A 144,179-nucleotide genomic window follows, 5' to 3' on the forward strand; every position below is an offset into this window, starting at 1 on the left:
AGCGTGAGCCGTCTGATGATTATTCATTAATTGACGTGGATCATCACACGGCCAGGAAGCGCGTGTTCACCATACACGCGGGTCAAACGCATCACACCGGGGCAAATGAAAAGTCATAACAATGAAGGGACAAGATCAAATCTAGAGAATGGATCCAACGGCCAGGATTTGAACTGGACTTAATGAAGCCACCGGAGCCACCGTCTTCTCCGGTGAGCTTCCCAGATTTCGGCCAAGTTGCAGAACTTCAAAACTTAAGATGATGTAGATCAATAGAAAGCTAAGATGATGTAGATCATCCCTATACCATCCATTTTCATTCTAGATCTCTATGATTTGAGAAATCAGAAGTTGAAAATTCTGGTGTTCATCATGAACTCAATGAATTTCGAAAATTAAAAGCATAAACATGATGCCTCTATTGAGAGGACTTCAGCCAACACAAAACCACAGCAAATAGGTCAATGAATTAAGAGAATCGAAGCAAATACCATTTGGAGTTCAAGTTTGAGTTCTGGTGATTTGAGCTTGAAACCTTGCTTGCTTTATCAAAATAGAAATTCAATGGAGTGTATGGTGACAGTCTAGAAGCATTAGATCTATGGATACAACCAGATGTAGTTGAATTCAAGATCTGAAAAAAATTGAAGAAAATGCAATTGCTTCTTTAGTAATGGTTGGGGAATGATTTCAGCAGCATTTCAGGTCGAAAATTGGATGTGAAATGAAGGGAATGAAACTTCTATTTATAGAGGATTTGGCAAGGGAAGTGTGAAGCAATCCGTGTGCATGAATTTGGATATCACTTGCATGGGCTTGCATGATCATGTACAAGGCTCAAAAGCAATGCCAAATGAACTCTGAGCAATAACCAAAGGGAATTGGACGTGTAATTTGCCTTGCAATAGCTTGTACTTCAAGATTCAATGTGAATTTCACAATTGGTCACAAATGTTCAGCTCTTCGAAAGTCACTCATGAAAAATCCAAATATAAGCATATGAGTAATGGTTGGAAAGGTATTTTTATAAGGAACAAATGTTATGTTGGACAAAAACTCATTTGAAGTGTGGAAAATTATGAAATTTGAGTTTAAAGTGTGATGTGCAAAACATGTCAAGGCAAGGTTTCTAAAATTGGCCAACTTTCAAGCCCTTCTGTTTTGATGATGCAAGCTTCAAATGAAAAACCCTCCAACATAAAAGTTGTAGATATTTTCAATATAATCAAAATGGACTTAAATTTTGCATCATTTGGATTTTTGATAAAGACGTTATGGGCATTTGAAGTTGGACTTTTTTGACTTTTAATGCCTTTGGCCAAAAAGGACCTATAATGTCTTGCATTATCACATGTATTTCCTTTGAGATTTTGAAATTTTGTTCAACATAACATTTTAAGTAGACATCTTGAGATTTCAAATGCATTAGATCCCACCTTAAAATTATAAACAATGAATGAGTTATGTCCTTGGGAAGTTGACCCAAAATTAGGGTTTCAGTCAAAATGACCTATAATGTATTGGAATGGTAGATTGTTTTCCAAGCTTCAAATCAAATTGTGATGAACATAAACGTTGTTCATATTATCCTTAAGAACATTTTTCATTTTGGAACCATCTACGTTTGACCAACATATCAAAAGTTAGGTCTCAGTGCATTTCAAAATAGTTAGATGAATTGACTGATCAACTTTTCAAGTCCACAACTTATATTTTGACGAATTGATGATCGAGGACACTCAAATAAGTTCAAATATGCATGAAATGAAGAGTTAAATAACTTCCCTTGATTGTATTTGACCATGGGCTGAGGTGGCTTCAAGAGCAAGGCTTTGTGGATGATCAGATGAACTGGGGTTTCCTTGGGGAACAAACCTCAAACCCCTTGACTTGCTTTGATCAAGATGATGAATTGAGATGCTAGGGAGGCATATTTGATGGATGAGAGCTTTGGGAACCATTACCATGCTTGCTTTCTCCTCTTCTTGGCCATGTCTTTGTACCAATGACCTCCTTGAAGCTTTTGGCCTTGTGATTGCTCAAGCTACAACCAAAAGATGTTAGTGAAATTTTTTTGGGCTTTTGGTTAGCCAACAAAAATGAGAAAAGCAATGATATACAATTCAAGCATGCTTGGTGATCTCAAACCATTCACAAAGAGTCCCACCCAAAGGCAAAGGGAACCAAGATGCTTAAAGATCCTTGAAGCTATGCAAATGCAATGTTATGATGCCATGAGGGATCTTAGGGGCAAAATTAGGGTCTTACACTAGGGGCCATAACTGTTTCATTATATATGTATGTTGATGCATGTGTATGTATGTTGATGCATGTGAGAGACGATTTATATGATAAATAAGCCGGTGAGATCATAATAATTGCAAATTCTCTCAAATTAAATATTAAGTTTATGCTTTCCAAGTTTTAACACTCATCAAGACTAGTATCGGATAATGTAGGTTTCGCCTACGCGAGGTGCATGTTCTATATTAGTAAGGTGCGATGGGATAATTGTAATATCCAATTGTTACAACAATGGGTCAAACTTGACTAAACAAATTATAATAAGATTATATATGTTTAGAAGCAAGAGTTGGGAATTATCCATGTGATGGATTGGAACAAGGAGTTATTCACCCAACTAAAATATTCGAGAGTTGTATTAGATACAATTGGAAGGAGTTCCTACCTAAATAACCTAGTTTTGTGTAATCCGCATACGCGGACTTAGAACGAAGTGAAATATGGATCTCGACCCACTAAAAAATCTTCCAACGGGATTTTCCGAATCAAATGATGAGGGTCATTTGTTTTGAGTAAAATAGTGGGAGCATATTTAATTAAAGGCCTAATTATATATGTCAATGATACTTATATTTTCATTAATTCTTATGTAGATTACCATGACAACAAACACCTATAACAACATCTTGCGATCAATCCTTGACAAAGAAAAATTGTCTGGGACAAATTTTCTGAATTGGCACCGAAACCTGAGGATTGTCCTCAAACATTATAAAAAGCTGTATGTCTTGGAGAAACTTGTTCCTGAAGAGGAACCTCCTGGTTCTGCACCTAAGGCATAAAGAGATGCTTATAAGAAGCATGTCTATGATGCCAATGAAACTACTTGTCTCATGCTAGCTACCATGAACTCAGAATTGCAAAAGCAACATGAGAACATGGCAGCGTTCGATATGATCGAACACCTGAAGATGCTCTATCAAGAGCAAGCGAGGCATGAGAGGTTTGATGTTTCAAAAGCCCTTTTTCAAGGCAAGTTAGCTGAGGGAGCCCCTGTAGGTCCCCATGTGCTCAAGATGATTGGGTATGTGGAAAACCTTGAGAGATTGGGTTTTCCCCTCGGAAAGGAACTTGCGACTGATTTGATCTTGCAATCGTTGCCAGATAGATTCAGTCAATTTGTCCTAAATTTCAATATGAATGATATGGACAAATCTCTTCCTGAACTGCTCGCCATGTTAAGAAATGCTGAGCAGAATCTGAAGTCAAAAGGGAAGTCCATTCTGATGATCGGAAATGGAAAGAGACAGAATAAAAGGCCCACTAAGCAAGGAGATAAAGGGAAAGGCAAGGAAGTTGCCAAACCCAAACCCACCATTGCTGCTTTAAAGCCTAGTGGAGGCATAGCAAAAGAATGCACCTGCTTCCATTGCGGTAAGACCGGACACTGGAAGATAAACTGCCCAAAGTACCTGGAAGATAAGAAGAATGGAGTAGAGACTTCAACTTCAGGTATTTTTGTTATTGAAATTAATTTATCTACTTCAGCATCATGGGTATTAGATACTGGATGCGGTTCTCACATTTGTACAAATGTGCAGGGACTAAAAAGGAGTAGAGATTTGGCAAAAGGTGAAGTCGACCTATGGCAATGGAGCAAAGGTTGCTGCTTTAGCCGTAGGAACTTATGTATTGACTTTACCTAGTGGTTTAATAATTCGGTTACAGAATTGTTATTATGTACCTGCAATTAGCAGGAATATTATTTCCATTTCTTGTTTGGACAAGTTTGGTTTTTCATTTATAATAAAGAATAATTGTTGCTCAATTTATTTGAATGATATATGCTATGCTTCTGCACAAATGAACAATGGACTATATGTCCTTGATCTTGAAATGCCTATTTATAACATTAATACTAAAAGGATGAAACCTAATGAGTTAAATCCAACTTACCTTTGGCATTGTCGATTAGGCCACATAAATGAGAAACGCATTTCCAAACTCCATAAAGATGGACTGTTGGACTCTTTTGATTATGAATCATATGAGACATGCAAATCTTGTTTAATTGGAAAGATGACAAAGTCTCCATTCACAGGAAAAGGTGAAAGAGCTAATGATCTTTTGGCCCTCATACATACTGATGTATGTGGACCACTGAACATACCAGCCAGAAGAGGTTTTCAGTACTTCATCACATTTACTGATGATTTCAGTAGATATGGTTATGTGTATTTAATGAAACACAAATCAGAGTCCTTTGAAAAGTTCAAGGAATTCAAGAATGAAGTACAAAACCAACTAGGTAAGAATATTAAAACTCTTCGATCAGATCGAGGTGGTGAGTATTTAAGCCTAGAGTTTGATGACCATCTGAAAGAGTGTGGGATCCTATCCCAACTTACTCCTCCTGGAACACCCCAATGGAATGGTGTATCTGAGAGAAGAAATCGAACCCTGTTAGACATGGTCCGATCCATGATGAGTCACGCCGATCTTCCAAACTCCTTTTGGGGACATGCACTATTGACAGCACCTTACACACTTAACCGTGTTCCATCCAAAAAGGTTGAGAAGACACCATATGAGATATGGAGTGGTAAGAAACCACATATGTCTTACATGAAGATTTGGGGTTGCGAAGTTTATGTGAAACGACAAATTTCAACTAAGCTTGAGCCAAAATCTGACAAATGCTTATTTGTGGGGTATCCTAAAGAAACAAGAGGGTATTACTTCTACAATCCTTCAGAGGGCAAAGTGTTTGTCGCTCGAATTGGAGTTTTCCTAGAAAAGGATTTTATTTCCAAAGGAATCAGTGGGAGGAAAGTAGAGCTTGAAGAAATTTAAGACTCATAAAGCATCGATACACCTATGGAGGAATTAGAGCAGGAAACACAAGTAGTTGTGGAAGAGCAACCTGCTCAAGTAGAACAAGACCAGCGTAGGTCAAGCAGGATACGTCACCTACCTGAGAGATATGGATATCTCATAACAGATCAAGGTGATGTATTACTCATGGATCAAGATGAGCCTGTGACCTACCAAGAGGCCATAACTGGTCCCGAGTCTGAGAAGTGGCTAGAAGCCATGAAATCTGAAATGGATTCCATGTACACAAACCAAGTTTGGACCTTGGTAGAGCCTCCTGTAGGAGTCAACCCTATAGGATGCAAGTGGGTCTTCAAAAAGAAGACTGACATGGATGGTAAGGTACATACCTATAAGGCAAGACTGGTTGCAAAAGGATATAAACAAATTCATGGGGTTGACTATGATGAAACCTTTTCACCAGTTGCAATGCTTAAATATGTTCGGATTTTACTTGCTATCGCTGCATATCATGATTATGAAATATGGCAGATGGATGTCAAAACTGCTTTCCTTAATGGGAATCTTCTTGAGGATGTGTACATGACACAACCTGAAGGATTTGACATACCAAAAGAAGCCCAAAAGATATGTAAGTTACAAAGGTCAATCTATGGATTGAAGCAAGCTTCCAGAAGCTGGAATCTTCGTTTTGATGAAACAGTAAAACAATATGGATTCATCAAGAATGAAGATGAGCCTTGTGTCTACAAGAAGGTTAGTGGGAGCATGATCATTTTCCTGGTATTATATGTAGATGACATATTACTCATTGGAAACGATATCCCTACCCTGCAACAAGTAAAGTCTTGGTTGGGAAAATGCTTTTCTATGAAGGACCTAGGTGAAGCAGCCTATATATTAGGAATCAGAATCTATAGAGATAGATCACAAAAACTGCTTGGCCTTAGTCAGAATACGTACATAGACAAAGTGCTGAGACGCTTTAATATGCATGATTCCAAGAAAGGGTTCATACCTATGCAACATGGCCTGTGTCTATCAAAAACACAATCCCCTTCAACTGAGGAAGAAAGGGATCGCATGAATAAGATTCCATATGCATCTGCAATAGGATTTATCATGTATGCCATGTTATGTACTCGACCAGATGTCTCGTATGCTTTAAGTGCAACGAGTAGGTACCAATCTGATCCTGGTGATGCCCATTGGGTAGTTGTCAAGAATATCCTTAAGTACTTGAGAAGGACTAAGGACTCATTCTTGATATATGGAGGTCCAAAAGAGTTGGTTGTATTTGGATACACCGATTCTAGCTTCCAGACAGATAAGGATGACTTTAGAACGCAATCTGGTTACGTGTTTTATTTAAACGGTGGCGCTGTGAGCTGGAAAAGTTCAAAGCAAGATACAATTGTTGATTCTACAACTGAGGCCGAGTATATTGCTGCCTCAAGTGCAGCAAAGGAAGCTGTTTGGATCAAAAAGTTCATTAGTGAACTTGACATAGTTCCTAGCATTGTGGATCCCATTGGTCTCTATTGTGATAACAATGGTGCTATCGCACAAGCTAAGGAGCCTAGATCTCACCAACGATCCAAACACATACTTAGGCGTTATCACCTCATTCGAGAGATAATAGATTGAGGAGATTTAAAAATATGTAGAGTACCTACACTCGACAATATTGTTGACCCACTGACAAAGCCTCTTGCGCAGCATAAGCATGATGGCCATACTAGATCTATGGGCATTAGGGATATGCCTGATTGGCTCTAGTGCTAGTGGGAGATTGTTGGTGTAAGCCCTAGAGGCCAATATTTTTGGTACTTGTATCGAATTATTTATTAATAATAAAAGGCATTTTTATTTATTATGTTTGTTTAATAAAGTCCCTGGAATAGATAGTCCATTTAATGTATCAAGTATGACTTAATCATGAGATCACATTAAACATAAGGACACTATTCTTCAAGTATCTGTAGTCAAGCTTTATTGTGAAGTGGGATAACATTAAAGCATGCAGACTATTATGTTTGTAGACTGATGATCACGTCTCATGGATCATGGATAAAGAGTTATCAAGTCTTAAACATAGGTATGAATATTAAGAGTAATATTCATACTGGATTGACCCGCTATGAGAATACTATATAAAATGTTATGCAAAGTGTCATAAGTTATTCTCATGGTGATAATGGTGTATACCACTCTTCGACCTGAAACCACTATGGACCCTAGATGTAGAGTCGAGTGCTTTATGACTGATCCAACTTTGTCTGTAACTGGATAACCATAAAGACAGTTGATGGGTACTCCACGAAGCATGCTAAGGGACGTGAGTGACCTAGATGGAATTTGCCCATCCTGCGTAACAGGATAATTGTCTATGGGCCCAATATTGAACTGGACAAGGATGACACGGTCTATGCCTTGTGTTCAATATAGACATAAGGGAAAAAGGGTAATTATACACATAATTATTATCACAAAAGGATTTGTCAGATCACATGACATTTTCGTGTCTTGGGTAGCAGTGATGTGTTGCTAGATACCGCTCACCGTTTATTATGTTAAATGCGTGATTTAATATAATTGCCAACGTCGCGAAAACCTACAGGGTCACACACAAAGGACAAATTGATGAGGAATAGAGTATCTAAGGAACACCGTAAGGTATGGTGCACTTAAGTGGAATACGAAATATGGTAAGGTACCACACACTTAAGTGATTTTGGGCATATTATAAGATATGGGCCAAAATACACTTAAGTGGGCTTTTTAGCTTGAAGCCCACACAAGTGGTTCTATAAATAGAACCCTTGGCTAGAAGTATTGTCACTCTTGCATTCCATTTCTCTCTCTCTCAATCAAAGCCTTCATTCGTAGCAGCTAGCATTGAGATTGAAGGAATCCGTTCGTGTGGACTGAGTATAGACGTTGTCATCGTTCAATGTTCGTGATCGCCATAAGAGGTAACGATTCTATCACTGATCATGCCCATTCGTAAGGATCACTAAATGGAGAAATTTTTAAATTCCGCTGCGCCTTGGATGACAATTCTCCTTCAAATAGTCCATAAAACCCTCAAAGAGAAAAGGTGCACACAAGCAGTGCAAGGATAAGGAATCAATATCACAACCGAGAGTTGGGTTCGAAAGTCGGTTACGCAAGAGGAAGGTATTAGAACCCCTTACATCCATGGCACTCCATGGGAACCATTTGGATTGTTTACCCATGCGGGTATTTATCATATTTATTGTTTTATTTTCAGAAAGAGTGTAAAAAATGATTGGACTCTGGGTGTTTTTGTTATTGTGCTCGCCAAGGTTTATAGCCCTTGTGCCTACGCATCACTCATCGGGTGATGAGGAATCAGAGCTCCTTAGTTTGGAGTATAAAATGTTTGTGTGTTGGATGATTTTACCTTTGAGAAAGGGGGTTTCAGAGTGGTGCCCTAATGAAAAAATGAGATTTGATGGGTTGAATTGATTTTACCTTGAATAAGGGTTTTATGGAAAGAATGTTTGTGATTAGATTGTACTAAAGTCTATGGATGGAGGTGAATATTCCAGACAGCAAACGAAGCATCTTGCGTCCAAAATAATTAGAGTAAGGATATGAATGCTCAATTCGTACTCATTCTCCACCACTTAAGGATCGTGGCACACAATACTAATTGTAGTTTTAAGTGTTTTGAATTTGATTATGAAAATTCCGCTTGACGTTGGATCAAGGGGTTGTTTATTTGATTATGAAATTGGCTAATGTTAAGCAACATGAATGCAAAGTAACCAACAAGAAAATAAAGGGTCTCATTGTAATGTAGCCCAAGAGAAATCCTTGTGTGTGTGCAAAAGTGACCTAAGCTAAACAAAGGATAATGGTGTTACAAACATGTCCCCCTAAGGTGGTTCCATGATGCCATTCTTACAACCTATATGTAAGTTAGATATGAAATCCAAAGTGAAATCAAGTATCAAAAGTAATGGAAAAGGCCTCCAAGCAAAGGTCCTATGATGAGATCCTCTAAGTCCAAGTTGATTAAGTGGAATGAGATATTTTTGGTCTTATCATTTTATCATGTTTTTGTTGTTTTTTATGGGATGATAACAATAAAGATAAATGACAATAATAAACATGCATGATGATTTTATACAATGAATATGATGATGATGAGTACTTGAATGTAAATTACAAAGTAAAAACAGAAAAGTAAATAACAAAATAACAATGATAATAATAATGGCTAGTGGTAATCAAAGTTAGTAAAGTTAAGTTAAGTAGGTATTATGAACAAGACCAACACTTCAGAATTATCTATCCTTAGGTCAATAGATTCAAAATATGGCACATCAGAGGATAACTTGTCACTGATGCAAAGTATTGAAGGTGATCAAAGGAGCAACTTACAATAGAGTTATAACAATGAAAGTTATGCAACCCCAAGTCCATCTATCAATAGATTGACAAAAGAATGACTATACCAAACTCAAGGTTGAAATTTAATATTTGATTAAGTTATTAGGTTAAGAAAGTTATGAGATCAAGGTATAATATGAACAAATTAACATAAGGGTTAATGGGTTAGTATAAACCAAAAGAAATTACAAGTATCAGATGTAATAAACAAGTTAGCATATGTATAAGCAAGGCTTCATCTACCTGTCAAATGACCCAAGTTAGTTGATGTAGGGGAAACTTATCCATGCTTCAAAGTATCATGGATGAACACTTGATCATCCATTAGTAGGTTTGAAGCATGGAAGGTTCAAGCAACCCTAAACAAATCAATATCATGACAAATTTAGACTTCATTAGACCTAAGATTCAAGACCTCACAAGTCCATGGAAAAATGTCCAAATGACATGAAACAAGGCATAAATAAATATTAGAGACAAAAATAATAGGGGTTCATGTTGAAAATATTTTCAGAATAAATAAAATAAGGGGTGTAAAAAATAAAAATAAAATGGAAATAAGTGAGGTGAAAATAAATAAAATAGAAGTGAAATAATTAAAAAAGGGACAAAAATGCACACGTTGGGGGTTGAACCCCTATCCTTGGGGTCATGGTGGGATCAACCCCCTCTCCCACTAGGCCAAGCGGTCAGTTGTGATAACAAATGTGCTAAATATAATAAATAATAAACAATTATTAAAAATAAAAGCGCACGTGATCAACCAACCAGAGTAGGACATAACTTGTTTCTGAATTCAAAATTTTGCACGAGGTAACGACTCAAAGTCATCCTCAACCTCCAAACTTCAAAAATCCAAACTCAAAATTAAGTGTTTTAACCAGATTTTAACATGGATATCCGTCTTCCCCAATCATAAATAAACTAACCTCCACACGTATGAGTCATTGATTGGCTCTGAGTGTGGAGTATTTATGGATGAACCAAATGAATAACTTTGACCTAGGTTAAAAATTAAATGGTGGATATTGGTTAATCAAAGCTAAAAGTATGGGGTTAATAATCAGAGAGGAATTTTGAGTTGAATGGTAACTCGTTTGATTGATGGGGGTGAGTGGAACTGCCTGATCAGAATGGATCTCATAATGGTGTTCTGATGAATTAGCTCAGCTCAGGTGAGGCTCAGGGAAGGTGAGTTAGGACTTGGGAAAGTTTGAGTGAAGTTTAGAGATGGATTCTGGGTGGTTATTTGGAAGTGAAATGCTTTGAAACTTAAAAAACAAAATATTGTTTTGAGAGGTTTAGCTCGAGTATGCAACAAGGTTTCTTTGGATTTTCAAGCTTGGAAAATGAAGGGGAAACCTTCCCATATTTATAGGGAAGGTGTTGGGATGGATTGTAGGGAAGAATGTGAAGGTTTGCTCAAAAAAGGGAAGTGCTCGAAGCATGCTCAAGGTTGAACTTGGGGGGCCATGTGTGGTTGTGTTCAGACGTTGCTTGCACTCCAAGCATGCTATTTTGGGAAAATTCTTCTTTTCACATGGGATGAAGTTTTCTAATTTGTGAGTTGTTGGCATCCAAGTTGATTTCCAAACATACGACACTACCATGTGCAATGTGTTTTGGGGCCATTAGGATCATATCAAAGTGGTTTGAGGGCTTGTTGCATGAAATTGAAAATTTTGACTTGGGCATGTCTGGTTTATGCATCAAGATGATCTTCAATGTTTGAACCAAGGTCAAATGAATTTGGCTCGTGCATTTTGTCTAAAACTTGTGCCAAATGTTCTTTGTCATGTACTTAATTATATGCAAAAATAATCAGGTCAAAATGAGTTATGTTTTGGAAATGGAAATGTGGTAAAGTAGTGGACTTGGTCATGTTTTAGGGCATGGTAGGCATGTTGGACCAACTTGGCCAATGAAAAAATTGAGGTCCTTGCTCAATGAGTCAAGTCTTGGACCCTGAAAAAACTTGAAGAGGAACTTATTTAGGACATTTGGCTCACAGAAGATCTTAAAAAGCTTGTGAAATGAGAAATTTATAGACTTTGGAACTTTCCATATGCCATTCTTGTCAAAATGTGACCAACCAACATGACCTAAAAATGTGATTTTGTGATTTCTAGATTTTTAAGGCACAATGGTGGATGTTTAAAGCTCATATGATCATATCATGATGGGAAATGAGGCTTGGAGCCTTATGGGATAATTGTAGGTCAAGTTCATGGGTGGATCAAATGCCTTGAAAGTTCAAAAACCATGATCAAACCAAGTACTTGTAACATGCATTGAATGAATGTTTGAATGGTAAATTATGGTTGAAATTGAATTTTTGAAGGTGAATGAATTATGGTATGATAGGATGATCAAATGAAGTAAGGCCATGAATCAAAGGATGCACAAACTAGGGTTTTTTGAACCACAAGTTTCATCAAGAACCATGGTCAGTCAAATTAGGGTTTTGACGTGCAAGGGTCGTATTAAGATGTTTAAAAGGTTTGAGACATGAACAAACTTTGGATTTTAGGGGTTTTCAATGACATGGTCAAGATCCATGGTAAATCATGACTTGTGGAAGCCAAATGAGGGTCAAGAACTAGGGCTAGGGTCCTTGGGTGACTAGATGGCTCTTGAGGCATCTTCAAAGGGGACTCACCGTCAAAATTGGGTTTGAAGAGTGAGTGAGATGACTTAAGTGATCCTCCAAGCTTTGTTGGATGTTTGAGGATAGATATTAAGGTTAAGGTGGCTTGGGCATATCCTAACATGGCTAGAGGGTCTTAAGGCTTCACAGATGGACCTCATTCCTTGGGTTTATGGATATTGTAGATTGTTAACCACAAATGCATATGAGATGACATGTATGAGATGTATGATCATAAATTAGGGCTCAATAAGGTGATGTGGAGGAATGGTAAATTTGAGGGTGTGACAGCTACCCGTATTTAATCTTCTCGGACTTGGATGTATGGATATCAGCAACTTCCAACGCAATCATGGTAGGAGATGATTAAATACTAAAAAAGCAACCAAAAAATTTCTTTGTCAGGGGTGAAAGTGATATGAGCTTATTTGCTGGGAAATTATATGTGGGAAAGTGTTTATGGGATTGGCAGCTGATCTTGATATGAGACCAATTGCTAGGGAAATGAATATGGTGTCTTGTATGCAATGCGATGAATGTTATGGAACATAAGTATCTCCTCAAGGAGGAGAGTTCGATGTCAACACTCCAAGAAGAAAGGGTAGGGAAGAAACCTCGTTGGGGAATGAGAATATTGGTAATAGGAAAGGGTGACTGCCCCTATCAATAGATGGGGAAAAAATAAAGGTAATTCCTTGCAACGGCTGGAACACCCAACCGTGATGGGGAAATATAGATTCAGTGACAATTCTTAGCAACAACTGGGATACTTGATATCTACTGGGGATCAACCAAGTGAATTCTGCGACGATTCTTAGCAACAGCTAGAATACATGACTTAATGGGGATGATATATGTGGGGACATCGATGATTCTTAGCGGTGGCTAGAATACCCAACTTTGCTGGAGGAAGTGACGTGGTACGATGACGATTCTTAGCAACTAATGCAATACCCGACTCTGTGGGGAAAAGAAGTCACTCAATGATGATTCTTGTTGAAGGATGGAATACCTTACTCGACTAGAGATATAAACCAAAATAGTTCAGTGACGATTCCTAACAACGACTAGGAATACCCGACTTAGCTTGGAGATAAGCTTCTCAAGAGGGTACAACGACAATTCTTTGCAACGGCTAGAATACCTGACTCTGTTGAGGAAATATAGAAGTTCAACGATGATTCCTAGCAACGACTAAAAATACTTGGCTATGTGAAGAAAGTAAGTCATTCATTGACGATTCCTAGCAAAGGATGCAATACCTAACTCGACTGGAGATATAAACCCAAATAAATCAGTGACGGCTCCTAACAACGGCTAGGAATACTTGGCATCTGTTGGGGAGATCAAACATTTCAATGACGATTCCTTACAAAGGTTGGAATACTTAACTCTGTTTAAGAAGGATTAAAAGTCCAGTGACAATTCCTAGCAACGACTGGAATACCTGACTCTAGCTGGAGAAGAGAGTAGATCAGTGACGATTCTTAGCAATAGACAAAATACCTGACTTATGCTGGGGAACAAGTTCAAAGATGACTCTTGCTTGGGGAAAGAAATTCAGCAATGGTTCCCAACGAAGGCTAGGAATATCTTACTCTGGTTAAGGATGAATGAAAATATATTGAGGATTCTCAACAATGGCTGTAATATCTGACTTTGTAGGGGAGGTAAAAAGTTCAGCGACGATTCTTTAGCAACGACTATAATACCTGACTCTTCTGGGGAAAACTTGAGAGGAAGCAAAGTAGTTCGACGATGATTCCTAGCAAAGGCTGGAATACCTGACTCTGCTTTGGGAGCAATTTTTTGAGAAGAAAAGCTGACTTTACTGGGGAAAATCCCTAACAACGGTCAAGTAGGTTCCAAATTTAATCTTGAGTAGTGAATTTCAGAAGACACTTATAATGCAATGTTATGTGTGCAAGATGCATATGCATGTTCGGGTTTTTCGGGGACAATGCAAATGCAAGGTTTGCAAGTTAAGCCAAGTGTGATTGGGCTTTGTAGCGGAATATTTGTTAAGAATGCCAATGATGACTGGGCTTCAAAATTGTTTGGGGGAAAGTAGGCTGACTTCCTGACATTGAAATTTTGGAATCTCTGATGCCTAAGCTATGACATGCGTAATAGCTGTGGATTTCTAGAGAGGAGAAACTCTAACTAGGCAAAGTCTGAAGGACTTTGTGGCATTGTGATATACCAAGTATGTTGGATTTTGGTTAGATTCAGATGCTTTTTTGAAAAAGAAGTAATTCGATGTTTTCCCTTAAAAGGTTTTTTTAGTAAAAGTTATTTACGATTTTTTTTCCGATGTGATGTCAATTTAAGAAAAAGTCACATTTTGCAAACAAAGCAAGACAAAGTAAAATCTATGAGCATATATGATGAACTTAATTTTTTTGATAAAGTGGTCCCAAAAGTGGGTGATTTGTACAAAGGGAACAATTCCTAAAAGAGGAGATTGCGAAAAGAAATTGAAAAACTATAATGGCATTGAAGTAGCTCGGATTTCCACCAAGTTCCAACTCTGGTATAGTCCTTATGTCCTTGACTATCCTTAGATCTTGCTTTCAAAAGGAGATTGACTGGATTGACTCGTTGAGGAGTGAAGAAGATTCTTTTGCGGGATGCAGCCTCTCACTTTTATGAATCCCTAATTTTTGCCTAGACCGCCCTTTTGGGTTTTCGGTCTACCGGGATACCCATTTTTACATAAGTCACCCTTTCGGGTTCTTTTTTTTGTTAAGCGTAGTATTTTTTTACTGCATCCGTGTTTACGGGGGATGGAATATCTTCACTATCCATAGTTGCAAGGATTAAGGCTCCTCTAGAGAAAACATTTTTTTACAACATATGGGCCTTCGTAGTTTGGCGTCCGTTTGCCCCTTGGGTCAATATGAATTGGTAAATCTTCTTCAACACGAGGTCTCCGACCTTGAGGTGCGAAGGAAGACTTTCTTATCACGGGCCCTTTTGATGCGCTTTTGATATAGTTGGCCGTGGCAGATGCCTGCCAAGAACTTCTCATCAATGAGGTTCAGCTGGTCAAATCAGGCTTGTACCCACTCGGCTTCGTCAAGCTTGACATTGGTCAAAATCCTTAAGGAAGGAATCACTACTTCAACAAGCAGGACTGCATTCATGCCATACACTAGAGACAAGGGAGTTTCCCTAGTGGAGGTGCGTATTGAGGTGTGTTGGTTCTATGTGTTGGCAACAATTTTGGTAAAAGCTAGAGTGTTCACAAGTTATCATAATTGTTGTCTTGATATAAGATAACATGTACCAGCAGGGGGTTTAAAATGTGAATGTGCAGGATTTTACTGAGATGTCAGACCCGATGTCATAACATCTATATACAGAACATTCAGTCTGAATGTTATGTATTGTGTGATTGTGTTTTTTATGCTAATCTCTGCGTGATTGATGAGATGATTGAACGCGTCATTCAATCAGTAATTACAACCAGGTTAACTTATTTTCCAACAAGATATTATCAGCTGTCATGAGAAGATATGAATGGAAAATAGTTTTAGGGTTTTATGATGTCCAAGCCCAGCCAAACACTTCTTATAAAGGACATGGAAAACCTGGTTTTATACACAAGAAATAAAAAAATGAAATATTGAGTGAGAATAAGGGTTTTAGTCTTGTGTGGTCGTGTGTATTGTGAGCCATTCATTCATCCATAGATGATTGAATTGGACTGACTTTTGAGTTGTAATTTGTCCACTCTAATCTTTTAAGCATGGGTGTGTGTTTACTTGTGTAAGACCCTAATTTTGATCCTAAGATCCCTCATGGCATCATTTTATTGCACAAGTGCATTGCCTCAAGGATCATAGCATGTTTGGCTCTTTAACCCTAGGGTTGGGACTTGTTTGAGTGATTTGAGATCACCAAGAATGCTTTTATTGTATGTTATTGCTTTTCTTATTTGATTACTAACCAAAAGCACAAAAATATGTCACTAACTCTTTTTGTTTTGAAGCTCAAGTGGTCATGTGCTCCACAATGCTCCTAGGAGGCTCCTAAGCCCAATGCAATGGCTAGATGAAGATGAAAAAAGCATGAAAATGGTCCAAAAAGTTCCTAATCATCATATATGTCTCCCAAGTCTCTCAATTTTCCAATTTGATCAAGATAACCCAAAGGGCTTGAAGGCTGTTTCCCTAGGAAACCCTAATTTCACTATGCTTTGACTATGCCTTGCCCATGAAGCAATCTCAACCTCTGATAAAATTTAATCAAGGTAAGTTCTTTCATTTATCATTTTATGCATATGTGATCCTATTTGAGTCCCATCAATCATTTATTCATCAAGATTGGAAGTTTGACCTTGAAAAGTTGACCAGTCAAGTCATCTGACTAAGCCGAGGTTCAATGAGCTATAACTCTTGATGTGTTTGTCAAATGAAGATGACCCCAAAAGAAAAATGTTCCTAAGAACCATATTAACAACTTTCATGTTCATAAAAAATCCATTTGAAGTTTGGAAGGTCATCATTCATTTCAAAACATTATAGGTCATTTTGACTGAAACCCTAATTTTGGGTCAACTTACCAAGGGCATAACTTCATCAATGTTTATGATTTTGAGGTGGGACAAAAGGAATTGGAAAGCTTGAGATGTATAATTAAAATGTTATGTTGGACAAAATTTCATAATCCTAAAGGAAATACATGTGCCATTGCAAAACATTATAGGTCATCTTGGACCTAATTCATTGAATTTGAAAAAGTACCCAACTTAAAATGCCCATAACTTTGTCATAGAAAATCCAAATGATGCAAAATTTGAGTCTAAATTGACTATATTGAAACTATCTACAACATTTATGTTGGAGATGTTTTCATTTGAAGCTTGTATCATAAGGACAGAGGGGTTTGATCAAGCTTACTCTTGGTTAACTTTTTCAAAATGATTTGAACATGTTTTACACTTGAACTTTCCAAGCCAATTTTGATCAATTTTCACATATGAAACGGTTTTTTAACCAACATGACATTGATTTCGTATTTCAATAACTTTCCAACCATTACTCACAATAGTCATTTGGATCTACCATTTGGGAGATTCAAATTTTTCTTCATTTATGTGCATTTTGATATTTTATGTTAAAACTTGAGATGCAAGCATTCTTCATTCCATGTGCATGACCACATCCTTTCCATATGATCTCAGCAAGCGCCTTCAGCCATTCATGGACTCTCACACGTCCATAAAGGCCCATGCATTCAAAATTGCAATTCTTATGCACATTAGCAAAGTGTGAATTCAGATGCATTTATCTATAAATAAGGGCTTCCTCTCCTTCATTTAATAACCTTTCGGAGATCCCATATGTTATTGAACTGAAACCATAACCTTCACCAAAGGAATCACTCACCATTTTCAGTATTTTCGAGCTTGAAATTCAGCAACATTAGTTGAGTTTCAAAGCTAGATTCCTTAGCCAATCATCTTCCCTATATTCAGATATCAAAGAGGAGCAAAAAGCTTGAAGAATTCGTGGCCAAAAACTCAGCATTTTGAAGGTATAAGCTCAAACAGCTTGGATCTGAAACTCACAATTCAATGTAGTATTCTTGTGTTTTTGTGGTTCTCTGAAGTCCTCGTACTTGAGGCAAGCTTTTAGTGCATTCAATTTTCCATTTCCAGATCAATCCGTGTGGACACCATGATTTTATCCTTCATCTTTCTCTCAATATAGGAAGAATGCGAGGAATCTAATGGTACAATGATGATCTATATCACTTTTGGTTCATTTCCATGCCCTTGTTTTTCATTTTTGATGAGATCCGTTTTTCTGGAACTTCTGACCAGATTCTGTTGATTGATCGGAGAATATGGTGGTTTCCACCGCCATTACCACGCGTGTTGATCCCAGCCTTTGGATCTCTCCCTCACGATCTAATCTCGTGCATCCATTCTGATTACTTCTTTTAATTCACTGTGTTGCGCTGTTGACTTGAGTACACCATGCATCCTCAGATCCAGACCGTGTGCCATTGCCACGTCAATTAATGAAATGGATCCGGTGGCTCAGCATTTTTTCGTTTTATTTCATTTTCTCTTTATTTTCTTTTAATTCATTCTATTTTCAATAATTCATTAAAAATTCATATGAGGTCAAAAAAATACGAGACCAACTTTAAATTTTTTCTTGAAAAATCTAGTTTCATATTATGATTTTTAATTATTTTTATGACCTCATTTGACATTTTTCATGAATTATTTGGTTTTTAATGATTTTAATACATTTTAAAATGCTTTCTGACTTTTAAAAAATACAAAAATATTTTCATAGCATCTATGGATTATGATAAGTCAATGAAAAATAGTCTCAACAGTTTCTTGTTTGTTTTGAGATTATTTGAGATTTTAATTCAAATTATGCTATTTTTGGTTGTTTTTAATTGATTTGAATTATTTTCTGACTTTAAAAATTTGTGAGAAAATTAGTCAAAGTTTGTTTGACTATGTTGAACCTACGAAAATTTAATTGGACTTATTGAAGTTGTTTTGAATTGAATTTGAGGTTCAACTCTGTTTGTTTGTTTTTTTATTTGTATTTTCTTTAATTCGAAAATTATCAAAAAAATATCATTGACTTCTTGACTTGTTATATTCATTCTTCTTCTGTTTGGTGTTGATCAAGGTTGATTTGATTCAACTTTGATCAAATTCATTGGATCTTGTGGTTTGAAAATCCTTAAGGATCATCACCTAGAAAGATTAATGAATTTGATCAAGGATGAGTTATCCCTTGATCAATTGGGCTTGGTTGTTGTCTTCTTACCCCCCTCCCTTTCATCTTCATTCTTTTCTTTCCCTCAATGGCCATTGAGTTAAAGTCTTGAGGTTGGTCTTGACAAATAGGAGTTTAATCTTCTTTGATCCAAACCAAACTCAACTTGATCCATGATCAAGTGAGTTAATTTGTGTCAAAGATAGGTTACTTCTTGGTCAAGCAAATAACCAAAAGTTAATACAAGGCCATTCCCATCTTGTTTGGCATGGCAAGTTTATGGAGCTTGGATTACTAGTCATGACCTCTAACTTGTGTTTTATGCCTATATTCTTATTGACCGACCTCAGATAGGTGTGGCTACTATATTAGTCCACTTACGATTGCTTAACATAACGCTACATTGTCTTATGCCAAGCTAACATAACTCTACTAACTACTAAGTTTAATTTGAGCTTTTAAATTCTTGTCATTTACTTTTAATGTCATTTATTTCTTGCTCATTATTCATCTTGATTTTCATTTTGCTCACTTGAGCACATATTTTATGTTTAAGTCATTTTTCTTATGCTCATTTGAGCCTATTATTGTATATAAATATATTGCTATTTTGTGTTGTTTTGTGTTTGTTTTTATATGAACCAAATATAAAAGGAGAAATGACTTAGAATTAGGATTCACCCATGCTTAAAGGAGTTCAAGAGCAACTAGGCCTCATGCCTTTAGAATGCAAAAATATGTTGAAGAGCAACTAGGCCTCATGCCTTTAGAATGCTAAAATTCAATGTTGACCTCAAAGGACTTCTCCTCAAAGTTATTCTTTGTCTATTCCCTTTATTATGTTGTGAGCTTTTTGATGTGTGCTTTTGTGTGATAGGAATCTCATCTTAAGATTGTGAAAAGAGGACCATTTCCATGAGTAGCTAAGTTTAGAGACAAGCCAAATGGAGATCCTAGGAGCTTGAATTCAAATTATTGATCGCTTGTTTTGTATGTTAAATCCAAAGGAAAGGAGCATCTTGAGTCATCTCTATGACTCCAAGAAAAGGAACTCCAAGGGTCATCTCTCCCCTCTTATCTTTGTATGCTTTAGGAATAGCCCTTCTCTCTTCTCCCCCTTCTAACCAAGCCAAAAATCATTTTCAAAACTTTGACTTTATTTCAAATTAGAAACCTAGGCCTTAGGCCTTTGATTTTTTCAAAACCATTTTCATAAATACTCATTGTAAATAAACTTTAATCCAACCTTAACCTCATTTTGTAAATAAACTTAACTTGTAAATATAACCCATTTCAAATTATTTTGTGGTTCCAATGGCCACTTGTTACACTTTTTTTAAAAACATTAGTCATAGGTTTGAGTTATCATAATGGTTGATGTAAATCTCACCTCACTTAGTGTTGGATTATAAGCCTTACATGCTTATTATACGGTTAACCCCTCACTAGCATGTTGAAGCCTTCCTCACATGGTGGATTGTTGGTTTAGGTTGAGTTTTCTCCCTTTGATAACAAAAGACCTTAAGGCTTTTGATTAAAATCAATTCACCAATCTTTGAGATTTTTACCACGAACTACGAGGTTTTGATCCTCCTTTTTGATGGTACGTAGGCAATGGGTTCATCCATTCAAATAAAAATTTGTAAATATAATTTATTCTCTTCGTATCCCTCCAATCTTTTGCTCAAATCTTTTCACAAATATCGACCTACAACATAAATTTGCAAAAAGGGTTCCCTTAGAGTACTAAGGATGTTTTGGGTGCGTAAAACCTTCCCATCTCATAACCAACCCCCTTACCTAGATCTCTGACATTTTTATTAGTTTTTGATTTGAAAAACTTCTTACTTGGCTTTTGTTCTCTTTTTAGCCTTTCCTTTGGATAAATAAAAGTAAGGTGGCGACTCGAATTGTATGTTGACTTTTGGTTTAGTCAATAAACCTAAAAGTAATGAAAACCCCGCTACAGAAAAGTGGCAACTCTGTTGGGGACACCAAGCCCCGTGGGTTTAGCCTACTTTTTGCTTGTATGTGTTGTATGTTTCTATTTATTTGTGGCATATTTTTGTGCAAGTTTGGGATGAATGTGTTGGTTGTAATGTATGAATTGCTTGATATATTAATTGCTTTATTGCTTGGTGGTTTCTGGTGAGATGAGTTTTATACCCGAACTCGAGTGCACTTATGATAAGAGAATGGCATAGTCTTGTTGACTTGTGTGGAGTTAGTCCTTAACAAGTTAACTTGCAAGTCCATTCAGATGAGGATCCACAAGCAAACCAAAGCAAAGTTCAAATGAACTTAAAGCAACTTAGGTACCTGTGGAAACAACTAAACCAATCAGTACAGAATTCAGGCAAACAGACAACAGTCAATATCAAACAGACAATCCCAATATACAACACATAAACCATAAGGAAAACTCAAGTGAGTTATCATCAACCTACAAAATAGCAAATGTTAGCAATCAATAGCAAATATCAACATTCAAATGATGAAGCATCATCAACCATGGCATTTGGATGCTTAAACCTGAAATTCAAAGCTCACATGTAAGTAACAAACCACTAGGTCAAAGCCTAGGGTCAAAAGTGAAGAAAAAATTCAAAACAGGAGCTGAAATTCAACACAATGCAACTTCAAACACATATTAACATGTCCTAAAAAGTGCCACATCAAAATCATTGAGTAAGGGCATGTAATAAGCAAGAGAAGTCAAAGACCAATTCAAGGCATACATTTGAGCATTATGAATGAAAATTCCCAATCAAAACAGAAATGATTCAAATAATTCTGGAAAAATTCATGAGCATCCAACACATCCAACATGGTCAACACACAAAAAAATCAGAAGCATTAGAGGTCATTTGATATGGAAATTAAATTGCACAAGTTGATCAATCTCATGTGTGACACAAATTGTCACACCATGTTAACATGTACACAAAACAGAAGTGGAGCATGGGAAAAATGTCAAACCAAAACCAAAGTGTCAATTATCAAGTCAAGAATCATCATATCAAGAATGATCATGCAAAATTTGGTAGCAATTGGATCAATGTCAAGCATTTCACATTAGAAAGAGTAAGGCAAGATCACAAAAGCACATGTGTTCAATCATTCTAACACAAACAGAAATCCAGCCATGCACAACTTCGAAATTCATCATCATAAAAAACTAGACAAACAGAGGATCATTTTGCAAAAAATTGGGAGTGATTTGAGCCATTTTTCAATTTGTTATGGATTTTTGAAGTTGATGAAAAAAATAAAAAATGAAATGATCAAAGCATGGCAAAAGAGAGGGAAAAGCATAAAGTGAATAAATGATTTGAAATAATGTCATACGCCAGAATCGAACACGGTACATTTTCAAATGTGAGCGCGCACCAGGCCAATACGCTGTCGTTTCACCTGAAAACCCTAACCAACCCAGAACGGACGCAAAACCGTCACTAGTCCGACGCTAGCATTAAGATCTTCATCTTCCTCATGAAGATGAAGATGAACAGCATGGCTGTTCATGAACGAATTTCCAGATTTTCCAGAAATCTCCAGAACTCAAATTTTTTTACATCATTGGAACAGTTACATCATGAGGATCACAGATCAAACAATATTCAAAACTTGCAAAACGAAGCAAAATCATTTTAACATTCAAAACTTCAATCAACCATATCTCACTCAATTTTTAACCATATCATGTGAAATTTAGCTCAGAATCATCAGCAAGAAAAGATCTACATGAATATACACATGGATTTCAGAATTATGAAGGTCGAAAAACCTACCTATTGAAGAGAAGGTTCTGATTTTGCACGATCCAAAGCTCCAAATGATCCAAATCTCCTTCTGAATACTTGTAGTGATGATTGATGAAGAATTTGAGGCTTGAACTTCAACTGCACGAATATGGCTCCAATTCTCCAAACAAATGATGAATTCACACTCAATCCAACTCACTGATCATGAATCTTCAACAAAAGCAAGGTGTTATGTTGAAGAAATTTGAATTTTGATTTGAAGAAAATTTTGGAGGGAGATGAAAACTAGATCTAGAAATGGTGAATTGTGATTCACCTCTCCAAATTCTGTTAGATTAGAGTATTTATATGAAGTCCTAATCAACTTGCTAATCCATAATTAGTTTGGTTAATGAAAATAAGGTGTTTTTGCAAAAAAATCAAAATTGCATGGTGCATGTAGTAAACCCACGTGAACAGTACCACTTCCTTCATCAAAGTCACTTAAAATCATCTTTTAAACTCAATGGCAATGGTAGAAAGTCCAAACAATGCACCATTTTTGAAGTTTGCAATTTCCCTCCAAAAAAGGCATGGATTAACAAATGATCATGTGATGACAATTCATGCAATGTGATGAGGTATTTGGAAAGTACGAGTCAAGAGGAAAATAATGCAAGAAGAGCCACTCAATTTGGAGTCTTGGTTCAAAAGATATGGCCATTTGAAGTTTCAAGCACACTTTGCAATGATTTGATCATAACTTTTTGACCATTCATCAGATGCTCATGATCTTGGACTTTTTGGAAATGGGAGAGAAAGATCTTCAACTTTCATGTTGGACAAAATTTCATTTGAAGCTTATTTGATGTTGGAAAGTTGAGTTGAAGTTGGTCCAAAAACTTGCCATTTTTGGAAACTTTCAAATTACAGGTCATTTTCCATTTTTGGAAACTTTTGATCTGGCTTTAACATCTTCAAGATAAGTATTTGGCATGTTGATTGAACCTCTTTGGGACATGAGTGAAGTGTCTCAAACCATTTCTCCACCTCCTAGCTCTCAGTTGACCTGCAGTTCACTTTTATGGGCCCCAGATGACCTGAAACTGCACTGTGGACTTTGAGCCTTCAACACTTGGCCAAATTGCATCCAAATGAACCTTGGGTCATGTAAGCTCTCTAGAATAACCATAGGGCCTTTATCTCATGGAAAAATCCTTGCTCTCTTGCACAGATGAATCCTCCTAACCAGTTTTGACTGATGAAATGCAATGTGATATGCAATGTTAATGCAATGTTAATGACCTAAAAATGAAATGAATGTACAAATGGGAGGTGCAAATTTGAGGTGCTACACCAAGGACCTCAGATACCTAGCTCATCTTGGCCTATTTTAGGACGTAGTGCAAAGGTCGTTCAAGTGTAAGACTTGATGCGATTGTTACACGATACTACACTCATAAGAGTCCCTCTCGAGAATATTTTGGAGGACGAGTAGTCTTTTTATCCGATAATATCTGAAAGATGGGATAATGACTATGGGAACCTTTTAGAACATGATTGTCAGGTTTAACCGTAGTACACTCCCGTTGGGTGGTTCTTAACCGAGACTCCATGCTCGTGACTCACAACAAACCCGTGATTCGCAGTCGATTCGTTCTCGTATATCCTCAAAATCAATGGATCTTGGGTGCTGATATGGTGTAAAATATAATCCACCAAGATAGATGATTGATATTGATGATGACTTAAGCCATCCCGTGACCTTTGTGTGGTGTGACTTGCTTGATCCTTCAGTGTGTTTGTTGCATCCATGCATCCATGCATTCATCCAAATTCATGTCATCGACAATAAGATTTTTACAAGGAACTTAAAAGGTCTATTTGCAAATTTTCAAACATGGATAAGCAAAGAAGGAATACGAAGATGTACAGTTTTAGACAACCCGACATGAGAGAGTTAAGGCGTCTGACATCTTATGTATTAGAGACCTTGGAGTTCAAAGCTCGGCATGGGAAGCTTCTATCTATTCTCTTTACCAAGGTGGATGAGGGTTGATGAGTGTGTTGGTGAAGTTCTACGATCCTCTGTATCGGTGCTTCACTTTTTCGGATTTCCAGCTTCTACCTACATTGGAGGAGTAAGCTTATCATGTGGGTATACCTATTCTTGACCGATTGTTGTTCAGTGGTTTGGAGAAGACTCCGTCTTCTCAAGAGATTGCTGACATGCTTCACGTAGAGGTATCCGACATCGTTGCCAATATGACTACCAAGGGTGGAATTCAAGGTCTCCTGTCTGTTTTTCTGATTGCCAAAGCTACCTTGTTTGGGAAGGCCATGAGTAAGAAAGCTTTTGAAGCTATATTTGTAATCCTCATCTATGGGCTAGTGTTATTTCCCAACATCGATAACTTCGTGGATGTGAACGCTATTAGGATTTTCTCTTCAGACGCTTGCCTTCAAGGAGAACAAGGGATGTCTACGGTGGTCCACGAGACTTATGTCTCTCACTAATGATGATATCTCTTGGTATAATCGTGTTTATGATGGCATTAAGATTATAGATTCTTGTGGTGAGTTCTCCAATGTACCTCTTCTTGGTACATGTGATTGGAATTAACTACAACCCTGCTTTGGCTCGCCGTCAGCTTGGGTTCCCCTTAAAGGATAAACCTAATAACATTTTGTTGGAAGGATTATTCTTTCAAGAGGGTAAAGATCCCCAAAACCTGAAGGACAGGATGGTCCGTGCCTGGCGCAAGGTTCATAGGAAAGGGAGGAATGAGCTTGGTCCGAGGAATTGTGTTGCTTTGGAGCCTTACATCTCTTGGGTAAGGAAGAGATCCCTTGAGTACCGCATGCCGTATGAATAACCGAGTACCGCGTGCTTGGGTTCGTGACCGTGAGAAGCTTCTTCAGCAGCTCAAGGATAAGGATGCATTGATCGAGTGTCTGGAGCATCAGGTTGTTGATGAGCCTGATGATGTGGTTACTTCTCTCCTGCCTCACTCGTCTAGGTTTTGGAAGAAGAGATACGATCAGCTCACCAAGGAGAAGGCCGACATGGAAGCAGCTTATGAGAGAGAGGTGAAGAAGCTTCGTGCGACGTATTTTCCGATCTCGGAGGATTTAGACGACTGCTTCTAGGGCTCCATAGAATGTTTATTCTCCTTTTCTCTTGTATTGTATTTGGTTACCGAAAATGTACTACTTCTTTGGTGTAAAAAAGTTTCCAAATATTATATTTCTATGAGTATTCCACATATGACTCAAAAAGTTCAATATTTTCAAAACATTTGCAAATAGATCCTTATAAATTTCCTCTGAAAAAAAAAGCATATGCACGAGCATTGCATGCATCATATGCATAAGCAGGTTTTGGTTCCGAGCTCTTGATACAGTGGTCTAACTCTTTTCTCTTCATTTATTTTGTAGATGTTTTTGATTGGCTGCACTTTATGTTAAAACACTTACTGTACTTAGATGTCTTGACTGATGTCATGACAGGCTTAAGGGGTATGTTGTAGGATTAGCTAATACAGGATTTACTGGATGTCAAACTGAATGTTATGACATTCATTCATGACAACATTCTCTGGATGTCAAACTGAATGTTATGACATTCATCCCTGACAACAGATGCTAAAGTATAGGCTAAGTTTTCTGTTATGTTTCAGTATTTATCTCAGGCTGATTTTCAGGAAACTAACAGCTGTGCTAAAATTCAGGAAACTAACAGCTGTGCTAAAATTCAGGAAACTAACAGCTGTGCTAAAATTAAGAGACCTAGCATATAGCCTATTTGTTAGCACCCTAGTGTGTGGAAAATAGGTTAACTTGCTTAACCTTAATTTTATGAAATTCAAGTACAAGGCCCAAGTACTGCATTATAAAAGGATGGCAATCCTACTTTCAGCAACTCAGGGATTTGAAGCGTGAAGAATTAAATTTATCATTATATATCCTTGTTGTACTTTTATTGTGTCTTGAATTAGGTTTTACTTGTGAGCCAAGCAATTATCACCTAGATGATTGCATTGGACTAGGGTGTTTATTGAGTTGTAATTGTTGTGTCACTCTAAGCTTTTAAGCGTGAGTGTTGTGTTTCTTGATTAAAGCTTTTAAGCTGTTTATTGAGTTGGAATTGTTGTGTCTCTATAAGCTTTTAAGCGTGAGTGCTGTGTTTCTTGATTATAGCTTTTAAGCACAATCAAGAGTTGTTTGAAGTATATCTTCACCACTGACTTTAAAATTCTTAATGGTTGTAATCACTGATGTGATTGAGGGGGCGTGAGTAGGTACTAAGGTCTTAGTTTAGATTGAAATTGCATTGGGTAGGTCTTAAGTGATAGGATTAAACTGGTGGTTTAAGTCCTGAATTAATACCTCTTATAGTGGATTTCCTCCCTGGATGGTTCTAACTATGATGGTTCTAACTATGATGACTCGAAACCTCGTATGATAGCCTTCTTGAGGTCTCTGGATAGCAAGGTCGGGAGAGCTGTCAACAAAGGATGGGAACATCTAACGAAGACAGGTAAAGATGGAATCATTATGCAAATTCCTGAAGAAGAGTGGGACAAAGAGCAAGAGGCAGTAGCCCTTGGAAACTCTAAGGCTTTGAATGCACTGTTCAATGGGATAAATAAGAACATTTTCAGACTGGTGCATCATTGTGAACTGGCTAAAGAAGTTTGGGATACTCTCAAAACAACTCATGAAGGTACCTCCAAGGTAAGGATGTCTAAACTCTAGATGTTGACTACTAAGTTTGAAAATATCAGGATGAAAGAGGATGAGACTATTCATGACTTCCACATGAATATTCTTGAAATTGCAAACACTTCTGGAGGCTTAGGAGAGAAAATGTCTGAAGAAAAACTTGTAAGAAAGATTCTCAGATCATTGCCGAAGAGTTTGTCATGAAGGTTACTGCTATAGAAGAGGCTCAAGATATCTGCAATATGAAGGTTGATGAGCTTATTGGTTCTCTCCAAACTTTTGAAATGGGCTTGTGTGAGAATGTTGAAAAGAAAAACAAAAGCATAACTTTTGTATCAAATACTAAAGAGAATTCAGAAGAAGGAAATATTGGAGGTGATGAAAGTATATCAGAAGCTATAGCCATGCTTGGAAGATAGTTCAACAAGTTCATAAAGAAAATTGATCAAAAAGGTAGACCAAATGTCAAGAACACTTCATCTGACATCAGTAGAAGATCAAACTCTGAAGAAAAGTCCAACCAAGGCAAGGGAATCCAGTGTCATGGATGTGAAGGTTTTGGACACATTAGAGCTAAATGTCCTACCTTCCTCAAGATGCAAAAGAAGGGACTATCTGTCACCTGGTCTGAGGGAGACTCTGAGAGTGAATCAGAAGGAGAATCTGCAAAACATGTCACTGCACTAACTAGTGTATGTGCCTCTGATGATGACTCAAGTGGAGATGAACTTAGATTTGATGAACTTGCTGCTTCATATAAAGAGTTATGTGTCAAAAGTGCAGAAGTGTGTCTACAAGGAGAAAAGCAGAAGAAACTTATCAAGGAGCTGGAAGCTAGAAAGAAGAAGCATCTGATAGTCATAGATGATCTAAATGATGAGATAAACTTGTTGACATCTAAGCTAGATCAAATGACAAAAACCATCAGAATGCTGAATAAAGGAACTGACACTTTGGAAGAAATTCTAAAGGTGGGACAAAAATCAGGATCCATGTCTGGTTTAGGCTTTGTTAAGGAATCCTCATCTGAATTCAAAAGCTCAAGGACTGAAGTTCAGAAAATCAAGCAGAAGTCACAACCAATGTCACAACATCATGGAAACAAGAGGATTAACCATCAAAAGAAGAAATTTCAAAGATGGAGATGCTACTACTGTGGAAGATTTGGTCACATAAAACCCTTCTGTTACAGGTTGCATGGTTATCCTAACCAAACCCCTCAAGTCAGACCTAAGCAGAAGGCATCTAAGCAGATTTCCCCTATCAAGAAACAATAATGGGTTGCTAGAATAGCTCACACATCTCTAAGGGCATCTACCAAAGAAGACTGGTATTTTGATATTGGTTGCTCAAGACATATGACTGGGATGAATAAATTATTGGTAAATATACAACCTCATACTACCAGTTATGTGACCTTTGGTGATGGAGCTAAAGGAAAAATCAAAGGTGTTGGTAAGCTGGACAGTCCTGGAGTTCCAGAACTGAATAATGTGTTGTTAGTAAAAGGACTAATTGCTAATCTCATCAGCATAAGCCAGCTATGTGATCTAGGCTTCAATGTACAGTTCACTAAGGAAGAATGTGTTGTGACAAATGGAGAAAATAAGGAAGTTATGAGAGGATCCAGATCCAAAGATAATTGTTATCTATGGGAACCTAAAGTCTCAAACAACTCCTCAATGTGCTTCTTAGCAAAGGAAGAAAAGGATGTGAAGTTGTGGCATAGAAGACTTGGACATCTTCATTTAAGAGGAATGAAGAAGATCATATCGAAGGAAGCAGTTAGAGGAATCCCAAAAAGCTTATTGATGAAGGAAAAGTCTGTGGAGAATGTCAGGTTGGCAAGCAAACCAAGATGTCACATCATAAGCTTGGACATCCTACAACATCCAAAACTCTGGAACTTTTGCACATGGACTTAATGGGACCTATGCAGGTTGAAATTCTTGACCATTCCAGATACACACGGATAAGCTTCATCAGAGAAAAATCAGATGCATTTGATGTCTTCAAAGATCTATGCATAAGACTCCAAAGAGAAAAGGATAGTAGTGTTGTCAGAATAAGAAGTGACCATGGAAAGTGTCGCAACCCAAAAAGAGGAGCGCGAAAAGAAACAACCGGCAAAAAAGAAATGACAGAAGAGTCGCCACCGTGCGTTATTTATCCCAAAGGAGGGAAAGGAAACGCTCAAACTAAACCTGGAAAAAAATAAAGGAAAAGATAAGGTCTTGCAACCAAATCTTGGGTTCGGGAGTCGATTATGCGAAGGGAAGGTATTAGCACCCCTACGCATCCGTAGTACTCTACGGGATCCACTCTTGTTGTTCTTGTCTAAAGGGTGTGGGTTTATCTAATGTACTATTTACTAAAAAAGGGGTCAAAATAAAATGACTCGCACGGATGTCGCATCCACTGCATACGTATCTCATCTGAATATGAGAATTAGAGTCTTCGTATCCACTGCATACCAAGTTCAAATTTTCCCCAGCTTCCACACTCTTTACTCTGGGGCCTCCATGCTGAAGCATAGGATTATTCATCACATTCGAAGTAGGAGCGAAGTTAATCGTCTTGGCATCAATCAAATCTTGAACTTTATGGTTAAAAGCCCGACAATTCTCGATGTGGTGCCCTGGCGCACCAGAATGAAAATCACAACGGACATTGGTATCATAACCAGCGGGAATCCTTGTTAATGGAGCCATAGTGTGAAGTTCAACAAACTTTAACCTGAGAAGTTCAGGGAGTAATTCAGCATAAGTCATTGGCAACAGATCAAAATGACGATCTGGCATTCTTTGTCTTGGTTGGAATTGGCGTTGCTGTTGTTGTTGTGGTTGTCCTCTTTGTTGTTGTTGAGGTGGGGTTGCTGGAATAGTCACAACAGCAACTTGACGGTATTGTTGTCCTCTTTTTCCATTTCTCTGATCATGTATAGCATTTGTCTCACCCTCCCTCCTTCTGGGTGCCCCTGAAAATGGTTTCTTAGAACTTGAAGAACTTGAAGAACCAAGGTCTTGGATTTTTCCCGCTTTGATAAGACTTCCAGTTCTTTCTCCGTAAATCACAACATCCGAAAAACTACCAAATGGGCAACTTCCCATACGATCCATGAAAACACCTTGCAGGGTTCCAATGAACATATCTGTCAATTCTCTCTCCAACATCGGAGGTTGTACTCTCGTAGCTAGCTCGCGCCACCTCTGGGCGTATTCCTTGAAACTCTCACCAGGCTTTTGAAACAAACTCTGCAACTGGGTTCTGCTCGGAGCCATGTCCATGTTATGCTTGTACTGCCTCAGAAAAGCTTCACCTAACTCTCTCCAGCTTCTGACAGATTCTATTCCAAAGTCCATGTACCAATCCAAAGATGCTCCAGACAAGCTGTCTTGGAAAAAGTACATCCACATCTTTTCATCATCAGTATAAGCAGATATCTTCCGGTAGTAAGCTTGCACATGAGTTCGGGGACAAGAAGTGCCATTGTACTTGTCGAATGATGGCGCTTTGAACTTGTACGGGATCCTCAACCCATCAACTAAACCCATATTAGAAACATCAAAACCCACAGAGTTCTGGCACTCCATGGCGCAAATCTTTTCAGCAAGGGCGTCGACCTTTCTATCACTCTCTTCCGCCTTTCCAAATTCATCATCATCACTGGGAATGGTGAACATATCTTCTTGCTTGTCAACCAAATGAGAAGGATGGTGAACTAGAGCACGTGCCGCTCAAGCATTAGCAGCCTCTGTAATGATGGGTTGTCCATTGATTCTAATACCACGCAATTCGTCACCATTAGCATGGTTGTTGACAGGGTTGGTAACATCAGCGTCATCGACAGGGGTCCCTTCTGGCGGGTTCTGACCGACAGGGGGAATCACAATTTCTTGTCTCTGGACCAAGGCTCGGAGTTCCTCTTGCCCTTGCACTACCCCTTGCATCATTATCATGAATTGGGCCATGTTGGTCCTCATCTCTGCTAGATCTGCTTGAAAGCTTTCCATTACTCTCTGCTGGTTTCTACGGGTACCGTACCGTTGAATTCCTGAACCAACTATCCTGCTAGTGGAACACCAAACAACTGAGAACACTGCGGCAGTACCTGTTATGCAAGACATGTTGATGGATATGCAAATGCAATGACATGTTTATCAATTCCAACGGGTATTCTACCCCCTTGATTCCAGTCTCTCGTCAGATAAAAAGTGTAAGAAAAACCCCGACTAGAATCAAGGAGAAGATGTAAACCCCTAGTAATTGATAAACATGTATTAAATGATATGAATGCAAAATGATGTGATGCAATGTAGTGACATGGAAATCAGGGTTGCTGTATCTGCTTGAACATCTGTTGGGTTGCATTGTCTGAAGAGAAACCCACTGAGTAACATATAAGAGATCGATGCTCTGCTCCAACAATAATACCAGAAAACCGGGTTGGTTGAAGGTTAAGGTTTCCTGAATTTAGCCCGCCCATCACTGGTAGGTTCTAAGAACAGAAGTTTGTCAGTTTCTTGCCCTTCAATCGAATAATACGTTTACCACTGAAGGTTTGGCATTATTACGAGACAAAATACCTCCACTGACTCCCCTCAACAGGACATCCTAATAGTAAATTCCCAGCCTCGGGGTCCTCGGATTGAGCGGCTAGAATGTGCCCACCAGAGCTAACATAAATGCGTCTCGGAGGAGAGGAATCGACTGAGTTCTCGGGAAATGGTCACCAGAGTCGACGATTTCTAAAGGAACATCTGTCGTTATGGAACACCCATAGGACAAAATATATCCAAAAGAAACCTCATCTGGAATGTGGGTCTTCATGAACGACTTAACGTAGCAACATGCCACGCAAGCCTCATGACTATCCACTCTAAAACCTGTGTGTACGCCCAAGCCTGGGTAGTGGGCTTATCTCATAGAACATCCCACCCCAACAAACAAACAACCCAACAGAACCCACAGATACAACAGACATATGTACATGAATGCAATAAGGTAAAGCAGGTAAATGAATAACTGTACAACAGAATAAACACCCAACAAACAAGAAAACTACAAAAGCTAGGAGGGACTCGCTTAGGAAAGTTGGGTCCCCAGCAGAATCGCCAGCTGTCGCAACATAAAAAAGGAGTGCGAAAAAAAAACAACCGGCGAAAAAGAAATGACAGAAGAGTCGCCACCGTGCGTTATTTATCCCAAAGGAGGGAAAGGAAACGCTCGAAGTAAACCTGGAGAAAGGAAAGGAAAAGATAAGGTCTCGCTACCATATCTTGGGTTCGCGAGTCGATTATGCGAAGGGAAGGTATTAGCACCCCTATGCATCCGTAGTACTCTACGGGATCCACTCTTGTTGTTCTTGTCTAAAGGGTGTGGGTTTATATAATGTACTATTTACTAAAAGAGGGGTCAAAAGAAAATGACTCGCACGGATGTCGCATCCACTGCATACGTATCTCATCTGAATATGAGAATCAGAGTCTTCGTAGCTCGGCCGACCTATTTGTTTGTGTTTTTAGATGAACGACGTTACTACGCAATTTACCGGATGCTCGACCTTTGGAAACTTACTCGCCTGTAGTAGAAGGATTTAATGTGTTCATAGGAGAAGAAAAATCAATGAGTTTGTTTGTGTTTTAGGAACGCTCATGCAAAAAAGGAAGTCCTAGACGAAGGAACTGTGCTACCTTAATTGACATGCAAACGAGAGACTATACGAAGCCTAGCAATCCTATGGGGAGACGATCACACCATACAAAACAAATATGCATAAAGTAAACACGCCAACAAGGGGGCTCAAACATACGTGGGTAGGGCTTTAGTCAAGAGGGGTCATATCAACCTCGACAAATAAGCCATGGAAAGGTAATCAAATGGGCTCTTAACCACTGACATTGAACATCAGGGTGAGCAGATCAAACGGGTAATGAGGATAAGACCTCATAGCTCTTAACCCTGGACAGGGTGAGCTCATGACAAAAAGTGGGGTTTCAGAAAGGTGGAACCCTCTCCACTGACGACCGGACAAAAGATCTTGGGCTTTGGTTCTGAAGCATCGACACGTAGTGCGAGCATAAAGAATGACACACTAAATAACGGGGGATTGACTATTAATCCCTTTTATCCGTCAATTGCCTCTTCGTGGAGGTCTTTAGCACTAGTGCCTCTTCTTGGAGGTCTTTGGGCACAAAAGTAAACACATACAAAACATCGCCTCCTATCGAGGTCTTCCAGCTAAGAAAGCGGTAAAATACGGGAAAGATGTAAAAGGGATCAACAGAGCTACCACACGGATAAAGATCCGAAGTAACAGCAACTAAAGAAATAAGAAACCCGAAGATCTCTCAAGCCACCACCATCAAAGAAAACAAGTCAGCAACACAATCAGAATAAATCTCCAAATGGTATCCCACAAATAAAGTGGAATACCAAGCAAGCTATCTTCTCAAGAGTCATGTGAGCCCTCACAAAAACTCAACAAACAAGTTAGAATAACAAGATGGGGTGCAATCAAGAGTTGCACCAAATAGAAGGATCATAGTAACCACATGAATCATGCTGTTAAACTTCACAAAAAGCTCATAAAAAGCAATCAAGGATAGGAGGCCTAAGCCTCTTGTCAAACAAATGCATCAAAAGGGTATCAAAACTCAAAGTCAGGGGGCAAGGATCCACACATCAAGACATGACATACATACTAAAACATGTGCCCGGATGCAATAGAAAACATGTCACAACAAAATGCAAAACAGGTTAGAGAGCACACAGAAAAAACCAACTACTGTCACGATCGCTACTGCCTCGCTTAGCGAAGGCTTAGAGAAGCTTCACTGTAGGCTCTCCTAGCGATGGGCTAGCGAATGCCTATGGGTTCTGGGTTCTTCATTGATAACAGTACGATTTCAGAAACCCCAAATCCGATGGTTCTTCATTGATAACAGTATTATTCTACACATTCATGCACATCTAAACCCACATGTAAAACCTAACTATACCCACTTTCTCGGATTCAACCATAATACCTCATGCTTCAGGAATTTCAAATTTAAAAGCGTAAAGTAATGGGAATAAGGCAAACCTGATTGGAGAGATCGAATGAAATTGAATTTCACCGTTGGGTTTGCAGAATAATCTTAGGGTTTATATGAGAGGGAATTGGTTCTTTGAAGATGAGTTCCCTTCAGTCTCTAGAGGCTGCTCTGAATTAGTTAGAATCTCTCCTCTCTCTCGGGTTTTTCCACTGAATTTTTAGAATTTATAACCTGATTTTCGTGGCTTTGTGGGATCAAATGAGAGAGGTCCAAGTCCAAGATTTTTCTGTTATATTTTTTTTCAAAATGCGTGGGCTTCGCCTAGCGAAGAATCTGCTCGCCTAGCGAGCATGACAGTGCAGACTCTGGTGGCTCGTTAGGCGAAGCATTCTGCTCGCCTAGCGAGCATGACATTTCAAGTCATCTTTCCAAATTTGTAACCTGTGCGCTGGACCTTTGTTCCTTCAAGAGTAATATGTCGAATGATGAATAGGCCTCATTTGAACATGTTGGAAGTAACTCAAGTTATTCCCCAGCCATTTGACCTTCAGTTGACCAACAGTTGACTTTTGACTTCACAGTTGAATACGAACTTCCTTGAGTGTTGAGAAAGACCCCAGTCGATGCACAATTTCCCTTGTGTTGATTTATCCTTCAGATAGAACCCATAAAGTGACTTGGATGATATCCAAGCTTCTTGGACGACAAACTCTTGGAGCTGATTCTGATTGACATGATAAAATGCAATATGAAATGTTGAATGACCTAAAATGAATGCATGAATGAGGAGGGCAAATTTGAGGTGCTACAGAAAGGAGTTTAAAAATTCCAAGTTTGATGATTTCTGCTCATATGAAGGAATAAGTCATGAGTTGTCCTCACCTATTACTCCTCAGCAAAATGGAGTAGTTGAAAGGAAGAAACAGAACTGTGTATCACTATCCACTGCAGAAGCTGAATACATAGCAGCTGGAAGTAGTTGTTCCCAACTGGTATGGATGAAACAGATGTTGACTGAGTACAATGTCACTCAGAATGTCATGACATTGTTCTGTGACAATCTCAGTGCCATCAACATTTCAAAGAATCCTATCCAACACAGCAGGACCAAACATATTGACATTAGACATCACTTCATAAGAGATCTGGTAGAAGACAAAGTGATTACCTTGGAACATGTGGCAACTGAACTACAACTTGCTGACATATTTATTAAGGCTTTGGATGCTACTCAGTTTGAAAATTTAAGGGGCAAGTTGGGAATATGTCTTTCTGAGGAATTATAGCAACTAAGGATGTTAGGAATTTACTGTTTAATATTTCAAATTATTAAACAATTGAAAGTGTGCTCTGATTGGTCTAAGGAATTCAGAAAAATGTATGTGAGAGGCAAGTGTGTAAATTTCTCTCCTTCAGTGATCAACAAGTATTTGGGAAGGCCTGATGAAGCTCAACCTGAGCTTGAGGTGACTGACAACAAAATATGTCAAGTCATCACTGCTAATCAGGCAGGAAGTGGCCTCTCAAAGGAAAACTGGTGGCTAGTAAATTGAGTGTCAAGTATGCAATGCTGCACAAGGTTGGATGCTGGCAGTCCTCATTGATGCCTGATTGTAATTTTTTGGGCTCTTAATGAGTTCCTTGGATTTGTTCATTATCTCAGCTATCACAGCTATGTATGATGATGGTTTGTACTGCTTAACTATTATGTTTTAACATGTTTAATGTTATAACATCTGTCTTAACATTCTCTGATAGACTAATTGACATTTATTTTGTCTAATTGGTCCCCTTTGGTCAATTTTGACTAAAAAGGGGGAGAAGTGTTGATAAGTGTTGATGTGGAATGTGGAAGTAGTTGTGTATGTAGCTGAACTGAAGGACAACTATTATTGAAGGAAGTGCACAAGTGTTAAAACAAGAATGTTGTTCTGTTTACAGATGTCAAAGAGGATGTCTGATATGGTGCACAAGTGTTGATGTTGAAGCAAATGTCAAAATGACATTCTGGCTGGTACAGGTGCTGGAGTTACAGTAGCTGTTATTTGTTGTATGCACAAATTTAGGGGGAGAAGGAGTACCCTTGTGCATTTGTGTGTCTTACTAGTTGCATCCATAACTAGTAATTCTGTTTTTGTTGCACAGATTTAGGGGGAGGAGAAGTACCCTTGTGCATGTGTGTATTACTAGTAACTATAAAGTTAGTAATTGTGTTGCTTCTGCTGCTGTTTAAACTACTGTTATGTTGTTTAACTGCTGATAGTTTACCTTGTGAACAAAAAGGATAGATATATGTTTTAGCCAAAATTTTCCAAAGGGGAAGTTTGTTGATTCTTAGTGTTGGCAGCAATTTTGGTAAAATAAAGAGTGTTCACAAGATGTTATGTGTGATGTCTTAACATAAGATATCCTATGTACCTGCTGGAGTTCAAGAACATGTTCAAGCAGGATTGTTTCAAGATGTCATGGCATCTGATATGGTTGTACCTGCTGGAAGTTATAAAAGGAATTATTGAATTATGCAGGATTTTCCCAGGATGACAGACCCGATGTCATGACATCCTATACATAGAATATTCAGTGTGAATGTCTGGTGTTTTGTGATTGCATAATTAATGGCAATCTATGTATGATTGAAGATCTGATTAGCTGGCGCATTCAATCATAGATTACAACCTGATTTACATATTTTCCAAGGAGATCTATCCAGCTTTTATAAAAAGGGTCCTCTAAACAAGAGGTTATGTTGCTGTTTGCTCTCTGCTTGATCTTCGCTTATGCTGCTGCTGTTTGAAGTTTAACTTCTATGTTTGCTAAGTGTATTAGCTAATTTGATTCTCTGCTTGGATGTGTGCTTTCTGCTGCTGTGAACTCTGTTGTGATGCCAAGTTGTTTTAGCCAAAAATTTGCCAAAGGGGGAGTTTGTAGATGTTTTTGATTGGCTGCATTTTATGTTAAAACACTTACTGTACTTAGATGTCTTGATTGATGTCATGACATGCTTAAGTAGTATGTTGCAGGATTAGCTAATACATGATTTACTGGATGTCAAACTGAATGTTATGACATTCATTCATGACAGCATTCTCTGGATGTCAAACTGAATGTTATGACATTCATCCCTGACAGCAGATGCTAAAGTATAGGCTAAGTTTTCTGTTATGTTTCAGTATTTATCTCAGGCTGATTTTCAGGAAACTAACAGTTGTGCTAAAATTCAGGAAACTAACAGCTGTGCTAAAATTAAGAGACCTAGCATATAGCCTATTTGTTAGCACCCTAATATGTTGAAATTAGGTTAACTTGCTTAACCTTAATTTTAGGATATTCAAGTACAAGGCCCAAGTACTGCATTATAAAAGGAAGGCAATCCTACTTTCAGCAACTCGGGGATTTGAAGTGTGAAGAATTAAATTTATCATTATATATCCTTGTTGTACTTTTATTGTGTCTTGAATTAGGTTTTACTTGTGAGCCAAGCAATTATCACCTAGATGATTGCATTGGACTAGGGTGTTTATTGAGTTGTAATTGTTGTGTCACTTTAAGCTTTTAAGCGTGAGTGCTGTGTTTCTTGATTAAAGCTTTTAAGTTGTTTATTGAGTTGGAATTGTTGTGTCACTCTACGATTTTAAGCGTGAGTGCTGTGTTTCTTGATTAAAGCTTTTAAGCACAATCAAGAGTTGTTTGAAGTATATCTTCACCACTGACTTTAAAATTCTTAATGGTTGTAATCACTGTCGTGATTGAGGGGGAGTGAGTAGGTACTCAGGTCTTAGTTTAGATTGAAATTCCATTGGGTAGGTCTTATGTGATAGGATTAAACTGGTGGTTTAAGTCCTGAATTAATACCTCTTATAGTGGATTTCCTGCCTGGCTTGGTAGCCCCCAGATATAGGTGTGTTTGTCTCTGAACTGGGTAAAAAATTCTCTGTGTCATTTACTGATTTTTACATTTACTTTCTACATACATTACCTGTATGCGCAGAATTTGATGTCATAACATCCAGTGTGACATCTATAGTCTGTTACTAGAATTTCAATTTTGAAGACAAGTTGACGCATCCGTACCGCACTCGCGCAAACGTCAAAACAATGGCCGAACAACTAGAGAACGAGAATAGAGAACTCAAAGAAGAAGTCAGACGGTTATCTGCTCTAGTTGAGTCTCTGCTCCAAGCTCAGAAGCAAGTTGTAAATGTGCAAGCGTCTGCGTCTAATCAAGCACCTGAGGTAACTCCTACCTCTATACCAGCCCCTGCTATGGGATTAGTCAATGTTATGCCTTCCGGTTACCCTTGGGGAATGCCCCATAATTTCATGCTCGAAGGACATCATCCGCAAGTGCAAGTTCAGCCGACATCTAGCTTGGTCCCTTTGGTGCCACCCCCGGTGGTTAATTCTGTTCCTACTCCAGCTCCCATTCCTCAAGTCCGTGTTGACGAGACTACCTACCATTCTGAGGCCTTTGAGAACCCGGATGTGTATGATAAATTAGACGAGATGAGAGACCAGATCTCTGACTTGAGGAAAGAAATTAAGGCCCTTCGAGGGAAAGACTTGTTTGGGAAGAGCGCCTCTGAGCTCTATTTGGTCCCGAATGTAAAGTATCCAATTAAGTTCAAGGTCCCTGACTTTGAAAAATACAAGGGGAATAGTTGTCCGCTCATCCATTTGGTCATGTATGCTAGAAAAATGTCTATGCATAGCGACAATGACCAACTACTTATCCATTATTTTCAGGATAGCCTGTCTGGCGCTGCCTTGAAATGGTATATGGGTCTTGGCTGTGGCTCTGTATGCACTTTCAATGACCTCAGTGAGGCTTTTGTAAAGCAGTACAAGTACAACATAGACATGGCTCCGGACAGAGATCAACTGAGGGCGATGTCCCAAAAAGATAAGAAAACCTTCAAGAAGTATGCCCAGGGGTGGAGGGAATTGGCAGCTCAGATAGTGCCACCATTGGAGGAGAAAAAGATGACAAAGATCTTTTTGAAGACTTTGAGCTCTTTCTATTATGAACGTATGATTGCTAGTGCTCCCTCGGACTTTACCGAAATGGTAAATATGGGGATGAGGCTAGAAGAGGGAGTCCGTGAAGGACGTCTGTCCAGTGATGATATTTCTTCGGTAAAGAAATATGGAGGATTGGCCAGAAAGAAAGAAGGGGAGACTCATACTGTTTCTTCCCATAGTAAAAGAAGGCCCTCCGTAAGGAGGAAGGAAGTTCGACCAGCTGTCAACCAACACCAGGTGGCTCAGATAGCACCTGTTTTCAGAGAAGCTCAACAACCACAACAACAATCTCGTTAACAACAGGCTTACCAGCCTCGTAGCAATAATAACAACAACAGCACCAACAATTATGAGAGGAAGAGGGTGACTTTTGACCCGATTCCTATGACTTATGCTGAACTGTACCCTTCCTTGATTGATATGAAGTTGATAACTCCACGTGATCCTCCTGCTGTGCCAGCCAATCCTCAATGGTGGTACAAGCCTGAACTTCATTGCGTATATCATTCCGGTGCTCCCGGACATGATGTGGAGAACTGCTTTCCGCTGAAGACGAAGGTGCAAGACCTTGTGAGGAGTGGGATACTATTCTTTGAGGATCTAGGCCCTAATGTTAAGAAGAACCCATTGCCCGAGCATGGGACGACGACTGTCAACATGATTCAGGGTTGCCCTGGCAAGTATAAGGTCCTTTATGTGAATGATATAAGGCAGTCCCTGGTGGAAATGCATAGGTTGTTGTGTGAGCACATTCACTATGAGCACGATCACGATAGATGCCATGTGTGCACTGTCAATGAAAGAGGATGCCGCAAGATAAGAAGGGACATCCAAGAGATGCTAGACTAAGGGATGATCGAAAATACTTCAAAATCATAATCAGGATGAAGTTGATGTTATTACTCATGTGTTCAATATTCCTGATCCTGTTGTCATTAAGTATGATGGCAGCAAAAGGAAGGTGGTGCCAACTCTTGTGATAAAGCCAGCGGGCCCTGTCCTGTATGTGTCGGACAAAGCGGTTCCGTGCCGTTACAATGATGTTATGCTTGAAGATGGGAAGGAGGTGTCGTTTCCCTCAACCTCTGTTGTAAGCATATCCGATGTTAGTGGAGTGACCCGTAGTGGTTGTGTTTTCTCGGCTCAGCCAAAATCCCATGAAAACATCATGAAGAGGGATGTTGTTAGTTCTGCCGGTCCAGTGGGGACTTCTTCTTCAAATCATTTCATTCCTGCTGTGAAGGGTGTTGCCCCTGTTGTTGTCAAAACTGATAAAGCTCCTATCCTAGTTGACCAGTCTGGCATATTGATAGAGGATGGTGTAAGACCCCAATTTTGACCCTAAGATCCCTCATGGCATCATAACATTGCATTTGCATAGCCTCAAGGATCATGAGCATTTTGGTTCCCTTTGCCTTTGGGTGGGACTCCTTGTGATTGGTTTGAGATCACCAAGCATGCTTGAATTATACATCATTGTTTCTCTTACTTTTGTTTACTAAAAAAAAAAGAAAAAAAAAAGAAAAAAAAAAGAAAAAAAAAGAAAAACGAAAATAAATAAATAAATAAATAAATAAAATATAACAAAAAATTTTTTGGACTTGGGCTTCTCTCATTTGAGCCCACAGGTTCACAAAAACCAGGTTATAAATTCAAAGTTTCAGTGAAACGAAAGGACAGACCATTCCTATTACCCTGGCAGGAAAAAGAAAGTGAGAGAAGAGCTGACAGAGTTCAGAGCAACCTCCAGAGGCAAACCCTCAGATTGCTCTGCAAACCCAACGGTGCAATTCAATTTCATTCGATCTCTCCAATCAGGTTTGCCCTATATTCATCATCTTTATGCCTTCAATTTGAATTTTCTGAATATATGAGGTATTATGGGTGAATTTGATACCCTTTTGATGCATGTGTTTGACAGGAGGTTTAGGCCTCCTACCCTTGGTTGCTTTTTGTGAGTTTTTTTTTTGTGAATTTTAATGGCATGATTCATGTGGTTACATTTTAATTTGGGGGCAACTCTTGATTACCCTATCTTGTTTCTCTAACCTGTTTGTTGAGTTTTTTTGTGAGGGCTCACATGACTCTTGCAGAGATGGCCTGGTGTTCCACTTTATTTGTGGGATACCCCCTGGAGGTTTATTCCGATTACCTGTGCTTAATGGCTTGAGATATTTGTTTGTGACTGCTTATTCCAAAGGATGGGAGCTACTTGGATCATCAATATGATCTCAAGAGGGGAACTCCTAATATGGTTTTATTTTCTTTTCCCTTATTTCTTGTATGTTTAGGAATTTAACCCTTTTCTTTTTCTCCCCATTCTAACCCAAGCCAAAACTTTTTGTGCAAACAATAACTTTTGTTTTCAACATTAGAAACCTAAGCCTTATGCATTTGATTTTCAAACTTATTTTTCATAACACTTATTTTCAATTGAACCTTTTAATCCACTTTAACCATATTTTTGTAAATACTTTTAATTGGTAAATATAACCCATTCAAATACTTTTTATGGTTTCAATGGCCACCTTCTTAATCAAACCTTTTTTTTATAACCATTAGCTATTAGGTTTGAGTTATCCTTGAGGTAGATATAATACTCACCTTTATCCTTAGTGATGGACAATGAGTCTTCCATGCTTGTTATAGGGTTAACCCCTCACTAGCATGTTGAAGCTATCCTCACATGGTGGATTTGTGGTTTTAGGTTGAGTTTTCTCCCTTTGATAAGAAAAGACCTTAAGGTTTTTGGACCAATCAGTTCACCAACTTTTTTTTTGAATATTTTTACCCCGAACTACGAGGTTTTGATCCTAATCTTTTTTTAAGATGGTACGTAGGCAATAGGTTCATCCATTCAAACACAAAATGTAAATAAATTTGTATATTCTTTTCTCATCCCTTCAATCGTGTTTCAACAAATAAATTTTCACAAAAAAAAAAAAACAACAACCTTACAACAAATGTGAAAAGGGCTCCCTAGGAGTACCTAGGATGCTTTGGGTGCCTAACACCTTCCCATTGCATAACCAACCCCCTTACCCAGATCTCTGACATTTTTACTAGTTTTTGATTCGATAAATCTTTTAGGTTTTTGTTCGCTTTCTAACCATTCCTTTGGATAAATAGATGTGCGGTGGTGACTCGACTTGTATGATTTACCTTGGATTTAGTCAATATCTCTAATGGTAACGAATACCCTGCTACAGATGGTGATGAGATGCTAAGGCTCATCAAGAGGAGCGAGTACAACATTGTGGAGCAGTTGCTTCAAACTCCATCAAAGATATTTATCATATATTTGTTGATGATTTCAGAGCCACACCGCGAAGCGTTGCAAAGGGTGCTGGACGTGGCATATGTGGATCATGATGTCACGATTGAAAATTTTGATAGCATTGTTGCAAATATAACTGCCTGCAACAATTTGAGCTTCTACGATGATGATCTTCCCGAGGACGGAAAAAACCACAATTTGGCCTTACATATCTCTATGAACTGCAAAGACGATGCCCTGTCCAATGTGTTGGTGAACACAGGGTCATCACTTAATATATTGCCAAAGTCCACTCTCGCCAAACTTTCATATCAGGGGCCTCCCATGAGGCAGAGTGAAGTGGTAGTAAAAGCTTTTGATGGATCGCGCAAGACCGTGATCGGTGAATTAGACCTAGTGATTTCCATATCACTTTCCAAGTTATGAACATACATCTGTCGTACAACTGTTTACTTGGTAGACGATGGATTCACAAGGCAGGCGCCATGACATCCACCCTGCACCAAAAGTTGAAGTTCGTCAAGAACAAGAAGTTGGTGGTGATAGGGGGAGAGAAGGCTCTCTTGGTCAGCCATTTATCTTCCTTTTCCTACATCGATGATGAGGATGAGGTTGAAACTCCATTCCAAGTCTTATCTATTGCTGAGCCTTCTAGGAAAGGACTTTCTTCATTTGTCTCCTACAATGATACGAAGTTGGCCATCGAGCGTGGCATAACTAATGGTTTGGGGAAAATAATAAAGATGGAAGATAATAAATCTCGGGCTGGTATAGGGTATTCTTCCGGTGTTTCTAATGATCTTGGGTTGTTTCAGAGTGGAAGTTTCATCCATACCGATGGAGATCTCGAAGCTGCTACCGTCATGGAAGAAGATGAAGAGGAAGACCTCGGCAACTTTGTCATACCTGGTGGGATCTGCAACAATTAGGTCGTTGTTGATGTTCCAACAGTTATCCATAAGTCAACGTAATATGTTCATTCCTGTTTAAAAACCCTTCTCCCATGCCAAAAGGAGAAGTGAAGACATTGTTGGCATAATTTGTTAATACAATGATATTCATTCAATAATCGCATGTTAAATGTTTGTTTTCCCAAATTAATTTTCATTTTTTGCTTTTCGCATGAAATTGGTGATCACCATAAAACCCTAAAAAAAAGAATAAAATCAATTTTTCATCTGCATAATGATTTTCCTTGAATTCTGAAATCTCTTTTATACTCAAAATCATTATGGAGGTTGATCAAACCCATTGAACATAATGATCCAACACCATCTCCCAACTTTGAGTTCCCTGTATTTGAGGCAGAAGAAGATTATGTTTAAGAGATTCCGAATGAGATTACCCGTCTGCTTGAGTACGAGGAGAAGATCATTCAGCCACATCTTGAGAATCTGGAAACAATCAACTTGGGGTCTGAAGACTACATTCGTGAAGTGAAGATTGGGGCACTCCTTGGAGAGTCTGTTAAGAAGGGGTTGATTGAGTTGCTACGAGAATATGTCAACGTCTTTGCCTGGTCGTATGAAGACATGCCTGGTCTAGATACTGATATCGTGCAACATTTCTTGCCGTTGAAGCCTGAACGTGTGCTTGTGAAGCAAAAGCTCAGAAGAACTCATCCTGACATAGCAGTGAAGATTAAAGAAGAAGTTCAGAAGCAAATTGATGCGGGGTTTCTGGTGACTTCTACATATCCTCAATGAGTGGCCAATATTGTGCCTGTACCTAAAAAAGACGGAAAAGTCCGAATGTGCGTGGATTATCGTGACTTGAATAAAGCTAGCCCAAAATATGATTTTCCTCTACCACACATTTATATGTTGGTGGAAAATACTACTATATTCAATGTCTTTTCATTTATGGACGAATTTTCCAGTTATAATCAGATTAAAATGGCACCCGAGGACATGGAGAAGAAAACATTCATCACACCTTGGGAAACATTATGTTATCGAGTGATGCCCTTCAGTTTGAAGAATGCCGGAGCCACGTATCAACGTGTTATGACTACCTTGTTTCATGACATGATGCACAAGGAGATTGAGGTGTATGTCGACAATATGATTGCAAAGTCGAAAACAGAAGTTGAACATGTTGAACACTTGTTGAAGCTTTTCCAGCGTTTGAGGAAGTACAAACTCCGCTTGAATCCGAACAAGTGTACATTTGGAGTCCGTTCCGGCAAGTTATTGGGCTTTATTATCAGCGAGAGGGGTATTGAAGTTGATCCTGCCAAGGTCAAAGCAATACAAGAGATGCGCGCGCCCAAAACTGAGAAGCAAGTCCGAGGTTTTCTTTGCCGCTTGAATTACATTTCGAGATTTATATCCCACATGACTGCCACATGAGCGCCTATATTCAAGCTCCTCCGGAAACATCAGCGTCATGATTGAATCGAGGATTTCCAAAAGGCCTTTGACAGTATCAAATAGTATATGTCCGAGCCTCCTATTCTGTCTCCGCCTGTTGAAGGGAGACCATTCATTATGTACTTGACTATGCTTGATGATTCCATGGGTTGTGTCCTTGGTCAACAAGATGAATTAGGAAAGAAAGAATATGCAATATACTACTTGAGTAAGAAGTTCACCGACTGTGAGTCTCGGTACTCAATGCTTGAGAAGATATGTTGTGCTCTGGCTTGGGCTGCTTAGCGTTTACGCCAATATATGTTGAATCATACAACTTGGTCGATATCCAAAATGGATCTGATCAAGTATATCTTTGAGAAGCCTGCTTTAACTGGGAGAATTGCCCGTTGGCAGATGCTGTTATCTGAGTATGATATTGAGTATCGAGCTCAAAAGGCTATTAAAGGTAGTATCTTGGCTGACCATTTGGCGCATCAACCAATTGAAGATTATCAGTCTGTGCAATACGACTTCCCTGATGAGGAGATTCTGTATTTGAAAATGAAATATCACGATGAGCCTACGCTCGATGAAGGGCCAGAGCCTGGTCCCCGATGGGGTATGGTGTTCGATGGCTCTGTCAATCAGTATGGAAATGGTATTGGGATAGTGATTATTACTCCTCAAGGCACACATTTTCCTTGCACGAATAATATGGCGGAGTATGAGGCCTTTATTATGGGTTTGGAAGAATATGTTGATCTTAGGATCAAACATCTTGATGTTTATGGCGATTCGGCCCTTGTTGTTAATAAGATTAAGGGTGAATGGGAGACGAATCATCCTGGCCTCATCCCATATAGAGATTATGCGAGGAGGATTTTAACTTTCTTTACTAAAGTTGACTTCCATCATATTCCTCGAGATGAGAATCGGATGGACGATGCTCTTGCTACACTTGCTTCAATGATTGCTGTCAATTATTGGAATGAAGTCCCAAAGATTACCGTGATGCGCTTGGATAGACCAGCTCACGTGTTTGTAGTTAAGGAGGTAAAAGACGATAAGCCATGGTATTATGATATCAAATGCTTTCTCCAAAGTCAGACTTACCCGCCTAGGGCATCTGTTAAAGATAAGAAGACTTTGAGAAGATTATCTGGCAGTTTCTACCTTAATGGTGATGTGCTTTACAAGAGAAATATTGACATGGTTCTGCTCATATGCGTTGATAGACACGAAGCAGACCTGTTGATGACTGAAGTCCATGAGGGTTCATTTGGTACTCATTCCAATGGACATGCCATGGAAAAAAAGATTTTGAGAGCAGGCTATTATTGGCTGACAATGGAGTCTGACTGTTGCAAGTTTGTGAAGAAATGCCATAAGTGTCAGATTTATGCAGACAAGATTCATGTTCCCCCGACGCTTCTGAATGTTATTTCCTCACCATGGTCTTTCTCCATGTGGGGAATTGACATGATTGGTATGGTTGAGCCTAAGGCGTCAAACGGTCACCGTTTTATTCTCGTAGCCATTGATTACTTCACCAAGTAGGTTGAAGCAGCATCGTATGCAAATATGACCAGGCAGGTGGTTGTGAGGTTTATCAAGCACCAACTCATATGCCGATATGGTGTGCCAGACAAGATCATTACTGATAATGGATCTAACTTGAACAATAAGATGATGAAAGAGCTGTTTAGAGAGTTCAAGATTGCACATCATAATTCTTCTCCCTATAGACCCAAGATGAATGGGGCTGTTGAAGCTGCTAACAAGAACATCAAGAAGATTATTCAGAAGATGGTCGTTACGTACAAAGATTGGCATGAGATGCTTCCATTTGCTTTGCATGGCTATTGTACATCCGTCCGCACTTCAACAGGGGCAACCCCTTTCTCCCTTGTATATGGCATGGAGGTTGTGCTCCCCGTAGAGGTCGAGATCCCATCAATGAGAGTCTTGATGGAAGCCAAGTAGACTGAGGCTGAATGGGTTCAGAGTCGTTATGACCAACTGAATTTGATTGAAGAGAAGAGATTAACTGCCATGTGCCATGGTCAGTTATATCAACAAAGGATGAAGAAAGCCTTTGATAAGAAGGTCAAGCCTCGTGTGTTCCGAGAAGGTGACCTCGTGCTCAAGAAAGTCTTGTCTTTTGCCCGATTCCAAGGGCAAGTGGACTCCAAACTATGAAGGTCCATACATTGTTAAGAGGGCCTTTTCAGCAGCGCTTTGTGGCTCACAATAATGGATGGGGAGGATTTCACTCGTCCTGTGAATTCAGATGCAGTCAAGAAATACTTCGCCTAAAAATAAAAATAGAATAGCTCGCTAAGTTGAAAACCCGAAAGGGCGGCTTAGGCAAAAATGAGCGTCTCGGTGGATTAAAAACCCGAAAAGGCGATCCAGGCAAAAGTTAGAGACATAAAAAAATGAATATATATATCCCGCTAGATTGAGTACCTCACCCTGGGGCAATCTAGGCAAAATTTAGGGATCTGGAAAGTAACTGTATCCTGACAAGACTTTGTTCTACAACTATCATCTGTCAAAAATTCTCGCTCAGTCATCATCAACTGAAGTTTCGAATACAGTGGATTTAGAGTTGGTGGAGAAACGATCATTATGTTCAATGTATCCCTTTGCCATGTATATCACCAATTTCAAATTTGTAAAGATCCATGGAGTCTCGCCATTTGCAAACTACCATTCTCTTAAATCAATTTGAGCCTTTATCCAATTCTTTGCACTCTTAGTTGTTTCTTTTAACAAATGTTTGCATGTTTTAATTGATGAATATCAGTGTTTTAAACAAATAAAGTTTTCATGAATAAACTGTTTTAAACAAAGTGAACATTCACAATGACGGAAAGGATAAGTGGAATGTCCTCAGTGCTTTCCCAAGGATAGTATGATCAGGAAAGGGTAAGACATTTGTTCATATTCTGGCATTCTTGCTCCTTATATCCTCTTCATCAGCTTTCAAGTTGTCTACTTAACCGAGCGCAGAAAGAATAATACATCATCAGCTTCCCAGAGAGTCTGGCATGGGAAGTTCTCCTTGATGGCAATGAATTGATCTGTCTTGTGGATTGCCTGCCCCTAGCAGGATTTTTGGATGTTCATCCAATACATTCCTAGTAGTTTGTTGTGTATGCATACTAGTTTCTCCCGCGGAGTTTTAGCAATCCATGATTGGTATATGGTTGATCTGTGAATGATCCCTTCTTTTCCAATTTTTTGCCTCGATATTTTAGAGATGTGTATCCCTCTATATTAGGCACTGGCATTTGTGTTTTATCATTTGTATGGTTGTCGTCCCTTGTGTGGACTGACCTAAAGTCCCTTATAGATTGATAAAAGTTGATATGCTTTAAGTTGAGAATATTCCTTGTCTCATTATCTTGACTATCTACTCACGAGGAAGGTTGTCTTTCCCCAGCATGAGTAAGAATCTCCAACGGAGTAAGCATGTGTTACCTGCAGAGTTACCTTTTTCCAGATAATTGTCTCCTCAGCAAGAAGTTGCCTAGTGCAATGGATGAAGGGTTTATTTCCTACTTCATTTATTTTGAAAAGAGGTATCCCTGGTATGTCGCTTGTTGATGAAGGATTCATTTCCAATTTCTCCAGCAAGGGTAGTTTCCTCAAGAGCATTTACAGCTTGTCCTTGGTAGGGTTTCCAGATCAGAGTGTGATGTTTGTATCTCCTCCGAGTCTGAAGAATTCTTCTAGCATTAAGAGCTGGTGGTGAAAATGTTTGTTTCCTTCCTAGTGGAGCAAAACGCTATTATTCCCCTTTGCAGAGTTTCCTCTCCGGCAGATAGAAGAAAGTGTTTTGATTGATGTACATATGATTGATTGGTGGTTCCCCATGGAATTCCACATCATTCCTTAATAAGCTTACCTAGTAGAGTTTCTTCTCCAATGGATTTTATTATTATTAAACCACTTGTCCCCAAGAGAGTTGATGGAAACTCCACGATAGATTTTCTGCATCTTCCTTATGTCAGGATTATTGGCTCCTGGAAGACTTCTCTTATGCAGAGTGTTATCTCCTGCAGTTGGAAGCTTTGACTTTGCCTATCCCCAGCTATGGTTAAAGTCTTCCCGTGCTTACTCTTATTCTAGAGATAATCCCCATCAGAGTTGAGTTCTCTGTTTGATTATCTTCTTTCGCTACTCCTGAATACATCTTCTTTGTATCCTCATCGAGTGTAGCTTTCGGATAGGGTTTGATATCCCCGATGATTTATTTTCATCCTTCTCGGGTTATTCCCAAGATGAGTTCTCTAGTAGGCTTCTCCCTTCTTGTCGAGACGTTTCTCGAGTATCTGTTCATGATTCTTGGACTTGTTTATGTTAGATATGTTTGTTTGTCAGCATTAATTATACACAAGTCATGCATGTACATGCATAATCATAACATTTAGATATTCATGATGCATTCTTTCCCATATATCTTTGTTTGTTATCTCCTGCTATTGGTGAAATGTTCTTCCCCAAGCAGATGTTTGTGTCTGTCCCATAGGCAGAAAATGTCTATCTTTTCTTCTTTCTTCCCTATTGAGTTATGTCCTCTTGGATGATTATTGCTTCAGTTTCCTCCCCAGTTGTGTATCGGGATGGAATTACTCCCCGGAGTTATGTCCTCATCGAGTTGAGTCTTGTCAGGTTGTTCAATTGCTCAGTAACCAATAATTGTTCATCCTTTCCCCATCGGATTTTGTGGCCTTCTACCCAGTAACCGGTAGTTATAAGTCTTATTTATGTGGTTTTCTACCCAGTAACCGGTAGATGTAATCCCCTCTTTGTTGGTTATCTTTACCCAGTAATCGGTATTGATATTCCTTCGTTTTTGAGTATACCACCCAGTAATCAGTGATATATCTCCTAGATAGTTGCTTTTGTCAGGCAATTTATCCCTAGCGAGTCATCTTTCATTTAGCCTTGTTTGGTAATGATTGTTTCTTCTTCTGATTGGTCATCATTTTATACCCAGTAACCGGTATCCCGATGTCATTTCTTTTCATCGATTTATCCTTTATTAACCCAGTAACCGGTTGCGTATAATCTTCCATGCGAGTATGTTATCTACATTTTTTATCCATATAACGGTAGTAGATAATATATCTCATGCGCTCTTTAGTCGAAGTCTTTTTCTTCCCCAGTCGAGTAAGATTCGTATTTCCTTGTGGAAACGAATGTCCATCCTGTAAGTCGAGTTTGCTTTTTCAGCCCTCCTTTCGGATGATGAGTGTCTTGGATATGTTCCCAATTCACGCCTGGTTGGTCACCTATTATATACCCAGTAACCAGTATCACTGGTATTCCTTCCTTTTGCTCCTTATTATGACTTTTTGTCCCCTGTGGAGTCAGATTTTCCTGAGTTGAGATGTGCCTTTTGGATCCTCTTCAGATGTTTCGGACGATTGATATCTTTCACCCTTATACCGGTCTTAGATATTCTTTCTCCCTGAGCATGTTGTTCTCTCACCCAGTTGGGTCATTTATGGATATCCCCGTCTGAGTCCGGATTTTTTTATCCAATGTATCCTTTGAGGATAGTTTTGTTGTATTGGCATATTCCCCAATACATGCATCTTCGCGTCAGCTCGACTCTACCATCAATTTATTTTCGTGGAATCCCTTCATGTCTCCCAGTAAGTTTTCAAGTCGTGACCTGCTCACACATTTTTACCTTATTTCCCCCAGAGTCTATGTCTTCCTAGTGAGTGTGTTACTTCTATGGATCTTCAGTTTCTCCCGATTTCTTTTCCTTTCTGGCAATTATTCACCATGAAAATTTTATTTTGCATGCATACATTTGCATCACGAGGTCTCTTAGGGACCAAAATTCGTCTCTTTGCTATTATTTAAGCTCATTCTATCTCGTCGAGACAAAGATTTTAACCTTCATATCTCCGGATAGAATGACCATAAATAGGGGCATATGTAAGACCCTAATTTTGACCCTAAGATCCCTCATGGCATCATGTTATTGCACAAGTGCATTGCCTCAAGGATCGTAGCATGTTTGGCTCCTTAACCCTAGGGTTGGGACTTGTTTGAGTGATTTGAGATCACCAAGCATGCTTGTATTGTATGTTATTGCTTTTATTATTTGATTACTAACCAAAAGCATAAAAATATGTCACTAACTATTTTTTTTTGAAGCTTAAGTGGTCATGTGCTCCACAATGCTCCTAGGAGGCTCCTAAGCCCAATGCAATGGCTAGATGAAGATGAAAAAAGCATGAAAATGGTCCACAAAGTTCCTAATCATCATATATGTCTCCCAAGTATCTCAATTTTCCAATTTGATCAAGATAACCCAAAGGGCTTGAAGATTGTTTCCCAAGGAAACCCTAATTTCACTATGCTTTGATTGTGCCTTGCCCATGAAGAAATTGCAACCTCTGATCAAATTTAATCAAGGGAAGTTCTTTCATTTATCATTTTGTGCATATATGAGCCTATTTGAGGCCCCTCAATCATTTATTCATCAAGATTGGAAGTTTGACCTTGAAAAGTTGACCAGTCAAGTCATCTGGCTAAGCTGAGGTTTAATGAGCTAGAACTCTTGATGTGTTTGTCAAATGAAGATGACCCCAAAATCAACAATGTTCCTAAGAGCCTTGTGAACAACTTTCATGTTCAGAAAAAATCCATTTGAATCATGGAAGGTCATCATTCATTTCAAAACATTATAGATCATTTTGACTAAAACCCTAATTTTGGGTCAACTTGCCAAGGGAATAACTTTATCAATTTTTATGATTTTGAGGTGGGACAAAAGGCATTGGAAATATTGAGATGTCTACTTCAAATACATGTTGGACAAAATTTCATAATCCTAAAGTAAATACATGTTCCATTTCAAAACATTATAGGTCATCTTGGACCTAATTCATTGAATTTGAAAAAGTACCCAACTTCGAATGCCCATAACTTTGTCATAGAAAATCCAAATGATGCAAAATGTGAGTCTAAATTGACTATCTTGAAAAGATATACAATGTTTATGTTGGAGATTGTTTCATTTGAAGATTGTATCATTTGGAGCTTGTATCATGAGGACAGAGGGGTTTGATCAAGCTTACTTTTGGTTAACTTTTTAAAAATGATTTGAACATGTTTTACACTTGAACTTTCCAAGCCAGTTTTGATCAACTTTCTCATATCAAACGGTTTTTTGCCCAACATGACTTTTATTTCGTATTTCAAGAACTTTCCAACCATTACTCACAATAGTCATTTGGATTTACGATTTGGGAGATTCAATTTTTTTTTCATTTATGTGCATTTTTGAAATTTTATGTTAAAACTTGAGATGCAAGCATTCTTCATTCCATGTGCACGACCACATGCTTTCCATATGATCTCAGCAAGCTCCTTCATCCATTCACGGCCCTCTCACACGTCCACAAAAGCCCATGCATTCAAAATTGCAATTCCCATGCACATGAGGAAAGTGTGAATTCAAATGCATTTACCTATAAATAAGGGCTTCCTGTCCTTCATTTCATAATTGTTTGGAGATCCCATATGCTGCTGAACTGAAACCATAATCCTCACCAAAGGAATCACTCACGATTTTACAGTATTTTCGAGCTTGAAATTCAGCAACATTAATTGAGTTTCAAAGCTTGATTCCTTAGCCAATCATCTTCCCTATATTCAGAAATCAAAGAGGACCAAAAAGCTTGAAGAATTCGTGGCCAGAAACTCACTATTTTGAAGGTATAAGCTCAAACTGTTTGGATCTGAAACTCACAATTCAATGTAGTATTCTTGTGTTTTTGTGCTTCTCTGAAGTGCTCATACTTGAGGGAAGCTTTTAGTGCCTTCAATTTTCCATTTCCAGATCAATCCGTGTGGACACCATGATTTTCTCCTTCATCTTTCTCTCAATATAGGAAGAATGAGAGGAATCTAATGATACAGTGATGATCTACATCACATGAGCTTCATTTCCATGCCCTTGTTTTTCATTTTTGATGAGATCCATTTTTCTGCAACTTCTGGCCGAATTCTATTGGTTGATCGGAGAAGATGGTGGTTTCCACCCCCACCACCACGCGTGCTGATCCCAGTCTTTGAATCTCTCCCTCACGATCTAATCTCGTGCATCCATTCTGATTACTTCTTTTAATGCATTGTATTGCAATGTTGACTTGAGTACACCATGCATCCTCGGATCCAGACCGTGTACCATTGCCACATGAATTAATGAAATGGATCTGGTGGCTCAACATTTTTCGTTTTATTTCATTTTCTCTTTATTTTATTTTAATTCATTCTATTTTCAATAATTCATTAAAAGTTCATATGAGGTCAGAAAAATATGAGACCAACTTTAAAAATTTTCTTGAAAAATCTAGTTTCATATTATGATTTTTAATTATTTTTGTGACCTCATTTGACATTTTTCATGAATTATTTGGTTTTGAATGATTTTAATTCATTTTAAAATGCTTTCCGACTTTTAAAAAATACAAAAATATTTTCATAGCATCTATGGGTCATGATAAGTCAATGAAAAACAACCTCAACAATTTCTTGTTTGTTTTGAGATTATTTGAGATTTTAATTCATATTATGATATTTTTGGTTGTTTTTAATTGATTTTAATTATTTTCTGACTTTAAAAATTTGTGAGAAAATTAGTAAAAGTTTGTTTGACTATGTTGAACTTATGAAAATTTAATTGGACTTATTGAAGTTGTTTTGAATTGAATTTGAGGTTCAACTTTGTTTGTTTGTTTTTTTATTTTGTATTTTCTTTAATTCAAAAATTACCAAAAAAATATCATTGACTTCTAGACTTGTTATATTCATTCCCCTTCTGTTTGGTGTTGATCAAGGTTGATTTGATTCAACTTTGATCAAATTCGTTGGATCTTGTGGTTTGAGAATCCTTAAGGATCATCACCTAGAAAGATGAATGAATTTGATCAAGGATGAGTTATCCCTTGATCAATTGGGCTTGGTTGTTGTCTTCTTACCCCCCCCCCCCTCCCTTTAATCTTCATCCTTTTCTTTCCCTCAATGGCCAATGAGTTAAAGTCTTGAGGTTGGTCTTGACAAATAGGAGTTTAATCTTCTTTGATCCAAACCAAACTCAACTTGATCCATGATGAAGTGAGTTATTCTGTGTCAAAGATAGGTTACTTCTTGGCCAAGAAAATAACCAAAAGTCAATACAAGGCCTTTCCCCTCTTGTTTGGCATGGCAAGTTTATGGAGCTTGGCTTACTAGCCATGACCTCTAACTTGTGTTTTTGGCCTATATTCTTATTGATCAGCCTCAGATAGGTGTGGCTACTATATTAGTCCACTTACGATTGCTTAACATAGCGCTACATTGTATTATGACAAGCTAACATAACTCTACTAACTACTAAGTTTAATTTGAGCTTTTAAATTCTTGGCATATACTTTTAATTTCATTTATTTCTTGCTCATTATTCATCTTGATTTTCATTTTGCTCACTTGAGCACATATTTTATGTTTAAGTCATTTTTCTTTTGCTCATTTGAGCCCATTATTGTATATAAATATATTGCTATTTTGTGTTGTTTTGTGTTTGTTTTGATGTGAACCAAACACAAAAGGAGAAAGGACTTAGAATTAGGATTCACCCATGCTTAAAGGAGTTCAAGAGCATTTAGGCCTCATGCCTTTAGAATGAAAAAATATGTTGAAGAGCAACTAGGCCTCATGCCTTTAGAATGCTAAAATTCATAGTTGTCCTTAAAGGACTTCTCCTCAAACTTATTCTTTATCTATTCCCTATATTATGTTGTGAGCTTTTTGATGTGTGCTTTTGTGTGATATGAATCTCATCTTAAGATTAGGAAAAGAGGACCATTGCCATGAGTAGCTAAGTTAAGAGCCAAGCCAAATGGAGATCCTAGGAGCTTGAATTCAAATTATTGATCGCTTGTTTTATGTGCTAAATCCAAAGGAAATGAGCATCTTGAGTCATCTTTATGACTCCAAGAAAAGGAACTCCAAGGGTCATCTCTCCCCTCTTATCTTTGTATGCTTTAGGAATAGCCCTTCTCTCTTCTCCCCCTTCTAACCAAGCCAAAAATAATTTTCAAAACTTTGACTTTATTTCAAATTAGAAACCTAGGCCTTAGGCCTTTGATTTTTTCAAAACCATTTTCATAAATACTCATTATAAATAAACTTTAATCCAACATTGACCTCATTTTGTAAATAAACTTAACTTGTAAATATAACCCATTTCAAATTATTTTGTGGTTCCAACGGCCACTTGTTACACTCTTTTCAAAAACATTAGTCATAGGTTTGAGTTATCATAGTGGTTGATGTAAATCTCACCTCATCCTTAGTGTTGGATTATAAGCCTTCCATGCTTATTATAGGGTTACCCCCTCACTAGCATGTTGAAGCCTTCCTCACATGGTGGATTGTTGGTTTAGGTTGAGTTTTCTCCCTTTGATAACAAAAGACCTTAAGGCTTTTGATTAAAATCAATTCACCAATCTTTGAGATTTTTACCATTAACTACGAGGTTTTGATCCTCCTTTGTAATGGTACATAGGCAATGGGTTCATCCATTCAAACAAAAATCTGTAAATATAATCTATTCTCTTCTCATCCCTCCAATCTTTTGCTCAAATCTTTTCACAAATACCGACCTACAACACAAATTTGCAAAAAGGGTTCCCTTAGAGTACTAAAGATGTTTTGGGTGCGTAAAACCTTCCCATCTTATAACCAACCCCCTTACCTAGATCTCTGATATTTTTATTAGTTTTTGATTTGAAAAACTTCTTACTTGGATTTTATTCGCTTTTTATCCTTTCCTTTGGATAACTAAAAGTGCGGTGGTGACTTGAATTGTATGTTGACTTTTGGTTTAGTCAATAAACCTAAAAGTAACGAAAACCCCGCTACAACTTGATTGAAGCTTTTAAGTAAGATCAAGTATGTGTTCTTGAAGAGTGTCTTCTTTTCATTGTAATTTTTGTTTTATATCACTGCTGTGATTGAGGGGGAGTGAGTAGGATCTCATATCTAAGAGTTCTTAGGTATAAGTCACACGAGTAGAGATTAGGTGAAAAGACTGTAACTTGAAGTTGTGTACTGAGAGTCTTTGAACTAATACTGTTTCGTGGATTTCCTTCCTGGCTTGGTAGCCCCCAAACGTAGGTGAGTTTGCACCGAACTGGGTTAACAATTGCTTGTGTCACTTGCATTACTGTTCTTTATCTTTTATCCTATTTATATTGTTCAGATATTAGTGTCGTGACATTACCTTCGACATCTCATATCTCATACCAGAATTTCAATTGGTATCAGAGTAGGCATCCTACTCTAGTTCTGGGTGAGATCTAGGGACGGTACTTTTTGGTACTATGGATAGAGACGGAGGATCTGTTCACAGACCACCTATTTTGGATGGATCCAACTATGACTACTGGAAACCTCGAATGGTAGCCTTCCTGAAATCTTTGGATAATAAGGCTTGGAAGACTGTTTTAACGGGCTGGGAACATCCAATTATTACTAAGGAATGAAAAGCTACAACTGAGTAGAAGGTTGAGGAACAATGGACCAAGGAGGAGGATGACCTAGCCCTTGGAAACTCTAAAGCATTAAATTCTATATTCAATGGGGTTGACAAGAACATCTTCAGATTGGTGAACAACTGTAAGGTAGCCAAAGATGCTTGGAATATTCTCAAAACGACTCATGAAGGCACCTCTAGAGTGAAGATGTCTAAATTGCAGCTGCTCACTACCAAGTTTGAAAATTTAAGGATGAAAGAAGATGAAAATATCCATGACTTTCACATGAATATCCTTGAAATTGCTAATGCCTCAGGAGCCCTGGGGGAGAAGATGCCAGATGAAAAACTAGTGAGGAAAATACTCAGGTCACTTCCTAAGAGATTTGCCATGAAAGTGACAACCATAGAAGAGTCTCAAGACATTTGCAATATGAGAGTGGATGAGCTAATTGGATACCTCCAAACATTTGAGTTGCGAATGTGTGATGGATCTGAAAAGAAAGTCAAAAGCAAAACCTTCATTTCAAACACTGAAGAGAAAAAGGAAGAAAGTGGTCAAGATACTGATGAAGATCTGGAAAATGATGTAGCATTGCTGGGAAGACAGTTTAGCAAACTTCTGAAAAAGATGGATGTAAGGTCTAAGTCTAGTGTCAAGAACATCTCATCTGACATCAGTAGGTCCAATAATGCTGGTAGAAGAACAAGATCTGATGAAAAGTTCAAAAAAGGAAAAAGAGTTAAGTGCCATGAATGTGTTGGGTATGGACACATTAGAGCTGAATGTGGGACCTACCTCAAGAAACAGAAGAAGAGCCTTGCTTCTACTTGGTCTGATGAAAGTGAAACAGAAGGAGAGTCTGCAAATCTTGTGACTGCCTTGACTGGAAGATGGGGTTCTGATGAAGACTCAAGTGATGATGAAGTAACCTTTGATGAGTTAGCCACTACCTACAAAAAGTTGTGTCACATAAGTGAAGAAGTGTGTCAACAAGTGGAAAGTCAGAAGAAAGTGATAACACAACTGGAGAATGAGAAGGCAGAACACTTGGAAACCATCTCCAAGTTGAAGACTGAAGCAGTGTTCTTGAACTCCAAACTGGATGAGATGACAAAGTATGTCAGAATGCTGAACAATGGATCAGACACCTTAGACAAAATTCTCCTGACTGGAAAAATGGCAGGAGACAAGTCTAGCCTTGGGTTCAATGAATCCAAACCTGAGTGTAGTCACACTGGTAGCAAACCAAAGATGTCACGTCATGTGTCACAACATCATAAGGAAAGACAACATAAAGGAAAACACCAAAGATGGAGATGTCATTATTGTGGAAAATTTGGCCACATAAAACCATTCTGCTATAAGTTGTATGGCTGTCCTAGTCCTTCTCATCATCAACCTAGACCCCAACATCACATACCTGTCAACAGAAAACAATGGGTTCCTAGGACTGGTGTTACTAACCTGATAGCTCACACTTCCTTCAGAGTTTTAGCCAAAGAAGACTGGTATTTTGACAGTGGATGCTCCAGACACATGACTGGAAACAAAAACCTACTAATTGACCTTCATCCTTATGCCACAAGCTATGTAACCATTGGTGATGGGGCAAAGGGTGAAATCAAGAGGATTGGAAAGCTAAACTTCCCTGGAGTCCCTAACCTTGACAATGTCCTACTTGTTACAGGACTGACTGCAAACCTAATAAGCATCAGTCAACTATGTGACCAAGGTCTAACTGTAAACTTCACAAAAACTGAATGTCTGATTACTAATAAAGAAAATGAAGTGATCATGAAAGGAGTCAGGTCTAAGGACAACTTCTATATGTGGAGTTCTCAAGAAACTGGTTATTCATCAATGTGTACTCCAGCCAAAGAAGAAGAAGTGAAGATATGGCATCAAAAATTGGGCCATCTGCATCTTAAAGGAATGAAGAGGATTATATTTGTTGAAGCTGTCAGAGGAATTCCAAACTTGAAGATTGATGAAGGAAGAGTGTGTGGGGAATGTCAGATTGGAAAATACACAAAGATGTCACATCAGAAGCTCAGACATGACACCACTTCCAGAGTGTTGGAACTTCTCTACATGGACTTGATGGGACCCATGCAGGTGGAAAGTCTTGGTGGGAAAAAGTATGCTTATGTGGTGGTGGATGACTTCTCCAGATACACCTGGGTTAATTTTATAAGAGAAAAATCTGATGTATTTGAAGTCTTCAAAGATCTTTGTCTAAGACTTCAAAGAGAAAAAGAAAGTCAGGTTATCAGAATCAGAAGTGATCATGGGAAAGAATTTGAGAGCAACAAATTTGTTGGATTCTGTGCATCAGAAGGAATTAGTCATGAGTTCTCATCTCCCATTACTCCTCAGCAAAATGGTGTTGTAGAAAGGAAAAATAGAACTCTCCAAGAATCAGCCAGAGCTATGATTCATGCTAAGAAATTGCCCTACCACTTCTGGGCTGAAGCTATAAACACGGCCTGCTATGTTCACAATAGAGTAACCTTGAATAAAGGGACTCCTACTACTTTATATGAAGTATGGAAAGGGAGAAGTCCTACAGTCAAATACTTTCATGTGTTTGGTAGTAAATGTTATATCTTGACTGATCGTGAACAAAGAAGGAAGATGGATCCCAAGAGTGATGAAGGAATATTCTGGGCTACTCAACAAACAGCAGAGCATTTAGAGTCTTTAATTCCAGAACAAAAGTAATGATGGAATCTATCAATGTTATGGTTGATGATCAACAAGCTGAGGTCACAGACGATGTTGAGACATCCCTAAATGATCCCTCAGCTGATTTCCTAAACAAAAGTAATGAGAGTGAACTCACTCAAGCTGAACCTGAAGCTAACAAAATTAATAAGGGACCCTCTATCAAAATTCAGAAGGATCATCCTAAAGATCTCATTATAGGAGACCCAAATAAAGGGGTCACAACTAGATCAAAGGAAATGATCTCACATGGTTGTTTTGTGTCCAAGATTGAGCCTATGAATGTCAAGGAAGCCTTGACTGATGAATTCTGGATCAGTGCCATGCAGGAAGAGTTAGGCCAATTCAAGAGAAATGAAGTATGGGAACTGGTTCCAAGACCTGAAGGAATAAATGTCATTGGAACAAAGTGGGTGTACAAGAGTAAATCTGATGAACAAGGGGTGGTTACTAAAAATAAATCAAGATTAGTAGCATAAGGATACACTCAAGTGGAAGGAGTTGACTTTGATGAAACATTTGCCCCTGTAGCTCGCCTTGAGTCCATTAGTCTATTGCTTGGAGTGACATGTATTCTGAAGTTTAAACTGTTCCAAATGGATGTAAAAAGTGCCTTCTTGAATGGTTACTTAAATGAGGAAGTGTATGTTGAACAACCTAAAGGATTTACATATCCAAATCTTCTAAAACATGTGTATAAGCTAAGGAAAGCCCTCTATGGTTTGAAACAAGCTCCTAGGGCTTGGTATGATAGACTCACAATGTTCCTCATTAACAATGGATACAGGAAGGGAGGCATTGACAAGACCCTATTTGTTAAGAATGAAGGAGGAAAACTCATGGTGGCTCAAATATATGTGGATGATATTGTGTTTCGTGGGATGTCAGATCAGATGGTAGAACATTTTGTTAAACAAATGCAGTATGAATTTGAAATGAGCCTTGTTGGAGAGCTGACCTATTTTCTTGGGCTACAAGTCAAGCAGATGGAAGATTCTATCTTTCTATCTCAAAGCAAATATGCCAAAAACATTGTTAAGAAGTTTGGCATGGAGAATTCAAGTCATAAAAGGACACCTGCTCCTATACATTTGAAAGTCTCCAAAGATGAAAATGGTGTTAGTGTAGATCAAAGTCTCTACAGAAGCATGATAGGAAGTCTGCTATATCTCACAACAAGCAGACATGGCATTGCTTTTACTGTAGGTGTTTGTGCTAGATATCAAGCTGAACCAAAAGTCAATCACATAAACCAAGTGAAAAGGATACTGAAATATGTCAATGGCACTAGTGACTATGGGATGTTGTATACTCGTGGATCTGGATCTATGCTGACTGGATACTATGATGCTGACTGGGCTGGAAGTGATGATGATAGGAAAAGCACATCAAGAGGGTGTTTCTTCTTGGGGAACAACTTAATTTCATGGTTTAGTAAGAAACAAAATTGTGTGTGTCTGTCCACTGCTGAAGCTGAATACATAGCAGCTGGAAGTAGTTGTTCTCAACTGGTTTGGATGAAATAGATGTTGACTGAATACAATGTCACGCAAGATGTCATGACATTGTACTATGACAACCTGAGTGATATAAATATTTCTAAGAATCCTATTCAGCCCAGCAGGACAAAACATATTGATATTCGTCATCATTTTATTAGAGAACTAGTGGAAGATAAAATCATAGCCCTGAAGCATGTTACTACTGAAATGCAATTAGCTTCTTTGGATGCTAATCAATTTGAATGTCTAAGAGGGAAATTAGGGATTTGTATCTATGAGAATTTATAGAAATTAATTTGGAGTGGAAAAGGTAATAAAAATATTGTCTGCCCACTTAAAAGAAAGTGCCCCATTTATGGTAAATCATCACCTAGTATTGAAACTTCCATCTATAGAATTTTCACACGCAACCTCTACTCAAACATTTCCACCTTCCTTCAACTTCATCAACCTTCTCTGCTAGGGCAAAAAAAATCTTTCCACAAGAACAACAAGATGTCACAACATCCTTCACCATCTGGTTCTAAAAACACCAAACCTGCGCGCAAAGCTAGAACACCCTCTATGGACTTTCTTAATGAAGACATTTTGGAAGTGATTCCCCTCTCAGTCATTCCAGGAGATGCTCCTGGTTCATCCTCCACTGCATGCCATACTCAAGGTAACAGTTCTAATACCCCTAGCTCTAAGGACGACATGCATCATACTGATCGTGTCATTAGAAATCTTGTCACGAGGATCCTTAATGAAGGACACTCTGTAAAGGGAGTTTCTAGTCCTCTATCAAGAAGTGACCCCTCTCCTGAGGTTGGACCTCACAATGAGAAAGATGATGATTCATCTAGGTCTGAAAAAGATATAGCTGCTGAAGGATTGTGCTCTTTAGGGCAAACTTTGCCTAGTAAGAAATTTGTAGCATCACCTACTGCCGATACTTCTCTGTCTAAGAAGCATGACTCTACTAAGAATGTGATTGACCTGGAAGATAAGAGCTCGGATGATGAAGATGATAGATTGCTTCATCACTTGAAGCCTAGTGTAGCTAATAGGATGAAGACCAGAAAGGGTAGGTCTGTGGCTGAGATGATGATAACCAAAACTACTAAGAAGGCTACTGTTGTAGGCCCCTCAAAGTCTTGGAGTAAAGTGGAGGTGAAGAAGAGAAAAGTAAGAGAATGTTCTGACTCAGATGAAGATGTTGAAGAAGATGCCCCTGAAATCTCTCCTGTCAAGAGGACAACTTTTAGAAAATCCCCTGCAAAAGTTGTTGATGTACACTTGGATAATATTTCCTTCCATCTTGAAGATGGAGCAGCAAAATGGAAGTTTGTAATCCAAAGGAGAGTGGCTGTGGAAAGAGAACTGGGCAAGGATGCTATGGAGGTTAAAGAGGTCATGGACCTGATTAAGTCTGCTGGATTAATGAAAATTGTTACTGGGTTATCTCAGTGTTTTGAAGGCCTGGTTAAATAATTTGTGGTGAACATCCCTGAGGACATTGTTGATAAAAATAACAAAGAATTTTGTAAGGTGTTTGTTAGAGGGAAGTGTATCAATTTTTCTCCAACTGTGATTAATAAGTTCCTAGGAAGAGGAACAGAAGGTGCTTGTGAACTAGAAGCCACAGACAATGAGGTCTGTAGGGAAATAACTGCTAGACAGGTCAAGGAGTGGCCTAGCAAGAAGCATCTCCCTACTGGAAAGCTAACTGTGAAATATGCTATCTTGCACAAGATAGGGTCAACAAATTGGGTACCAAGCAATCACATCTCTACAATCTCAAATGCTCTTGGAAGGCTCATATTTGCTATTGGAATCAAGCTGAATTTTGATTATGGTAGATTCATGTTTGAACAAATTGTCAAACATGCTTCTACAAATGCAGTGAAGCTGCCCATAGCTTTTCCCTCAATGATCTATGGGATAATCTTCAGCCAACAACTTGGAATTCTAAGCACAAATGATCTTCCTTGTAGAAGAAAACCTCCCCTGTCAATTCAATATAAATTATTTGAAGGCAGTCATGTCAATGACATTGTCATGACATCTGTTGTGAAGAAGACAACCTTAACAGGTGGTCTGATTGCTGAATTGAAAGAAACTTGTAAGGAATTGGAGACTGGGATAAGGGTAGATAAAGCCAGGACAGAAGCTTTGGAGGTTCTGCTTGATAGCTTGGAGCAAGCTGAAAGAGATAATGTTGGACATGCCAAGGGAACAGAAGCCCAAACCTCTAGTGAGAGGTCTGAATCTCAAGATGAATCAAGTGGCAGTTCTAGTTCTGAAGCTGATGAACATGCAAGCTCCTCTGACTGAGTTTTGTTGAAGATTGTTCCCCACTTTTCTGATGATATGTTGTTCTTGATATTCCGATGGTGTTTTTTTTTGGAAGTCATGTTTTGATGCCTTGATGTAATTTTGGGTTCTTTTTGATTTCTCTGGATTTTCATCTCAGCTTGTATAGCTGTGTTTGCTTGTGGTTCTGTAACACCTAACAATATGTTTTGACATTCTATGTGACATTCTGTTGGACTAATAGACATTTATTTTGTATCATTGGTCTCTTTGGTCTCTTTTGGCTAAAAAGGGGGAGAAGTAGCCAAAGGAGCTATAGCTAAAGTAGTTATGCTATAAACAGATGACAAAAGTAGCTATGCTATAAACAGATGATAGATGATGTTGAAAAGGATGTTTTGTGTAGTACAGGTGATGTTAAAGGTGATGTCAGATGGGGTGGTGGTTGTTACAGGTGTTGTTGAAGGAGATGTTTGTGTTGAGCAGACTGAGGGGGAGAAGAAGCACTTGTGTGTTTAATATGTGTTTACTAGTTGCTATTTTAGCTAGTAAATGTGTGTTTTACTACTGCTACTAAACTGCTGATGTGTTTTTTTTACTCTTGTGAACAAATGGTATGATGTATGTTTTAGCCAAAATTTGCCAAAGGGGGAGTTTGTTGGTTCTATGTGTTGGTAGCAATTTTGGTAAAACCTAAAGTGTTCACAAGTTGTCACAACTGTTGTCTTGACATAAGATAACATGTACTTGCAGGGGGTTTAAAATGTGAATGTGCAGGATTTTACTGAGATGTCAGACCCGATGCCATGACATCTATATACAGAACATTCAGTCTGAATGTTATGTATTATGTGATTGCGTTTTTTATGCTAATCTCTGTGTGATTGATGAGATGATTGAACGCGCCATTCAATCAATAATTACAACCAGATTGACTTATTTTCCAACAAGATATTATCATTTGTCATGAGAAGATATGAATGGAAATAGTTGTAGGGTTTTAAGATGTCCAAGCCCAACCAAACACTTCTATATAAAGGACATGAAAAACCTGGTTTTATACACAAGAAATAACGAATGATATATTGAGAGAGAATAAGGGTTTTAGTCTTGTGTGGTCATGTGTATTGTGAGCCATTCATTCATCCATAGATGCTTGAATTGGACTGACTTTTGAGTTGTAATTTGTCCATTCTAAGTTTTGAAGCATGAGTGTGTGTTTACTTGATTGAAGCTTTTAAGTAAGATCAAGTATGTGTTCTTGAAGAGTGTCTTATTTTCATTGTAATTCTTGTTTTATATCATTGCTGTGATTGAGGGGGAGTGAGTAGGATCTCATATCTAAGAGTTCTTAGGTAGAAGTCACACGGGTAGAGATTAGGTGAAAAGACTGTAACTTGAAGTTGTTTACTGAGAGTCTTTGAACTAACTCTGTTTAGTGGATTTCCTTCCTGGCTTGATAGCCCCCAGACGTAGGTGAGTTTGCACCGAATTGGGTTAACAATTACTTGTGTCACTTGCATTACTGTTCTTTATCTTTTATTCTGTTTGTATTGTTCAGATATTAGTGTCGTGACATTACCTTCGACATCTCATATCTGATACCAGAATTTCAAGGTGCAGTATCCATGTAATGCGAACGGGAGCATATCGTGCCAATCCTTGTAGGTTTCCACCATTTTTTGCATAATCTTCTTGATATTATTGTTAGCTGCCTCAACAACTCAATTCATCTTGGGCCTATAAGGAGATGAGTTGTGGAGTTTGATTTTGAAGCTTCGGCACAACTCTTTCATCATTTTTTATTGAGGTTAGATCCATTATTAGTAATGATATTTTTGGGGACCCCATAACGACAAATTATTTCCTTTCTTATGAATCGAGCCACTACTTGTCTTGTGACGTTGGTGTACGAGACTACTTCCACCCATTTAGTGAAATAGTCTATGGCGACCAAGATGAAGCGATATCCATTTGAGGCAGTTGGCTCAATGTGTCCGATTACGCCAATGCCCCACGTGGCAAAAGGCCAAAGTGATGTTAGGACATTGAGTAGCATTGGTGGCACGTGGATCTTGTCGGTGTAGATTAGGAATTTATTGCAAGTTTGGACGTGGTGGTAGCAGTCAACCTCCATTGTCATCCAATAATAACTGGCCCTTAAGATTTTCTTTACCATGGTGTGTCCACTAGCATGTGTCCCAAAGGATCCCTCATGGATTTCCATTATGATTTTATTTGCTTCTTGCTTGTTCACACATCTAAGCAAACACGAATCATAATTCCTCTTGTATCATACCCCTCCGTTTAAGAAAAATTTGGATGATAGTTTCCGAAGATACCTATTATTAGTGATGGATGCAATTTCAGGGTATTTATGGCTTTCCAAGAACCTCATGATGTCATAAAACAAAGGATGACCGTCAGCTTCGTCTTCTGCTTCCAAACAGTGGGCATGCTCGTCCAAGTAGTGAAGATGAAAAGTTGGTGCTTCATTTTTCTATTTGACCTTAAACATGGATGACAAAGTTGCCAGGGCATCGACCAACTGTTTTTCCTCTCTAGGGATATGGTTGAATGTAATCCCGTCAAAGTATGAGATTATCTTCAAGACATGTTCTTTGTATGGGATGAGCTTGTGATCTCGAGCTTCCCACTCTCCTTTGACTTGGCTGATGAACAAGGCTAAATCTCCATAGACCTTGAGAATTTTTATTTAAAGATCAATCGCAACTTCAATGCCGAAGATACATGCCTCATATTCTACCATATTGTTGGTACATTCAAAACATAACCTTTTAGAGAAGGGTAAGTGAAATCCATTTGGGGAGGTGATGACTTCCCCAATGCCATTGTCGTGAGTGTTAGAAGCTCCATCGAATACAAGAGTCCACCGAGATCCCGGTTCGGGTCCTTCCTCGGGGCCAGGTATCTTGTAGTCTCTTATCAGCATGGTGTCCTCGTCAGGGAACTCAAAGCGCATAGAATGGTAGTCTTCCAAAGGTTGGTGTGAAAGATAGTCGGACAATACACTCCCTTTGATGCCTTTTGAGTAACATGTTGGATGTCGTACTTAGTCACATCCATTTGCCAATGGGCTACTCTATTGGTTAGAGAAGACTTCTCGAAGATGTGCTTGACAGGGTCCATCTTGGAGATTAACAGTGTTGTATGGGTAAGCATATACTGTCTAAGGCATTTTATAGTTGAAGAAAGTGTGCAACAGGTCTTCTCAAGCATTCAATATATACTATCGCAATCGGTAAATTTCTTGCTTAAGTAGTATATGACATGTTCTTTTCTACCAGTCTTGCCTCGCTGGCCGAGGACACATCCCATTGATCCTTCAAGGACAGTAAGGTACATAATAAATGTCTTCCAGGAACAGGAGGCATCCAAATAAGAGGTTCTTGCAAATACTCCTTTATCTTTTTGAAAGCAATTTGGCAGTCGTCGTTCTATATGATGGCTTGATCCTTTCGAAGTAGTTTGAAGATTGGCTCACAAGTGGTTGTAAGGTGAGATATGAATCTAGGTATTTAGTTCAATCTAGCTAGAAATCCTTAGACTTCCGTTTCAGTTTTGTGTGCAGGCATAACTTGTATGGCCTTTACCTTTTCAGGATCCACCTTAAAGCCACGTTGGTTGATGATAAAATCTAGTAGTTTTCCAGATCTTACTCCGAACATGCATTTGTTGGGATTAAGCCTTAACTGTTGTTTCCTTAGAAATTCAAATAGCTTATCCAGATCGATAAGATACTCCTCTTCAATTTGATATTTGGCGATCATATCATCAACGTAGACCTCAACCTCTCTATGAATCATATCATGAAAGAGTGTGACATGGCTCATTGGTATGTTGTACCAACATTCTTTAAATCAAAGGGCATGACCTTATAACACAAAGTACCCATGGGGTTATGAAATTAGTCTTCTCCATGTCATCCGGTGCCATCCTGATTTGATTATAACCGGAGAAACCGTCCATGAAGGGAAAATAGAGAATTGAGTGGGGTTGTCCACTAGCACATCAATGTGGGGTAGTGGGAAATCGTCTTTGGGACTTTCTCTATTCAAATATTTATAATATACATACATCCTTACTTTTCCTTCCTTTTTTGGTACTAGCACAATATTAGCGATCCATTGGGGATAGTTAGAAACTGCTAGAAATCTTGCACCGAGCTATTTTTGCACTTCCTCCTTGATATTCATAGCCATGTTGGGACGATTCCCTCTTAGCTTTTTCTTCACGGGAGGGAAATCCTCTTGGAGGGGTAGTTGGTGGACCACGATATCAGTATCAATCCCTAACATGTCCTGGTAAGACCATGCAAACACATCCATGTAATCTTGTAAGACCTTGACAAACTTTGTCTTCACCTCGTCTTGTAGAGATGAGCCTATTCTGACCTCTTTAGCTTCCTCTTCCATTCTAAGGTTGAGCACTTCCACTTATTCCTCGTGCGGTTATATGACCTTTGACTATTGTTTAAGTAGTCGTGCTAACTCTTTAGGGAACTCACATTCTTCATCAGCATGATTAATCGAATTATCGAAGTCATATGGGACCTATCAAAGTCATTATTGATGGTAATCGAGGGTGATCTGAACGATTTAGGGTTCATGACTTTATTTGTATAATAAGGAAGAAAAAATGATTCGAAAAACTTCGAAGAAAAAGAAAACATTGCCATTTTATGATTAGGTGAAAAGATAAAAAATGAAAGAAAAGGATCACAAATTTGAATGCGAAACATGGTAATTTTCATTAATTGATAAAAAGGGAAATTCAACGGAGACCGTACAAATAATTCACTCATTCCTTGAGAAGGTGGCCGACGCTTAAGAAGAAATCTGATAAAGGGAACACTGGTGCATTTACAACCATCAATATTGCCTTCTTTAAGTCTTGGGAATTATATCACAATCCAGAGAGATCCTTGTTGACCGACATTTCTAGCATCCTTCCCCGTCCTACAGGGTGTCCACTCTTGACGATCGTTTGAGCATCTCTTAGGGAGGCCATTGGAAATTCAACAGTTTTCACTTCCCCTACAGGGCCAACCATTTCAATGTTGACAATCTCAAAAGATTGAAATGGGATTTCCTTAAACTCCCCCTCTCCTTCCACATATTGAAATGATGCCAATTGTGTCATGATGATGTCTTTTTCACCCTCCGCAACTACCAGCTTGTTGCTGACCGGAAATTTCAACCTTTGATGGAGCGTTAAAGTAAAGGCTCCGACCAAATTTATCCATGGTCTTCCTAGTACACAATTGTAAGCTGGGTGTATGTCCATCATGAAAAAGGTAATGAAGAAAGTATGGGGGCCTATTTTAATGGGAAAATCTACCTCACCAATTACTGTTCGCCTTGACCCATCAAACACCCTTACCACTAGCTTACTCGGCTTCATCACAAGTACCTTAATAGTCAATTTTAAAAAGGAACTCTTAGGAACCACGTTGAGAGACGAATTGTTATCCACTAAGACCCTCGATAGCATAGTGTCCACACACTCAATGGAGATGTACAAGGCCTCGTTATTGTTTCTTCCCTCGGCGGAGAGCTCTTCATAACTGAATTCCAGGCTCAAGATAATAGCTATGTTATTGACCATTCCGTCAAGTTGGCACACAAAGATCTCTTGCGGCACGTGGACAACTTTCAGAAATTTGACTAAGGCATCACAATATGCTTCGGACCACATAAGCTGAGATAACATGGAGATCTTGGATTGATTTGTGTTGAGTTTTTCAACCACTTTATAGTCACTTATCCTTATGATACGAAAGAATTCTTCTACCTCATTGATTGGTAGAGAATCTTTCCCATGCTAGGCGTTCTTGATTTGTTTGCCTTTGGCTTGAGTCGAAGGGCCAATATTGTCAATTGGGGGAGCTGTAGGAGTAAAGATTCTTCCACTTCGAGTAACCCCACCTGTACCAGCTATACTCACTATAGGTCGTTAAACGTCATAGGCTTTTCTTGCATTTTTTGGCCATGGATATAGACAGTGGAGTCGTACACCCATAAAACTGCCTTTGTGTTGTCAAAGGGAAATGACGTTGGTATTGTTATTACCATAGGAGTAATGGGAGTTACATAGAGGGTCATTTGGGAGAGATTCTATGGAATCTGCAAAGGTAAAACTTTGTCATATGGGATCTCAAGTGTGGATACTTCTCCAATCGTGGAAGGACGATCTATTAACAATATCCCTTGGTTCATTAGCTTTTGTATGGTGGATTTCAAAATTATGCATTGTTGTGGGTTAATCAAACATTGTTCACCGGTTGTAGTACAAATGCATTACTTTTCATTAACGCGTTCTTTATCTCGATGAGTGGAGTTTTCAGCTCATCCGTAGAAGTCAAAAGTCCTCTTCCATTGTTCATCTCTACCATGTTCACGGTTGATTTGTTGTGAAGAGGCATTGGGTTATTATTTACATTCGGGTCATTAGGTGCGAATGTAATTTCTTTGGAATCGATCAAATCTTGCACCTTGTACTTCAAAACCTTACAATTCTCAATGGAATGGCTGAGAGCACCTGATTGGAACTCACATCGAGCATTAACATTGTATCTTGGAGGAATAACTGCTAGAGGTGGACCTAATTCCCTCAACTGTACTAATGATCCTCTCAACAAGTATAGTAGGATATGGCTATATGGCATCAGGACTGGATCAAGCCTTCTCTCAGGTCGCCTTTGTCTTTGTTGTTGCTACTATTGATAACGTGGTTGTTGTTATTGCTGTTGTTGATAACAAGGTTTTTCTTGTTGATAACGAGGTTGTTGTAATTGTTATTATTGTTGAACCGGAATTATGAATGGTTGTTGTTGTGGTATTGATGTTACATGTAGCGGTAAATTCGTGACCATCAAGCTATGGATAATATTGACGTTAGTAAAACTAGAGTCGCCACTGTGTTTTTATTGTTTCAAAAGGAAAAGGGAAAAGTACGAATAAAACCCAAAGATAAGAAGTTTTCAAATCAAAACTAATAAAATTCCAGAGATTACAGGTAAGGGGGTTGGTTACACAATAGGAAGGTGTTATCACCCGAAGTGTCATAGGTACCTCTAGGGAGCCCTTTTTGTGTGCATATGTTTTTGGTATAAATGATGTCTGATAAAATATAGAATGGGGAGATGAGAAAAGAATTCATTAATTATATTTTTGTGTTTGACAAGACCTTAGATCTTATGCCTACATACCAACATAAAAATGAGGGATCAAAACCCTGTAGTTCGTGGTAAAAATTTGAAAGAAGTTGGTGAATTGATTTTAACAATACTTTAAATAAAAAGGCATAAAAAGCCCAAATATTTGAATGGGGTTGTTAGTTCTTTTTGTATTTTTGAAATTAAAGTCAATATGTTTAAGTATATTTACAAGTTTGATTTAAGAAAAAGTTTGAAAAATTCAATGTCATAAGGCCAAAGTTTCTAATCATTAAAACATGTCTAAGTTTGAAATCACAGGCAAATAATTTTTTTGTAAAGAGGGAGAGATTTTGAAATTAAAGAAGTGGGAGGAGATGAAGAGACTACCCTACGCAAAAATTAAAAGTTAAGAGTTGATAAGATCTGACCAATGGGATGCAATCCAGTAGACAAGAATATCATATAGAATCCCATTTTCCTTTGGACTTTGATAAGTGTAGCACCTCAAATTTGCACCCTACATTTTGTACATACATTTTCATATTAGGTCATTTAACATAACATAGGCCACTGCATAGCATTGCATTGTCCTTTGCCCAAGTGCAGGCCCATCAGACAAAATTAGGTCAAACTGTTCAGGAGATCAGTCCATTAAGCAAGCAAGTGCAATTTTCATTGAGCCAAGGCCCTAGGGTTGGTCCAACATGTTCACATGACCTAGGGGTCCTTTTGAAGTGATTTGGTCAAGGTTTGATTGCTCAGAAGTCATCAGTCAGTGTGCAGTCCACCAGAAACCCTAGAAAGTCAACTGTTGGTCAACTGTGCATTTAATCAGTGATTGGATGGTGGGAATTGGTTTGAGAGATCTCATACATGTCCATATAAGCCTCATATAACATGTCAAGCATCATCATTGAAGAATTTGAAGTCAAACAAGAAATTTCCAAAAATAGAAAGTTGACCTGTAAGTGGAATTTGCCAAAAATGGAAAGTCTTGATCCTCAAAATTACATCATGATACTGTAGCTTCAAAACCCTAGTGCATGTCCAGAAAATCGTATTTTGGCCTTTTGAATGTTTTGTTTGCATGAAGCTCACACTGTTTCATAGCCATGAGCAAATGACCGGCCAACACGTCACTAAGTGAAACGCAGAGTTTCACTTAGTGACTCCCATAATTACAATATTGCCACCGGTTCCCATTTATTTCATTTAATTATTTTAATTCTCAATTTTTATTTCATTTTTGTGACCAATCTTTGAAAAATCATATCACATTCATTATTTATCCAAAATTCATGGGGTTTTTTGTGAAATGTCCATCTTGATCTCTAGTTTTTTATGATATATTTTCCAGATTTTTGGCATGGATGGATTTTTAAATTGTGCTAGGGTTTTGTTCATGTGTCCAATTTTTGTACACTTTGCCAAATCAATTGTGAAATGATGATGCCTTATCCAATGGCTCCCAAATGTTTTGTGCTTAAACTAGACACATTCATGGTGACTTTGGTGTAGAGTTTGTGAATTTATCGTTTCTGGTTTGAGAGTTATGATTTTTTGAATTAGGGTGTGACAATTTGTGTCACACCATTGATGTCCAACTTCATGATTTTATTTACCTTGCCTAATGAACTCTAAATGGTCTGATGTTTTGCATGAGCATGTTTATGGATGTTGAGGACGTGTATGAATTTTTCTGGAATTTTGGATTGCATTTTCTATTTGATTGATAATTTCTCCCCTGTTTGACCAAAATGTTGACTTTTGTGACACTTGATGCCATTTGTTTTGTGAAATTCTCATACATTATTGGATGGACATGAAATTTTACGTGTGATTATTAGACATCTTAAGGTTTATCATGGTTTTAATCCCATTCATTTCTCATATGTTGTCACTGATTTATGATTTATTGAAGTTGGTGCATGTTTGGTTGACTTCTTTGAGCATGTTTGAACTTGCCCTGCCTTTCTGATTTTCATTGACCTACTTCCCTTGACCCAAATGAGCTGAATTTTGGTATGCTTATCATGTTATGGATGATGTTTGATCATGATTTATTTGAGAATTTTTGGAATGGTTTGTGATTGGATTTGAGTTGCATCATTCTGTTGACTTCTTTGAGCTGCCATATGCCATGCTTTGACCTAATTTGCTTATGAATACATAATGATGAATAATATGAAAATGGAACCACTAGAGTTTGCTTCTTGGTTGTTTGAATATGATTTTGATTGGATTCCACTTGCTGTTTTGACTTTCTCATCCCCTTTTGACCCTAGGCTTGTCCTAGGGGTCTTGTTGCTCATGTTTGAGTTCATTTTTTCAGGTTAAGCAACAAATATCCAAAGAAACTTATGCAAATTGATTGAGCTTGATTGATTATCATGACTAACTTGTTTGTTTTGTAGGTTGCTTGGCTCACATGCTTTGAGCCTTGTGCATTGCACATTTAACTGATTGTGTTGACCGTTGATCTCTATCTCATTTTGTTTTGACTTTGAATTGTATACTGATGTTGTCTGACTGGTTTCAGGTACCTTTAGTTGCTTATAGTTCTTTAAGAACTTTGCTTTGCTTTGCTTAAGAGCAATTTGCATTGAGGTATAACTTCTTATCTTCATGTAGTCTGGAAGACCTGGCCTGTTACTTGGCCAGGCAACTGTCTGAAGTCCTCCTTAAGAGGCAATGTTTGTGACTGTTTACATTTGTCCTTGTATAGAGTCAAAGACCTCCTAAGTGAAGAGGCAATTGGCAGAACCCAAGGGATATGCAACCTATCCCCTGCTATTCTGTGTGTCATCTGCTTTGCTCACACCACTATGTTGATGCATTGCAGATACAAACCCAAGATCTTGTACAATTGTACAGTTGAGTCAGTTTTAAATGTGTAGAAGGGTTCCCCCTTTCTGAACCCACACATTCTTGTCTTAAAGCTCTCCCAGGCCAGGGATAAGAGCTGTGAAGTCTCATCTTCACCCACCTTTCATCTGCTTCACCCTAACTCTCAATGTTAGGGTTAAGAGCTAACACTACCCAGTTACAGTGGTTTGTTTGTTGAGGTTGATATGACCCCTCGACTAAAACCTAACCTTGATTGAGCCCATTGCTTGCATATAGTGTGTGCTACTTGTGCTTGTGTGTTTGCTTTAGCTTGCTTCCTGTGCAAGTCAGGTTTAGTTTGGCTTGCTTCCTGTGCAAGTCATGTTTAGGATAGGCTTGCTTCCTATGCAAGTTAACTAGAAATCTTAACTTAGGGATGAATTTGCATGATAACATCTAGGCTCGAGTCATAGTCTCCCTAGTTGTGTCTCCCTCTGTTATCTAGTTAGGCTAGTCCTTTTTCCCTCCGTAGGGGAACTACGTCGCCCTGATCCTCATACCAGATGAGGTACGTAGGCAGGAGATGAGCTGATCTCTCCGGGCGCCCTTTTTCTTTTTTTTCAACCCCTTTTTGTCCTCAACCCCTCTGTGTGTGTTGTTGTGTGCTTGGAAGCTGATGTAAGTCCATCGAGTGGCATTCGGGTTCCAGTGTGGGTTTGTTTTGGTTCGGATGCTGATGTAAGTCCAGTGATTGGCATTCAGGCTCCACGTTTGCCTTTGCCTGTGTTTGTTTGTGTGCGTGTTAGCCGAGCTACGAATGCTCTGATTCTCCTTCGTCCAAAGGAGATACGTATGCATAGGATGCGACATCCTAGCGAGCATGTGTTGTTTCCCCAGTCCGAACTACTTTGACTCTGATGTCTATGCCTGATAGACTAAGTAGGCCCGGGATGCGATATCCTGCCGAGTCAGTCTTGTTTGTTTTCTTGTGTCTCCTTCAGCCTGTATAGATGTTTATTTGAGCAGTGTTTTAGCAACCGTTTTCCTTCCTATTATGCGTGGATCCCGTCGAGTACGACGGATGCGTAGAGGTGCTAATACCTTCCCTTCGCATAACCGACTCCCGATCCCATTCTCTTTGGTCGCGAGACCATGCTTTTTCCAGGTTTACTCTGAGCGTTTCCTTTCCCTCTTTTGGGATAAATAACGCACGGTGGCGGCTCTGTTGTTCTTGTTTTCCCGCCGGTTTTTCGCGTAATGCGACAATAAGAAATAAGCAATAAGAAATGAGCAATATCCAAGCATTATGTGAAGATCAAGGCATCAAATAAAAAATATCCATAATATCCAAGCAAGCAATCTGATAGCTAGCAGTCTTCAGTATCTTCCCATGTATCAGATGAAATATTCCTTGATCAACTCAGAACAAAACATCAGACATAGACAATAATAACAAATTAAACAATTAAGCACAAAGACAAAGTAGCAGATGAATCAAAGAGATCCAAGGTCTTGCATCAGATGAAGGCACGATCAAAGATAGCTCAGTCTCAGATGTTGGCATTGTCCAGGTCCTTTGGCACAAGGAATGTTGCCTAGTTTTAAGTCCAAAAGTTCAGATCAAGTCCTAATAGTCCAACAAATGTTTTTTAGGGTTTTTTGTTGTTATTATGTATTTTAAGGTCCTAAGACCACACACAAAACAAAGGCAAACAAACAATATATGCAATCACAAGATATGGTTAAAATGAGCAAAGTGAAAAGGACTGAAACATATAAAAGTTATATGAAATGTAAATGGCAGATGAATGGTAAATGGCTGAAATTTAAATTGCATAAAGTAAATGACTTGAAGGTAAAAGCATAACTAATAAGAGTTAGTAAATGGTTAGTCAAATGTTAGTGTTGAGTTTTAATTGATTAAGTCATTGTTTGGAGAACACTCAACCATTCATTCACAAGTATGAATCCTTAAACCAAGACATCTTCCCTAAGAAGGGATCTAACTTGGATAATTCAACAAGTATTCCACTAGCTATCATGAAAGGAAAAAAGGTCAAGTTTCCACATAACACCATGAAGAATGGGAGACTTACAATCTCACTTACTAGAATGTTATGCCTTCTTGATCAAATTTAGCTCTACGTTAAGCAATCGTAATTGGACTTATGTAGAATTCACAACTATCTGAGGTCGGGCAATAAAAATATAGGTGTCAATGCATGTTAAAGATTTGATACAAGGAACCAAACTCCTAAAACATACCACACACTAAAAGAAAATGGGAAGGACCTATATCAGTCAAACTTGTATTGATTCATCTGACACAAGGTCATTGATGAATCAATGATCATTTAGACATAAGAGAAATCATTAGTCAAATGAGGGAATGGGGAAGAATAAGGATGAAGATGAAAAGGGAAGGGGAAATAGAAACACAAAGTGATCATAAGAGGAATTTCATTTGATCAATACCATCTATTCATTTTGGGAGACGAAATGTACATTTCATCAATCCCCTAAATCCAATGATTTTGATCAAACAAAAGTCAAATCAACCATGACCAAGGTCCAAACAAAAAGACAAACATCACAAGAACATAAAAATGGCTCAACATAAATTTTAAACATTTAATGAATTAAAAATCAAATTAAAAGTGAATTAAAATACATTTTAATATGGACAAAACCTCAAATCCCTTCAAAATACCAAATAAATGGCCAAGGGATTTATCTAAGGTCAAAAAAGTTCAAAGGACCTTAGACAAAAAAATGCAAAAAAAACATTTAATTCATGAAAAACATCAAAATTAATCCAAAAAATAATTTTAATTCAAAGTATGAAAGAGAAAAATATTTAAAGATTTTTGGTGAAAGTCCCATATTTTTTGGATTAAAAATGAAATTTCTATGAATTAAATAAAATAAAGGGATTAAATGGAAATTTAGGAATTAAAATAAAATTTTAAAAAACAAGGGCCATCAGATCTCCCTCATTAATTGAGGTGGCAGATCTAATGGCCAAGCGCGCACTTCCATCATGTCCTGCAGTCAACGCGTGCACACACATGGTAATCAGGAAAGAGGGCCAGGATTAAAACGTTTGAAATAAAGCAGAAGGTTGGGAAGGTGCCAACGGACCACCAGAGCCCTAGTTCCGGTCTTCTTCTCTAGTGGACCTCACCGGACTGGTCCACCACCAACCTTCACTAAAATAGAAAGTAAGGACATCAATCCAAAGGAAAAATGCTTAGGAGCTTGAATCTGACCTCCATTTCATCCAATTCCAAGTATATTGGAAGATACATTGATTTGAAATTTGAGGATCATGATCTGAGTTGCTTTGATTTGACCTCAAAGAAACTCAATCTTGTTGCCTACATTGGTAGGACTTAAGCCAACCAATAATCAATCAAAATAGTTGAGAAATGAGGGAGAATCGAAGAAGAGAAGTTTGAGAAAAATTACCTTCGGGTAGCTTCAATTTGGCTTGATCTTGCTTCCAATTTTCCTTGGCTCGACTCTAGGTGTTTGCAGGAAGTGAAATGGATCAATGAGAGGCTTGGATGCTTGGAGTTTCAATATCAAAATAGAAGGAGAATTGATACTTGATTTCAAGTGAAATTTTCAAGTTTATCCTTTAATGGAGGTTAGGGAGACAATGGTTCAAAGCTTGGGCAAGAGAGCATCCCCCTTCTAATCATAATGGTCATGTATTTATAGGGTTTTGCATTTATTTTCACACACTTGGAAATTTGGCCAAAAATAGTAACATTGATGCATGGATGCATGGGCATTGATTTGGGCCTAAACCATGATGAAATCTCACTTTAATTATGCAAAATGAGTACTGAAACCATCACATGTAAGCATGCAAAGATAAATGATCACTTGAATTCAAAACATGCCAAAACAAACCCAACAAAGGAACCATGTGCAAGTTACTCAATTCTTGTCCAAATGAAGTGATCTTGAAATTTTTGGAAATGTGACATTAAGGGGAATAACTTTTATTTTTAACACTTTTACATTTGGAGCTTGGATCATGATGAATTGTTAGGTAGAAGTTGGAAAAATGAAACATGGTTGAAAATTTTCTAAGAACAAAGTCAAATGACCACTTCTTCCATCTTGAATAAGTTTTTCTATGAGCTCCAAATGAAAATGGTTTCTTCACCAAAGTTGTATATATTTCATCCCTCTTCAATTTGGTCACATATTTGGCATAATTTGGATTTGGAATGAGGGAGTTATGCGTTTTAGAAGTTGAGGAAAATTGGTTGTTCAATGATGATGGCCCAAAATGACCTATAATGTTTCTTCTCGGGACATGCTCTTGAAAGTGGAATTCAACATTTCTAAAAGAATAAAAGTTGTATAATAAATCTTGAAATTGATCATGAAACTTTGATGGCCTTCATATCATAAAAATTGAGCAAGTTATGGTCCTTGGAAGTTAACCTTCTAACTAGGGCACATACAAAATGACCTATAATGTTTCACCATACAAAATGACTTTCCAAGCAAAACTAGATCTTGGTGTAAACATATAAGTTGTTTTTAATTTCATAAAGAGTAACGTTTCTCTTAGAATAATTTTCGTATGACACAAATTGTAGGAGATAGGGTCTAGGGAACCCTAGTTTTGACTAGTTGACTTTCTCTGGTCAACATCTTTGAACCAACTTGCAAACTTGAAATTCTCTTGATATTTGGGGCTCATGGGGGATCATGTATTCATAATATGTTGTATAATGAAGTATCCCTTGATATCTTTGGCCAATTGCTGAAGAAACTTGCTGAGGAAGTCACACCAGATACCCAAATGAATTCGGGCTTCCAAGGCAAACAAGCTTCAAACTCTTGATGAATTCTTGATCAAATTGACAAATTAAGAACATGAGGATCCATATATTATGTTTTGAACCAATTTGGACCATGTTTGAATTGATCTCTTTCCGTTGAGGGTCTCAAACCCTAGTTGTGAGCTTGATGAGGCATATGTGGATACACACACTACCTACAAAAGACACAAAGACATATATATATATATATATATATATATATATATATATATATATATATATATTTTTGGTATTTTGTTTAGTAAACAAATAAAAAAAAGTATGATACAATCAAATATGCTTGGTGATCTCTCCCAGTACAAACCCAATGAATGAGGGGTAAGGAGGATGCCAAGGTGTGATCTCAAAGCCAATGTAAATGATGAGATAGCATGAGGGATCTTAGGGTCAAAATTAGGGTTTTACACTATGGAGGCCACCTGTTAATACGGAACATGGTATGCTTGGGTTCTTGTTCTGATTATTGAAGTTGTATTGGTTTCTCCTTCCCTTTTATTTTCGTAAGAGACAAAGGGTTTATTCGCAACACCGGAGGTGCTTGCAGTATTCTGGATTTTTCCCATCTTTATCATGTTTTCAATCTTTTCGCCGGGAAAAACCAATTCGGAAAAGCCCGAGGATGTACTCCTTACCATCCATCCCTGAACTTCATTCAAACTTTCCTAAGTCCTAACTCACCTTCCCTGCACCTCACCTGGGTTGTGCCAAGTCATCGAAGCACCACTCTAAGATTGATTCCAATAAGGTAGTTTCACTCATCCCCATCACTCAAACGAGTTACCATTAAACTTAAAATTCCTCACTGATCATTAACCCCATACTTTGAGCTTTGATTAACCTTTATCCAACATTTAATTTTTAAATTAGGTTAACTTGTTCATATAAGATTTTTGAAAATACTCTCAGAGCCAATTAGTGGTTCCTGAGTGTTGAGGTTGATTTGAATATGTGTTTGCAAGTTATTTCCATGATCAAGTCTGATGAAAAACTTGTATTTGGAGGTTTTCATTTTGAGTTGATTCGAGGAAGAAGACGAAGTTATGCCCGCATTTTGAATTTGAAATTTAGGGTTATTGTGTTCTGATTGGCTCATCCGCACACACTTTTATTTTTAATTGGTTTTTTATTATTTATTCTATTAAGCATGTTTGTTTTCACAAGCGAGCGCTTGGCCCAGTGGGAAAGGGGGTTGATCCCCCATGACCCCAAGGTCAAAGGATCAACCCCCAGCATGTGCATTTTGTCACATTTTATTTTATTTCACTTATATTTTGTTTATTTTCACCATATTTATTTCCAATTTCTTTTAATTTTTTACACCACTTATTTTTATTATTCTGAAAATATTTTCAACATGGACCCTTATTATTTTTGTCTCTACTATTTATTTATACCTTGTTTCATGTCATTAGGATAATTTTCCATGGACTTATGGGGTCTTGAGCCTAGTGGCTAATGAAGTTTACACTTGTCATGATATTGGATTATTTAGGGTTGCTTGAACATTCCATGCCTCAAACTTACTAATGAATGATTAAGCGTTCATTCATGGAACTTTGAACCATGGATAGGTTACCCCTATATCAACCAACTTGGGTCATTTGACATGTAGATTAAGCCTTGTTTATGTACATATTAACTTGTTGATTTCATCCGATTCATGTTGTTTCTTTTGGTTTATACTAACCCAACAACTTTCATACTAACTTGTTTATATTCTACACTAACCCTTACTATTTGGTTGATATTTCATAATGATCTATATACCTTATTTAACCTAATCACTTAATCAAAACATTAACTTTCAACCTTGAGTTGGTATAGTCTTCCTTTTGTCAATCTATTAATAGATGGACTTGGGGTTCCATAACTTTCATTGCTATAAATCTATTGTAAGTTGATCACTTGATCATCTTTAATACTTTGCATAAGTGATAAGTTATCCCATGATGCGCCATATTTTGAATCTATTGTCCTAAGGATATATATTCCTCAAGTGTCGGTCTTGTTTGTAATACTAACTTAATTTAACTAACTTTGATTACCAGTAACCATTGTTATTATCATTGTTATTTTGTTATTTACTTTTATGTTATTCCTTTGTAATTTATGTTCAAGTACTCATCATCATCATATTCATTGTATAAACTCATCATGCATGTTTATTACTGTCATTTATCTTTATTGTTATCATACATAAAAAACAAGAAAAACATGATAAAATGATAATACCAAAAATAATTCATTCCACTTAATCCACTTGGACTTAGAGGATATCATCCTAGGACCTTTGCTTGAAGGCCTTTTCATTACATTGTGATACTTGTTTTCAACTTTCCATTTCATCTGTAACTTATATATCGGTTGTAAGAATGGCATCATGGCACCGCCCTAGAGGGACATGTTTGTAAGACCATTATCCTTTGTTAAGCTTAGGCCACTTTTTCACACACAAGGCTTTCTCTTGGGATACCTTATAATGAGACCCTTTATTTTCTTGTTGGTTACTTTGTATATCCAACGTCAAGCGACATTTTCATAATCAAATTCAAAATAGACTAAAACTACGATTATTATTGTGCACCACAAGCCTTAAGTGGTGGAGAATGAGTAAGAATGGAGCATTCCTACCCTTACTCTGATTATTTTGTACGCAAGACGCTTAGCTTGTTGTCTAGAATATTCACCTCCGCCCATAGACTTTAGTACAATCTAATCACTAGCATTATTTTCATAAAACCCTTATTCAAGGTAAAATAAATACAACCCATCAAACCTCATTTTTGTGCCTTAGGGAACCACTATGAAAACTCTTTTCTCAAAGGTAAAATCTGTCAGATCACATGACATTTTCGTGTCTTGAGTAGTAGTGACGTGTTGCTAGATACCACTCATTGTTTATTATGTTAAATACGTGATTTAATATAATTTCCAATGCCGCGAAAACCTACAGGGCACACACAAAAGGACAAATTGATGAGAGATAGAGTAAATAAGGAACACCGTAAGGTACGGTGCACTTAAGTGAATTGTAGAAAATCCTAAGGTACGAGGCACTTAAGTAGAATACGAAATATGGTAAGGTACCACGTGCTTAAGTGACTTTGGTATATCATAAGATATGGACTCTTAGACTCTTTTGATTATGAATCATATGAGACATGCAAATCTTGTTTAATTGGAAAAATGACAAAGTCTCCATTCACAGGAAAAGGTGAAAGAGCTAATGATCTTTTGGCCCTCACACATACTGATGTATGTGGACCATTGAACATACCAGGCAGAGGAGGTTTTCAGTACTTCATCACATTTACTGATGATTTCAGTAGATCTGGTTATGTGTATTTAATGAAACACAAATTAGAGTCCTTTGAAAAGTTCAAGGAATTCAAGAATGAAGTACAAAACCAGATAGGTAAGAATATTAAAACTCTTCGATCATATCGAGGTGGTGAATATTTAAGCCTAAAGTTTGATGACCATTTGAAAGAGTGTGTGATTCTATCCCAACTTACTCCTCCTGGAACACCCCAATGGAACAGTGTATTTGAGAGAAGAAATCAAACCTTGTTAGACTTGGTGCGATCCATGATGAGTCACGCCGATCTTCCAAACTCCTTTTGGGGACATGCACTATTGATAGCAGCTTACACACTTAACCGTGTTCCATGAAAAATATTGATCCAAAAAATAATTTCAATTCAGAAAATGAAAGAGAAAAATATTTGAGAATTTTTGGTGAAAGTCCAATATTTTTTGGATCAATATTAAAATTAATATGAATTAATGAAAATAAGTCAATTAAAATGAAAATTAGAAAATACAAAAAAAACGTGAACAACTTGATCTCACTCATTAATTGAGGTGGTAGATCAAGTGGATCCAAGCGTGCGTTCTACATGGTCATTAGTCAACATCGCAGCAGGGATGGTAATCAAAACCAACACGTGAGATTAAAACAATTTAAACAAATCATGTGGTTAGAAGCATGCCAACGTACCGCCGGAGCTAGAGCTCCGGTCTTCCTCTCCGGTGGACCTCATCGGACTGGTCCACCTTCAACCATCACGAAAATAAAAAAAGGAGGACATGCATTTAAAGTAAAAATGCTCAGGAGCTCGAATCTGACCTCAATTTCGTCTAACTCCAAGTATATAGAAAGATACAAGAGTTGAATTTTGAGGAACATGATCTGATTTGCTTCGATTTGACCTCTAAGCAACTCAATCTTGTTTCCTACATTGGTAGGACTTCAGACAACCAAAAATCAACTAGAATAATAGAGAATTGAGTGAGAACCGAAGAGATGAAAAATTCAAAAATTCACCTTCACTGCAGGTTCAGATTGGCACGACCTTGCTCTCAATTGTGCTTGGCCTTGCTTTAGATGCTTGATGGAGTGGAAATGGATTAAGGAAAGTGATGGACTCTTGGAGTTTCAATCTCAAAACAGTTGAGAGATTCAAACTCGATTTTCATTGAAAATCACCAAGCTTATCCTTTGAATGTGACGGTTTAGGGTTGCTGATTCAAAGCTTGCACGCCAGGATCCATAATTATAAGCAAGAAGGGATCTATTTATAGGCCAAGTGGTTGATAATTGCACGCTTCTTTCAAAATTCCAAAAATAGCAATATCCTTTGCATGGATGCACGGGCGTGTGATATGGCCATGTAATGATGCATTTAGGTCCAAAAATGAGTGTAAGCAATATTGAAGTCATGTGGAAAGGCCACACATTTTTGGAAAGTTTAGATCAAGAGTAACAACTTTCTTGTTGAACAATTTTTCATTTGAAGCTTGGATCATGATGAATTTTATGGTGGAAATTTGGAAAATCAAACATATCAAAAAAAAATTTAAGTACCAAGGCATATGTTCACTTCTTCCACCTTGGATAACTTTTTCTATGGGATTTAAATGAGAAAAGTTCCTTCATCAAGGTTGTATCTCTCTCAAATTCCTTCAAATTAGTCACAAATGTGACCTCATTTTTGTCGCAACCTGAAAAATACAGTGCGCGAAAAAACAACCGGCGAAAGAAAATGACAGAAGAGTCGCCACCGTGCGTTATTCATCCCAAAGGAGGGAAAGGAAACCCTCGAAGTAAACCTGAAAAAAGGAAAGGACAAGACAGGGTCTCGCAACCAAATCTTGGGTTCGGGAGTCGGTTATGCGAAGGGAAGGTATTAGCACCCCTACGCATCCGTAGTACTCTACGGGATCCACTTTTATAGTTCTTGTCTAAAGGGTGTGAGTTTATCTTGTGTTGTTTACCAAAAAAAAGGGTTAAATGAGAATCAGAGTCTTCGTAGCTCGGCTGGCCTATGGGTTGGGGGGATGTGTGCTCGCTAAGACATCGCGTCTTATGCCTACGTATCTCATCTGGCCTGAGAATCAGAGCAAGCCGTAGTTCGGCTAACTACGGGGTTATGGATTAGGTTTTGGACGAACAACGTTACTACGCAATCTACCGGATGCTCGACCTTTGGAGACTTACTCGCCTGTAGTAGAAGGAGTTAACGTGTTGCTTTGGGTTTTAGGGTTTGAGGGTTACTCATGCAAAAGGGCAAAAAGGCAGCCCTCGACGAAGGAACCGCACTACCTGTTGGGATACGAACACATACAAAACAAACATGTATAAAGTAAACGTGCTAACAAGGGGCTCAGAAGTAAATAAACAAAAGAAAACAAATGCCTCCTATCGAGGTCTTCCAGCTAAGAAAGCTATAAAATGCGGAAAAGAGATAAAAGTACCACACGGATAAAGATCCGAAGTAACAACAATTAAAGGAGTAAGAAACCCAGGGATCTCCCAAGCTAATGCCATCAAAGAAAAGTGAGTCAGTACAGGTAATTGGAATGAACCTCCAGGGGGTATCCCACAAATAAAGTGGGAAAACCATGCAAACCATCTCTGCAAGAGTCTGTGAGCCCTCACAAAAACTGATAGGAGAGACCGGTTGAAATGTTAGGGTTTGCGTGAGATGGGGGTTGCTCTGAGTTCTCTGTCAGGTTCCTCTCCAGGTTTTGTCCAGGGTTTTGTTTCAAGGAAACCTCAGAGTATTTTGCTTCTCTTCCTTTTTCTGTCTGATCTCCCTCTTTTATAACCTGATTTTCATGGCTTTGTGGGCTCAAATGAGAGAGGTCTAAGTCCAAGTTTTTTCTATTATATTTTTTTTTATTATTATTATTATTTTTATTTTTATTTTTTTTATTTTTTTTTATTTTTTTTTATTTTTATTTTTATTTTTTTATTTTATTTTTTTTATTTTTATTTTTTTTTAAATAAAGTTTCTTAGATCTAATCCTGATTGACATGATGAAATGCAATATGAAATGCTAAATGAATGCATGAATGAGGGGGGCAAATTTTCGGGTGTTACAGCTGCCCTTATTCAATCATCAGCTAACCCGAGTAGGATGAAAGCGAACAGCTTATCAGACAAACGGGGTGAGTTGTGATTGAATACCAAAGACAGACCGAAAATTTGCGCTCTGAGAACACCACAAAAACGCGGAAATACACCGCGCTGTTTATTTCTCTTCCGATCCTCTGGCTGGATCTGAATCAGTCTTCTGGCTTAATCTGGAGTTTCGATCCTCTGGCTGAACCTATACTCAATTTAGTCCTCTGGTTGGATATTAAATTTGATCCTCGGGCTGGATACGATTTTGATCTTCTGGCTAGATCTTCTTCGATCTTCTGGCTAGATCTCCTTCGTTTCGATTCTCTGGCTGAATCTATTTCCTTTGATTCTCTGGCTGAATCTAATTTGATCTTCTGGCTAGATCTGAATTATTGTGATTTTCGATCTTCTGGCTAGATCTGAATTGTTTCGATTCTCTGGCTGAATCTACTTCGATCATCTGGCTAGATCTGGATTGTTGCGATTTTCAATCTTCTAGCTAGATCTTCTTTGTTTCGATTCTCTGGCTGAATCTACTTCGATCGTCTAGCTAGATCTGGATTGTTTTGAAGATAAATTCCCATCATTAGGATCCCGCATCTGAGGCATACGCTGGTTGACCTCTTTTGAAATCTACACACAACCTTCATATTAGATATGCAGCTTCGAGAATATTCCACTTTTGGGCTTCGTACATATTCTTCGGGCTAGAACATGTTGTAACGACTCCTCAATTAGACTTGGGCTTGCTGGGGAAATAAAGCTTGTAGGCGACTTCACTGGGGAATCTTCAAATTGAGCCTTAGGCTGGCTTACTGGAACACGATTCTCAGGCTGAATCTTCGAAATGACCCTCAGTCTGGATCACTGGAACACGATTCTCAGGTTGAATCTTCGAAATGACCCTCAGGCTGGATCACTGGAACACGATTCTCAGGCTGAATCTTCGAAATGACCCTCAGGCTGGATCACTGGAAAACGATTCTTGTAACACCCCGATAATAATATGTATTTATTTAAATTAAATTAATAATATGTTTATTAATTTAATTAGAATATTTGAATTATTATTATTATTTTGGAATAATAATTATTGGAATAATATATAAGTTGGAATTTAGAAAAATCCCATTTTTTGGTAAAAAGGTTTTCACGTGGAAGGGAAAAGAGGCAGAAAGGGCAAAAAGCAAAAGAACGAAGGTTGAAGGAAGGAGAAGCTTGGAGCTCGGAAGCTGCCGGATAAACTCAGGTAAGGGGGGTTTATCATCGATTAACGGGTATTATGGGATGATATGTACTGGGTAGTGATAGACCATTGTTTTACCTGTGATTGGATGATATATGTTGAATTTGTGAACTTTTGAGATGAACGAAAATTTGGATTATAATTGACGAAATTCGTAGGAATTAGAGGTAGAAAGGTTAGAAATTTGTGAAATCGAAAGTGTATGATTCGTGTTAGATGAGATGAATGAATTGTGTGTGGAATTTGGACTGTAGAAGGTTGAATTGGGTAGATCTCGTAGCAGAGAAAGCCATTGCAGATCTGAGAATTCTGATCTCTGGTCATACGCGTATGGCACTAGGCAATACGCGTATGAGATGTTGGTACGCGTATGGGGGGAAGCCTTACGCGTATGGGTGGAAAAGATGGCATTTTGAACGTGAATTGGTCTCTGTTGGTACGCGTAATGGGAAGTTGTTACGCGTAGCGTACGCGTATGGGACAGGTGATACGCGTATGAGTTGGGCGAGGAAATGCGCAATACGCGTATGAGAGTAGGCATTACGCGTATGGAGTTGGCCAGGTTTGGGCAATACGCGTATGGCATGGGCAGTACGCGTATGGGCAGAGTTGGGATTTTCATGAACTGTTGTTGTGCAGTTTTTGGTTGTTTAGGCTGAGTGATGTACTTAGCTGAGATATGATGTTGTAGGGGTCAATTCCCGTTGTTTTGAGTGGTATAGGTATTAGTAGAGCGGGCTAATACTGTGGTTGATTATGTGGCATGATATGATGTGCTTTTGTGATTAATTATGTTGATGATGTGTGATGGTATACATGATGATGTGAATGTATACGTTTGTGAATAGACTGTATTATGGCTTAGAGTGTGAGCATGTGTCTATTCTTGATTATTGTTGATGTTGCATTGCTAGGTGATTAGCATGCATGTTGTGGCCCATTTGGGGTGGTAGCTAATTCCCATGGTGAGGAATTAGTGAGTATATCATTTGATTGTTGTTGTTGATGTTTGCATGCTAGGTGATTAGCGTGCATTTCATGGCCCATTTGGGGTGGTAGCTAATTCCCATGGTGAGGAATTAGTGAGTGAGTCACTATGTCTCAAATGAGTGGGACTAGTGAGCTTGGTAGCCGTGCCTGGATTTGGACGGTGAGGTTGAACTATATGTTCACAAATAGTCGGTACCGCATGCATAGAGTCTCATTGCATAATGAATGTATGGCGTATGATATGAATGGATGTATTCCAGTATCATATGTGTGTTGTGTGTTGTGTTGTTAATGATTGAATATGATGGAGAATTGTACTGTTGATTATGATGTTTGAATGGATATTACTGTTGCTGAATGCGTAGTCTAATCAGGGTGAATTAATGTGTTAATTACTTGGCACTACATGTTGTTCTATAATGCTTGTTATATTGATTGAGGAACTCACCCTTACGCCTATTTTTCAGGTAACGAGAAATGAGTTGAGTAGAAGCTTATGCTTGGAGTCTAGAGTAGTTCTTATGGGTCATGCTCTGATAGATGTAACATCGGGAGGGAATGTTTTAATTAATTTGATATTGGTTGTTGGATGATTAACATGTATAGTGTTACATGTTTTACATTGATGTTGAATTTGATTCCGCTGCGAATTATGCAAAAGACCTTATTTTGATTTAAATAAATGAGCATGACAGGATTTCTGATGAATGTAGTGAAATGATTGTGTGACACCCTTCGGGGCATAATTACTCTGATGAATGTATGTGTATTTTAATTATAATAATTTGGGGTATTTAGAAGGGTGTTACATTAGTGGTATCAGAGCATAGTCGGTCGTGTCGAGTCGTAGTTATTCTGTTTCCCCTGTACGGGATAGGTGTTGTGTAACCCTATCAGTACTTATTTGTTTAGCTGTGTTGGATTTCAGAATAGAGATGGCTGGAAGAGGTAGAGATGATGCTGCGATTGCTGAGGCTCTGGGTATGCTAGCTGGAGTACTTGGAGGAAATCCGAATGTTGTGGGAATGGGAGCTGCTCGTCAGTTGAGTGAGTTCCAGAAGAACAATCCTCCAATGTTCACAGGAGCATACGATCCAGATGGTGCTCAGAAGTGGTTGAAGGAGATCGAGAGGATCTTCAGAGTAACTGAGTGTGCTGATAACCAGAAGGTCAGGTTCGGTACACATATGCTGTCAGAGGGAGCTGATGATTGGTGGGTTGCTACTCGCACTGAGTTGGAAGCGGCTGGAGATGCTGAGATTACTTGGACTGTGTTCCGAGAGAGATTCCTGAGGAAGTATTTTCCCGAGGATGTCAGAGGAAAGAAGGAGATAGAGTTCTTGGAATTGAAGCAGGGTAACAGGTCTGTTACGGAGTATGCTGCTAAGTTCACAGAGCTGTCGAAGTATTATACTCCCTATGCTGAGGCTGCTGGGGAATTTTCCAAGTGTGTGAAGTTTGAGAACGGGTTGCGTCCCGAGATCAAGCAGGCTATTGGGTATCAAAGGATTAGAGTGTTTTCTGATTTGGTTGACTGTTGCAGGATTTTTGAACAGGATTCCAAGGCCAGAGCTGAGAGCTATCAGCAGAGGGTTGATAGGAAAGGTAAGAATCAGATTGATCGCGGAAAACCGTATGCAGCTGGCAAAGGTTTTCAGAAGCAGAGTGGGATGAAGAGGCCTAGTGGGGGAGATTCTAGTGCTCCTGTTAAGTGTTACAGATGTGGTCAGGCTGGACATCGTATCCATGAGTGTACCAGTAATGAGAAGAAGTGTTTCAAATGTGGGAAAGGTGGTCATTTAGCTGCAGATTGCCGGTTGAAGACTGTGACTTGTTTCAACTGTGGAGAGTTGGGTCATATCAGTCCACAGTGTCCTAAGCCGAAGAAAGAGAATCAGTCAGGAGGCAAGGTTTTTGCTTTATCCGGTTCTGAGACTTCTGCAGATGATCGGTTGATCCGAGGTACGTGTTATATTAATGGCTTTCCTCTTGTAGCTATTATTGACACAGGTGCTACTCATTCTTTTATATCTTTGGATTGTGCTGTGAAGCTTAAGTTAGAAATATCTGAGATGCTTGGAAGTATGGTGATTGATACTCCTGCGAAGGGTTCAGTAACTACTACCTCAGTTTGTCTAAGTTGTCCCTTGAGTATTTTTGGTAGAGACTTTGGGATAGACCTTGTGTGTCTTCCACTAGTGCAGATTGATGTTATTCTGGGTATGAACTGGTTGGTGTTTAACCGAGTTTCTATCAACTGTTTTGATAAGACAGTGATATTCCCTGAGATTGAGGAAGGAAAGAGTTTGTTTCTATCCGCAAGGCAGGTGAATGAGGAAGTAGCTGATGGGGCAGAGTTGTTTATGCTGTTAGCGACTTTGGAGGCTAAAGATAAACTGGTGATTGGCGATCTCGCTGTGGTGTGTGATTTTCCTGATGTGTTTCCGGAAGAAGTGAATGAATTACCGCCAGAGCGTGAAGTTGAGTTCTCGATTGATTTGGTACCTGGTACTAGACCGATATCGATGGCTCCGTATCGTATGTCTGCTGTTGAGTTAGCTGAATTGAAGAGTCAGTTGGAAGATCTGTTGGATAAGAAGTTTATTCGTCCGAGTGTGTCACCGTGGGGTGCACCAGTGTTGTTGGTTAAGAAGAAAGAAGGTACTATGAGGTTGTGTGTGGACTACAGGCAACTGAATAAAGTGACGATCAAGAATCGGTATCCTTTACCGAGGATTGATGATTTGATGGATCAGTTGGTTGGTGCAAGTGTGTTCAGCAAAATAGACTTGAGATCTGGGTATCATCAGATACGTGTGAAAACTGAGGATATTCAGAAGACTGCTTTCAGAACAAGGTATGGACATTATGAGTATTCTGTAATGCCTTTTGGTGTGACTAATGCGCCTGGAGTATTCATGGAGTATATGAATAGGATTTTTCATCCGTATCTAGATCAGTTTGTTGTGGTATTTATTGATGACATTTTGGTGTATTCGAAATCTGAAGAAGAGCATGCTGAGCATTTGAGAGTGGTGTTGGAAGTTCTACGAGAAAAGAAGTTATTTGCTAAGCTGTCTAAGTGTGAATTTTGGTTAGAGGAGGTTAGTTTTCTTGGGCATGTGATTTCAAGAGGTGGTGTTGCTGTTGATCCTTCTAAGATAGAAGCGGTATCTAAGTGGGAAGCTCCGAAGTCAGTTTCTGAAATAAGAAGTTTTCTTGGACTGGCAGGTTACTATAGGAAGTTTATTGAGGGATTCTCTAAGTTGGCGTTACCGTTGACAATGTTGACTAGAAAGGGGCAAGCGTTTGTTTGGGATTCAAAATGTGAAGAAGGTTTCCAAGAGTTAAAGAGAAGGTTAACTACTGCTCCTATTCTGATATTACCGAGTTCGTCGGAACTATTTGAGGTTTATTGTGATGCTTCATTGTTGGGTTTAGGTGGTGTGTTGATGCAGAATAAGCAGGTTATAGCTTATGCTTCGAGACAGCTAAGGGTTCATGAGAGGAACTATCCGACGCACGATTTAGAGTTGGCAGCTGTGGTATTTGTTTTGAAGTTGTGGAGGCATTCTTTGTATGGATCAAGATTTGAGGTTTTCAGTGACCATAAGAGTTTAAAGTATTTGTTTGATCAGAAAGAGCTAAATATGAGACAGAGGAGATGGTTAGAATTTCTGAAGGATTATGACTTTGGTTTGAATTACCATCCGGGTAAAGCAAACGTGGTGGCTGATGCATTGAGTCGGAAATCATTGCATATGTCTATGTTAATGGTTAAGGAATTGGATTTAATTGAGCAGTTTAGAGATTTGAGTTTGGTGTGTGAAAGTACTCACAATAGTGTTAAACTGGGAATGTTGAAGTTAACGAGTAGTATTCTGGATGAGATCAGAGAGGGTCAGAAATCCGATATGCTTTTGGTTGATAAGTTGACTTTAGTGAATCAAGGTCAAGGTGGCGAATTCAGAGTTGATGAGAATGGTATTTTAAAATTTGGTAGTCGGGTGTGTATTCCGGATGTGACCGAACTTAAGAAGAGTATTCTGGAGGAAGGACATCGTAGTGGCTTGAGTATTCATCCTGGGGCTACGAAGATGTATCATGATTTGAAAAGATTATTTTGGTGGCCGGGAATGAAAAGAGAAATTGCGAGTTTTGTTTATTCCTGTTTGACTTGTCAGAAGTCAAAGATTGAGCATCAGAAGCCGTCTGGGCTAATGCAACCGTTGGCTATTCCAGAGTGGAAGTGGGACAGTATCAGTATGGATTTTGTTTCTGGTTTGCCGAGGACAAATAAGAATTTTGAAGCCATTTGGGTGATTGTTGATAGATTGACGAAGTCGGCTCATTTCATTCCGATCAGAATGGATTATCCGTTAGAGAGGCTAGCTGGGTTGTATATTGAGAAGATTGTAAGTTTGCATGGGATTCCGTCGAGTATTGTCTCGGACAGAGATCCTAGATTTACATCGAAGTTCTGGGAAGGTTTGCAGAAGGCTTTGGGAACTAAGCTGAGATTGAGTTCTGCATATCATCCGCAGACGGATGGTCAGACTGAGAGGACGATTCAGTCATTAGAAGATCTTTTGAGAGCTTGTGTTTTGGAAAAAGGAGGTGCTTGGGATTGTTATTTGCCTTTGATTGAGTTTACCTACAACAATAGTTTTCATTCGAGCATTGGTATGGCACCGTTTGAAGCTTTGTATGGTAGGAGATGTCGGACACCTTTATGTGGGTATGAGTCCGGTGAGAGTGCGGTGGTTGGACCGGAGATTGTTCAACAAACTACGGAAAAGATTAAGATGATTCAGGATAAGATGAGAATTGCTCAGAGTCGTCAGAAGAGTTATCATGATAAGAGGAGGAAATCACTTGAGTTCCAAGAGGGAGATCATGTGTTTCTTCGTGTTACTCCGATAACTGGTGTTGGTCGAGCCTTGAAGTCGAAGAAGTTGACACCTCGATTTATTGGTCCTTATCAGATTTTGGAGAGGATAGGGGAAGTAGCCTATCGTATCGCTTTACCGCCGTCGCTTGCGAATTTGCATGATGTTTTTCATGTGTCTCAGTTGAGGAGGTACATTCATGATCCGTCGCATGTTGTCCAAGTAGATGATGTACAGGTGAGAGATAACCTGACTGTTGAAACGTCACCTATGAGGATCGAGGATCGAGAATTGAAGCAATTGCGGGGTAAAGAGATCGCCTTGGTGAAGGTAGCTTGGGGAGGACCAGCAGGTGGCAATGTGACTTGGGAACTTGAGAGTCAGATGAAGGAGTCTTATCCGGAGTTGTTCGTTTGAGGTATGTTTTCGAGGACGAAAACTCTTTTAGTGGGGGAGAGTTGTAACACCCCGATAATAATATGTATTTATTTAAATTAAATTAATAATATGTTTATTAATTTAATTAGAATATTTGAATTATTATTATTATTTTGGAATAATAATTATTGGAATAATATATAAGTTGGAATTTAGAAAAATCCCATTTTTGGTAAAAAGGTTTTCACGTGGAAGGGAAAAGAGGCAGAAAGGGCAAAAAGCAAAAGAACGAAGGTTGAAGGAAGGAGAAGCTTGGAGCTCGGAAGCTGCCGGATAAACTCAGGTAAGGGGGGTTTATCATCGATTAACGGGTATTATGGGATGATATGTACTGGGTAGTGATAGACCATTGTTTTACCTGTGATTGGATGATATATGTTGAATTTGTGAACTTTTGAGATGAACGAAAATTTGGATTATAATTGACGAAATTCGTAGGAATTAGAGGTAGAAAGGTTAGAAATTTGTGAAATCGAAAGTGTATGATTCGTGTTAGATGAGATGAATGAATTGTGTGTGGAATTTGGACTGTAGAAGGTTGAATTGGGTAGATCTCGTAGCAGAGAAAGCCATTGCAGATCTGAGAATTCTGATCTCTGGTCATACGCGTATGGCACTAGGCAATACGCGTATGAGATGTTGGTACGCGTATGGGGGGAAGCCTTACGCGTATGGGTGGAAAAGATGGCATTTTGAACGTGAATTGGTCTCTGTTGGTACGCGTAATGGGAAGTTGTTACGCGTAGCGTACGCGTATGGGACAGGTGATACGCGTATGAGTTGGGCGAGGAAATGCGCAATACGCGTATGAGAGTAGGCATTACGCGTATGGAGTTGGCCAGGTTTGGGCAATACGCGTATGGCATGGGCAGTACGCGTATGGGCAGAGTTGGGATTTTCATGAACTGTTGTTGTGCAGTTTTTGGTTGTTTAGGCTGAGTGATGTACTTAGCTGAGATATGATGTTGTAGGGGTCAATTCCCGTTGTTTTGAGTGGTATAGGTATTAGTAGAGCGGGCTAATACTGTGGTTGATTATGTGGCATGATATGATGTGCTTTTGTGATTAATTATGTTGATGATGTGTGATGGTATACATGATGATGTGAATGTATACGTTTGTGAATAGACTGTATTATGGCTTAGAGTGTGAGCATGTGTCTATTCTTGATTATTGTTGATGTTGCATTGCTAGGTGATTAGCATGCATGTTGTGGCCCATTTGGGGTGGTAGCTAATTCCCATGGTGAGGAATTAGTGAGTATATCATTTGATTGTTGTTGTTGATGTTTGCATGCTAGGTGATTAGCGTGCATTTCATGGCCCATTTGGGGTGGTAGCTAATTCCCATGGTGAGGAATTAGTGAGTGAGTCACTATGTCTCAAATGAGTGGGACTAGTGAGCTTGGTAGCCGTGCCTGGATTTGGACGGTGAGGTTGAACTATATGTTCACAAATAGTCGGTACCGCATGCATAGAGTCTCATTGCATAATGAATGTATGGCGTATGATATGAATGGATGTATTCCAGTATCATATGTGTGTTGTGTGTTGTGTTGTTAATGATTGAATATGATGGAGAATTGTACTGTTGATTATGATGTTTGAATGGATATTACTGTTGCTGAATGCGTAGTCTAATCAGGGTGAATTAATGTGTTAATTACTTGGCACTACATGTTGTTCTATAATGCTTGTTATATTGATTGAGGAACTCACCCTTACGCCTATTTTTCAGGTAACGAGAAATGAGTTGAGTAGAAGCTTATGCTTGGAGTCTAGAGTAGTTCTTATGGGTCATGCTCTGATAGATGTAACATCGGGAGGGAATGTTTTAATTAATTTGATATTGGTTGTTGGATGATTAACATGTATAGTGTTACATGTTTTACATTGATGTTGAATTTGATTCCGCTGCGAATTATGCAAAAGACCTTATTTTGATTTAAATAAATGAGCATGACAGGATTTCTGATGAATGTAGTGAAATGATTGTGTGACACCCTTCGGGGCATAATTACTCTGATGAATGTATGTGTATTTTAATTATAATAATTTGGGGTATTTAGAAGGGTGTTACAATTCTCAGGCTGAATCTTCGAAATGACCCTCAGGCTGGATCACTGGAAAACGATTCTCAGGCTGAATCTTCAAAACGATCCTCAGGCTGGATCACTCACGCTTGATCCTCTGGCTGGATCTCATGACCTTGGTTGTGAAGTAATTCTTCAGTCTGCTTGGAAGAACCTGTTTATCAGCTTATGTGTATTCTTGATATGATATGCATGCAAATGCAAATGTTATGCATGGAGTAAAAAGAAATCTGCTTGGGGAAGCAAACTCCGGTAGGGAACAGATCGCTGTATCAATCCTTGAATGCTCTGTGGGGAATGATCCGTTTGCCGGGACCAATGAGCCACCAAAAATAAATTGGCTGCTTGAAAAGTTGACCTTGCGGGGGGAGTATCAACTATGGAAACTTTGTTCGGCGAGGCTCTATGAGGAGAGTCTGTGGGGAAAACACTTCCTGGGAAAATGTCGTAGGAAACGACCTTTGCTGGGGATATGAACTTGCTAATCGCCCTCAAGCTGGGGATTAACAAATCTGTTAAAAATAATCTGCTGGGGAATGAGATGAACACTGGGAACACCACCCTCTCATCTGTTGGTTATGCAACCACTCCGCTGTTGCTAGGAAGATACAGTCTGACACTATCAACTCCGCTGGGGATATATAGTCTGGATACTGTCAACTCTGCTGGGGAACATGCTCTGCTGAGGAGAGACTTTGTCAACCGCTTGGGGATGAGGATTCATGACTTGGCATCCGGTTCCTGTGACCTGCAATCAAAAATACACGTATGCCTCGGGGGAATTACTCGGTGTGAGTTCACCGTCCGGTATTAAGCACATTCAAAGCAATTTTAAATGTTTTCCTGTGCAAATCATCTGCAAAAGCCACCATTATGTTCATATGCAATATGTTTTATCAAAAATTCGGACATTTTTGCAAACAAACTGATAAATGAAAAATAAAAAGGCTCTTTAACTGAATTGTTCGACTCTTACTGGGGAGAAAATTTGTGCCAGGAATAGGCGAGGGTATCAGGAAGTTGATCCCTGAAAAGAGGTAATCGCTATAAAAAGAGAACTATCCTAATGGCAATAGGGATACGCGGTCCCACCGAGTTTCGACTCTGCTATGGCTCGTATGTCCTCAAGACGCTCTGCTCATCTTGCTTTCTGAAGTGGATGATTATTCGATCTTTAACCTTCAAAGATTGCCGGATTGAATGAAACGGTGATATAACACTGATGAACTCAGATCACAGTCATTCGCTTATTCCCTAACTTTTGCCTGGATCGCCCCCTTTTCGGGTTTTCAATCCACCGGGATACCCATTTTTGCCTGAGCCGCCCTTTTGGGTTTTCGACTCACCGGGTGTACTCTTTTTTTATATCCCTAATTTTTGCCCGAACCTCTTTATTCCTTTTTTTTTTGGTTCGTCAGGATGCCCTTTTTTTGCTTGGACTATTCTTTTTATCATCCAGCGGGTCTATTTTATTTGAAGTATATTTTTTTTTAACTGCGTCTGAGTTAATAGGGGACGGGAATCCTTCGCCATCCATGGTTGTTAGCATCAAAGCTCCGCCATAGAAAATCCTTTTAACCACGTACGGACCCTCATAGTTCGGTGTCCATTTTCCCCTGTGATCTATGTTGGGAGGAAGAAATCTTTTGAGTACCAATTCACCGACTTGATACCCCCGAGGGCGCACTTTCTGACCCAATGCTTTCTTCATTCGTCTCTGACCGAGATACGTCAATTCTGGGTACGTAGTTCCAGCATAGCACCATTACCCGTTGGTTTGATTGATGACCAAAGCTGAATCCCCGTATACATCCAGGGTTTTAATCTGTATATTGACGGCTTCCTCAAGTCTTAGGATACAAGCTTCGTATTCGGCTTCATTGTTGGTGCAGGGAAAAGTTATTCTGGCACCAAATGGCATATGAACCCCCTTCTGGTGTGATCAACACTACACCAACTCCGCGACCATTGACGTGGACCGCCCCATCAAACATCATAACCCATTTGGATTTAGGGTCAGGCCCCTCCTCCGGGAGTGGTTCCTCTCAATCTTTCGATTTGAGAAACATGATGTCCTCATCAGGAAACTCAAACCTCATAGGTTGATAATCATCAATCAGTTGCTCTGCAAGATAGTCAGACAAGACACTTCCTTTGATGGCTTTTTGTGAAGGGTATTGGATGTCATACTTTATCAGCATCATTTGCCACCTAGCAACCCTTCCGGTAAACGCTGGCTTTTCAAAAATATACTTGACTTGATCCATCTTTGATATCAATAGAGTCGTGTGAGTCAACATATATTGTCTTAGTCGGCGAGCAGCCCATGCCAAAGCGCGGCAAGTTTTCTCGAGCAATGAGTATCTTTGTTCACAGTCGGTAAACTTTTGCTAAGGTAGTATATTGCATGCTCTTTTCGACCTGACTCGTCATGCTGACCGAGCACACAACCCATTGACCTTTCTAACACAGTCAAGTATATGATCAACGATCTTTCCTCTCGGCCTGTAAACTTGCCCCGATCTTGATCTCTTTCTTGTCGTCTGCGGTACCGATGTTGACGGTCTCAATCACCTCCTGATAAGGTGTAATAGCTCGGTCCTCCTGTTTCAACAATCTGGCTAACCCTTCAGGCAAGTCACAATCTTCCTCAACCCCTTCTTCGGCTTAATAAATAGGATTGTCGAAGTCATACTTGGCCATAGCAGTGTCGTTAGTAGTGAGATCCGGGTGGTCCGCTCTGCATGATGGAGGATCATGCTTTACCTTAGAATGAGAGATTTTTTTTTGGAAAGAAAGAAGAAACGAAAAAAGAAACATTGCCATTTTTTTTTGTAAAAGTAAAAAAAAAACTGAAAGAAAGAGAACACAAAATTGTTTGCAAAAGCCGTCATTTATTGATGATAAAAATAATTGCGAAATGTAACTAAATGGATGGCCCTACAAATGAGCCGTTATACCTTGGGCAAAGTGTAAGACTTTATTATGCATGTAATAAAGGAAAACAATAAAAATCACTCTTTCAGTAGAGTAACCCGGACGGTTTTTTCAGACGACCAATTGTCGAGCTTTTCTCCCGGGACACACGGGCGAATCCAGCTATCTAAGTCACAGTCGCTGTCAGCCTTGTCTTCATCTGCAGAATTGACGATGTGGGGAGAAACCAAACCCCCGCTGGAGAGAGTACTGGTTTCATTCTTCTGAGATCCCGGAGCATACCCCAATCCAAACTTGTCTTCTTTGATGACTGGCTCCATAAATTTGCCCCAGCCTTGGGCATCACCAGCTTTAACCACTTCGACAGCTTGCTTGTATGACGAGATAGAAGTCCCGACCTTCTCAAACTCAGGTGAAAAGACAGCTTCGGGCGCGACCTCATTGATGTTTATGGCTTCGAAGCCCTGACACAGCATCTCGTGCATCTCGCCGTTCATCTCTACATACTTAAATGTAGACAGGTGGCTAACAAAAATATCCTCTTCACCACAGAAACTGACGACCTGACCTTCTAGTTCATATTTGAGCTTCTGGTGGAGGGTAGAAGTAACAGCACCGGCAACATGAATCCAAGGCCGACCTAGCAGACATCTATAGGCAGGCTGGATATCCATCACATAAAAGGTACTCTGGAATACCTGCGGTCCAATCTTAACTGGCAACTCAACTTCGCCAAAGACAGCTCTCTTAGAGCCATCAAAAGCCCTCACAACTAAGTTACTTGGCCTCAGGATGGTGTCATCGCAATCCAACTTCGTTAAGGCTTTCTTTGGAAGAACATTCAGAGAAGAGCCTGTATCAACCAAAACATGGGAAAGCACCACCCCTTTGCACTCCATTGTGATATGCAAGGCTTTGTTGTGATTCCTGCCCTCAGATGTCAGGTCATTATCGGTGAAACCTAGCCCCCGGCTAGCGTTTACATTGGAAACTACCGACTCCAGCTGGTTAACAGTTATCTCCGGTGGAACAGAGGCCATATTCAATACTTTCAACAAGGCTGCTCTGTGCGCCTCAGAGCACAGCAATAGTGAGAGAATGGAGATCTTTGAGGGTGTCTGATTTAGCTGGTCGACTACCTTGTAGTCACTTTTCTTGATAATCCTCATAAACTCATCCACTTCCTTCTCGAATGCGGTCTTAGGAGGATCTTCCTTAGTAGTAACCTCTTCGGCAGCCATCTGTTTCCCTTTAGCCTTGGCAGCTGCCTCGGCTTCAGTATTCGCGCGTAATGTTGATGGTGCAAATAGGCGTCCACTGCGAGTGAAGCCACCAACCCCTCCAACATTGTCTACAGCGGAGCTACCAATGTCAATGTCTTCTTTGTTAACTTTCTGCCCCTGGCAGTAGATATCAGCCCTATAGTGCCACGCGATAGCACTGTCTTTCTCATACGGAACAGGTCCTGGTATTGTGATGCTCATCGGACTAACCAAAGTCGGTTGAGGGCTGTCAGAGTAAATTGCAACTGGTGCTGAACTTTCGATGTTCACCGCTGCTGGTTCTGTACTTTCTGGGAAATATATTATTGTCGGAGCGAGTCTCTCGGGAACAAATATTTCTTCAGGAGTGAAATAAAACGTCACCGTCGATACATCATTCTTCACTGGACGGGCCTGATCGAACTGAAGACAACCTTTATCTATCAGTTGCTGAATACCCCTTCTCAAACTGTCACATCCGTTTTCAGCAGCTTGACAATTTCTGCATTCTTCCCCACAGCCCGGGAAAATCTTTCCTTTCAGAAGTCGGTCTTTAACCACCGATAGCGAAGTCTTCACCTTAGTCACATCAGAAACCAAATTCAAAGTTTCCCCACTATCAACAGCATTAATCCTCTGCCCGCCGTGAGCCGGCATCGGGTTCTGGATAACATTAGGCACCGGAGCAAAATTGATAGCCCGGGCATCTCTCAAATCTTGTACCTTTAACTGGAGAGCCTTGCAATTATCTATAGTATGGCAAGGTGCGTTGGAGTGAAAAGCACATCTGGCGTTGATATCATAACCTCTAGGCAAATTATTGGGATCGATTGGTGGGGCCAGAGTTCTCAACGTAACCAGATTCATGTCAATCAGCTTGGAAAGTAATACTGAATAAGACATTGGGATTGGCTCGATGACCCGGTCCGTCTGCCTTGGACGTTGTTGATAGTGTCTCTACTGACCCGGATTACCTCCTTGTTGTTGATTGTTGTACCTGGGTCGTTGTTGCGGATGATATTGCGGTTGAGGAACAGGTGTTGGAATAGTGACTGCGGCCACTTGATCTTGATAATAATTAGGGCGTCCTCTACCCCTGCCTCTGCCGGCATACACAACGCTTGCCTCGCCTTCTTTTCTTCGCTGGCTGTTACCAACAAACGGTGTCTTGGGACCTAATGAGTTGGAAGCACTATTGTCTTGAATTTGGCCCATCTTCAACAGAATCTCGATTCTTTCTCCAGCAATTACTATTTCTGCAAAGCTGATTGACGGGCAAGCAGCCAATCTCTCAATATAATTGCCTTGAAGAGTGTTCATGAACATGTCCGCCATCTCCCTTTCAGACATAGGGGGTTGGACGGACGCAGCAATCTGTCTCCAACGCTGAGCATACTCTCTAAAGGTTTCCTTGGCAGTCTGAGACATACCTTGCAACAAGGTCCGATTTGGAGCCATGTCCAAGTTGTATTGATATTGCTTGACAAAAGCCTCTGCCAAGTCTTTCCAGCTCTTGATGGTAGTACGAGACAAATGAGAATACCATTCACGAGAAACTCCAGTTAGACTGTCTTCAAAATAGTACATCCACAGCTTTTCATCTTCCGTGTGAGCTCCCAACCTTCCCAGATAAGATTGGAGATGAGTGCGTGGGCAAGAAGCCCCGTTGTATTTCTCAAAAGTAGGGGGTTTGAACTTGTGAGGAATCCTTACTCCCTGAACCAGACGAAGATTTGTGACATCAAAGCCTAAGGAATTTTGAGATTCCAAAGATTTGAGCTTCTCAGCAAGCTCATCCATACGGCGAGTGGTCTCGAGGGCCTCGTCGTGCAAAGAAAATTGATCATACTGATAATCTTCAGTAACGGGGCGCCCGTTAATCCGAATTCCTTGATTCACATTGTACCTTCCGCCAATACCATTTCCAACATTCCCTGTGTTGCCAACATAACCCGGGTTTCCATCAGCATTTGCGTTACCCGCGTTACCAGTGTTCACAGGGTTATCAGCGTTCCCAGGGTTACCAGGGTTTCCTTCAGCATTTGGTATCTCCACCTCCGGATCGGGCCTCGGTTGCTCAACCAATTCCCTCAGCTTTTCCTGGCCTTCTGCCATACCAGTCATCAATGTCATGAACTGATCCATCCTTTCACGCATATCAGCCAGCTCTTTCTGTACTTGGTCCATCGTTAGCTGTGGACGATTTTCCTTTGTCGGGTACCTGTGGACTCGCTTGGGACCAATAACTGCCTGATACAGGGAACAAACATTAGACACTCCGGTGACACCTGTAAAACAGACAAGGGTTAATATGCATGGTATGCGATGCATTGCTTGTTCAGTTTTAAGGCACCCCCGTTTTGAAAGGGAATACCCTGCAAATGAATAAGCATGAGATGTTGGATGCAAATATGCAGATGATGTTATGCAATGCAAAGGCATGTCACTCAGAATTGATGGATCCGCTTGAACATCTGGAGAGAAATTCACTGAGGAATATAATACAAGACCAAAACTCTGCTCCAGAAAACCGGGTTGGTTGGAGGTTAAGGTTTCCTGAATTTAGCCCGCCCCTCACTGGTAGGTTCTAAGAACAGAAGTTCGTCAGCTTCAGCCCTTCAGTCGCGAATAATACATTTACCACTGAAGGTTTGGTATTATTACGGGACAAAAGACCTCCATTGACTCCCCTCAACAGGACATCCTAATAGCAAGTTCCCAGTCTCGGGATCCTCGGATTGAGCAGCGAGAATGCGCCCACCAGAGCTAACATAATCACGTCTCGGAGGAGAGGCCTCGACTGAGTTCTCGGGAAATGGTCACCAGAGTCGACGATTTCTAGAGGAACATCCTGCCGTTACGGAACACCCGTAAGACATAATATATCCAAAAGAAACCTCGTCTGGGTGTGGTTCTTCACGAACGACTTAACGTAGCAACACGCCACGCAAGCCTCATGATTATCCACTCTAAAACCTGTGTGTACACTCAAGCCTGGGTAATGGGCTTATCTCTCATAGAACACCCCATCCCAACAAACAAACAAACAGATCCAACAGATACAACAGATGCATGCAAGCAGGTAAGCAAATAAAGGTACAAAAGCATGAACACCCAATAAACAAGAAATCACACAAGCTAGGAGGGACTCGCTTAGGGAAGATGGACCAGCAAGAGGTCAACTTCTTTCACTCCCCAGCAGAGTCGCCAGCTGTCACAACCTTAAAAATACAGTGCGCGAAAAAACAACCGGCGAAAGAAAATGACAGAAGAGTCACCACCGTGCGTTATTCATCCCAAATGAGGGAAAGGAAACGCTCGAAGTAAACCTGAAAAAAGGAAATGACAAGACAGGGTCTCGCAACTAAATCTTGGGTTCGGGAGTCGGTTATGCGAAGGGAAGGTATTAGCACCCCTACGCATCCGTAGTACTCTACGGGATCCACTTTTGTAGTTCTTGTCTAAAGGGTGTGAGTTTATCTTGTGCTGTTTACCAAAAAAAAGGGGGTTAAATGAAAATGACTCGCGCGGATGTCGCATTTACTACTTACGTAGCTCATCTGAATATGAGAATCAAAGTCTTCGTAGCTCGGCTGGCCTATGGGTTGGGGGGATGTGTGCTCGCTAAGACATCGCGTCTTATGCCTACGTATCTCATCTGGCCTGAGAATCAGAGCAAGTCGTAGTTCGGCTAACTACGGGGTTATGGATTGGGTTTTGGACGAACGACGTTACTACGCAATCTACCGGATGCTCGACCTTTGGAGACTTACTCGCCTGTAGTAGAAGGAGTTAACGTGTTGCTTTGGGTTTTAGGGTTTGAGGGTTACTCATGCAAAAGGGCAAAAAGGCAGTCCTCGACGAAGGAACCGCGCTACCTGTGGGGATACGAACACATACAAAACAAACATGTATAAAGTAAATGTGCCAACAAGGGGCTCAGAAGTAAATAAACAAAAGAAAACAAATTCCTCCTATCGAGGTCTTCCAGCTAAGAAAGCTATAAAATGCGGAAAAGAGGTAAAAGTACCACACGGATAAAGATCCGAAGTAACAACAATTAAAGGAGTAAGAAACCCAGGGATCTCCCAAGCTAATGCCATCAAAGAAAAGTGAGTCAGTACAGGTAATTGGAATGAACCTCCAGGGGGTATCCCACAAATAAAGTGGGAAAACCACGCAAACCATCTCTGCAAGAGTCTGTGAGCCCTCACAAAAACTGATGGGAGAGACCGGTTGAAATGTTAGGGTTTGCGTGAGATGGGGGTTGCTCTGAGTTCTCTGTCAGGTTCCTCTCCAGATTTTGTCCAGCGTTTTGTTTCAAGGAAACCTCAGAGTATTTTGCTTCTCTTCCTTTTTCTGTCTGATCTCCCTCTTTTATAACCTGATTTTCATGGCTTTGTGGGCTCAAATGAGAGAGGTCCAAGTCCAAGTTTTTTCTATTATATTTTATTTATTTCTTTATTATTATTTTTATTTATTTATTTATTTATTATTATTATTATTTTTTTGATTTTTTTTATTTTTAAATAAAGTTTCTTGGATCTAATCCTGATTGACATGATGAAATGCAATATGAAATGCTAAATGAATGCATGAATGAGGGGGGCAAATTTTGGGGTGTTACAATTTTTATTTAGCATGAAGGAGTGTTGCATTTTTGATGTTGAGGAAAATCACTTGTTCAATGGTATTGGCCCAGAATGACCTATAATGTTTCCTCATATCACATGCATTTAAAAGTTGAATTTACAATTCCTCCAAACATAAAAGATGAATTACACATCTTGAATTTGATCATGTAACTTTAATGGATTTCATCTCATAAAAATTGAGCATGTTATGGTCTTGGGAAGTTGATCTCCTAACTAGGGTTTAGACAAATTTGACCTATAGTCGTTTACCATAAAAAATGACTTTCCAAGCCAAAATAGCTCTTGACCTCAACATGAAAGCTGTTTGAAATGTCATTTATAGTAACTTTTCTCTTGGAATAATTTTTACATAACAAAAATTGTAGGAGAGAGGGTCTAGGGAACCCCAGTTTTGACTAGTTGAATTCCTCTGGTCAACCACCATGAACCAACTTGCTCGCTTGACATTATCTTGACTTTTGGGACTCATGGAGGATCATATATGCATAATATGATGTAATGTGAAGTATAACTTGAAATATTTTATCAATTGTTGAAGAAACCTGTTGAAGAAGTCACACAAGATACCCAAGTGAATTAGGGTTTCCAAGGCAAACCAACTCCAAACTCTTGATGATTTCTTTATCAAAATAACATGTGAAGATCATGGGGATTCATATATGATACTTAGAGCTATAGTAAACCAATTCTTGATTGATCTCCTTGCATTGAGGGTCTCAAACCCTAGATATGAACTTGATATAGCATAAATGAACATGTGCACTACCTACAAAAGAGTTAAACTATACAATGACATATTTTTGGTATTTTGGTTAGTAAATGATAAAAAAACAAAGTATGATAAATAAAATGTGCTTGGTGATCTCTCCCAATGCAAACCCAACGAAAGAAGGGTAAGGAGGATACCAAGGTGTGATCCAAATACTAATGCATATGATGAGAATAACATGAGGGATCTTAGGGTCAAAATTGGGGTCTTACAGCAGCGCCTATTTAAGGACGTTCTAGTTGAGGAGATGAAGGTTAAAATCTTCGTATCGAATCAGTAGAATGGACTTAAATAACAATATATATAAACAACTTTTGGTCCCTAAGAGACCTCATGATGCATATGATATGAATGTTAAAATAATCTTTGTGGGGAAAATGTTGCCACAAAGGAAAAGAATCCGGAGAGACCGAAATTCCGTAGGAGTATAATGCATTCTATAAGGAAAACTCACTAGGGAGACAACGAATCTTGGGGATAAAAAGGTCGTACGTAGGCCAGGCTACGACTTTAAAACTGCTGGGGGACTCGAGGGATTCCACGAGAATAGATCGATAGAAAGACTCAGCCGAACAATAAAAGGAACATCTGCAAGGGAAACGGGTAGATCAAAATAAAGCTGAAATACTCGAACCAAACAGGAAATGGAGATTCCACTGAGAAAATACGCACTCAAACTCAATTGGGGATGAAATGATCTTCAATACAGGAGTAACATAAGTATATTATCTACTACCGGTTATTGGGTAAGGAGATAACAAAAATCTGGCAGGGAGGACATCCGTTACTGTTTGGGTAAACATATCAAGGATGACTCGCTGGGGGCCACCAGGAGGTATATTCATTAGCAGTTACTGGGTAAGAATAACCTGTTGGAGAAAAGCGAAGTAGGATTTACAACTACCGGTTACTGGGAAGAAGACCGCAAAGAAAGAGAATATTCGTCACTACTTAAAGTGAACATATCAAGGATAGACTCAAAAGGGGAAGAATATCCATCATCGGTTAAGATGAACATATCAAGGATATATTCACCTAGGGATATTAGGAAGAAATATCCGTTACCGTTTAGGGTAAACATATCAAGGATAAACTGCCTGAAAGTAGGAATTACATCTATCGAACACTGGATAGAATACCAAAAAGAGAATATCCATCATCGGTTAGGATGAACATATCAAGGATAGACTCTGAGGGGAGAAATAGGGATTACATCTATCAGTTACTAGATAGAAAACCAGAAAGAGAATATTCATCACCGGTTAGGATGAACATATCAAGGATAGACTCCAAGGGGAAGCAGGATTTACAACTACCTGTTACTGGGCAGAAGACCGTAAAGAGAAGGAAACCCGTCATCGGTTAGGATAAACATATCAAGGATTAACTCTCCGGGGAAACAAACAGGGATTACAACTACCTTTTTACTAGGTAGAATACCAAAAAGAGAATATTTGTCCCCGGTTAGGGTAAACATATCAAGGATAAACTCAAAGCAGGGAAGAAAATATCCGTCACCTGTTAAGATGAACATATCAAGGATAAACTTCCTGGGGAAACATGAAAAACGAATCCGCTAGGGAGAAAAGGGGGTTCTTGCCGGGTATTGGGTAAAAAAGTAAAATACTTGCAAATTGAGAAGAATATTACCAGCTGCTGGGTAATACACTCTCAGGGGATCAAAAGTATCTATCGAGGTAAGATATAGAAAGAAACGATCAATCAAAGACTCAAACCAATGAGGATATATCTCAAAGGGAGTGGATCTATCCAGGCTATCAACTGGGGAGGAAGCTGAAACAATAATTATTCACGAGGAAGTAACTCAGTGGGGAATTAGAAAGGTTAAATTCTTTCTGCTTAATGGGATGACACTCTACAATTGAAAGAGGACAGACAAACCAAATCTGCATGGGGAAAAAAGTAGACCACCATAGCAGAGGATCAGAGAAACAATGAATCTCAAAATGCATTATTAGTACAATCATGAAATGACTGTATATGTATGTGTATATGTATATATGATGATTCTGCTGACAAAATGATCATAAAGGATACAAATGGTATTGGTCTGAATCATCGATATAATTCTTAGACAATCCTCATAGGCTGGAAGCATCTGCTGGAGAGAATCGGCCACCTCAAAGGCTCAACCCTGTCTGGGGAGAAGGAAAAGATTTATCAGAAATCTGCACCATCAACTCTACGGGGAATTTTAGGTCAATACCATATCAAATGGGAGACAGCCTTGCAGAGGATCGAAAATACCACTCAAGAGTCGGGGCTAACAAGGGGTTAGGAACAACGCTGCTGGCGACTTGAGGGGAAGCAAAAAATTTGCTGAATATATGCAAACTACTACAATGATGCGCCTACAACTCGAGGGAGGCAATCATAAACTCAGTTGGGGAAATTAACAAAACTCGGCTGGAGATGCTGAAATGCAACTGGGGAAAGAAACCGAGATCACGCCAACTGCTTGGGGTAAACCAACAATGCTTCGCTTTTTAGGGCTTGCCTGTTTTCAGACCGCTGTCAACATCTCTTAAATGAAATCGATTTCTATTTTAAAAGCAATTGCTTTTAATATTAAATAAAACATGATTTTTATTTTAAAACTTTAATTTCAAAGTGATCATAATAAAATTCAATTCTTTTTAGCTGAATAAATAAGAGTAGAAACAATTGGATAAAAATCTCAACTTTATTTAATAGAATGGTAGTCTGTAAATGACAAGACTCCATAGATCTTTATAAAAGTTGAAAAATGGTAATTTACATGGAAAAGGGCTACATTGAATACAAGCATCACTAATCTTTCTACTGCCTTCAATATTCACTATGCTCTTGGCTTTGGTTGAAGATGAATCAGAACCAAACATTATGCTCAAGAAAGTCTTCAAGACTGAAGATCAATAACTTGCAGTTACTTGTCATAATCCCTAATTTTTGCATAAATTTCCCCAAGGTGGGGTACCCAATTTATCGGGATAATTTTTCATAATTTACTTGTCATAATCCCTAATTTTTGCATAAATTTTCTGTTTTATCCACCGAGACGCTCATTTTTTCCTAAGCCACCCTTTCGGGTTTTTAACTTAGCGAGTTGTTCTTTTCTTTTTAGGTGAAGTATTTCTTGACTGCATCAGCATTCACAGGACGAGTGAACTCTTCACCATCCATAGTTGTAAGAATCAAAGCGCCGCCTGAAAAGGCTCTCTTAACAACATATGGGCCTTCATAATTAGGAGTCGATTTACCCATAGAATCTGGTTTGAAAGATACAATCTTCTTAAGCACAAGGTCACCTTCTTTGAATACACGAGGTCTGTCCTTCTTATCAAAAGCTTTCTTCATTCTCTGCTGATATAACTAACCATGACACATGGCAGTCAATCTCTTCTCTTCAATCAAATTCAGCTGGTCATACCTGGTATGACACCATTTAGCTTCAGTCAACTTGGCTTCCACCAGCACATGCAATGTTGGGATCTCAACCTCTACCGGGAGCACAACCTCCATACCATAAACTAATGAGAAAGGGGTTGCCCCTGGTGAAGTATTGATGGATGTATGATACCCATGTAAAGAAAATGAGAGCGTCTCATGCCAATTTTTGTACGACACAACCATTTTATGAATGATCTTCTTGATGTTCTTGCTTCCAGCTTCAACATCCCCGTTCATCTCTGGTCTGTATGGAGAAGACTTATGATGTGCGATCTTGAAGTCTTTGCAAAGAGCTTCCACCATATTATTTTTCAAGTTCGACCCATTATCAGTAATGATCTTACTTGGCACACCATAACGGAATATACTCTGATTCTTGATAATCCTCACAACACCTTGGTTGGTCACATTTGCATACAATGCCGCTTCAACCCACTTTGTGAAATAGTCAATAGCCACCAGAATGAAACGATGTTCGTTTGAACCTTTGGGCTCAATCATACCAATCATATCAATTCCCCACTGTAAGACCCCTATTTTAACCCTAAGATCCCTCATGGCATCATAACATTGCATTTGCATTGCCTCAAGGATCTTTAGCATCTTGGTTCCCTTTGCCTTTGGGTGGGACTCCTTGTGATTGGTTTGAGATCACCAAGCATGCTTGAATTATACATCATTGTTTCTCTTACTTTTGTTTACTAACCAAAAGCACAAAAATGTGTCACTAACATCTTTTGTTTGAAGCTTGAGTATCATCCAAGACACTTTGTGGGTTCTATTTAGATGATCAGTCAACACAAGGGAATGGCTTGAGATACTTCCAACAGGTTCAAATGGGGTATATTCGTCAGTCAAAACGTTAATCTTGAAGGAGCAAAAGTTTGTTCATGAGCTGTCATGCTCGCTAGGCGAGCAGAATGGGTCGCCTAGCGAGTCCCAAGAAAAGCGACCAGAATCACCTACGCTCAGAGGAATTTCTTGAACTGTCATGCTCGCTAGGCGAAGCCCACGTGTTAAAAAAAACGAAAAACGAAAAAAAAAAACGAAAAAAAAAAAAGAAAAAAAAAGAAAAAAAGAAAAAAGAAAAAAATAAATAAATAAATAAAATATAACAGAAAATTTTTGGACTTGGGCCTCTCTCATTTGAGCCCACAGGTCCATAAAAACCAGGTTATAAATTCAGAGTTTCAGTGAAACAAAAGACAATTCTATTCCTATTACCCTGGCAGGGAAAAAGATAGTGAGAGAAGAGCTAACAGAGTTCAGAGCAACCTCCAGAGACTTAAGGGAACTCATCGGCAAAGAACCAATTCCCTTTCATATAAACCCTCAGATTGCTTTGCAAACCCAACCGGGCAATTCAATTTCATTCAATCTCTCTAGTCAGATATGGCTTGCCTGGTGTTCCAATTTATTTGTGGGATACCACCTGGAGGTTTATTCCGATTATCTGTACTGACTCACTTTCTTTGATGGTGCTAGCTTGAGAGATCTCTGGGTTTCTTATCTCTTTAATTGATGTTACTTCAGATCTTTATCCGTACGGTAGATCTCTCGATCCCTTTACTTTTCCCGCATGTTACCGATTTCTTAGGTTTCGTATAGCCTCTCGTGGCATGTCATTTAAGGTAGTGTGGTTCCTTCATCTAGGACTGCCTTTTTGCATGAGCATCCCTAAACACCCCAAACTCATTGATTTTTCTTCTCCTAAGAACACGTTATCTCCTTCTACTACAGGCGAGTAAGTCTCCAAAGGTCGAGCATCCGGTAGATTATGTAGTAACGTCGTTCACCCTAAAACACAACCGTTACCCCATAGGTGGTCGAACTATGTTTTACTCTGATTTTCATCCCAGATGAGATACGTAGGTATAAGACGCGATGTCTTACCGAGCACACTCCTCTTTAACCCCTAGGTAGCCGAGCTACGAAGACTCTGATTCTCAGATTCAGATGAGATTAGTATGCAGGGGATGCGACGTCCGTGCGAGTCATTTTCTTTTGACCCTTCTTTTAGTAAGTAGTACATTAGATAAACATACACGCTTTTCTCATCCCTTCAATCATGTTTGCACAAATAAATTTTCAAAAAATAAAACAACAACCTTTGCAACAAATGTGAAAAGGGCTCCCTAGGAGTACCTAGGATGCTTTGGGTGCCTAACACCTTCCCATTGCATAACCAACCCCCTTACCCAGATCTCAGACATTTTTACTAGTTTTTGATTCGATAAAACTTTTAGGTTTTTGTTCGCTTTCTAACCATTCCTTTGGATAAATAGAAGTGAGGTGGCGACTCGACTTGTATGATTTACCTTGGATTTAGTCAATATCTCTAATCGTAACGAATACCCCGCTACAGAAAAGTGGAGACTCTGCTGGGGACTGTGTATTTGCCTAGTGGGTTTTGCCGACTTTTCATGCTTTTTGTATTGTATTTGTTTTGTGACATATTTTTGTGCAATTTGGGATTACTGTATTGTATGTAATGATTGAATTGCTTGATATTAATTCCTTGTATGCTTGGTGATCTTTGTGAGATGAGTTCTATAGTCGGACTCAAGTGCACTTAGGATAGGAGAATGGCGTAGTCTTGTTGACTTGTGTGGAGTTATTCCTTAGCAAGTTGACTTGCAAGTCTATTCACTTGGTGGAGGTTATGTTGGGATCAATAATGTCACACAAGTAAGTTGTGGTTAGACATTACTCTTTCCAATAGAGACCTTAGAAGCCAGGTACCTTAGTTTACCAAGCCCATCTTGGATTATTCTTAGGATGTAGTGCAAAAGTCATTCAAGTGTAAGATTTGATACGATTGTTACGCGATACTACACTCATAAGAGTCTATCATGAGAATATTTTTGGAATACGAGTAGTCGTTTCTCCAATAATATCTGAAAGATGGGATGATGACTATGGGAACCTCTTGTAGAACATGTTTGGCAGGTTTAAACCCTAGTACACTCCCTTTTGGGTGGTTCTTAACCTAATTCCATGCTTGTGACTTACAACAAACCCTTGATTCATGGTTGATCCGTTCATGAATCCTTAATATCAATGGAACTTGGGTGTTGATAAGGTGTAAACCATAATCCACCAAAATGGATGATTGATATTAAGGATAACATGATCCATCCCATGACCTTTGTTTGGTGTGCTTTGCTTGATCCTTGAGTGTGATTGTTGCATTCATGCATTCATGCATCCATTTGCATCCATATCATCAATAAATAAGAAAATTTTCATGGAACTTAAGGGGTTTATTTGCAAGATTTTCAGACATGGAAAGACAAAGAAGGAATACAAAGAAGTACAGCTTTAGGCAACCAGATTTGAAAGAGTTAAGGAATCAGACATCCTATGTATTAGATCCTTTGGGTTTCAAGGCTCGTTTTGGGAAGCTTCTTCCTCTTCTGACTACTCAGGTGGATGAAGGATTGGTGAGTGTATTGGTGCAGTTTTATGATCCTTTGTACCGTTGCTTCACGTTTCCGGATTTCCAGCTTTTGCCTACCCTTGAGGAGTATGCTTATCTTGTGGGTATACTTGTTCTGGATTAGTTGTCGTTCAGTGGCTTGGAGAGTATTCCTACTTCTCAAGAGATAGCTGACATGTTACACATAGATGAATCTCTGGTTGGTGCTCATATGACTACCAAAGGAGGAATTCAAGGTCTCCCTTCTGAGTTCCTCATTGCTCAAGCTACTATGTATGGGAAGGCCATGAGTGAGGACGCCTTTGAGGCCATATTTGTACTTCTCATCTATGGGCTAGTATTATTCCCCAACATCGACAAGTTTGTGGATGTGAACGCTATTAGGATCTTCTCTACTCTTAATCCCGTTCCGACTCTGTTGGGCGATACCTACTTCTCTTTGCATATGAGGAATGCAAAGGTTGGTGGCGCCATTATGTGTTGTTTGCCTCTGTTGTATAAGTGGTTTATTTCTCACTTACCTCAGACGGTCGCTTTTAAGGAGAACAAGGAATGTCTATGGTGGTCCACGAGACTTATGTCTCTCACTAATGATGATATCTCTTGGTATAACCATGTGTATGTGTCGCATCGCGCGAAAAACCGGCGGGAAAAGAAAGAACAACAGAGCCGCCACCGTGCGTTATTTATCCCAAAAGAGGGAAAGGAAACGCTCAGAGTAAACCTGGGAAAGAACATGGTCTCGCGACCAAAGAGAATGGGTCGGGAGTCGGTTATGCGAAGGGAAGGTATTAGCACCCCTACGCATCCGTAGTACTCTACGGGATCCACGCACACTAGAAAGGAAATTGGTTGCTAAACACTGCTCAAATATTCACACACACTGGCTGAAAGAAACGAAAGAGACTGACTGAAACTGGACTCGGCAGGATGTCGCATCCTGGGCCTACTTAGTCTATCAGGCATAGACATCAGAGTCGAAGTAGTTCGGACTAGGGAGACAAAACATGCTCGCTAGGATGTCGCATCCTATGCATACGTATCTTCTCGGACGAAGAGAAGAATCAGAGCATTCGTAGCTCGGCTGACACGCACACAAACAAACACACACAGGCAAACGTGGAGCCCGACTGCCAATCACTGGACTTATGTCAGCATCCGAACCTAAACACACGCAAAGAGGCAAACGTGGAGCCCGACTGCCAATCACTGGACTTATGTCAGCATCCGAACCTAAACACACGCAAAGAGGCAAACGTGGAGCCCAAATGCCAATCACTGGACTTACATTGACATCCGAACCTGAACAACACAACAGATAGATAGGGAGTCGGGGACTCAGCCTATAACTGTCAAACACACACAAACAAGACAGACAGCAAATGCTAAGGAGTCAGGGACTCGAGCTTAGCAAAGGTCAGACAGCACACACAAAAAGAAAGAAAAGGCGCCCGGAGAGATCAGCTCAATCTCCTGCCTACATACTTCATCTGGTATGAAGATCAGGGCGATGTAGTTCCCCTACGCAGGGACAAAGGACCTAGCCTAACCAGATAACAGAGGGAGACACAACTCTAGGGAGACTACGACTCGAGCCTAGATGTTGTCATGCAAAGTCAACCCTAAGTTATGGTTTCTAGCTAAATGGCACAAGGGCCAACCTATCCTAAGCATGGCTCACACAGGAAGCAAGCCACACGCACTTAACTTGCACAGGAAGCAAGCCAAGCAAAACCTAACTTGCACAGGAAGCAAGTCTAAACTAATCCTAACTTGCACAGGAAGCAAGTCAAACTATCCTAACTTGCACAGGAAGCAAGTCAAACAAACCTAACTTGCACAGGAAGCAAGTCAAACTATCCTAACTTGCACAGGAAGCAAGTCAAACAATCCTAAGCACAGATAGCACACGCTATACACAAACAAGTGGCTCAAACAAGGGTTAGGTTTTAGTCAAGGGGTCATATCGACCTCAACAAACAAACCTCTGGAACTGGGTGAATGTTGCTATTAACCTTGCCATTGAGGGGCTAAGGTGAAGCAGATGAAAGGATGAAGTGAGGATGAGACCTCACAGCTCTTATCCCTGGCCTGGGAGAGCTCAAGACAAGAATGTGTGGGTTCAGAAAGTGGGAACCCTTCTACACATTTGATACTGACTCAACTGTACAGTTGTACAAGATCTTGGGTTTGTATCTGCAATGCATCAACACAGTGGTGTGAGCAAGGCAGATGACACACTGAATAGTGGGGGATAGATTGCATATCCCTACCTTCCACCAATTGCCTCTTCACTTAGGAGGACTTTGACTCTATGCAGGGACAAAAGTAAACATCCACAAACATTGCCTCTTAAGGAGGACTTCAGACAGTTGCCTGGCCAAGTAACAGGCCAGGTCTTCCAGACTACATGGAGTAAAAGAGATTATACCTCAAGCAAGTTGCTAAAAAGCAAAGCAAAGCAAGTTCAGAGAACTTAAGCAACTAAGGTACCTGAAAAAGTCAAACCAATCAGTAAACGGTTTCAAAGTTAAAACCAAAAGGAATGGATAAACAGTCAACCACAGAAGGTCAACTGTGCAAAGTAAGACTCAAACACATGAGTCACCTACAAAACAAAAGGTTAGCACAATATAGACAAACAAACATCAATCAAATTGGTATGATCTTGGAAGCACTATGCTCAACCTGAAACAGATGAACTCAACATAAGTCCAAAGGACCACTAGGGCTAGCCTAGGGTCAAAGATGAAAGAAAAAGTCAAGGCAGCAAGGAAAAGTCAACTCAAAGTCAAAGTCAACCAATTAGAAAGCAATCACAATTGGGCCCACAATCATATCATGCATCATTATCATTTCATGAACATTTGAAATCAAAGTAAGGCAAAGGAAAGCATACAAAAGTCAACAGAATGCCTTGCATCAAAAGTCAACCTAAACAATCTCAAAAATCATCAAATAAATCACACTCAATCCTAACATCTAACATGGTAGACATGTAAAATTTCATGGCATTTGGATGAGAGGAAGGCAGTCAACTAAAAGCATGAAGTCAAACCAAGTTCAAGCATGTACAAAGAAAGTCAACAAGCATGTGTCAACTTCAAAAAATCATATCAAATTGAAAACAGATGAGAAATGAATGAGATTAACACCAATGCAAAGCTTGAGATGTCTAGTTATCACATATGAAATTGCATGATCATGTGATATGTTATGAGAATTTCCCAAAAGATTTGGCAATGTATAGCACAAAAAGTCAACAAATGACCAAGCATGGAAGAAAATTCACAATCAAATGGAAAACAGCAAGATTAATTCCAAGAAAATTCATACATGAAATAGACATACAAAGGATCATTCATGAAAAAAATGGGGTCAATTGGATGCAAGGAAGCATGTGAACAAAATTAGGGAAAATGCATGATCATGGTATGACACCAAATGTGACACATAACTTCAAAAAATCATATCCAGCAAACCACAAATGGGAAATCCACAAACTTTATATCCAAATGAAGGTGAACATGTCTAGTTTCATCACAAAAAATTTCAAAGGCAATGGATATGTCATGAGTATTTCACAATTGAAATGGTAAAGGGTGTCATTTTGGCATACATGTTGGGAAAACAATTATCATTTAAAATCCAGCCACTGAAAAATTAATTAAAATTCACAATAAAATACTAGACTCATTTGTGATCATCATGCAAAAAATTTCATAATTTTTGGAGTTAAAATGAATTTAAAATGAATTATGGAAGTTGATGAACATTTGGATGAAGTATGGGCAAAATGCATGGCAAATGGGGTCAAACCAAGTCAACCGATGGCATAAGTGTAATTACCCGCCTCACTAATCCAAACGACACAGTTTTGGGGAAGGAAATGAAATGTTCCTATTGGCTCTCAGCCAATGGAACAGTGCACACGGCTAAACAGCTCAAATTTCTGGTTTTTCACATAAACCCTTAGGGTTTCTAACAGCATGGCCAAGGCATTGCTCAATGTTATCATCATCATGAAACAAAATAAACAACAGCATGGCATTGGTATCATGTTCAGCTTCATCAATCAATCAAAACCAACAGCAACATGTAGCAATGATCAAACAACAAACCAGCATCCATGACCAAATACAGCAAACAACAGCATGTGAATTTTATAAACAAGTTTAAAGTTTTCAATCAGCAGGGCAAATGCAGCAATGGTATTCAACATTTGGTTCACCAACATCATCATCAATTGAAATTCCAGCAAACCAACAACTAACATGGCAATGGTAATGTTCATTCAACAGACAACAACAGCAAGACCAAGCAAGTTTCTGGGTTCAACAGCATGGTTCATCATGTAATCAACATTGAGGTCATGGCAATCGAAATTCCAACAACATACAACTAACATGGCATTGGCATAGTGGATCTCAAGCAATATCAACCAACAACCAAACAAACATAAATCATAGAAATTCTGGGCGTGGCAGGGTTTAACAACAGCAGGATTCATTTGTCATCATGTTATCATTATCATAAAACAAAATCGAGCAAGCAATCACAACAGCCTGGTAAGAACTTCATCATGCAGCACCAACCAATAAACAAAGCAAAACATGGATCATGGGAAATCTGGACAGAGCTGGGTTTAGGCAAACAGCATTCAGTCATCAGGGAAAGACCAATCTCAAGCAACATTATGCGAACAGCTAGGTAATGGGACAACAATGTTCGTGCACCATTCACACAACAATAAACCAATCACTAAACAAGTGCACTTCTGGTCAGGTTAAAATGATTTAAAACAGCAGCAGGCATTGGCATGGCCTCAATGTGCAAACAACAACCAAACAGCAGCACACCACATATTTCACATGGATTTTTATAGGCATATTCATGAGGTTCGAAACAGCAGCAAGGTTCATGTTATCAGAACAAAATTCGACCAAGAACAAAAGCATAGCATTATCAGTCAAAATGAGCACTAACTCAAAAACACCAACATCAGAACATCATTAACCAACAACAAACATAAGCATAATCATGGGAGAAATTCTGGACAGATTCATGATTCAAGCATAACAGCAGGGCATTAGCAGCATCAATTTCATGTTTATGGTTCATCAACATCAAACAAGTTTCAAGCACAAACACACAATGTCATGGCCTTAATGCTCATGTAGCAACATAATACAAACAAACTGAACATGAGTCATATGGATTTCTGGGCAGAGTAGGTTTAAACCATAGCAGGATTCAACATCAATGTGTAACTTGAAATTTCAAAATGTGCAGAAATCCAAATCAAGTAAGCCCATAGCATCAGCACATATCAAACAACAAGAATGCATCATCAAAGTTCATTAAAACACTTCCAGCAAGGCAAATCGAGCAAAAGTTACCATGAACACCAAAAAATGAAATTCAATTTTCTCTCAACAGAATCAACCATTTAGCATAATATAAGTTGCAATAAACTCATCATGGCAAGGACTATACATGGCATAGCATGGTTTGATGAAAAGGGAGGGTCGAGCACTTACTTGTTTTGGAAGAAAAACGAGCTGCAGTGTTGGTTTGGTGGCTGCAAGCTCAAATAGAAGTCCACTATGCTTTGGAATGAAGAAAACTTGAAGAAACTTCAGCTCAAACTTGCTTGGTTCCACTCTAAATCCGAACTGCCATGGAAATGCCTTGAAGAAACAGAGCTTGAAAAGGAACTTCCAGATGGTAAGTGATGCTGCAATAGGGCCCCAAATGATGTTTGGATGATGGAGGAACAAAGGCTTGTTCGAGGGTCTTGAAGGGTTTGGCAGAAAAGTTCAATCGAGCCAAAATGCAAATGAGAGAATAGTGTATTTTTTTGGTGTGTGGCTGTGAAAAACTAGGGTTGTAAAACCAGAAAAATGAGACTTAAATATCATATGTTTAGGGTCTGCTAATGATATGTTCAGCTGGTTTTTGTTTAATGACAGGAAAATGGTGTTTCTATTTGCTGTTATGTTGGTTTGTGGCAAGGTTTTATGAGAAGCAAATGCCAAAGTTTTTTTCTTTCCTCTGCTGCAGCGTGGTGACAGACCTTGGAAGAGAAATGCCAAAGTGTTTTTGTGGTATGCTGCTACTTTCAAAATGGTGACAGGATTGGGAGGGTGCAAAGGCCAGGTTTTGAAAGTGTGGAAAATGAAGATTGCTCGGTGGTGGCTTTATGGTGTGGCGGGGTTTGTGAAATGCCAAGCAAATAGCAAGGGTGAAGCTTTAGAATGCTGTACGCAGATGGATGCAAGTGGCCAGGCTTTGGTTGGAAATGCAAGTGACTCAGGTTTTTTGATTGCCAAGCAAGGTTGGGTTATGCTGCTGCAGGGTTTTGAGAAGCAATTGCCAAAGCTTTCTTTTTTTCTGCTGCAGTATGGTGGCAGACTTTGTTGATAATGCCAAGCCAAATAATCAGGTCCAGTTTTAGAGAGTGTGTGGAATTGTGGAGTTTGGCAGAATTTTCAAATGCAAAATCAAAAATGGCCAGGTGAGAGAGTGAACCCTTGTGCATCAGTCTGTTTTGTTAGAATGAGAATGCCTTTTTTTCATTTGCCTTGGCCAAAATGGTTTTTGTGCCATGCTGCCCCTGCTGCTACTGTCATGACAGAAAAACATGGCCTGAATTCTGCTGCTCTCAATATGGCATGGTATGGTTGTCCTTTAAGTGCACAGCATGGTGTGTTTTTGAGAGGAATGTCAAGAGTGTTTGGTCTGTGGTTGCTTCAATTGGATTTCAAAAGGACAGAAGGAATGCATAATGCCTGCTGGACAGTACAAGGCATGGCCTCATGTTGGTTTTTGACTGCAATATTAGGCTTCACATTGCATTTCAATTGACAGCAGACCAAACATCTCCATGCTGTTTGCTGTTGCTTCAATTTGAGGAGGAAAATGCTCAGTCAAAATGAATGAAGCCCCTTTGGTTTTTTTCTATTATGTTTTGACAGAAAATGAGTTTTTATCAAGTCACAAACAAGGCCAGGTTAGGTTTGGTTCATGGTGAGTCTTGCAAGTGGGAAGGGTTTCTTTGGGAATTCTTTTTACAGAAAATTGCAATATGCCAAGTCCTCCATGAATGAGTTCTACCTGTTCTTTTTTGTTGTGCCAGCTTTCTTTTGTGTATCCAAAATGACAGAAAAAGTATGTTATACCATGCTGCTAGGTCTACTTTTGGACAGTACACATTAAGGTGTGGAAGCATGGATGGATGGTTGCAAAGTACTTTCACTTTCCAAATCTTAAGCAAGTGAGGCATGGCTATATGTACAATTGGTTATTTGGCTGCATAATGAGGCTCTAAGGACAGAAGAAATGCTGCATAATTGCTGTCCTATTGAGGTACAAGGCAAGGCATGGTGGAAGCATAGACAAGTATGGTGCATTTGTACCTTTCTTACAATTCAAGCAACCAAGCAAGATTCACATGTTCTGCATAATTTGGCTTTGCAAACACACTTAAAATGATATTTATGAGCTGTTCCAATTGGCCAAATGTTGAAAAAAAGTTTGAGTCAAAAAGTCAACTCTTGGTCAAACTTACATTTAAATGAAAAAGGTCAAAATATGCCATTTTGATTGGTGAAGTTTTGGCTCATGAAACTTATATTTTTGGAAAGAGGGGATCAAATGTGACTTGTAGGAAAAAACCCCACCAAAATTGGCCAAACGGTTTGAGAGATATGGCCTTCTGAAGTTCAAGATTTTCTAAAATCGATTCGATCATAACTTGCCAACCACACATGGGAATTGAGAGTTCTAGGACTTTTTGGAAATGGGAGAACAAGATCTTCAACTTTCATGTTGGGCAAAAATTCATTTGAGGCTTGTATCATGATGTAAGTTTGAGGATCAAAACTTTCCATTTATGGCAGGTTTCAGTTACAGGCCCAGTTTCCATTTTGGGAAATTCATGATCTGGCTTCAAATTCTTCCATGATGGTGTTTGGCATGATGTATGATGACTATTTGGACATGAATGAACTCTCACAAACCAATTCCAATCATCCAATCACTGATTAAATGGACAGTTGACCAACAGTTGACTTTTAGGGTTTCTGACTGATTATGCATTGACTGATGACTTCCAAACCCTAATTCCTTGAGGACTTGACTTCAAATGATGTCCCAAGTTGTATGAACTCTTGATTATTGACCATGGTGCCCAAATTCCACAAGAATGACCACCATCCACTGCTTTGACTGACAGTTGACTTTCTTTGACTTTTGACTGTCTGTGTATGAACTGATGACCTCTGAGCCTTCAATCCTTGACCAAAATACTTCAAATAGACCTCCAAGCCATGTGAACTTGTTGCACAAACCCTAGGGCCTTGGTTCAGTTAGAAATTCCTTTGCTTGATTGGTTGACTGATCAGGAGATTAGTTTGACCTAATTCTTGATTGCTTGCTCTTGAGGCAACTGAGGGACAATGCAAATGCTATGCAATGGACCATGATATGCTATGACCTAGTATGAAAATGTATGTATAATGGTAGGTGCAAATTTGAGGTGCTACAGCTGCCCCTATTCAATCAGTTGGGAACCCGAATGGATGAGAGCAACGGCTGTCAGACTTTCAGGGTAAACAGGGATTGAATACCAAAGAACCGTAGAATTTGCACAGTACTGGATATGATACAAAAGAACCACGTCATTTACTGATGACAAACTGCATGACAGCTTCAGAAAAAGCCAAAACCATTTACCGATGGTTGGAGAACTGGAATCTTGACATTTACAGATATCAGCTTCAGCACGAACATTTACCGATGGCGGCTGGGGAAAACAAACTTCTGAAAAGCAAAACCATTTACCGATGGTTAAAACTGGGCCCTTGATATTTACCGATATCAACTTCAGCCAGACCATTTACCGATGGCCGCTGGGAAAACAGATTTCTGAAAAGCAAAACCATTTACCGATGGTTAAAATTGGAAACTTTGATATTTACCGATATCAACTTCAGCACAACCATTTACCGATGGCTGCTGGGAAAACAGATTTGATGTTGGAAGGAAGCAAGACCATTTACCGATGGTGGCTTCAAAGAAATTTGACATTTACCGATGTCAAACTTAGCAAGACCATTTACCGATGGCTGCTGCAACTGGGAATTCGACATTTACCGATACCGAAGAAAACGGGGCCATTTACCGATGGCATCTCCACTTGGGGAGGAATAAACTCTTTGTGGTGATACCAGACAAAACGTTTACCGACGACTTCTGGGGATCTTGATTTCACGACCAGACATTTACCGATGACTGGGATGAGACTCGACGTTTACCGACATCGAAAGATGATGTTTACCGACATCAAAAGAAATGACCAGACATTTACCGATGACTGGGAATGAGACTCGATGTTTACCGACATCGAAAGATGATGTTTACCGACATCAAAAGAATGACCAGACATTTACCGATGACTGGAGATGGGAAATTTATCGGGGAAAGACAAACAAATATTTGCAACTGAAAACCGGGTAGGACATTTACAGATGACTCTACTGGGGATTTCTAGCTGGGGTTTATCAGACATTTACCGATGACTGGAGGAAGACTCGATGTTTACGGACACCGAAACAATGGTGTTTACCGACACCAAAAGATGACCAGACATTTACTGATGACTGGAGGAAGACTCGATGTTTACGGACACCGAAACAATGGTGTTTACCGACACCAAAAATGATGACCAGACATTTACTGATGACTGGAGGAAGACTCGATGTTTATGGACACCGAAACAATGGTGTTTACCGACACCAAAGAAATGAAAACACACGCGGGTGCTGATATGACACTTACTGGTATCACAAGAACGACATCTTTGATATGTCCAAGCAAGGTTGACCACCTGCTGGGGGTTTCTCATTGAGGAAAAACAAACTTTCTGTCACCATCAGGTGAGGAAATAAACCTCTGTCACCATCGGGTGAGGAAATAAACCTCTGTGGGGAATAAACAATTCTGAATGCTGTCAAGAGCAACTGTAGCAGTCTTGCCGTGCTGATGTTGAATGAAATGATCCGCCTCTGCCGGGGATACGGTCTGGTGAAGTTAACACATGAATGCATATGTTTGAATTTTTTTTTTTATGGCGTAATGCTCCATATTGAATGGGAATGCTACGCAATTTTTGAGGATGCGATGATTACTACATGCAAAATGCGAATGAACCCTGGCTAGGGAGCCGAAATGATCAGATACTCTGACTCTGTGGGGAGACTCCTCTCGGGGAAATACTCTGCGGGGAACTCTGCTTGAGGAATGGTAAAGCGACTTCACACTCATGTTGAAGAATAGCACTTCTGCTGGGAAAAGGTAAACTCCGCTGGGGATATCCTTCAGTCCACAGGTAGGATAAATGCTGGAGATAAATTTCAATGAACCTGCCTCACTCGGGGAGGAAATGGCAAATACAGGCCTGCTGGGGATAGGCAATCCTCAGATCTGTTGGAGAATAGAAGGCACTATCCACAGACGTCTTCGCGGGGGAACATAGCTATGATAGCTTCCAAACTTGCTTGGGGAAAATATCTGTCGAGGAAACGTCCTCACATATGCCCATCTGAAAAAACAACACAACAAAATGCCCCCAGGGGATACATGGACAAGATACGCTCAAGTGTCCTCAACATTCAAAATGATTTTCAAATGTTTCACCTTTCTGCACGTTATTGTGTAGCCTCCATGTTCTTATATGCAATGCTTATCAAAAATTCGGACATTTTGCAAACAAAACAGTAAAAATAAAAACAAAAGAGCTATTTATCTGAATAACGACTTTTATTGATTGAAAATGTGCCTGAAGAGGCAAATACATCGGGAAGCAATTCCTAGAAAGAGGTAATTGCGCATAAAAGGAAAAAATCTATCCTAATGGCAATGTGAATACGGCATCCACTATTTCCCAATTCTGTTATAACTCACAGATCATCAGTTTTCCTCCCAACTCCTTGCTTTCTGAGAAGAATGACTGGACGGATCACATCTTTCGAGATGGCAGACGACAAAGCTCGATGAAGTACAGACAACTCAGACTGTAGTCTTCGCTTTAATCCCTAACTTTTGCCTGGATCGCCCTTTCGGGTTTTCAATCCACCGGGATACCCCTTTTTGCCTAAGCCGCCCTTGCGGGTTTTCGACTTACCGGGTGTACAAATTCTTTTCATTTTATCCCTAATTTTTGCCCGAACCTTTTCTCTTTTTTTTTTTTTTTGGTTCGCCGGGATGCCCATTTTTTGCCTGGACTCTTTATTCTTTTTGTCCAGCGGGTCAATTTATGCGAAGTATTTTTTGACTACATCTGAGTTAACAGGAGACGGAAAATCTTCACCATCCATAGTTGTAAGCAACAAGGCTCCACCGGAGAAAACCTTCTTCACAACATACGGACCTTCGTAATTAGGAGTCCACTTGCCCCTGTTATCTGTACCGGGAGGGAGGATCCTCTTCAAAACTAGATCACCGATCTGATAGCTTCGAGGACGCACTTTCTGATCAAAGGCTCGCTTCATCCTTCTCTGATACAACTGTCCATGGCATACAGCTGCTAACCGTCTTTCTTCGATAAGGCTCAACTCGTTAAACCTTGTTCGAATCCACTCAGCTTCGTCCAGCTTGACATCCAACAAAACTCTCAGAGAAGGAATCTCCACTTCAACAGGTAGAACAGCTTCCATACCATACACAAGGGAGTAAGGGGTTGCCCCGGTCGACGTACGTACTGAGGTACGGTACCCATGCAACGCGAAAGGCAGCATCTCATGCCAATCCTTGTACGTAACGACCATCTTCTGCACAATCTTCTTGATATTCTTGTTTGCCGCTTCTACAGCACCATTCATCTTCGGTCTGTAAGGAGAAGAATTGTGATGTTCGATCTTGAAATCTTTACAAAGCTCTTTCATCATCTTGTTGTTGAGATTCGAACCATTGTCAGTGATGATTCTCTCAGGAACTCCGTAACGACAGATGATTTCTTTCTTGATGAACCGGGTAACCACTTGTTTGGTAACATTAGCGTAGGAAGCTGCTTCTACCCACTTGGTGAAATAATCAATCGCAACCAAGATGAAGCGATGTCCATTCGAAGCAGTAGGCTCGATCTTCCCAATCATATCAATGCCCCACATAGCAAACGGCCAAGGCGAATTCATGATATTCAGAGGGCTTGGTGGTACGTGCACCTTATCAGCATAGATTTGACACTTATGGCACTTCCGAGCATACTTGAAACAATCGGATTCCATAGTCATCCAGTAATAACCTGCTCTCAACAATTTCTTAGCCATTGCATGTCCGCCGGCATGAGTACCGAAGGAACCTTCATGGACTTCCTGCATTAACATGTCTGCCTCGGGTCAGTCCACGCATCTGAGCAAGACCATGTCAAAGTTTCTCTTATACAACACATCATCCTGATTCAAATAGAAGCTTCCAGCCAGCCTCCTCAGGGTTTTCTTGTCATTCTTCGACGCACCTTCAGGATATTCCTGAGTCTTGAGGAAATTCTTGATGTCATAATACCACGGCTTATCATCAATATCATTAACGGACTCGGCTGCAAACACATACGCAGGCCTCTCCAGTCGATTCACCGCAACATGTGGCACATGATTCCACCAATGAACTTTGATCATGGACGACAAAGTAGCCAAGGCATCAGCCATTTGATTCTCATCCCGGGGAACGTGATACAACTTCACTTTCTTGAAGAACGTCAGTATTCTTCTGGTGTAATCTCTATACGGAATCAAATGCGGCTGATTCGTATTCCAATCTCCATTGACCTGGTTGATCACTAGAGCTGAATCTCCAAATATATCAAGAGTTTTGATCCTCAGATCAATGGCTTCTTCTATCCCCATGATACAAGCCTCATACTCAGCTTCGTTGTTGGTGACGTCAAACGTCAATCTGGCAGAAAAAGGTATATGAGCACCTTTAGGATTGATCAATACTGCCCCAACACCGTTACCATTCATATTCACAGCCCCATCAAACATTAGTGTCCATTTGTCATCCGGGTCCGGTCCTTCCTCGATAAGAGGCTCTTCGCAATCTTTCATCTTAAGATACATGATGTCTTCATCTGGGAATTCAAACATCATAGGCTGATAATCTTCAATCGGTTGCTCGGCGAGATAGTCTGACAGAATACTACCTTTGATGGCCTTTTGTGACGTGTACTGAATGTCATATTCTGTTAGAATCATCTGCCAACGGGCAACACGTCCGGTGAGAGCTGGCTTCTCAAAGATGTATTTCACTGGATCCATTTTAGAAATCAACAAGGTAGTATGGTTCAACATATACTGTCTCAGTCGGCGAGCAGCCCAGGCCAAAGCACAGCAAGTTTTCTCGAGCAGTGAATATCTTGTTTCACAGTCGGTAAACTTTTTGCTAAGGTAGTATATGGCATGCTCTTTTCGACCAGACTCGTCATGCTGTCCCAATACACACCCCATCGAGTTCTCAGTCACTGACAGGTACATTATCAGAGGTCTCCCTGGAACTGGAGGTATAAGGATTGGAGGTTTCTGTAGGTACTCCTTGATTTTGTCGAAAGCTTTCTGACAGTCATCATTCCATTTGATCGCTTGATTCTTTCTGAGTAGTTTGAAAATTGGTTCACACGTAGCAGTTAGATGAGATATGAACCTTGCAATGTAGTTCAACCTCCCTAAAAACCCACGGACTTGCTTCTCCGTTTTCGGTTCAGGCATCTCTTGAATAGCTTTGACTTTAGCCGGATCAACCTCAATCCCTTTCTCACTGACAATGAAGCCTAAGAGCTTCCCGGATCTCACTCCAAACGTGCACTTGTTCGGATTCAACCTTAATCTGAACTTTCTCAACCGGTCAAACAACTTCTGCAAATTAACCAGGTGCTCCTCTTCTGTCTGCGACTTCGCAATCATATCATCCACGTATACTTCGATTTCTTTGTGCATCATGTCATGAAAAAGAGTCGTCATTGCCCTCTGATAGGTAGCACCAGCGTTCTTCAGCCCAAATGGCATCACCTTATAGCAAAACGTGCCCCAAGGTGTAATGAATGTCGTCTTTTCCATGTCCTCTGGCGCCATCTTGATCTGATTATACCCAGAAAAACCATCCATGAAAGAGAATACCGAGGATTGAGCCGTATTATCAACCAATACATCAATGTGAGGTAATGGGAAATCATCTTTCGGACTCGCCCTATTCAAATCCCGGTAATCGACACACATTCTGACTTTTCCATCCTTCTTCGGCACAGGAACGATGTTGGCCACCCACGGTGGATAACTGGTAACAGCCAGAAAACCTGCATCCCACTGCTTCTGAACCTCTTCCTTGATCTTAGTTGCCATGTCGGGACTCGTTCTACGAAGCTTCTGCTTAACCGAAGGACATCCTTCCCTAAGAGGTAATCGATGCATCACAATGTCTGTATCTAAACCAGGCATATCTTGGTACGACCAGGCGAACACTTCCACATATTCTCTCAGCATCTCAATCAGCCTCCTCTTGACAGAGTCCTCTAAAGCAGCCCCAATCTTGATTTCCTTTTTATCGTCCTCAGTACCCAAATTAATAGTTTCCAACTCCTCCTGATGAGGTTGGATGACCCTTTCCTCCTGCTTCAGTAATCTGGCCAATTCTGCAGGGAGTTCACAGTCTTCCTCACTCTCCTCTTCAGCTTGGTAGATGGGATTATCGAAATCATACTGAGCCATAACAGAACTGTTCATAGTGAATGCCATAAGATCGCTTCTGCATGTTTAATGCTTTGTTTTAGAAAAAGAGTTCAAAAAAGTCACAAAAAACAAAACATTGCCATTTTTATTGTTTTGAAAAAAGGTGAGAATGAAAAATAGAAAGACAGGGATCACAAAATTTGTTCAAAAAATGTCCTTCATTAATGATAATCATTAAAACATGATGAGGCCCTACAAAATGAATCACTACGCCTTGGGCAGAACGTAGGATTTTCATGCAAAATGACAAAACAACAGAAAATTACTCTGTCAGAAGAGTAACTTGAACCACTTCTTCAGCCGTCCAATTGTTGATAGACCCCCCTGGTGCACACGGGCGAACCCAGTTGTCCAGATCACAGTTACTGTCACAGTCTTCACTACCGGTTGCAGAGACGTCGCCATGATTCATCAGCCCAGCGCTGGTAAAGGTACTTGGACCCGCTTGACCATTTTGCTCTGCTCGGAGAGGCTCATAACCAACACCAAATTTGTCTTCTTTAACAGGCAAGTCCACCATCTTGCCCCAGCCTTCAGCTTTGCCAGAATCAACAACCTCCTTAGCCTGCTTGTAAGAAGCAATTGAAACACCCGGCTTCTTCTGCGCAGCATACGCCACCTTCTCAAGAGCCACAGTCTCAAACGCCTGGCATAAGGTTTCGTGGATCTCGCCATCCACCTCAACATACTTGAACGAGGATAGATGACTCACCAGAATCTCTTCTTCACCGCACACAGTCACGATCTGACCGTTCCAGACATACTTGAGCTTTTGATGGAGAGTCGACGAGACCGCCCCTGCTGCATGAATCCACGGACGCCCCAATAAACAACTGTAGGCGGGCTGGATGTCCATAACATAGAAGATGATATCAAAAACCTCAGGACCTATCTTCACAGGCAAGGTAACTTCCCCACACACAGAACGTTTGGATCCGTCGAAAGCACGAACGATCAGGTCACTGGGATTAAGCACAAACCCTTCCGCATCAATCTTCCTCAGAATCTGCTTAGGCAACACATTTAACGACGATCCGGTGTCTACCAATACGTGAGACAACACTGCCCCCTTGCACTCCATGGTAATGTGCAAGGCTTTGTTATGGTTTCGCCCTTCAGGTGGTAAGTCCAGGTTGGTAAAACCCACACCATGCCTGGTGCTCACATTGGCCATCACACCCTCCAGTTGATTGACAGAAATTTCCTGAGGCACGTAAGCCAGATTCAACATCTTCAGCAAGGCATTACGGTGTGCTTCAGAGCACATCAACAGTGAAAGTATAGAAATCTTGGACGGAGTTTGATTCAACTGGTCTACAATCTTGTAGTCACTCTTCTTGATTATTTTCATGAACTCCTCCACGTCCTTCTCAAATGATCCCTCAGGCGCTTCTTTCTGGACAGGTTCTTCCTCAACCACCGCTTGCTTACCCTTTGCTTTGGCGAGAGCTTCAGCATTATTGTCCCTCAAAGGCTGCGGTGCGAACAGACGACCGCTTCTGGTAAAACCTCCTGGACCCCCTACATTATCCACAGCCGGACCAACAGTTGCAGGAACTCTATTTGGTAAACCAATTGTCACTGGAGTTTGATTCACTGGTCTTGTCTGACTTTCAGCCCTTCTGTAATTGCGGTGAGCATTATCATACTTCCACGGCACGGCTCTACTATTCTCAACAACCCTTCTTCCATGCGCAACGATAGTAGCTGGCACACTGATGGTTACAGGCACGGGAATGGTAACTGGGGTACCATTTGCTGCAGGTGCACTGACAACCCTTTGTCCACGTTCTTCAGACGGTTTAAAGTAAATGGTGATAGTTGACGCTGTTCCACGATCTTTTACAGCCCTACTGAATTGCAAACAACCTTCATCCATCATACCCTGGATACCGGTCCTCAACTGGTCGCAACCATTCTCAGATTCTGCACAGCCCACACAATCTTCATCACAGCCCGGGTAGACACCCCCATTCAGCAGACGACCCTTCACAACTAGCAGAGAAGTCTGAACATCATTAACATTAACAACCAGATCTTCAGCTTCTTTCCCTTCAATATTGTTCACTCTATGCCCACCGTGCTGAGGCATAGGGTTGTTTACGACGTTGGGCACTGGAGCGAAGTTGATCGCCTTGGCATCGATCAAATCTTGAACCTTGTGCTGGAGAGCTCGACACTTCTCAGTATGGTGGCCTGGTGCCCCAGAATGAAAGTCACAACGGGCGTTGGCGTCGTATCCAGGAGGCAATACTGTAGGCGGAGCCATTGTACGCATCTCAATCATCCCCAACCTGAGTAGTTCGGGTAGTAGCTCTGCGTAAGACATAGGCAGAGGATCAAATTTTCTATCAGCCTGTAACTTCTGCCTAAGCTGATAAGGACGTTGCTGTTGTTGTTGTTGTTGCGGTTGTTGAACTCTTGGTTGTTGTTGTTGACGAGGTTGAGGTGCCGGAATAGTCACTGCAGCTACTGGACGATATTGATCTCTGTTAGCATTTGTTCTGTACACACCCCCTCTGTGCTGTACAGCATTGGTCTCTCCTTCTCTACGGCGAGGTGCCTCAGAGAAGGGTTTCTTTAATGAAGACGAGGAACCAGCATCATGGATCCTACCAGCTTTGATTAGACTCTCAGTCCTCTCTCCACAAATGACAACATCAGAAAAACTACCGAACGGGCAGCTCCCCATCCGGTCCATAAACACACCTTGAAGAGTACCAATAAACATGTCTGTCAACTCCCTCTCCAGCATAGGGGGTTGAACTCTAGCAGCCAGTTCACGCCACCTCTGGGCATACTCCTTGAAGCTTTCATTGGATTTCTGACAAAGACTCTGCAGCTGAGTCCGGCTCGGTGCCATGTCCATGTTGTGTTTGTATTGCCTCAAAAAGGCCTCACCCAGATCCCTCCAACAGCGGATAGAATCTCTTTTCAATTCCATATACCAGTCCAAAGAAGCCCCAGATAGACTGTCTTGGAAAAAATACATCCACATCTTTTCATCATCAGTATACGCAGAGATCTTTCGATAATAAGCCTGCACATGGGTGCGAGGGCAAGAAGTACCGTTGTATTTGTCGAAGGACGGTGCTTTGAACTTGTGAGGGATTCTCAAGCCTTCAACCAACCCCATATTAGTAACATCAAAACCGAGAGAGTTCTGACTTTCCATAGCACGGATCTTCTCAGCAAGAGCTTCAACTTTACGATCTCTCTCATTAACCCTTCCCAGAATGTCTTCGTCTTCACTGAGCAGAGAGAACAAATCCTCTTGTCTGTCAACAATCGGAACGGGGTTACGGGCCGGAGCACGGACTACTCTGGCATTAGCGGCATCTGGAACAATAGGTTGACCGTTGATTCGAATACCCCCCAACTCATCACCTACAGCATAGTTGTTGACGGGTACAGCAGCAGCAATATTGTTATCATCGACTGGGCCTCCCTCTGGCGGAGCATGGTTGATCGGTGGATTTGCAGCCTCTTGTCTCTGAACCATAGCTCGAAGCTCTTCTTGACCTTGCGCAACCCCTTGCATCATATTCATAAACTGGGCCATGCTAGCCTTCATCTCAGCCAACTCAGCTTGAAATTGATCCATACTTCTCTGTTGATTCAGTCTTGTTGAGTAGCGGTGCGGACGTTGATCAGCTATCCTGCCTAAAACAGGAACCCGAGAGTGAGAAGTCACGATCAAGAACACCTGTTATGCAAAATGATATGAGTATGATGCTAATGATGCGTATGATGCACATGATATGCTCATTTCTCAGGCATTCAAAGAGCCTGACCCATCCTGAAAAGATGGCAACCTGCAGCAACAAGAGAGCAAAACAGATACAAGGAAATGCTGACATCCTTATACATACATAAGGGTAAAAGGCATACAACCGATGTCAACAGAATATCTGAGTAAACAACGTACAAAGAAAAAGAATCCCATCCAACAAGCCTGGAGGTGACTCTCAACAAAAAGATCCAAGAGATGGCTTACACGCAAATGAATCCCATCCAACAAGCCTGGAGGTGATTCTCAACAAAATGCAATCACAGATACAAACTAAGACAGACGGTCTTCCGGAATGAGGGTCTTTAGGTAATGGCACTGGTCGATCAACAGTGAGCATTCTGAACAATCTGGTAGAGGGGTGATCTTCTCTTTCAACTGTCTTCTGAGCTCCAAGACTTCTCCTCCAAGGTGGTCCTCTGATCTCTGTCTCAACTCTACTTCCTTCTTTAACTGGATGTCTTTATCTCTGAGTTGCTTCTCCAAGTCTCTGATTTTCTTCTGATAGTTGGCTTCTGCTCTCTGCAGTCTCAAGCGCTCCCGGTGTTCTGCATCTAACATAGACTCCATCTCCTCATATGACCTCTTCTTACCTCTTGCTCTGCTAGCATCCTCTCCTTGCACCTCCCTGAGTTGATGGGCCAAGTGCAGCTTATCAGCTTTTGCTTTGTACAGCTCCATCTGAGTGTCTTGCTCCTTCTCTCTCAAACGGCGGTTCTCCATTAGGGCTTGCTTATAGTGTTCAGCAGACACACTATCAGCAAGGATCAAAGGTGGTTGCTCCTGCAACGGCTCCATCCTATCATAGGGTAACAACAAAGTTTCCACTCTCTTCTTGACCCAATCAGTGTAATCGGGCATAGCAATGGCAAACTTCTTCCCCAAGACAGATCCATCCTTCACACCAATAGACTTCCAAGCTCTCCCTATCTGCTCCAATCTAACAGGGTCATCCTTCTTCTCGAAACAAAAACTCTCAGCTATCTCTGCTTCGAGCGGTCTTTCACTCATAACAAACCCTAGCTGGCGAAGAGAAAGAACTGGGTTGTAATTGATGCAACCCTTAGTCCCTACGAGTGGCACATTACGGAATCCTCCACAGCTCATAATGACGTTACGCACATCCATCCGGTAAGATTGCCACCTGATATCATAGGAGGTAAGAGACATAACCCTCTGAGTCCACTTCAGAGTGCCCTGGGTATCCACAAATGGTCCACTGGCTGGCAGAAGAGACATGAACCATTTGAACAGAAGAGGCAGGCAGCACCTGATGGCTCCTCCCTTACCATGCCTGCTGTGAATGGCATAGTAAGTATCTGCTAGAAGGGTAGGGATTGGATTCCCTCTGATGAAAATGCTGATAGCAGTGAAGTCAATGAAATTTGGCATACTGGGAAATAGGATGATACCATAGATCATGGCAGCTAACTGTGCGTGAAAAACTTCCCAATTCCCCTTTTCTGCTTCAACTCTGGCTACTCTCAACAGGAACTTCAATGGTAGACCTACAACCTCTCCACAGGGCTTCCAATTCTCACCAACTTCCTCAACACTCAACCGGAGAGCTCTGGCAATCAATCTGAAGTCGACCTCCTTTGGGACGTCCAAGAAGGGAGTCTGATGCTGAATAGGGATACCTAACAGGATAGAATACTCCTCGAGAGTAGGTGCTAACTGGTAATCCTGGAAAGTGAAGCATCTGAGCTCTGGGTCATAAAACTGTAGCAGTGTCTGCAGAGGCACCGGATCCACTACTGTCTTCAGTACTGTCAAGATATCTCCATACCGCCCAACAAAACTCTTCAGTCGATCGTCTGTCACGAGATCCACTACCGCCCAATAAAACTGTAGCAGTGTCTGCAGAGGCACCGGATCCACTACTGTCTTCAGTACTGTCAAGATATCTCCATACCGCCCAACAAAACTCTTCAGTCGATCGTCTGTCACGAGGCTACCCAACTCAAATAGCGGAGTCAACGGCTCACGGTGGAAACTGTAGGAACAGGTCTTTCGCTTTGGCTCTGGGACTGTTGCCATCTCTATCAGTGAACAAGCTCTGGAATGTACCTGAGAAATGATATGCATGCAGGGATTAGTTTTTTTTTCTTTTTTTTCTTTTGATTTTTTTTTTTTATATATATTTTTTTCAATGCGTTTCTTTTGAAAAATAAATATGCTATGATGCAAATGATGCAGACTGGACTGGCTGGTTGTGCAAACTCTGATACTAGGTCGAAGCTCCAGTCAAAATCGGAACATAAATCCCACTTAAGGTTAACTGAACACTGTCTGAACACAAAGTCACCATCAGAACCAAGTCACCAACAGAACCGAGTCACCAACGGTACCTGTAATAATGATCATTCCCTCCCCACTCACGGGTGTAGTCTAGGCCAGGGTAAAGCTTGAGAGAAACGCAGCATAAATAACCTTTCGCAGAATACTGTCATATACACACCCGAAGTATGTAACGACAGCATCCCACCAGGGTCTGAACTGCTCGTGATATCAATGTTCCGCTAAGTGGCGCCATACCACCCGCTTCCCATGAATCACTCTATTCCTAGGTATCCTAGATTGCACTCATGGTCTGGGTATTGGACCTTTTACCTCAACTGACTCTTCCCCCCCTCACAGAGAGAAACAAACAACCAGCCAGGTGAACAGATGAATAAATGCAAACATTAATGCAAACATAGATGCAAACAATAGACAATGAATGCAAACAGTAAATAATGAATGCAATAAATAAACACAGCACAAAGCAACCAAAACCCTAACCTAGAGAGCGCTAGGAGAGACTCGCTCAGGGAAGATGGACCAGCATAGGTCAACTTCTCTATATCCCCAGCAGAGTCGCCAGCTGTCGCATCGCGCGAAAAACCGGCGGGAAAAGAAAGAACAACAGAGCCGCCACCGTGCGTTATTTATCCCAAAAGAGGGAAAGGAAACGCTCAGAGTAAACCTGGGAAAGAACATGGTCTCGCGACCAAAGAGAATGGGTCGGGAGTCGGTTATGCGAAGGGAAGGTATTAGCACCCCTACGCATCCGTAGTACTCTACGGGATCCACGCACACTAGAAAGGAAATTGGTTGCTAAACACTGCTCAAATATTCACACACACTGGCTGAAAGAAACGAAAGAGACTGACTGAAACTGGACTCGGCAGGATGTCGCATCCTGGGCCTACTTAGTCTATCAGGCATAGACATCAGAGTCGAAGTAGTTCGGACTAGGGAGACAAAACATGCTCGCTAGGATGTCGCATCCTATGCATACGTATCTTCTCGGACGAAGAGAAGAATCAGAGCATTCGTAGCTCGGCTGACACGCACACAAACAAACACACACAGGCAAACGTGGAGCCCGACTGCCAATCACTGGACTTATGTCAGCATCCGAACCTAAACACACGCAAAGAGGCAAACGTGGAGCCCGACTGCCAATCACTGGACTTATGTCAGCATCCGAACCTAAACACACGCAAAGAGGCAAACGTGGAGCCCAAATGCCAATCACTGGACTTACATTGACATCCGAACCTGAACAACACAACAGATAGATAGGGAGTCGGGGACTCAGCCTATAACTGTCAAACACACACAAACAAGACAGACAGCAAATGCTAAGGAGTCAGGGACTCGAGCTTAGCAAAGGTCAGACAGCACACACAAAAAGAAAGAAAAGGCGCCCGGAGAGATCAGCTCAATCTCCTGCCTACATACTTCATCTGGTATGAAGATCAGGGCGATGTAGTTCCCCTACGCAGGGACAAAGGACCTAGCCTAACCAGATAACAGAGGGAGACACAACTCTAGGGAGACTACGACTCGAGCCTAGATGTTGTCATGCAAAGTCAACCCTAAGTTATGGTTTCTAGCTAAATGGCACAAGGGCCAACCTATCCTAAGCATGGCTCACACAGGAAGCAAGCCACACGCACTTAACTTGCACAGGAAGCAAGCCAAGCAAAACCTAACTTGCACAGGAAGCAAGTCTAAACTAATCCTAACTTGCACAGGAAGCAAGTCAAACTATCCTAACTTGCACAGGAAGCAAGTCAAACAAACCTAACTTGCACAGGAAGCAAGTCAAACTATCCTAACTTGCACAGGAAGCAAGTCAAACAATCCTAAGCACAGATAGCACACGCTATACACAAACAAGTGGCTCAAACAAGGGTTAGGTTTTAGTCAAGGGGTCATATCGACCTCAACAAACAAACCTCTGGAACTGGGTGAATGTTGCTCTTAACCTTGCCATTGAGGGGCTAAGGTGAAGCAGATGAAAGGATGAAGTGAGGATGAGACCTCACAGCTCTTATCCCTGGCCTGGGAGAGCTCAAGACAAGAATGTGTGGGTTCAGAAAGTGGGAACCCTTCTACACATTTGATACTGACTCAACTGTACAGTTGTACAAGATCTTGGGTTTGTATCTGCAATGCATCAACACAGTGGTGTGAGCAAGGCAGATGACACACTGAATAGTGGGGGATAGATTGCATATCCCTACCTTCCACCAATTGCCTCTTCACTTAGGAGGACTTTGACTCTATGCAGGGACAAAAGTAAACATCCACAAACATTGCCTCTTAAGGAGGACTTCAGACAGTTGCCTGGCCAAGTAACAGGCCAGGTCTTCCAGACTACATGGAGTAAAAGAGATTATACCTCAAGCAAGTTGCTAAAAAGCAAAGCAAAGCAAGTTCAGAGAACTTAAGCAACTAAGGTACCTGAAAAAGTCAAACCAATCAGTAAACGGTTTCAAAGTTAAAACCAAAAGGAATGGATAAACAGTCAACCACAGAAGGTCAACTGTGCAAAGTAAGACTCAAACACATGAGTCACCTACAAAACAAAAGGTTAGCACAATATAGACAAACAAACATCAATCAAATTGGTATGATCTTGGAAGCACTATGCTCAACCTGAAACAGATGAACTCAACATAAGTCCAAAGGACCACTAGGGCTAGCCTAGGGTCAAAGATGAAAGAAAAAGTCAAGGCAGCAAGGAAAAGTCAACTCAAAGTCAAAGTCAACCAATTAGAAAGCAATCACAATTGGGCCCACAATCATATCATGCATCATTATCATTTCATGAACATTTGAAATCAAAGTAAGGCAAAGGAAAGCATACAAAAGTCAACAGAATGCCTTGCATCAAAAGTCAACCTAAACAATCTCAAAAATCATCAAATAAATCACACTCAATCCTAACATCTAACATGGTAGACATGTAAAATTTCATGGCATTTGGATGAGAGGAAGGCAGTCAACTAAAAGCATGAAGTCAAACCAAGTTCAAGCATGTACAAAGAAAGTCAACAAGCATGTGTCAACTTCAAAAAATCATATCAAATTGAAAACAGATGAGAAATGAATGAGATTAACACCAATGCAAAGCTTGAGATGTCTAGTTATCACATATGAAATTGCATGATCATGTGATATGTTATGAGAATTTCCCAAAAGATTTGGCAATGTATAGCACAAAAAGTCAACAAATGACCAAGCATGGAAGAAAATTCACAATCAAATGGAAAACAGCAAGATTAATTCCAAGAAAATTCATACATGAAATAGACATACAAAGGATCATTCATGCAAAAAATGGGGTCAATTGGATGCAAGGAAGCATGTGAACAAAATTAGGGAAAATGCATGATCATGGTATGACACCAAATGTGACACATAACTTCAAAAAATCATATCCAGCAAACCACAAATGGGAAATCCACAAACTTTATATCAAAATGAAGGTGAACATGTCTAGTTTCATCACAAAAAATTTCAAAGGCAATGGATATGTCATGAGTATTTCACAATTGAAATGGTAAAGGGTGTCATTTTGGCATACATGTTGGGAAAACAACTATCATTTAAAATCCAGCCACTGAAAAATTAATTAAAATTCACAATAAAATACTAGACTCATTTGTGATCATCATGCAAAAAATTTCATAATTTTTGGAGTTAAAATGAATTTAAAATGAATTATGGAAGTTGATGAACATTTGGATGAAGTATGGGCAAAATGCATGGCAAATGGGGTCAAACCAAGTCAACCGATGGCATAAGTGTAATTACCCGCCTCACTAATCCAAACGACACAGTTTTGGGGAAGGAAATGAAATGTTCCTATTGGCTCTCAGCCAATGGAACAGTGCACACGGCTAAACAGCTCAAATTTCTGGTTTTTCACATAAACCCTTAGGGTTTCTAACAGCATGGCCAAGGCATTGCTCAATGTTATCATCATCATGAAACAAAACAAACAACAGCATGGCATTGGTATCATGTTCAGCTTCATCAATCAATCAAAACCAACAGCAACATGTAGCAATGATCAAACAACAAACCAGCATCCATGACCAAATACAGCAAACAACAGCATGTGAATTTTATAAACAAGTTTAAAGTTTTCAATCAGCAGGGCAAATGCAGCAATGGTATTCAACATTTGGTTCACCAACATCATCATCAATTGAAATTCCAGCAAACCAACAACTAACATGGCAATGGTAATGTTCATTCAACAGACAACAACAGCAAGACCAAGCAAGTTTCTGGGTTCAACAGCATGGTTCATCATGTAATCAACATTGAGGTCATGGCAATCGAAATTCCAACAACATACAACTAACATGGCATTGGCATAGTGGATCTCAAGCAATATCAACCAACAACCAAACAAACATAAATCATAGAAATTCTGGGCGTGGCAGGGTTTAACAACAGCAGGATTCATTTGTCATCATGTTATCATTATCATAAAACAAAATCGAGCAAGCAATCACAACAGCCTGGTAAGAACTTCATCATGCAGCACCAACCAATAAACAAAGCAAAACATGGATCATGGGAAATCTGGACAGAGCTGGGTTTAGGCAAACAGCATTCAGTCATCAGGGAAAGACCAATCTCAAGCAACATTATGCGAACAGCTAGGTAATGGGACAACAATGTTCGTGCACCATTCACACAACAATAAACCAATCACTAAACAAGTGCACTTCTGGTCAGGTTAAAATGATTTAAAACAGCAGCAGGCATTGGCATGGCCTCAATGTGCAAACAACAACCAAACAGCAGCACACCACATATTTCACATGGATTTTTATAGGCATATTCATGAGGTTCGAAACAGCAGCAAGGTTCATGTTATCAGAACAAAATTCGACCAAGAACAAAAGCATAGCATTATCAGTCAAAATGAGCACTAACTCAAAAACACCAACATCAGAACATCATTAACCAACAACAAACATAAGCATAATCATGGGAGAAATTCTGGACAGATTCATGATTCAAGCATAACAGCAGGGCATTAGCAGCATCAATTTCATGTTTATGGTTCATCAACATCAAACAAGTTTCAAGCACAAACACACAATGTCATGGCCTTAATGCTCATGTAGCAACATAATACAAACAAACTGAACATGAGTCATATGGATTTCTGGGCAGAGTAGGTTTAAACCATAGCAGGATTCAACATCAATGTGTAACTTGAAATTTCAAAATGTGCAGAAATCCAAATCAAGTAAGCCCATAGCATCAGCACATATCAAACAACAAGAATGCATCATCAAAGTTCATTAAAACACTTCCAGCAAGGCAAATCGAGCAAAAGTTACCATGAACACCAAAAAATGAAATTCAATTTTCTCTCAACAGAATCAACCATTTAGCATAATATAAGTTGCAATAAACTCATCATGGCAAGGACTATACATGGCATAGCATGGTTTGATGAAAAGGGAGGGTCGAGCACTTACTTGTTTTGGAAGAAAAACGAGCTGCAGTGTTGGTTTGGTGGCTGCAAGCTCAAATAGAAGTCCACTATGCTTTGGAATGAAGAAAACTTGAAGAAACTTCAGCTCAAACTTGCTTGGTTCCACTCTAAATCCGAACTGCCATGGAAATGCCTTGAAGAAACAGAGCTTGAAAAGGAACTTCCAGATGGTAAGTGATGCTGCAATAGGGCCCCAAATGATGTTTGGATGATGGAGGAACAAAGGCTTGTTCGAGGGTCTTGAAGGGTTTGGCAGAAAAGTTCAATCGAGCCAAAATGCAAATGAGAGAATAGTGTATTTTTTTGGTGTGTGGCTGTGAAAAACTAGGGTTGTAAAACCAGAAAAATGAGACTTAAATATCATATGTTTAGGGTCTGCTAATGATATGTTCAGCTGGTTTTTGTTTAATGACAGGAAAATGGTGTTTCTATTTGCTGTTATGTTGGTTTGTGGCAAGGTTTTATGAGAAGCAAATGCCAAAGTTTTTTTCTTTCCTCTGCTGCAGCGTGGTGACAGACCTTGGAAGAGAAATGCCAAAGTGTTTTTGTGGTATGCTGCTACTTTCAAAATGGTGACAGGATTGGGAGGGTGCAAAGGCCAGGTTTTGAAAGTGTGGAAAATGAAGATTGCTCGGTGGTGGCTTTATGGTGTGGCGGGGTTTGTGAAATGCCAAGCAAATAGCAAGGGTGAAGCTTTAGAATGCTGTACGCAGATGGATGCAAGTGGCCAGGCTTTGGTTGGAAATGCAAGTGACTCAGGTTTTTTGATTGCCAAGCAAGGTTGGGTTATGCTGCTGCAGGGTTTTGAGAAGCAATTGCCAAAGCTTTCTTTTTTTCTGCTGCAGTATGGTGGCAGACTTTGTTGATAATGCCAAGCCAAATAATCAGGTCCAGTTTTAGAGAGTGTGTGGAATTGTGGAGTTTGGCAGAATTTTCAAATGCAAAATCAAAAATGGCCAGGTGAGAGAGTGAACCCTTGTGCATCAGTCTGTTTTGTTAGAATGAGAATGCCTTTTTTTCATTTGCCTTGGCCAAAATGGTTTTTGTGCCATGCTGCCCCTGCTGCTACTGTCATGACAGAAAAACATGGCCTGAATTCTGCTGCTCTCAATATGGCATGGTATGGTTGTCCTTTAAGTGCACAGCATGGTGTGTTTTTGAGAGGAATGTCAAGAGTGTTTGGTCTGTGGTTGCTTCAATTGGATTTCAAAAGGACAGAAGGAATGCATAATGCCTGCTGGACAGTACAAGGCATGGCCTCATGTTGGTTTTTGACTGCAATATTAGGCTTCACATTGCATTTCAATTGACAGCAGACCAAACATCTCCATGCTGTTTGCTGTTGCTTCAATTTGAGGAGGAAAATGCTCAGTCAAAATGAATGAAGCCCCTTTGGTTTTTTTCTATTATGTTTTGACAGAAAATGAGTTTTTATCAAGTCACAAACAAGGCCAGGTTAGGTTTGGTTCATGGTGAGTCTTGCAAGTGGGAAGGGTTTCTTTGGGAATTCTTTTTACAGAAAATTGCAATATGCCAAGTCCTCCATGAATGAGTTCTACCTGTTCTTTTTTGTTGTGCCAGCTTTCTTTTGTGTATCCAAAATGACAGAAAAAGTATGTTATACCATGCTGCTAGGTCTACTTTTGGACAGTACACATTAAGGTGTGGAAGCATGGATGGATGGTTGCAAAGTACTTTCACTTTCCAAATCTTAAGCAAGTGAGGCATGGCTATATGTACAATTGGTTATTTGGCTGCATAATGAGGCTCTAAGGACAGAAGAAATGCTGCATAATTGCTGTCCTATTGAGGTACAAGGCAAGGCATGGTGGAAGCATAGACAAGTATGGTGCATTTGTACCTTTCTTACAATTCAAGCAACCAAGCAAGATTCACATGTTCTGCATAATTTGGCTTTGCAAACACACTTAAAATGATATTTATGAGCTGTTCCAATTGGCCAAATGTTGAAAAAAAGTTTGAGTCAAAAAGTCAACTCTTGGTCAAACTTACATTTAAATGAAAAAGGTCAAAATATGCCATTTTGATTGGTGAAGTTTTGGCTCATGAAACTTATATTTTTGGAAAGAGGGGATCAAATGTGACTTGTAGGAAAAAACCCCACCAAAATTGGCCAAACGGTTTGAGAGATATGGCCTTCTGAAGTTCAAGATTTTCTAAAATCGATTCGATCATAACTTGCCAACCACACATGGGAATTGAGAGTTCTAGGACTTTTTGGAAATGGGAGAACAAGATCTTCAACTTTCATGTTGGGCAAAAATTCATTTGAGGCTTGTATCATGATGTAAGTTTGAGGATCAAAACTTTCCATTTATGGCAGGTTTCAGTTACAGGCCCAGTTTCCATTTTGGGAAATTCATGATCTGGCTTCAAATTCTTCCATGATGGTGTTTGGCATGATGTATGATGACTATTTGGACATGAATGAACTCTCACAAACCAATTCCAATCATCCAATCACTGATTAAATGGACAGTTGACCAACAGTTGACTTTTAGGGTTTCTGACTGATTATGCATTGACTGATGACTTCCAAACCCTAATTCCTTGAGGACTTGACTTCAAATGATGTCCCAAGTTGTATGAACTCTTGATTATTGACCATGGTGCCCAAATTCCACAAGAATGACCACCATCCACTGCTTTGACTGACAGTTGACTTTCTTTGACTTTTGACTGTCTGTGTATGAACTGATGACCTCTGAGCCTTCAATCCTTGACCAAAATACTTCAAATAGACCTCCAAGCCATGTGAACTTGTTGCACAAACCCTAGGGCCTTGGTTCAGTTAGAAATTCCTTTGCTTGATTGGTTGACTGATCAGGAGATTAGTTTGACCTAATTCTTGATTGCTTGCTCTTGAGGCAACTGAGGGACAATGCAAATGCTATGCAATGGACCATGATATGCTATGACCTAGTATGAAAATGTATGTATAATGGTAGGTGCAAATTTGAGGTGCTACAGTATGATGGTGTGCGGATTATTGACTCTTGTGGCGAATTCTCCAATGTACCTCTTCTTGGTACATGTGGTGGGATTAACTACAATCCTGTTTTGGCACGTCGGCAGCTTGGGTTCCCCTTAAAGGATAAACCCAATAACATTCTGTTATAGGGTGTATTCTTTCAGAATGGTAAAGATCCCCAAGGCTTGAAATCTAGGATGGTCCGCGCTTGGCGCAAGATTCATAGGAAAGGAAGGAAAGAGTTGGGTCCTAAGAATTGCATCGCTTTGGAGCCTTACACTGTTTGGGTTAGGAAGAGGGCGTCTGAGTATCTCATGCCTTACGAGTATCCGAGACCTACACCTATGATTATGGCTGGGCCTTCAACCCTCCCTAATCAAGGAGTAGAGGAGTTGAGAGACGAAGACCATTCACGTGCCTGGATCCGTGAACGTGAAGAGTTGCTTCAGCAGATTAAGGAGAAGGATGCGTTGATTGAGTTTCTTGAGCATCAGGTTATTGATGACCCTGATGATGTATGGACTTCTCTACTTCCTCAGTCTTCTAAGTTCTGGAAGAGGAGGTATGATCGACTCGCCAAAGAGAAGGTCGATATGGAGGCAGCCTACGAGAGGGAGGTGAAGAGGCTTCGCGCATCTTATCTTCCTGTGTCCCGAGCTTTAGATGATTGTTTCTAGGGATCCATAAGACGATTATTTTCCTTTTCTCTTGTATATGATTGATGATGCTGCACTTCTTTTCCCTGATATTATTTGATGAGATATTTCCATATGTGATAAAATGCTTAATATTTCCAGAATTTGCAAATAAAACACTAAATTTCCTTTGAAATAAAAAACAAATCATATGCACAAACATTGCATGCATCATATGCATAAGTAGGTTTTGTTTCCGCTCCCTTGCCCTGTGGTCTAACTTTGTGTCCTTCATTTATTTTGAAGACAAGCTGACTCACCGGTACTACACTAGAGCCAACAGTCTAGGACTGATGGATCACTTAGAGCAAGAGAACCGAGAGGCTCTGCAGAAAGTTTTGGATGTGGCATATGTGGATCACGATGTCACTTTGGAGAAATTCGATAGCATTGTTGCAAACATTACTGCTTGCAACAACCTGAGCTTTTGTGACTCTTATCTCCTTGAGGAGGGTAGAGACCACAACTTGGCTTTACACATATCTATGAATTGCAAAGACGACGCCATGTCCAATGTGTTGGTCGACACCGGGTCATCATTGAACGTATTGCCAAAGTCCACTCTCTCAAAGCTATCATATCAAGGGCCTCCCATGAGGAAGAGTGGAGTAGTTGTGAAGGCTTTCGATGGGTCTCACAAACCTGTGATTGGGGAAGTTGATCTCCCAGTCAAGATCGGACCAAGTGATTTCCAGATTACCTTCCAGGTTATAGACATTCACCCATCGGATAGTTGTCTCTTAGGCAGACCATGGATTCACGAGGCAGGCGCCGTGACGTCCACCCTACACCAGAAGCTGAAATTTGTGAAGAACAAGAAACTGGTAGTGGTAGGGGGAGAAAGGGCTCTCCTGGTTAGCCATTTGTCTTCCTTCTCTTATATAGATACTGAGGTTGAAGTTGGAACTCCTTTCCAAGCTTTATCTATTGCTAAGCCTATTGAGAAGAGAACTCCTTCATTTGCTCCCTACAAAGATGCAAAGTTGGCCATTGAGCGTGGTGCAACCACGGGTTTAGGAAAAATTATTGAGTTAGAAGACAACGAGTCCTGGGCTGGCATAGGTTTTTCTTCTGGTACTTTCAACAAGCAAGGGTTATTCAAGAGTGGAGGTTTCATACACACTGGTCTAGATGAGGAGGCTACTGCCGTTTTAGAAGAAGATGCAGAGGATTCTGGCAATTTCATCATCCCTGGAGGGTCTGCAACAATTGGGTCGCTGTGGATATTCCAACAGTTGTCCATAAGTCAACGTAATGATCACTTTGTTTAAAAACCCTTCTCCCATGCCAAAAGGAGGAGTGATAACATTGTTGGCAACATAAATACAAGGATATTTTCATTCAATAAATTCATGTTAAATGTTTGTTTTTCCCATTTATTTTCCATTTTTGTTTTTGCATGAAATTGGTGATCACATAAAACCTCAAAATGGAATAAAATCAATGTTTTCATCTACATAATGATTTGCCTTGTTTGAATTCTAAATCTTTTCATATCCAAAATCATTATGCAGGTTGATTTCTAAACCTATTTAACATAATGACCCAACACCATCTCCCAATTTTGAATTCCCTATATTTGAGGCAGAGGAAGATGATGTTGAAGAGATTCCTGATGAGATCACCCGGCTACTTGAGCATGAAGAGAAGATCATTCAGCCGCATGTTGAGAATCTGGAAACAGTCAACTTGGGGTCTGAAGATTGTGTGCGAGAGGTAAAGATTGGGGCACTTCTGGAAGAATCTGTTAAGAAGGGGTTGATTATGTTGCTACGAGAATATGTTGACGTCTTTGCCTGGTCATATGAAGACATGCCTGGTCTAGATACTGATACTGTGCAACATTTCCTACCTCTAAAGCCTGAGTGCATGCCTATAAAGCATAAGCTCAGAAGAACTCATCCTGATATGGCAGTGAAGATCAAAGAGGAAGTTCAGAAGCAAATTGATACGGGGTTTCTGGTGACTTCTACATATCCTCAATGGGTGGCCAATATTGTGCCCGTGCCTAAGAAAGATGGAAAAGTCCGGATGTGTGTGGACTATAGAGACTTGAATAAAGTTAGTCCGAAAGATGATTTCCCTCTACCACATATTGATATGTTGGTAGATAATACAGCTAAATTCAATGTCTTCTCGTTTATGGACGGATTTTCCGAATATAATCAGATTAAGATGGCACCCGAGGATATGGAGAAGACAACATTCTTCACACCTTGGGGAACATTCTGTTATTGAGTGATGCCCTTCAGTTTGAAGAACGCCGGAGCCACGTATCAACGAGCTATGACTACCTTGTTCTATGACATGATGCACAAGGAGATTGAGGTGTACGTTGATGATATGATCGCTAAGTCAAGATCGGAGGCTGTACTCCCAGTAGAGGTGGAGATCCCATCAATGAGAGTCTTGATCGAGGCCAAGTTGACTGATGCTGAATGGGTTCAGAGTCGTTATGACCAGCTAAACTTGATTGAAGAGAAGAGATTGACTGCCATGTGCCATGGTCAGTTATATCAGCAGACAATGAAGAAAGCTTTTGATAAGAAGGTCAAGCCTCGTGTGTTCCGAGAATGTGACCTTGTGCTCAAGAAAGTCTTGTCTTTCGCGCCTGATTCCAGGGGCAAGTGGACTCCAAACTATGAGGGTCCGTATGTTGTTAAGAGAGCCTTTTCAGGCAGTGCTTTGATACTTACAACTATGGATGGGGAGGATTTCACTCGTCCTGTGAATTCAGATGCAGTCAAGAAATACTTTGCCTAAAAAAAATAAAAAAACTGAATAGCTCGCTAAGTTGAAAACCCGAAAGGGCGGCTTAGGCAAAAATGAGCGTCTCGGTGGATTGAAAACCCGAAATGGCGATCCAGGCAAAAGTTAGAGACACAAAAAATATATAATAATGATATATGTATCCCGCTAGATTGAGTACCTCATCCTGGGGCAATCTAGGCAAAAATTAGGGATTTGGCAAGTAACTGCATCCTGACAAGACTTTGTTCTACAAGTGTCTTCTGTTAGAGATCCTTGCTCATTATCAGCCAAAGCTTCAAATACATCGGATTCAGAATTGGTGGAGAAATGATCATTATGTTCAATGTAGCCCTTTTCCAATATATATCACCAATTTCAAATTTGTAAAGATCTATGGAGTCTTGCCATTCGCAAACTACCATTCTATCAAATAATTTGAGCCTTTTATCCAATTATTTGCACTCTTATAAGTTTCTATTCAACAAATGTTTTGCATGTTTTGATTAAGAAAATATCATTGTTTTAAACGATAAAATTTTTTATAATTTGTTTTTAAACAAAGTGAACATTCACAATGACGAAATGATACTTAGGAGATCCTCAGTGCTCCCCCAAGGGTGGTACGATCCCCAACAGTGTAAGATTTTTGTCCATATTCCTGGCATGACTGTATCTCCTCCCTCCGGAACCCCTTGTGGTTTATCCTACCAAGTGGATTGCTTGTTGAGAGTCACCTCTCTTCCCTTCAGCAGAGTAGCAATCTTCCTTCCTCAGCAGCTTGGATCTCT

The sequence above is a fragment of the Lathyrus oleraceus genome, chromosome 5 (assembly GCF_024323335.1).
Source record: "Lathyrus oleraceus cultivar Zhongwan6 chromosome 5, CAAS_Psat_ZW6_1.0, whole genome shotgun sequence".
Lineage (NCBI taxonomy): Eukaryota > Viridiplantae > Streptophyta > Magnoliopsida > Fabales > Fabaceae > Lathyrus > Lathyrus oleraceus.